General features: G+C 39.9%; 3 protein-coding genes and 2 long non-coding RNA genes across 18 annotated transcripts in view; 3 read left to right on the forward strand and 2 right to left on the reverse strand.

Annotated features, from left to right (window-relative positions):
- Nucleotides 1-352, forward strand: part of LOC131227611 (F-box/kelch-repeat protein At1g57790-like) — a 12,776-nt gene extending 12,424 nt beyond the window's left edge. For all 3 annotated transcript variants that reach the window (XM_058223416.1, XM_058223414.1, XM_058223415.1), the window contains exon 2: nt 1-352. This exon is cut by the window's left edge. In XM_058223416.1, coding sequence (XP_058079399.1) covers nt 1-241 — 241 coding nt within the window. In that variant the 3' untranslated portion in view covers nt 242-352.
- Nucleotides 353-8,863: 8,511 nt separating this feature from the next.
- LOC131226880 (uncharacterized) lies at nt 8,864-10,222 on the reverse strand. Its single transcript, XM_058222589.1, has 2 exons — nt 10,032-10,222; nt 8,864-9,416 (listed from the first exon to the last, which is right to left on the reverse strand). Exons 1-2 carry the CDS (start codon nt 10,220-10,222, stop codon nt 8,864-8,866), a joined length of 744 nt encoding a protein of 247 aa, XP_058078572.1.
- Nucleotides 10,223-27,010: 16,788 nt separating this feature from the next.
- On the forward strand, nt 27,011-103,210 carry LOC131228036 (F-box/kelch-repeat protein At1g57790-like). Of its 10 annotated transcripts, none has more exons than XM_058223875.1 (4): nt 27,011-27,264; nt 27,357-27,477; nt 101,618-101,757; nt 101,881-103,210. In XM_058223875.1, the coding sequence occupies exons 3-4, from the start codon at nt 101,628-101,630 to the stop codon at nt 102,951-102,953; spliced, it is 1,203 nt and encodes a 400-aa protein (XP_058079858.1). In that variant the 5' UTR covers nt 27,011-27,264; nt 27,357-27,477; nt 101,618-101,627; the 3' UTR covers nt 102,954-103,210. The 10 variants fall into 10 exon arrangements, 5 of the variants coding, with proteins under 5 accessions (XP_058079858.1, XP_058079855.1, XP_058079856.1 ...); XR_009162692.1 differs by lacking the exons at nt 101,618-101,757; nt 101,881-103,210 and adding exons at nt 52,334-52,550; nt 63,628-64,095 and having other exon boundaries at nt 27,117-27,264; XR_009162690.1 differs by lacking the exons at nt 101,618-101,757; nt 101,881-103,210 and adding exons at nt 52,266-52,550; nt 63,628-64,095 and having other exon boundaries at nt 27,118-27,264.
- On the reverse strand, nt 60,735-63,732 carry LOC131228038 (uncharacterized). The gene is made up of 3 exons (XR_009162698.1): nt 63,599-63,732; nt 61,236-61,313; nt 60,735-61,025 (listed from the first exon to the last, which is right to left on the reverse strand). It is a non-coding gene; the product is annotated as an uncharacterized LOC131228038 (long non-coding RNA).
- Nucleotides 103,211-131,265: 28,055 nt separating the features above from the next.
- Nucleotides 131,266-135,062, forward strand: LOC131228037 (uncharacterized). 3 transcript variants are annotated; one of them, XR_009162696.1, is made up of 4 exons: nt 131,266-131,413; nt 132,702-132,827; nt 133,064-133,159; nt 133,350-133,593. It is a non-coding gene; the product is annotated as an uncharacterized LOC131228037 (long non-coding RNA). The 3 variants fall into 3 exon arrangements; XR_009162697.1 differs by lacking the exons at nt 131,266-131,413; nt 133,350-133,593 and adding an exon at nt 133,600-135,062 and having other exon boundaries at nt 132,422-132,827; XR_009162695.1 differs by lacking the exon at nt 131,266-131,413 and having other exon boundaries at nt 132,431-132,827.
- The last annotated feature ends 9,117 nt before the right edge of the window (nt 135,063-144,179 follow it).

Below are 144,179 nucleotides of genomic sequence, written 5' to 3' on the forward strand. Positions count from 1 at the left end.
TTCTCTCTCCTCTACAGCATTAGTGAAAGGGATGGAAAATAAGATCCATTTTCCTATTGTCAGCGGTGAAGATTGTGTTTTCTACTCGCTTAAGGACAGTAGATGCTATCCTAGCAGAGATTTTTATGAGTGTGAAGAATATATTTATAGCACTTGGATTGAACCGAGGTGGTTTCAACCTTCAGCCGAAGAGCTCGATTGGAGTCGAACTTCAGTAGGACAAGGATCTCAACAGAGATAATTTTCTTCGAAAATCAGTATTAATTAATTTTTTTACTTATTTAAACTATATTTTCTTTGGAGGAAGATGGAAAAAATATTCTTTTGCTATTTGTATCTCCTTTAGCTACAATCTGGTGAATTCTACAATTTGATTTTTTGAACATAAATTCTGCAATTTGATAGATTGCATAAACCTGCAAAGCCTTGGTTGGTTCACTTTGGTGATCGATTCAAAGTAGATGCATTGCCAACGGTCAATTTTGAATCCACGGTCAATTAAGGCACATGGGGGCTATTTAATAATAAATAAATAAAAAGGACTCGCAGAACCCAACCCTATGGACTGTAGCCACGTGTGGGGCCCAGTGAATGGTTTCCATATTTAGGCCAAATGGTTATAATGGTAGGGCTCAAAAGGTGCCCAGAGCTGCTGATCAGGGAAGGCCACTGCGTACTGAGTAAACTCTGGGCCCCATCGTGATTTATGTCTTTTATCCACACGACTGTTCATTTTACCTGATACTTTTAGGGCGTAAGCCCAAAATCAAAGCATATCCAAAGCTCAAGTGGACCAACCCACAGGAAACAGTGTGAATTGAACAGCTACCGTTGAAAACTTCTTAGGGACCACAGAAGTTTTGGGTCAAGCTGATATTTGTGTTTTCCCTTTATCCATGTCTGTCTGATCTTATGAACAGGTTGGATGACAAATAAACATCACGGTAGGCCCAGGAAGTTTTCAATGGCAGACATCATTATTCCCTCTGTTTCCTGTTGTGTGGTCAGGTTGGAGGGACTGATTTTTAATTGTGTGTATAATGTTCAAGTCAGGCAGTACTCACATCTAATGGGTTGCGGTGCATGGATGGCTGTAACATGTTCTTGTAGAAGTCCATTTTTTGTATGACAAGGCCCAGGCATTGAGAGGACCAGCCTGATTTTTGGCAACAGGGTTCTACCTGGAATTCCAACCTAAATGGACAGCTTGGATTTCACATGAGGCCATATGGCCCAGACGTCGAGAGGACCAGCATGATTTTTGGCAACATAATGAAAACCATGTTCCACATTCAAATGGATAAAAAAAAAAAAACTCAATTGAACTAAAATCACTACAATTGTTTGACTATGGCCCTCTCATCTACATGTTGACCCATCAGATCAGTGGTCCTGATTACTTAACACCTTTGCACATTTATGTCCCATCTTGAAGGGTGCCATAACTTTTGGGTGGTCCATTTCTTGATTGGATTGTTGGAATATCTATTTATGTATGATGTATTCGGGCTATATTGGGATTAGTAACATGTTTTTAGGAAGTACCTTTTGCAATAGTATATGAAATTTTCAGCTTCAAATTTTCGTCTTCCTAAGAGATGAAAAAGAGATAACAAAGGATTTTTAGATGATATTCTCTCATTAATATATTATTTACATCCTTGTACTTATTTAAACTAACTTTTCATTTAGCCATGTCATTAGTAAGTTAAATGGATTTGCCCATTTGGATACCATCAAATAAGTTACTTTTTCTACTTACAACAATATATAAAAAACTTATTTGAGATCAGTTCGGTTTGTGATCAATTATAAGTAGCTTTTTTATTTAAAGTTAATTAATTCATTTAATAAGTAAAAAATCAAGATAAACTACTTAAGGCATTAATAGCTTATCGGAAGTAACTTACGATCCAAACACCCCCTAAATTGCCCACCAAAGTATTATTTAAATAGATACACTATAATGGATTGGTTCGCATGTTTCCAAATTCAATGCTGTTGCTGTTGATTCTGGATTTTCATTTTCCAATTATCCAAACGGTTCATTGGATGAGCCACACCATGGACGAGAATGCCCAAAAAGGAAACTATTAGATTGGAGTGTTTAAACCATTTGATCTTTTAACTCGCTTTCTCTGAACATGTGTCATCTCCTTAGCCATTGATTTTTGGAAATTTGCCGGGAGCAGGCCTTCCAATTTTGAAGATACCCCAAGGGACGCAAGTTTCTATTGACTCCCACCTACCAATATTTATGGGGGTCACCACCAATATTTGTGTCAAATCCATTCTGTTCATTAGTTTTACTAGTTCATGTTAGAACACATCTATAAAATGAAGTGGAGTTAGGGGGCATTTGGATCTTAAGGTTAAATAAGCTACTTATGCCACTAGCTTATCTTGGTTTCTACTTAAGTTACTTAAAATGAGTTATGCTACCAGCAGCTTATCTTGGTTTCTACCTATTTAGTAGGTTAATATATTTGATAAACAGCATACTTACTATAAAAATAAATAAATAAATAAAAATAGAAAAACATTTTTAGTTTCCAACATCATGAATATGTATCCCTCGTCTTTTTCATCTCCCTCACATACACTATCTATCATGTGGGCCAGCCTTTGATGTGGGCCGTCCATCACACGGGGCCCACCTTGGATACGGGACATTCATCATTAGGAGCTGACCTTTAATATGCACCGTCCATTATGTAGCGCTCACCTTTGATGTTGGTCATCCATCATGTGGGGCCCACCATCAAAGTTATTGTCCATCATGTAGGGCCCACCTTCAATATCCACCGTCTATCAATATCCACTGCCGATCATGCTTTCCAAATAGGCAGACATAGCACTACTGAAGTGAATTTGTGGTCCTCCAGCAGGGCCTTGTGAATTGGTGAAAGAACTACTGCATTAACGGTATGGCCTACCCTGAATAAGCCATGTAATGTCCATTTTTCATTGTAAAGATTATGTTATTAAGAAATAGAATTGAACATAAATTGTTGATTATTATTTAATTTTCAATGTTTATAGATTGAATAGTTATGATCATTTGTAGCATCTCATACTTAACCCATGGTCTGGCACTGTTAATTTGATCGAAAAAGAAGAATAAAACAAAGAGAAATATACACGATGAGATTCACGAGCACCCTATGCTCCATGTGCACTCGCACATTTCTGTATGATGAGATGTAAAAAATTGAATTTTTGTAGGTACATTCATTAGGTGGCTCCACTGATGACGTGGCTTGAGCATAAGCTGGTCCACTCATCAGGTAGGTACTTGTGCGAAAATAATGGACTAATAAAAGAGCTTACGAATGTTTCACATTCAAGATATACAAAAGGCCACCTAATAAGTGGATCGCCCATTATGTGAGCACATGTTAATATAGGTGGTCCATCATATGGGACCCACCTTATATGTGGACAGACCATCACGTGAGGCTTCCTTTGACATGGAAAGAGAGGGGGTAGAAAAGCAAAAAATTGAAAAGCTAAAATAAAAATATCTACGGAGAAAAATAGCATTCAACACATAAGTTACACAAATTCTCTCTCTCTCTCTCTCTCTCTCTCTCTCTCTCTCTCTCTCTCTCTCTTTCTGTGTGTGTGTGTGTAAGGGAGTCTTAGGCTCGGGCGGTGAGACCCATGGGTTCAGAGTGGACGTGAGTCCTATCTTGCTTAACCGAATGGATTTTGCCTGCCCGAGTCTAATGTATCCTACTCTCATGCTAGTTCTGGAAGAACTTAGTGGATACCTTTTTAGGTGGAGAGGGACTCCTCTCGCATACTCGCGTTTACCTTCCCCTTGAGAAAAGGGGGGTTAGATATCAGTTAGTGCTTTTCTATCCAGTGGGTAGTTATTATGTTTAAAAGAACATAGTTGAGAAGAAAGAGTTTGAGCAACTAAAAGGTCGCCCGCCCACTTTCACAAGAAGGTAGGAAATCAGCAAAAAGAGATGGGGCCGTCTAATCAAGACCATTGGTAGGAACTAAAGTTTAAAAAAAAAAAAAAAACCTTTGTGAGCCTTTAATGGTGAATAAACATTGTTTTTAATGTTATGGTCCACCAGAGAACTGGACATGATTCATTTACGAGTTTGTATCCTAAAATGATCTCGAAAAATTGATGGCTAGCAGTCTCTACTGTAAGAGCCGTACTGTCTTGGGTGAGGCCAATGTGGTGCCTGATCAACTCTAGGTGTGTGTTGAAGTTAGCTATGAGTCAGCTAAATTTCGTTGCACGCTTGTGTGATATTTCGAAATAAATTCAATACATATGGTTTGAAACTGCAAATCACTATATAAATTTATGTATAAGTCCTACCCTGATATTTGTTGATGCAGAAATCCGGTGGCCCCTTCTCTTGGCTCTTGAACCTACATGAAGAGCGGACAAAGAAGACCCTGACTCGTATGCCAAGGACTCTCCGACGGTGAAGTTAGGAAACTGGGTTTAGTTGGATATACAGGGGTTAGGGCTAGAGATTGTGCATACCTCTTCCTTTGAGGACCTTCCCTTATATAGGTAGGAAGAGGCGGTGGCGTAGAGGGGGTTCGTCCCTATTTTGGCGCGGATAGAATCCTAGTAGGATTCTGGAGTTGCGTACGCATATTCTTTTAGACTGTCGGTGGAGAGATCCGCGTTAGAGTTGGATCCTGTGATCATCGGCGAGAATCACGGGCAAGCGTGGTTTGTTCGAGCTCGATCCGACATTGGTCACAAGCTTTGGTCGATAACGCTAGTCAAGTCCTTGTTGTGCTGATGTGGGGTGTGGCCCACTTGCCGAGGTAGAACATAACCTCCCTCCCTAAGTCAGACACATCCTATTTGTTGAGTTCGAGTTCAGTTGAGGTTAGGCATAACCTCCCCGCTGAGGTCGGGCACGTCTTGTTTATTAAGGTCGAGCTCAGTCACTCAACCGAGGCCGAACTCGACCTTAGGTTGTCCGAGCTCGACCTCGGGTTAAGGTTGGTCTTCATCTAGCTGGTCTGTAGGCGGGGGATCGGCCATTAGGTCGTACTTGTAGTTTGTTAGGATTCCTGACCTGGCCCGTCCACAATAGGTCGGCACGTTTTCCCTACAATAGTAAGTCCCCCTACTTACCAGTATGCGTAGTGGGTTGGATAAGTAGTGAATGCTTTTGGCCAGGTCGGCCCGATATTAGGTTAAACCAAGACTTGTTGAAGTCTGTAAGTGGTAGGTCGGGAGGCCAGAGGAGATGAAGCAATGAAGCGGCTGCACGACATTATTGATGATGGGAGTGATGGGAGGTCGGTGATCACAAAGCTCGAGGCAAAGGCCTCATGATGGTGAATACTGATGGCGTCATTCGGCCTGCTAATACCTGGTGAGTGCCAGCTATCCTTGGAGCGGGGCTTGAGGTGGCCATATGCCATGCGTCTTGTTGTTAGGGTGTTGGTGTGCGACGTTACGCCTTCGCATGCTCGAGCATTAATGGCATGCCATCAATGTACCATGAGCAATGGGTATACGGGGGGGGGGGAGTGGGGGGGCATCCAGAGCTTCTTTACCTTTCTCATTTTTCTCTGCAATCTCCCGGAGTAAACGATTTCCGGTAAGTCAGAAATCCCTCCTTTTCTCTTCTTTCCGGCGATTTCTTCTTTTCCCGACCAAGTTTTCCTTTTCCAACTTGTATTTTCCCTTTTCGGCGATCTTTGCCCTCTTGTTTCTAGTTCGGTCGGGATTTCAATTGGTCTATGGTTAGGTCAATTTCGAGGGCTCTTCACAATTGTTCGTATTATTCCCTTTAGGACACTCGTGCGAACAGAGTCATTCCGTCCTCTTCAGATATGGGGGACGCGGAGGTCGGGTTCCAAGGGCTAAGTGATGAAGGAGCTCGACCGGGGACAGGTGGTCTAACGGCTGCGGCCGAGGAGATTCGCACCTTCAACTCTGTTATGTCGAAGGCCAATCTCCTCAGAATTAGGGTAGATTATTAAATTCTCGAGTCTACGAGTCTTCGGGCCCCAAAGTTGGGGGAAGTACCTTGTCAGCCTCGTGTGGGCGAACTCGCCGTCTATGTCGTGGCTCTCTAGTGCGGCCTCCGCCTGCCTATGTATCTAACAATACAGAGATTCTTGGTCAGCCTCTGACTTTTCTTATTTGTTCCAGGTGACTCTGCTCTCCTCTCATCTTGACTTATCTTCAAAGAGGTCGGCCTTGGCTTTGAGAAGCTTGAGGCTAATCTCACGAAGGCGACCTCCAAGCTTTAAGTCACAACCGATGCTCGAGATGCTATCGAGGATCAATCAACGGATCTTCAGGAGGCCCTACGTGTGGCTGAGACCCGTCTTGACGAAGCGGAAGCTCGGCGAGGCGAGGCCCTAGTGGCGGGTGCGTCAAAGGAAGCCGCCTTAGAGGCAGAGACGAGGAGGTTGGAGGTAGAGCTGGTAGAGTCCTTGTCCAAGGCGTCAGAGGTCTCAGCCTGATTGGCTGAGGTCGAGGCTTCAGTCTCCGAGCTGAAGTTGGTCGCACTGGAGGCTCTTAAGGCTTCCGAGGAGTACGCGGAGAAGCTCGAGGATTATTATAATATCGGTTTCTCTCGGTACAAGGAGATCATCAAGGAGAAATATCCAAACTTAGATTTGAATGGCTTGGGCGAGGGTGTCGCGGATGACCTCGCAGCCGATCTCCCAATGACTCATGCTCCTACCGAGGCTCCTGTAGATGCTCCTTAAGAGCTTTATTTATCTTTTTATAATCTCCTTGAGAGAAGGATTTAATGATTTTTTTTGTAATCTCTTTTTTGGTTTTGATGAAAAGATTACTTTATTCCATTGTGGTGTGTTGCTCATTTTGTGCCCAATCTCTATTTTAAGAGTCAGGCATTGTAGCTAAATTTTGTCCCAAAAATTTTTGGTTCCTTCGGCCAGAAGCCTTAGTCGTTTTAGAGCAACATTGGTGAGGTTCTTCCTCCCCCTATAGGGGGAACCGTTGGTAGATTCATAGATCAAGAGTTAGGATTCTAAGATGTAGGTGAGATTAACTCCCGGAGATTATTACTGTAATCCCTTAAAGGGTAAGTAGAATGTAAATAATGTATATGGAAAGGTAAGTGGATCGTAAACATAATAAATAAAAAGTGGGACTTGAGACTGCACTTGGCAGACTCAGGGGTGATAGACTTTCAAGTGTTCGGCATTCCATGGATGAGGTAGAGCTCGCCCATCCATGTCCACGAGACGATACGTTCTTAGTCAACTTGTGGGAGTCGCCGTGTAGGGTCCTTCACAGTTTAGGCCCAGAGTCCCAGAGCATGGCTGGAACGTCTTGCGTAGAAACAAGTCTTCGATTCAGAACCTTCTGGTTCTCACTTTGGAATTGTAAAAGCAATCTACTTTGTCGTTGTCGAGCTGCGGCTCTTAGTCGGGCTTGTTCTCTCTTTTCTTCGAGCAGATTCGTCGAGCATCATCAATTCCGCATTTTGGTCCTTATTGTAGGATTGGGTTCGTCCTGATGGGAGGCCGACCTCCACTGGGACAACTGCCTCGGTACCAAATGTGAGGGAAAAAGGGGTCTCCTATAGCTATTCGAGCTGTAGTTTTGTACGTCCAGAGGGCGAGGGGGAGTTCTTCCGCCCAGGCCCCCTTAGCTTTTTCGATCTTAGTTCGGAGGTGGCCTTTGATAATCTTGTTGATTGCCTCAACTTGTCCGTTTGCTTGGGGGTGCCGAGGTGATGAATAAACATTCCGTATTCCGAGATTATCACACATAAATCGGAATTGATTGTTGTCGAATCGTTTCCCATTATTAGAGATGACTGTGTGTGGGGCACCATACCGGATATTATGTTCTTCCACATGAAGTCCGTGATCTTTTGTTCGGTGATCGCGGCCAGGGGTTCGGCCTCTGCCCATTTGGTAAAGTAGTTAATGGCGACAATCTCAAACTTAGTTTGCCCTTTGCTAGTCGGCAAGTGGTCGATGATGTCGATCCACCATTAGGCGAACGACCATGGTCCGGTCATGGGGGTCAACAGCTTAGGCGGCTGGCAGAGGATTATCGTAAATTGTTGGCACTAGTCGTATTTCTGGGCGTACTGCCCTATGTCTGCTTAGATGGTTAGCCAGAAATAACCTTGTCGAAGGACTTTGTGGGCGAGGGCTCGGCCGCCTGAGTGGTTGCCACAAATTCCTTCATGAGTTTCTTTCAGGACGTACTTAGTTTCGTTAGGTCGTAGGCACTTGAGGTAAGGAAGGGAGAAACCCTTCTTGTATATGATGTCCTCGAGCATGGTGTAGTGGGCTACTCTGGAGCGGAGCCTACGTGCTTCCGTTCAATCTTCAGGTAGTTTACCTTTCTTGAGGTAATCGATTATCGAGTCCATCTAGGTAGGACCCGGGTCTACAGGAAGTACTATGACAGGGTCGACTTCGTTAATACTTGGTTCTGTTAGAAACTCGATTGGAATCGGCCTCGAGATGTCATCCTCAGCTGTTGTGGCTAGCTTGGCCAGCATATCCGCTTTGGAGTTTTCTGATCTGAGGATCAGGCTGATGTTGCATTTTAGGAATTTGCTGATAAGTTCTCGAGTTTTTTGTAGATAAGCTTTCATCCTCTCCCCTTTTGCTTGATATTCGTTGGTTATTTGGCAGACAACAAGTTGTGAATCGCTACGAATTTCTAAGTGTTAGGCTCTCATTGCCGATGCTAACCTTAACCCAGTCAGGAGGGCCTCGTATTCTGCCGCGTTGTTTGATGCTTGGAATTCGAATCTCAAGGCATATTGTGCACATCTTTAGTCTGGTGCTTCTAAGACTACGCCTGCCCCGCTGCCTTTAAAGTTGGATGAGTCGTTTATAGGCAATGTCCATGTTAGCTGCTCTAGCTGGTTATTTGCTTCCCAGGTCGATCGACTTGGTTCTTGGGTGGTGCCTCCAATGAGTTGTCTCTGGGTGTGAGCTCGACGAGGAAGTCTGCTACTGTCTGTCCCTTTATAATGATGCAGGGACAGTAGTTGATGTCAAACTCGCTGAGCTCGAATGCCGACTTTGTGAGCCTCCCTGATACCTCGGGCTTCTGGAGCACTTGCTGAAGTGGTAGGTCTGTCGGGACCACAATAGGGTAGGCCTGGAAGTAAGGTTGGAGGCGTCGTGCGAAAATTATTAGGGCCAAAGCGAGCTTCTCGATGTTCGGATATCTAGTCTCTACTGGGACCATGGCCTTTCTGACGTAGTATACAAATAGTTGCTTTCCACCTTGTTCTTTGATAAGGACTGAACTGACTGTAGCTAATGATACCGCAAGGTATAATAGGAGTGGTTCCCCTTGTTCGGGCTTCGAGAGTAATGGTGGGGGCCCCATGTACTGTTTGAGTTCCTGGAGAGCGAGTTCACATTCCTCTATCCACACCACTTTTTTAGTTTCCTTTAAATTGCTTCAAAAATGGCAAACATTTGTCCGTCACTAGGGAAAAAAATCGGCTGAGCACGGCCACTCTTCCTGTCAGGCACTGGATTTCCTTTGTCGTCTTTTGTGAGTTCATTTCGAGGAGAGCTCGGATCTTATCGGGGTTTGCTTTTATACCTCTATGGCTTACTAAGAATTCGAGGAACTTTCCTGAACCGACACCGAAGGCCCATTTGCTTGGGTTAAGTTTCATCTGGTATTTCCTTAAATTTGTAAACATTTCCCCTAAATCAAACAAGTGGTTTATGACTTTGATGCTTTTGACCAGCATATCATTGACATAGACTTACATGGAGTGCCCGATCTATTGGGCAAACATCTTGTTCATAAGCCTATGATATGTAGTGACAGCGTTTTTCAGCCCGAAGGGCATGACCTTGTAGCAGTAGAGTCCTTTGTCTGTGATGAAGCTCATCTTTTGTTTGTCATGAGGGTGCATCACGATCTGGTTATAACCAAAGTATGCATCTATGAAGCTTAGGAGTTCGTGCCTAGCTGTACTGTCGACGAGCTGGTCGATTCGAAGGAGGGAGAAGTTGTCTTTGGGGCAAGCTTTGTTCAAGTCAGTGTAATCAATGTAGACCTGCCACTTCCCATTGTATTTTTTGACAAAGACAATTTGGCTAGCCAATCCGAGAAGTATATCTCTTCCACGAAACCTGCTTCCAGGAACTTCCCAACCTCTTCTCCAATTACTGCGTATCGCTCCTCCTCGAATGCTCTCCTTTTTTGCCTAACTGGCTTATGGTCGGGATCGACGTTGAGTTTGTGCATTATTATTCTTGGGTCGATACCGGGCATATCTTGGTGCAACTAGGCGAATATATCAAAGTGTCATCGAAGGAGAGCCATGATCTCGTCTCGTAGCGCTGGGGCCAGGGAAGATCCGACCTGAACTGTTCGAGCGAGGTCAGATTTGTCGAGCGGGATGTACACAAGGTCTTCCATTGACCGACCTCTTTCGTCGGACTCTTCTCGGGGATCAAGGGCAGTGAGATTCATCGTCTTATGTTTCCTTAATGCTAAGGTATAACATTGTCGAGCTTCCTGCTGATCGCCTCTGACCAGCATAGTGTCATGCTCGTGGGGAACTTCATCGCCAAGTGATATGTGGATACGACCACTCTCAGAGTATTGAGTGAGGGTTATCCAAGGATTACATTGTAGACGAGGGGCAGTAGACTACCAGGAAATCTATCATTACCGTTGCTTGGTTCTGCCCCTCCCCAGCAGTGATTGGGAGTTGGATTGATCCTTCTGAGGTGACTTTATCTCCTGCGAACCCGACTAGAGGCGTCTTGACAGGTCAGAGTCGGTCTCTCCCGACCGACATCTTGTCGAACACTTCAGTGAAGAGAATGTCTGCCGAGCTGCCAGTATCTACCAGAATTCAAAATACTCTATGATTGGTTATGGTCATAGTCACCACTAGTGCGTCGTCATGGGGGTGATGGATAGATCTTGCGTCCTCCTCAGTGAAGGTCAGATCGCAGGGGGTGATCTTTTGTTCCTTTGGCGGCCTGTTGGCAATATGTACTTGGTGTTCTGGAGAATTCTAATTGATATTTTGAGCTCTGTTGGAATCGCCCCTGCCGGCCGGTCCGCCGAAGATAGGGCAGATTTCACTTTGGGCTCGTTGTTGATTTGTTGCTCATTCTCGAATTTCACTTGTTCTTCTCTCTTGGTGATGTCCCAAGTGCCCATTGTGGATGAGGGCCTTGATCTCATCCTTTAGGTCAAAGAAGTCGCTCGTTGAGTGACTATGGTCACGATGGAAAGCATAATACTTCCTTTTATCTCGCTGGTCGGCGTCGGCCCTCATCTTGTTCAGCCACCTCAAAATTCACTTGTCCCGAACTTCCATAAAGATCTGTTTAGGCGTTATGTTAAGAGTGGTATAAGAACTGAACCTGCTCTCGGGGTGTTTGCTCAGTCGTTGGCCCCTAGGAAGCTTGTCATTCCTTCTTCTCTTACTATCATTTGTTGTAGCCGACTCTTCCTTTAATCGTTTTTCCCTAGCCGAGCCTCCTTTATTCCGAATAGCTTTCTGAAGGTTTGCGTTTTTCTCGGCGTGAGAGTATTTCTGAGCCCTATTCAGCAGATCGACCATTTTGTTCGGGGGGTTCTTGTCGAGTGAGAAGAGGAACCTACCCTCTCTGTGACCTCCCATGAGCACGGCTAGGGCGATCTCCTCCGAGTGTCCCTGTACTTGTACGGTTTCTAAGTTGAAATGCTTGATGTAATTCGTTATCTCCTTGGACGATGTTTAGGAGATGGGAGGCCGGTTTAAGGCTCTCTTTACCCCCAACAAAGTTCGTGATGAATGCTTTCTTGAGTTCTGGGAAAGAACTAATCGACTGCGGATTTAACTGTCGGAACCACTTTAGGGCCGTTCCAGTCAGAGTTAGGGAGAACGCTCGACACATGACTGCGGTTGATGCTCCATGGACTTCCATCCATGCTTTAAAGGAATCCAGGTGCTTGGACGGGTTAGCGGTCCCTGAGTATAGGGTGATATGGGGCATGCGGAATCCGGGTGGTAACTGCGCATGCATGATGTCAGTTATGAATGGTGGCTTGGCTTCATCTGATATTGCTTCAATCGAGGACGGAGTCGCTGGTAGTTCGACGGATATCGTCGATCTGACCTCGCAAGTCTTTAAGCTCTGCTTCCCAAGAGACTTCACTTTTGGCCATTGCTTTGGCCGCTGTTTCCGGATGTCGCATCTCTTTTTCATCCAGTTCATGACGTAGATCAGTCGTTGCTAACACGACAATGCTTGAGATGTGAGAGTGCACTGGTTTTGAAGTCCCGATCTGTTTGCTTTTTTGGGAGGCAGCGGGTGCCTCTGGCAGGTCGGGCGTTGGGTTTGGAGCTTGTCCAGTGGTCTGGGCGGCGCGAGATAGTAATTCCTCCAGTATTTGTCTCATTGAATTCATGTTATTGTTCAACATCTCGACTTGCTGCTCAAGGGTCATTAGACGTCCCTTTCGATTCCGGGAGTGTTGCGTCGGTCCTGTGGGCACAGAGTTTGCCTAGAGTTTGGAAGACATGTCGTGGCGACTATCAGGCTACTCTAGCGGTATAAGATTGGGCGCGACGGAAGAAGTGGGGGCTTTCTTCTTCCCTTTCGTCATTGCTAAACTTGAATGTTTATATGAGAACGACTTCAGACGTCATTCCCATAGATGGTGCCAAACTATTGATGCAAAAATCCGGTCGCCCCTTCTCCTGGCTCCTAAACCTACACGAAGAGTGGATAAAGAAGACCTTAACTCATATGTCAGGGACTCTCCGATGGCGAAGTCAGGAAACTAGGTTTAGTTGGATACACAGGAGTTAGGTCTAGAGATTGTGTGTACCTCTTCCTTTGAGGACCTTCCCTTATATAGGTAGGAAGAGGCGATGGCATAGAGGGGGCTCGTCACTATATTTGGCGTGGATAGAATCCTAGTAGGATTCTGAGTTGCGTATGCGAATTCTTCTAGATTATCGGTGGAGAGATCCACGTTGGAGTTGGATCCCATGATCCTTGATGTGAAACATGGGCAGGCATTATTCGTTCAAGCTCAGCCTGATGTTGGTCACAGGCTTTGGTCGATTGTGCTAGTTGAGTCCTTGTCGTGCCGATGTGGGGTGTGGCCCACTTGCCGAGGTTGGACACAGCCTCCCTCCCTAGGTCGGACACGTCCTATTTGTTGAGGTCGAGTTCAGTCAAGGTCGGGCATAACCTCCCTGCTGAGGTCGGGCACGTCTTGTTTATTGAGGTCGAGCTCAGTCATTCAACCGAGGCCGAGCTCGACCTTGGGTTGTCCGAGCTCGACCTCGAGTTGAGGCTGGTCTTCCTCTAGTTGGTCTGTAGGTGGGGGCTCGGCCATTAGGTCATACTTGTAGTTTATTAGGATTCCTGACCTGGCCTGCGGACAGTAGATCGACATGTTTTCCCTACAACAATATTTACATTAAATCTACTGCCATGTTATTCACATAAAATCCAATTCTTTGATCATGTTTGCCACCTACTTATCTGCATTTCTTTCAAAACTAAATTTGATTCAAAATTGAGTGTTGTGCAAAATCTAGGTAAATGTTGGGTGTGATGTCCACCAACAAAAATCTTTGGATTGATTAAGGGGCCTGTCGTAGTTTTAAATGAAAATCAGAAGATGCATCCAACTATGAGAAATGGGCATATGAGTGGAAAAGACATTAAAAATGTCATGTGGCTCCCAAAACTTGATTTTTAGATGTTTAAAACATTAATTTATTTGGACACAAGGAAAATAATAGGGAATTCAGAATATAGAAAATAAGAGTATTAAAATATCCTATGGGTTCACACTTAGATTTATAAGTTAAGCCAAACTAACCTACGTGTTGGGATTGCATAAGCCAGCGTGTGACGTGAACTTCCTGTGTCGGGAAGCCAAGTGGGGCCACCATGATATTTATGAGAAATCCATTGTCCATCAGCTTTGCCACATAAATGAGATAGATGCAAAAACAAGGGGGCCACATTACAAGAAACATCCGTGGGCCCCATAGTAGTTATGGATAAGACTAGTATGCTCATCCCAATAGGACTGACCTTGTAAACGGTATGGATGGCATATAAACATCACCTGGACTTAGGGAGATTTCAACGGTAAACATTTCCTTCCCCAAATTTTGGTGTCGTACGACCCACTTGAGTTCCTAGATCGGCCTCATTTTCAAGACCTTGACTTAGCATGATTTGGAAAAACGGATGAACGAGGTGGATTTTTCACAAACATCACGGTGGGCCCCACCTAGCTTCCTGTTGCTGGAAGTCATGCGAAAGGCTCTGTAAGGCAATCCGCATTCACTTCGGAAGGGATTGGCTGGTGTACTAGACACCACCAACCTAGCCATGTGGATACGTGTCGTGCGAAGCGCTGACGCTTTTTGAGCTATGCGTTGTACGAACGGTTGAAAGGAGATTAAAGTTACACGGCTCCGCAATAATGTACTTATCATATCTACACCGGTCATTCATTCTAAGATTTCATTTTAGATATTTATATGAAAAATGAGTTATTTTCGAGGCTCAAGTGTACCACACCAAGGATAGCAATGGAGACAATGATTCTCACCGTTAAAACATTCGTAGGGTCCACCATAACGTTTACTTTCCATCCAATATCTTCACAAGGTTACTTAGACCTGGATGAAGAAAAAAAATTTCATATTGATCCAAAATTTCTGCGACCCCAAAAGTATTTCAATAGCAGACGTTCAATCCCCCACCGATTTTTACTGTGCAGTCCATTTGATTTTTAGATCTGTCTTATTTTTCAGTTTAAGCATTATTACCATCTCACCAAGTGAACGACCGATTTGGATATAACTCAGAACTCATGATGGGACCCATGTAACTGTGACATTAACACACCAACCACATCGGCGGTGTGTAGTACACCAGCCAATTCACTTTCGTTCACTTCGGACGAGGATTTCCTGCGAAAGCCTTCAGCGGTGAGTTCCAGCGCTGTGAACCTACGTGGGGCCCACCTTGATGTTTGTGAGAAATCTATTCCGTTCATCCATTTTATGAGATGGTTTTAGCATATTAGGCAAAAAAAGAAGCCAAATCCAACACTCAAGCGTGCCGAAAAAGTTAAGATTGAACCTTCACAATTGAAATATTCGGGGGCCAAATAAGTTTTGAATCATGATAATGTTTGTGTTTTAAGTTCATCCCAGTAGGAATGATGTTATGAACAGTATGGATGGAATGTAAACTTCAATATCGGCCCAAGGGAAGTTTCAACGGTGGGAACTTTCCTTGCAAACTTTTCCTTTATTGCAGCCCACTTGAATCTTGTATACTTCTCACTTCTCGTATTGTAAGATCCATATCCTAGCCCATACTGTTCCGTATGCTTCGCTGGTCATTCCGGTTGAATTCTGACGACCCGCGATCGGTTATCGGCGTTTGCACGCGACCCTGAGACGTGTCCCGTATTTCAGAGTCGGCTCAACCTGAGACTTGTACCCTAGCGACCGTGCCGTCACCTCGATTCCGATGCCGCGTATTACGCGTTGAGGCGATACCCAGGCCAAGAGATGTGGGCCTGCGTTCAGTTCGGGGAAAACACCGCGCGTCGCAATCCCGAAGAGATTCTCTACTCTAAACATCACATCAATCCATTAATGAAGTCAAGTACATAACCTTACCTATCCATCCCTTTTTCACCAACAAGGAATGACACCCATTCCTCTTTCCACCCAAAAGTCAACAAAAACCATCACCCATCACTCACCATCCCTCTCAACCCATCATTCCACCTCACCACTTCTTTCCCTCCCATTTTCTCTCTCATCATTTTAAGAAAATCTCATGGGAGCAACCCTCATCCAAGCAAGAACTCTAAGAGAGGCCTTGTGTGGCCCACTTCCTATCTCTCATCCCCACCCTCCAAAAGATAATCTCAACCGCGAAAGTTTGTCCTTTGGAGCTCTAGATCACGTTGGCGAAAGAAGTAATAGGAGATCAAAGGTGGGTGATTCTCCCTCTCTCTCTCTCTTCTTCCTTTATTTTGTGGCCCACTTAATAAGATGTGATGTCTATTTGTCCATTAAATGGACCCCATGGCCGTCCAAGCTATGTGGGCCCTATCTTGTGGGTGATGGGAAAGCACAAATATCAAGTTGATCCTATCAGGTGGGCCACGTCCACGTGGGACCCACCTTAAAGAATTTACATATTCACTTCGTCCGTCCAGCGTTATCCAAGAACGCTAGACGTGGTTCACCCAGCAGCAAATTTTTTTTTTTAAGGCTTTTCGAAAGGGCTGCCTATGCAGGCCCCACCTTGATGTATCGGTCTAATCCACACAGTCAACTCCACTCCCCAGCTCATTTTATGCGTTGAGCCAGAAAATGGAGTCAATCCGATAATCGAGCGGGCCATACCATAGGGAATAGTGGGGTTAACTGTTAAAACCCGCCTTGATGCTTTTATTTGCCACAATACGCTGCATATTGGACTCGATGAGTCTGTCTCGAGCTATGAAATTCAATGGCTGGATCGGATTTGTCTGAGGTGGGCCCCACCTACTAAAAACCCTAGAAAAATCTTTAAAAAAAAAAAAAAACACATTAGCAGCAGCAGCGCTGCTGCTGTTAGAGCGCAGCAGACGCGGTTGGCAGACGGCCAGCGGGCTGGGCCCACGGGTCCAGCTGTGGGCCCCACCGTGATGCTTTTCAAACATCTACTTCGTGCATTTGATGGGTCCCCTCGAACCAGGCGGCCACCCCAAAAATCATCTGTATACTGCACTCAGGTGGGCCACACCATTTAAAATCATGTGAAGGCATGCCAAAACATATAAAATCACTTGGTGGGGCCTACCTGAAATTTGGATGAGGTTGAAACTTGGTCTGGACCCTCAGCTAGGCGGGACACACATAATGGGTGGACTGGATTTGTAAACCACACCACAGTGGGCTCCCTGTCCATGTGACCCAATCATCAGGTTGGGTGGAAAATAAATATCACGGTGGGCCCAGGCCCACGTGACCTTATAAACAGGTTGTATGGCAAGTAAACATTGCAGTGGGCCCCTGGCCCATGTGACTTTATCAACAGATTGGATGCAAGTAAATATTGCAGTGGGTCCCATGATCGTGTGACCCTATCAACAGGTTGGGAGAAAAATAAATATTGTAGTGGGCCCCAGGCCTATATGACCTTATCAACAGGTTGGATGCAAATAAATAGTACAGTGGCCCAGGTTGGATGACAAATAAATATTATGGTGGGCTCAAGGTCCACGTGACCTTATGAATAGATTGGATTGCAAATAAATATTACAGTGGGCCTTAGGCCCATGTGACCCTATGACCAGTTTGGATGGAAAATAAACATCATGTTGGCCCCAATTTGGATGGATAGTATATTGGGCCCTAGGTTGGGTGGAAAATAAACATTTTGGTGGGTCTTACTTAAGATTCATTTATGTATGTGTTGTATCCACAATTGTGGACCTCCATCATGGAATATGTGACTTATCTATGCTTTCCATCCCTATGGGACCCACCATGATGCATGTGTTTCATCCAACGGTCCAACCATTCATGTTGGAAAATGATTTTAAGGTTTGGGACGAAAATAAGACAGATTTATTTATCAAGTGGACCATAGTATACAGTGAGGATTGAACGACTATCTTTGAAATCCTTGAGATCTTATGATTAGATTGGATGAGAAAATAAATGTTATGGCGGGCCTTGAAAATTTTAGTAGTGGAAATCATTATCATCACTTATATTTGAGTGTGGCTCATTTGATATACATGTGGCCATGTGGTGTGGCCCACTTACCATATTTATGGCCCATTGTTAAGGCCCACCTTGTTATATATGAAGTCCCTATGATGCGGCCCATTAGATGTATTTGGAGCCCATGGGTCGAGGCCCAATATGATGTATATAAGGCCCATTTCAATGCGTGATTCCACCATGATAAATGTATTGTATATCCGCACCATTTAGCCCGCTGGATGGTGGGACTCTCCCCCCCGATGTATGTATTTTATATCCGCACTGCCTACCCGTCTTAATGGCGCAGGGCCCGCTTGCTGCATGTGCTAGGCCCGTCTACATTGTACAGGCCCACCATGTTGTGTATACTTCACCCACACCGTCCATTTGTGCGGCCCGCCTAGACGTATGTATTTTGTATCCACACGGTCTATAATGTTGGGATAGTGTTGGACAATGTTTAGTTGGTGCCGATTTACATGGATATGTTTGTATAAGTGCTGATCATTGTACGTGGGCCAAGGGTGTAGTGATACACATGTTATACGTACAACTATTGAAATGATTTTTAGTGCGGCCCATGTAATGAGGCCCACCTTGATGTATTAGTGCGGCCCATTGTGACGTATGTGGCCCATTATGATGCGTTTGGCCCATGTGCGGGCCATCTGTTTGTCTTGTTAGGTCCAGAGACGTAGCCCACTGTGATATATCCGAGGCCAATGGGCGAGGCCCATTAGTGCAGCACATATGATACAACCCACTTGATGTGTATGAAGCCCATTGATGTGGCCCACTTATTGTATTTGAGGCCCATGGGTTGCGGCCCATTATGATGTAATGAGGCCCATGGGTCATAGATCATTGAGATGTATACTCGGCCCATACGTAGTGGTCCATTGAGATGTGTTACCGATCCATTTAGTGAGGCCATTGTGATATATTCCTGCTCATATAATGAGGACCATTGAGATGTATTTCCAGCCCATGTGAGGCGGCCCATAGCGATGTGCATTAGGCCCATGTGATGCGACCTGCATGATTTATGAGATCATTGTGTGAGGCCATGTGCCCACTATATGTTTGGCCTTATGTGGGTCACTCGTTGGGAGCAATGTTGGTTAGATGTACACATTATTGGGCAATGATGGTTAGATGTCCACATTGTGACCTTCCCTTAGGCCTTGTTAGGCCCATTCTTTTCGTGGGTTAACCCAAATAAGTGGGGCCCATTCGCGGTAGACGGATGGCTCCGTGCTTTCGGATTTGATATAACCACGGCTGAGTACCGAACTTTATACTATGGTTGATCGGCTGATCATTGATAGACCCTGCTTTGTTTATCTGTTGGTTATCGGTGCCATTGTTGTCACGCCCCGAACTCGGAAACCGGGCTCACAAAATTCCCGATCGCCGAATCCGGCGCCGACAGCCTCCGTAGAACCCCATTTTCAGATCCCGGCACCCATTCACCAGGTTCCGATCCTGGGATACTACAAGGAGGATTTCAAATCATCAGTCTGATTCATAATGAGCATAACACAAGCATAACCCACAACTAATAACCACAAGAACACCACCACAAAATCCACTATGATCAAAAACTTTTTAGTACAATGCGACAAAAGGGAAAAATACAATGTAACAAAAGAAGCAAACTCCAGAAGCTCAGCTGCACGCTCCAACTACAGCGAGACTATGGCTGCGGCTGCGTCCTGGCGTCACCTGCACGCATCAATCGTGCATAAGCTTATAGAAAGCTTAGAGGGTGGTGTGAGTGTGTGCGCAATATAAGCGTGCTCAAAATGCAAGGTCAGAGTGATGCGGAATCATGGTGATGAGTACATGAATGCAAATTGCCGTACCAAGGCTATGCGGTGCAAGATATGAATGCTATCGGCCATACACGCCATGCGATGCAAGATGCAACTCAAGCATACCAAACCTCAACATGTATCAATATAGTTCTCATTCTCGATAATCACCGGGTTCAATACACTCCAAATGGCACTGCCGCTCTCCTAGCCGCATACCCAAATGAGCGTAAGAAACCTCACTATCCGCCCGACCAATAGTCCGCCAATACCTATCCAAGACGTCGATAGCGGACCCATTCGCGAGCCGGTCAAACTCAGCTTAGTATTGCCCCCTACCCTCAAGCGAGTAAGGCCACACTCCTTCCCAACCGACCACGACACGGTGGGAGACGCGGCCTCCCGGTATTCGGCCCTCATGCGTTCGTATATCCACTCGGCCTCGACGTTGGAGTCATCCTCCGTACCATCGGGTTTAGGGATTTTCACCAGGACATCTATGGTGCCCGTATGCTAGAATCAAATATTTCCTGTCGTCCAATCCCGCCATCCACGATGTATCGTGGAGGCTATGGCCCCGATGTCGCTAGGGCATATAGTAACTATAATCACACAAATGCAAGTGCATGAGTCACATTATCAGTCATGCATCAACAGTATGTACCATGCACTTATATGGGGCAACTCCGCCTATCAGGGAGCCCATAAACAGTCTGCCCAAAGGCATATGCTATGATCGGTCACTCCTCACGTCAGGCATACATATGATGCGAATGATCATGAACCATGGATCTATACTAAACATGCATATAGGGATGGCTCTGCGTATCACATAAATGGGCCTAGACGGCCTGCAAAGTATAAATATGAACCTATCAGTGGCCTTAAGGAGTATGACAATGCGGACATTTAACCAACATTGTCCTTACAATGTGGACATCAAACCAACATTGTTCCCAAGGCTTAGCCCGCCATAAAGCACCATTACACAAACTATAGGAAATCACACATTGCAATGGACTAATATACATCTCATTGGGCCTCGACCCATAGTGCTCAGATACATCAAATGGGCCATCTCATATGGGCCTTATATAAGTCAAGTGGGCCGCGTTAGTGGGCCTTATGTACATTGCAATGGGCCATAACCCATGAGCCTTAGAATACGTCACAATGAGTCTCGTAACATGGCCCTTATAGATATCAGAGTGGGCCTCGACATCGGGCCACCAATACATCGAATGGGCCTAACCTCATGGGCCTTATATATATCAAGGTGGGCCTCCCCAACGGCTAGAAATACATTAATATGGCTCCACCACATGGGCCTAGGGCCCACCATAATATTTATTTGAAATCCAACCTATTCATAAGGTCACTTGGACCTTGGGTAAGGCCCACTGAAATGTCCATTTGAAATCCAACTTATTCATAAGGTCACACGGGCCAGGGAGGAGGGGAACAACAATTTTCAGCTTGATCTGAAAATTCTGTGGACCCAGAAAGGGTTTCAATGGTAGAGTTCAATTCACACTGTTTCTTGTGATGTGGGCCACCCGAGCGTTGGATAAGCCTGATTTTTAGAGGGGGTCCACATCAGATAGTGGCCCACCAAATGGGCGGTGTGGATACAAGATATACATCATGGTGGGGCCCACGGATGGAGCCGTGGGTCCCTGCCTTGTGGCCGCCCGTCAATGCAGCAGCAGCAGCGCTGCTGCTGCTGTTTTAAAATTATTATTATTATTATTTTTTTTTTTTGTTTTGGGGCCCACCGAGGTGTGATTCACAATCCAGCCCATCCATTGTGTGGGTCCCATCTAAATGACCGTATAGACCAAGTTTCAACGACATCCAAAACTCAGGTAGGCCCCACCAAGTACTTCTATATGTTTAGACATGTCTTCATATGATTTCAGATGGTGTGGCCCACCTGCGTTCCGCATAAGGCTGATTTTTGACGTGGACGCGTGGACTGAGGGTACTCATCAAACGCACGGTGTTGATTGTCGAGACACATCAAGATGGGGCCCACAGCTGGGCCGTGAACCCCCAGCCCGTCCGCCCGTGGGTGGCCAGCGCAGGCAGCGCCTGTACGTGCGCTGGCAGTAGCAGCAGCACTGCTGCTTGCTTCTTTCTTTTTTTTTAAAAAAAAAAACGGTTTTTCTGCAGTTCTTCCTAGGTGGGGCCCGCTTTAGTACGATCCACTCCGTCCATTGGTCTCTGTGGCTTGATACCAACCCATAGAGTCCAATATTGACCTTTTTCAGATGTACAGGAGCATTAGGGAGCAAATCAAAGGTAGGGATACTGTTTCCTATGGTACGGCCCGCCAGAAAATGGGATCAACTTCATTTTTCGGCTCAACGCCTAAAATGAGTTGAGGAACAACATGGACGGCTCGGATCTTACATATACATCAAGGTGGGGCCTGCATGAGTGGCCCACCACTCCTTTCTTCTCTTTCCCTTTTCTTTTAAAGCATTAGCACTTTATGTTGAAAACGTCCAGCGTCCCTGGACGCTGGATGACTTCACAATCACTTCATTGTGGTGGGCCCCACGTGGACGTGGCCCACCAATATAAATAAATAAATATATATATATATATATATATATATATATATATATGATATATACCTTATATTATATATGTATATAAATACATATTATATTATATATTATATACATGTATTATATAAAATATAACATATATGTGTGTATATATATATATATAAAGATGTATTGGGTCCATCCAAACAGTGGATGGTGCGGATCATCACCTATAATAGAGTGGGCCACACCGTCTGATATAGATGGACGGAGGAGATGTAACACCTATCGGTGGGATCCACACCATTACAAAGAAAGAATGAGAGAGATAAAGAGAGAGATACACGGTGAGATAGAGGAACCCCGCCACTATGGGCCCTCTTGATTAAATCACATACATCCAAATGGGTCCCACCAACAAGTGGGCCCTAAAATTTAAATTAATGGAAAAACACCCACCTTATCTTCCTTCTCCTTGCTCCTTTGGACTCCTTAGCTCCTTACCTTCACTTTTAATGGAGATTGATGAAAGATGAATGGTTGAGATTGGAGATGAGAGGGTGGGCCACACTTGAAGTTGAGAGGGAGTGTTGGATGAGTGAAATTTCTCATGGGATTTGGAAAATTTGCTAGAGAATGAGAGGGAGAGATAGAAATAATGGATGGAGGGATGGGTGGAGTGGTGGTTGTAAGAAAGGAGTGATGAGAGGTATGGTTTAGTTTGAAATTGGTGGAGAAGAGGGATGGTTGAGGTTGAAAATGAGAAAAGAGAAATGGTGAGGTGGAAAGATGGTGGACTTTTGGAAAAAGAGGGAATGGGTGAGGTACTTTGAGGTATGGTTGCATTTATGGTTAATTAGTGGGACTAATTGTGTAGAGATTCCCTCGAAATCCGCAACGCGCGGTGTTTCTTCGGAATAAACGCTGATCGGTATCTTCTTACCTGGGTATCGGTTCGGTGCGCAAGTCACGGCGTTGGAACCGCGGCGACGACGCGATCACCAAGACATAAGTTTCGGATCGAGCTGACGTCGGTGCGCGGGACCTGGCTTAGGATCGTGCGCAAATGCCGAATACGGTGCGAAGGATGCCGGAATTTGACCGAAAGGACCGCGGAAGCTAACGGAACAGTACGGATTAGGACACGGGTCTTACAATTGTCGTGACCGATTTGCCGATTCCGATTATTGACCAATCCCAATTGTCATGGTCGATTGCTGAATATCGATCGAGACTGATTATCGATCGAAGCCAATTATCGATTTTGATTTGTCTTGGCCAATTGTTGATTATCGATCAAGACCGATTATCAATCGAGGCCAAATACCGATTGTGATTTGTCTTAGCCGATTGCTAATTATCGATCGAGACTGATTATCAATCGAGGCCGATTACCGATTCCGATTGTTGAGGCCGATTTTGATTACCGAGGCCGATTGTCGAGACCTATATGATGTATATGCGATCCATAGTTAAGGCCCATTGTGATGCATTGGAGGGTCAGGCGATGGAGTCCATTGTGATGTATGTTAGGCCCATGTGAAAGGTCCATCGTGGTGTGTATTACGCTATTGAGAGGGACCCATGGTGTTGTATGTTTGGCCCTAGTGTGAGGCCATGGGTTCACCCTTCCTTAGGGGACAATGTTGGTTAAATATCCACTTGTTGTGATTAATGGTCGATGCCGGTTATTGATACCGATTATGAGTATGTGACAACATAACATCATGATACATGCCCATACGCATCATTTGCATGTTGGTTATGAGATGTGATTGATCATTGCATTGTCATTGAGCATGTTGTTATGAGCTCCCTGATAGGCAGATGTTATCTCACTTGAGCACGCGGTATGCGCAGGATTGATGCATGACTGGATTGTATGACTCATGCATCTCATATTATGATTACTATACGCCCTAGCGACATCAGGGCCGTAGTCTCCATAGGCATATCGTGGATGGCCAAATGGGACACCGAAAATGTTTGGTTCTAGCATACGGGCGCCATAAATGTCCCTGGGTGAAAATCTCTAAACCTTCGTGGTCAGGAGACGCCCCAACGTCGAGACCGAGTGGATTTATGAGCGCATAAGGGCCGTATACAAGTAGGCCGGGTCTCCACTGTGTCGTGGTCGGTTGGGAAGGGGTGTGACCTTACCCGCCTGAGTGAGGGGGCAATGTCTAGGTTGAGTTTGACCAGCTTGAGGAATGGGTCCGCTGTTGACGAGCCGGGCCCGATATTGGCAGGCGGATAGTGAGGTCTCTTCCACTTACCCAGTTGTGCGCTCGGATATGGGCGGTAAGCTGGCGTAGAGTGTAATAAACCCCGGTGATGATCCCAGAGAGGAACCGTACTGATATGTGGACTTATTGAGTAGGAGTTGCATACTTATACATTCATTTCATTCACTATCCACTCGGGCTGGTGGTGCACAACTAAGTGCTGTATACCTTCGCATGGCCAGGATTTCGGTTGGGCGCGCGACTAACCTGAGATCAGGAGTCCACGACATTGGGTCTGACTATCTAAATTTAGGTATGGGACTGGTTTGAATAGAAGTCATTTGTGATAGACCCCGTAGCCTGCGATACTACGTACTATCATCCTGACTTCACACTCCAGCATGGTCATTCCATTCGCACCGCATATTGCATTACATCCATGGCATATGGCATTTTGGATTACCGTGTTTCTGCATTTATGTGGTCTAGGTACGGCTGACGCTATTCTTGAACTCATCAAAAATTGTATATTGCATCGCATCCTCGACATCTGACATTTAGCTCTTATGACTCCTCATTTGCATAGCTGTCCTATATTGCATATTCTGATATTGATTGACTGATGAACTTATTCATATTTTCGCTTACTCTGCTATCATATGATTTATGATCTTGTCAGTATTTCTGTTTACTCTGATAATTCATGATCTTGTCAGTATTTTCTCTTACGCTGATACCATATGATTCATGACCTTACGCTTATTTCGATATTGTATGATTATGACATTGCATTAAATACTTAGCACTTACCTTGTGCACACACCTACACCACCCTCTAAGCTTTCAATAAGCTTATACACGATAGATGCGTGCAGGTAAGGTTAGATTGCAGCAGTGTTGAGCTTGGAGCGTGCCGCGGTCTTCTGGAGCTTGATTTTTGATTTATGTATTTCCCTTTCAGCATTGTACTCAAATGATTATATTTGTGAATATGTGATGTTGATGTTGCTTTTGTGAATTGGGTAATCTTGTGGTTGTGCTTATTACAAGTTAAATGTACAAAAAAAAATCCTCCTTCTAGGATCCCAGGATCGAAATCTGGCGTATGAACGCTAGGAGCCGAGAATGGGGTACTACGGAGGCTGTCGGCACTGGATTCGGCAATCGAGATTCCTATGAATCCGATTTTCGGGTTTGGGGCGTGACACGTATCAAGTCCTAAAATGATCTAAAAAAACAGATGAACGGAGTTGATTTCTCAAAAACATCACGATGGACCCCACGTAGGTAGGGGTGTACACAAACTGAGCTAGCTCGGTTAGCTCGCTCGACTCAACTCGAAAAAGCTTGATTCGACTCGGTTCGAAGCTGAGTTCAAGGGATCCTTACTGTTGCTTGGGTGGTAGACTCTCAGGAGTTTCAACACTCGGTTAAGGGTTCGAGTATCCATAGGTGGTGAAATTCCACCAGCGTGAGTGTGTGGGGTGTGTGTGTGTGTGTCAAAAAAAAAAAAAAAGCTGAGTTCGAGCCGAGTCGATCTGATTTTTTGAGCTTGAAAATTAGTTCGAGCAGGACCCACCTTGACTCAACTCGGATTGAATCCAGCTCGAATCGAACTCGAATCAAACCAGTTTGGTGGCTCAGTTACTTTGCCATTGATGTTACTCACTAAGTATTTGATAAAATGACTCAACGAAGTGTGGCTGGTGGCAAAGATAGTATGTACATGAAACAAATACCATTTTTTTTCTGAGTTTTTTTTAGTTTTTATTTTGCTTAGAAGGTGTTTGATAAAATACCTGTAAAACCATTGAAACAAATACCATTTTTTTTCTGAGTTTTTTTTAGTTTTTATTTTGCTTAGAAGGTGTTTGATAAAATACTTGTAAAACCATTGCTTTAATTTCCTATATAGATGGATTTTGAAGGTGCAGCCTAGGTGTTTGTGAAAATAGCTCAATGTTGAATTTGGCTCGATCTTGACTTGAACTCGGCCAAAGCTGCTAACCGAACCAAGTTGAGCCGAGCTGGCTAATCAAGCTTGAAGATCGAAGTAAGTCGAGCTGGAGACGAGGTCAGCCAGCGACCAAGCTGAGCTGAGTTTGAGCTGAAGTCAGCCAATGGCTGAGCCGAGTCAAAATGATGCCAGCTCGACTCGGTTGGACTCGATGCACTCCCCTATTCTCATTTAGGTGGTTTCCCATGCATTAGCTTCCTGCAAAAGGCTTGCACAGGAAATCCGCGTCCGTCCGCTGCGGCAGAGGACAGGATAAGGTGAGAACCCAGCCTCACCAAAGACCGTGCGGCCCTTACTGTCGGGCCCACTTTGATGCATATATTCTATATCCACACCGTCCATCCGTTTATCCAGTTCATTGTAGAACATTATCCAAAAAACCGAAGTAAATCCAACTATAACGTCGACCTACAATGGGAGACAGTGGTGATTAAAACTTCCTACCGTTAAAAACTTTTTATGGATCACTTTAATATTCCTATAGTGTTTTTTTTCCATCTAATCGGTTGATAAGGTAACATAGCGTGGATGAAGGGAAAGTACAAAATTCAGCTTGATATAAAACTTTTGTCGCCCATCAATGATCAGACAAAACTTTTTTCTATTGTATGATCTGTATGGTCCACTTGATAATTGGATCTCTTTAATTTTTGGGAAAATGAATCTGATGGACGGCGTGGATATGGAATAAATACATCACGGTGGGCCCCACTGCAAGGGACGCACCGTGTAGGATGAATCCGGGCATCACCTAATTCGCTCCCACTTCGAGGTCTCGAAATAAATCCCCACCCTTCGTCTCCCAACTTCAACTTTCATCCAAAGGTCAGGATCCTCCCCCGTGGTGAAAGCCTGAAGCCCTGGAATCCCCACCTAAGATCTGACGCGAGGTGGAGCAGTGTCTATCCTCGAGAGCCCCCAGTTCCCGAAGAGAGAGAGAGAAAGAAAGAGAGGAAGAGAGGGAGGCGTGCTTCCAAGCGGACGGCGGCGACGGCATCTACAAGAGCCCCCAGTTCCCAATGACAGATCTCAGAAGAGAGAGAGAGAGAGAGAGGCAGAGAGGGAGGCGTTCATCGAAGGCGACGGCGGCGACGGCATCTACAAGAGCCTCCGGTTCCAGATCTGATTTGAAAGGTGTGGTTGCTATTAATTTTTATGATGATTACTCTTGAAAATTACCCTCTTTTCTTGCAAAGATTGCATCTTTATATGAGATTTTCGTGTATTTGCTTGTAAAGATCTCGTCTTTACGAGAGAAAACTTGGATTATTACAGATTAATCATAAAGCTTATATCTTTATATGATAATCATGATCAAAATTGCATCTTTACCTTGAAAAAAGATGAATTCTTTCACATCAAGATTAAATCTAACACAGAAGACCGGATCCGGCAATCTTCTGACTGGATTTTGGGCGGCTGGTACTAGTTAGATTTTATCGAATACATGCCTTCGGATCCACCGAGGTGGGTGGATCTTTGACTGTTTGGGGCCACCATGATGTATGTACCTTACATCCATGCCGTCCATTCGTTTTAAAAGTTCAGGGACGATCCAGAGAACGTAGATCCAAAGATTGGTGGACCAAACCACAGGAAACTGTGGTGATTGAATACCCACCATTAAAAATTTCCTGGCGACCACTAGAATATTTCTTTGCCATCCAAGCTGTTGATAAATTCACAGGACGTGAATGAAGGGGACCACACAAATATCAGCTTGATTCAAAACTTGTGTGGCCCATTTAAGTTTTTAATGGTCAATCACCACTGTTTCCTGTGGTGTTGTCCACCTGAGATTAAGTATCTGTCCCATTTTGGAATCCTGCCCTAAAATAAGCCATCAAAAAGGGATTAACAGCATGGATGTAAGGCACATACATCACGGTGGGCCACACAGTCAAGGATACACCGAAGCTGCACGTGCAGAATTACTCAATATGCTTTAGCAAACTTGTTGAGCCCACTGTTATTGTACGTGGTTTATCCATGCCGTCCGTCCGTTTTTTCCATCTCATTTTAAGGGTTGAGATCAAAATTGAAGCGAATCCAAAGCTCTAGTGGATCACACCACAGGAAACAGTGTAGAATAATGATTTCTACTGTCAAAACCTTACTAGGGCTCACGGTAATTTTTATTTATCATCCAACCTCTTCGTAATATACACTGACATGGATAAAGGGAAAACACAAAGATCAGGTTGATCCAAAACTTGTGTTGCCCAGTGTATTTTCAATGGTAGACGTTTAATTTAGACTGTTTCCTGTTGTGTGGTCCACTTGGATAATTTTAGGGGTAAAATGGATGGATAAAGTGGATAAAATACACAAATCACAATGTTCACTCATTACACAATCTAATTTAGTGGGTCTCTGTTTATAATCTATCCAATGATTCATGTGACTTGTTGTACTGTAGTGTCACCAGAGATTGGGCCTAGTTTTAGATTCTATCCAGTGATTCATGGGACGTGCTACTTGTTAGTGTCCAAGTTTTGCTTGGCTTAAACATATGATTTAAGTTTTGATGTATGAAAATTAATTAATTAGCCAACAGCTTAAGAATCAATGGAATAGGTCAGCCTAGCCTTATTTCATTAGAAATTGTAACAAATCTCTCTTCATGCTTTGCTGGCATAGAAAAAAAGAAGAAGATTGTTTTGATCGCCCCAATATTATAAACTTTCCTCTTCATCATGTTTGGATGTGCAGATAGTAAAAATCGAATTTTATTGTTTGTTAGACCTTTTTATTTATTTGTAAAATTAGTGAGAATCATTCTTTCTTACTTTTCTCTTTTGTTGAAAAATGGATGAATTGATTTTTCTGCCAATCTAAGAAAAACATTTTCCTACTATAAAGGAAAATGAATTTCTCAAAAAATAAACACGTGCCACTGTCCCTCTCCAATAGCTTCACATGTGTCACATATGTGACACTGCCCCTCCAATCCCCTCACATGTGTTTCATATGTGAATGATCTACCACTCATCTTCTACTCTGCAGTACTCGTGCCACTGCTTCACATGCACAAAGTACCTCAAATGTACTTCATATGCCAACTTACAACTGTCAATTTTCTGTTGTGTAGCAGACGTGCCACTATCCATTTTCACTTGGGCCCCACATGTATAAAATGCCTCCAATTTTCCATCTCTTGTTGTGTCATACATGTGTCACTATGCCACATGTACCACTATCTATATCTCTTGCGCCAGCCATATGCTATTTTTGCACATGTGCCATTATCCATTTTCAATCACTATATGTACCACATGCGACAACATCAACTTATGCCAATGTGCATAGTTGCACATGTGCTACCATTTACCTTCAAGTGCCTGCATGCATCAAATGTGCTAATGCGTCGCTTGTGTCACATGTGCCACCATACAACCTCAAACACCCCACGTATCATATGTGACACCATTAGACTTTAGCTCCCACATATACCATTGTTCCTCTTCAAGTGTCACGTGTTAATTGGCACATGCTAATGACCATGAGGAAAATTCTCTAGTTTTTTTTTTTTAAAAATTATACCAAACGATAAATTGGAAAATCAATTCCAATTTTTAAAAAAGAATTCTTGGTTAAAAACAAATATGGAAAATAAACTTTTCTTTTTCATAATTTCTAAAAATAAGATTTTTTGAGACTGGAAGTCGGGCTGTACTTGTATTGGTACTGGTCAGTTTTTATGAAATAGTAGAATAAATTGTTATCTGCGCGGCTCCAGATCTACCAAGGTGGGTGGATGTAAGACTGTGGGGCCCACTGTGATGTATGTGCCTGACATTAATGCCGTCCATATGTTTTGACAATTCAGGGACAATCCATAAAATGAAGTATATCCTAAGATTGGTGGACCACACCACACGAAACAGTGGTTATTGAATACCCACCCACCAGTAAAAAATTCTTGGGGGCCACCGAAGTGTTTATTTGCCATCCAGCCTGTTGATAAATTTACAAAGACCTGGATGAATGGACCACACAAATATCAGCTTGATCCAAAACTTGTGTGGCCCACAAGAAGTTTTTCATGGTCAATCGCCGCTGTTTCCTGTGGCGTGGTCCACCAATCTTTGGATCTGCTTAATTTTTGGGATTTCCTCTAAACTTAAGTGTCGAAATGGATGGACGGCATGGATGTAAGGCACATACATCACGGTGGGCCACACTGTCGACAATCCACCCAAGTCGTGTCTATGGTTATCTATCCGTCATATAATGGGTCTATTAGGTGTGATGGGTCACTAGAGTTGGCCTCCGTTTAGAATCTATCCCATGATATAAGTTTTGACTATAATGCCAAATACTTTAAAACTAATTAATTGCAGCTACCTCATCTCTATGTTTGAAAGGCTTAATATAATATATTTTCCTTTTACAACCTGTTTTAATTTATAGGAAAGGAAAGAAAGCAAACACTATTTTTTATTGCTTGTGAAATTATTTATTTATTTATTTCAGGAATTAATGAGAAACACCCCTTCTCATTTTTCTTTTTTCTTTTTTAAATAAAGACTTCTTTTTTAATGAATTAATGGAAAACATGATTTTTTTTTTTTTTTTTTACTTTTATCTTTTTGTTGGAAAATTTGCTAATTTATAAGGAAAATGAATTTATCAAGAATTAAACATATATATTTAATTGCCTATTTCCAACCCCCTCATATATGTTACATGTTTGAAGGTTCCTGTTCTACTATACATCTTTTATTGTGCCACACATGTGCCACTATCCCACATACACTAATGTGCTAGATGGGTCAACATCCATGTTCACTTGGGCCTACCGTGTACAGAGCACCTCAAATGTGCTTAATGTGCAAACTTTCAATTGTCTATCGTGTATCGTCTGTGGTGGAGCACATGTGATGCCATGTGCCATCATCCATATTCACTTGGGCCCTCTACGTATAAAGTGCCTCACATGTGGTGCATGTGCCAACTTTCAATTTTTCATCTCTTGTTGTCTAATATATGTGTCCCTATGTTACATGTGCCACCATTTTTCTTTCACTTGCGCTTCCATGTGATACTCACATGTGCCAATGTGCCTAGATGCACCTGTGCCACCATCTAACTTCAAGTACATGCGTCAAATGTGCTAATGTGTTGCTTGTGTCGCATGTGTTACAATACAACCTCAAGCACCCCTCATGTGTCATATGACACCTTTAAGCTTTAGCACCCACAAGTGCCATCGTCCATCTTCAAGCATTCCATACATGTCATGTGTTAATCTGGCACATACCAATGACCATCAAGAAAAATTTCTATAGAATTTCTCTTTTTCATTTTACCAATAATAAATTTGGAAACCGATCCCAAATTTTCGAAGAAATCTTATTTAAAAACAAATATGGAAAAGAAAGTTTCCTTTTCTATAATCTCATCGAAATAAAGTTTTCCAATAAATAATGTTTCCTTTTCGGCGCTTTCCACGAATCCACCTAAATTTAAAAAAGACTATTCAAATGAAAATGGCATTTTGGTTGTTTTTTAATTTTTCTGAAAATGCTGGTTTAATTTTCCTCTCATTCATGAAAATTTTCTTTTTTTCATTTTCTTTCCCCTTATTAAAAACCCCATTTTCAAGAAATCAAGGAAAAAATTAGAAAAAATGAGCACACTTTTTACAAAGTGTCACAGTCACATATCCCACATCTCATTTTCTAAATGCCTCACACGTTCAACACTATGTGTTCAGCTGCCCCACATATAAAGCTGCATACATGTGCCAATGTGACACATTTGCCACTGCTCATCTTGCATGTACCATGTGTTAACTTGACATGCGCACCACGTGCTGCCTTCATTTTCAAATGGCCCAATGTTGTGTGCATTTGCCACAGCTGCCATATGACGATTGTCCATAATAAAGCGTTTCACATGCACCAATGTGCAACACATACAACATGTTCCGCCAACCACTTGTAAGTGTCCCACATGTGCAAAATTCCATTATCAGGCGGTCACATGCGTCATTGTGCCATCATACATCTTAAAATACTATACTCATCCACTGTGCCACATGTGCAACATGTGAAACGAACACCTTTCTTCAAATGTCCCACGAGTCAATGTACCACAGCTGCAACATGTGGTAACCTCATCATTTAAGCACCCCACGTGGCACCAAAATTTAAAATGCGGTGCTGGAGTCCATGGCTTGTATATGAGTAGAATTCCCTGTGTTTTGGCCGGTTATCGCGTTTTAATCAATTCCATGGCTTGTTTCAATAATACCATTAAAACTGAGACAATCTGGCGTAAACTAAGTTATAATGGGACAATATTTTGAGCCATTTAAATAGTTATATTGACCGTGAAACAAGTGGTCAAATTCTTAGAAAACATTGTAATTTATTACTTGTAAGGTTTGGAAGCCAAAATAACTTACGAATCTAGTATGGACAGCTTATGTTCCATTCGTTTGGATCACCACCCTATACATCTTTAATTGTCTTATTGAAGGTTGAGTACATTAAAAAAAAAAATAAAATTCGTACAATATTAGAAAAACTGTATTACACAATCGAGTCCAAGTGGGAATTAGGTGGTAGGAAGACTACTGATGGAAACTCCAACTTCAGAATTCATTCATAAGTGAAGAAGGCTCTCTGGGTGTTTTATTGGGAAGCTTCACATGGACCAAGTGTCTTAGACTAGTCGCTGGGGCACGCTAGGGGCCAGATCATATGGGTTATTTGATTGCATGCACTAAGTATATCTAACATGATAGCATCAGTGAATCCGTACACGTTTTTAGAATATTCATTTTTATTATTGTGTGGTTATAACAGCCACTGTTACTGTTATGGAATACCTTGTGGATGGTTTGTTTCATTTATGTATCGTATGGTGTCACGTCTTTCATGCTGAGAAATGGGCAAGGGTTGGCTAGCGTTTAGATATGTACGAAGGGTCCACTTATATGGTGTATCTAACCTATTTTAAACATCTGACACTTAAAGAATACCGTTTTTGTGAATCACTAAGATAACCATCCCTATACTAACAATTGTGTGGATGAATGCACAATCATTATGTGGTCACCTCCGATAATCTTATCATATAATGACCTAGTTATGGTACACCTTAGAGATTATCAAGATTAACTGTTAGGTAATAATAATTTCATAACAATTAGTCATATAACAATTTATTAATTGTGTTAATAACCACAAGGTTTATATATGATAAATAATTTATGAGATATATTAATTTATGATATATAGTTAATGACCACGAGACCATAAGATATTTATTAATTAATTTAATAGCAGTATACCAATAATTATATGATCATTACTGATATTAATGATAAAATATCTTATGGGTTTAATGATAATATATAAATTATAGGTATACTGTTATAAATTAATTAGTTATCAACACCTGTTAATTAATCATTAAACAGTTATTAATGATAACTAATAACTATTGTTAAGATGATACATCCATTATCTTATTATCACTATTAAATAATGATAACACAAGGCCATTGTTAAGATGATAACACTATTAATATGTATACTGCTGTTTATATTATTATGATCATAGTATTCATTAATATGTTTTGACTACTAAGGTATAGTAATCAACACACTATACTAATTAAATATGATCATAGTAAGTAATCTAATTATAGGTATAGCCTTGTGTTAATGACCTATAAATTATAGTTTGTGATAACCTCTATTAATGATCATTATATGATAACACGATAACAAAGTATTGATATGGACACTAATTTATATGATAATAATCACCATACCATATCATAACAATTTATTAGTGATTTTAACATGTTAATTATGTGACTAAGATAATTGGCAAATTATTATATGATCATGCACGATCATAATAACAAACCATCTAAAAGCAATTTCAACAGCCACTGTGATTAGATGGATCTCCAATGATATTTTAATTGTCCAAAAATAGATGCAATGTTTCTCAGGTTTTATTGTTTAACGTCCTGGAATCAGGAAGTGCTTGTAATTGGTTCAACATGCAAAATCAAAAGAAGCATGACCTCCCTCTGTTAGGACAGGGAAACAAAGCTACTCAGGAACCTTTTGAAATCTGTTCATCAAGAGACAAATCCTTTGGAGATCCTATTAGCCTATCCTGTGTGCCAAGAAGGGAGAGACTCCTTTGGTAGGATTGTAAAACTTAGTTTCATTCTTTCCAACCCCATCTCTAGATGTAAATGTGGAGATGGAAGAAACTTACCACAGGAAGTACATGAGCAAAACCAGAAATAAGTCCACCATAATCACCAGACAGAGAGAGCAACAAGCACAACAATGTTATATAATAAAAGGAAACGCAATGAACACACTGTCCCAATAAGCAAGAGGGAAGAAAGCTCCATGCAGGTGGAAGCTCTCAGAACAGTTCATAAAAATCCAAAAACCAGGCCAAAAGTCCAGCCCTAGTAGTATTTCATATGTTCCTAATTAAATAGGCAAAACCTAAAATACCCTTAGTTTCTTAAATCCTATGCTTGCAGCATATGGACTTGGGGAGCTGGGGGCATGCCCACATTTTCAGAAATCACGGCCACAATACCAAGGTAAAGTAATCAACACACTATACTAATAAACAATAGAAACAGGTGCTTTAACTAATTAAATATGATCATAGTAAGTAATCTAATTATAGGTATAGCCTTGTGTTAATGACCTATAAATTATAGTTTGTGATAACCTCTATTAATGATCATTATATGATAACATGATAACAAACTATTGATATGGACACTAATTTATATGATAATAATCACCATACCGTATCATAACAATTTATAGTGATTTTAACATGTTAATTATGTGACTAAGATAATTGGCAAATTATTATGTGATCATGCACGATCATAATAACAAACCATCTAAAAGCAATTTCAACAGCCACTGTGATTAGATGGATCTCCAATGATATTTTAGTTGTCCAAAAATAGATGCAATGTTTCTCAGGTTTTATTGTTTAACGTCCTGGAATTAGGAAGTGCTTCTTGTAATTGGTTCAACATGCAAAATCAAAAGAAGCATGACCTCCCTCTGTTAGGATAGGGAAACAAAGCTACTCTGGAACCTTTTGAAATCTGTTCATCAAGAGACAAATCCTTTGGAGATCCTATTAGCCTATCCTGTGTGCCAAGAAGGGAGAGACTCCTTTGGTAGGATTGTAAAACTTAGTTTCATTCTTTCCAACCCCATCTCTAGATGTAAATGTGGAGATGGAAGAAACTTACCACAGGAAGTACATGAGCAAAACCAGAAACAAGTCCACCATAATCACCAGACAGAGAGAGCAACAAGCACAACAATGTTATATAATAAAAGGAAACGCAATGAACACACTGTCCCAATAAGCAAGAGGGAAGAAAGCTCCATGCAGGTGGAAGCTCTCAGAACAGTTCATAAAAATCCAAAAACCAGGCCAACAGTCCAGCCCTGGTAGTATTTCATATGTTCCTAATTAAATAGGCAAAACCTAAAATACCCTTAGTTTCTTAAATCCTATGCTTGCAGCATATGGACTTGGGGAGCTGGGGGCATGCCCACATTTTCAGAAATCACGGCCATAATACCAAGGTATAGTAATCAACACACTATACTAATAAACAATAGAAACAGGTGCTTTAACTAATTAAATACGATCATAGTAAGTAATCTAATTATAGGTATAGCCTTGTGTTAATGACCTATAAATTATAGTTTGTGATAACCTTTATTAATGATCATTATATGATAACATGATAACAAACTATTGATATGGACACTAATTTATATGATAATAATCACCATACCGTATCATAACAATTTATTAGTGATTTTAACATGTTAATTATGTGACTAAGATAATTGGCAAATTATTATGTGATCATGCACGATCATAATAACAAATATTATTATGATCATTAATAATCATTACGTTCATTAATATTATCATTAATGATCAATGATCCTTAATGATATATATTTATAGGTATATATAGTTCATTATTAATGGATTTATTTGTTATTAATGATAATATCTAAATTATAGGTATACTGTTATAAATTAATTAGTTATCAACACCTGTTAATTAATCATTCCTAATTTATATTAATAATCATATCCCTTAGGTATCATTATATGACAATTAACATATGATCAATAATATATTATAATGATATATACCTAAACAGGGGCCACACGTATCTAGGTAAAGGAGAAGAAAGAGAATGAGAATTGAGTGGCGTTTTGATGGGTTTAGAGGTCATGATGGAAGGGGAAAGCGGAAGACAAGAGAAGAAGAAGAAGAATACCTTTTGAAGAAGAGAAAGATGAATGGTGTACTTTGAAGAATCCACCACCAAACAAGTTTCTACTATACCATTCCACAATTCAATTAGATGAGTGTTTCTCAGAAATCCTAAAACACAAGGAAAATTCCTTCACACGAGATCCTTTTTTTTTTTTTTTTTCTCCTTCTCAATAACACCATTAGGGTTGGAGCTCCACCTCTCTCCCTGTGCTTTTTATTATTAAAAATTTGGAAAAAATACAACTATGCCACTAACTCATGTGAAATGGTCAATCATCCAAAATAAGAAAACTAAAGTACTTATTATCAATCTCAACTATCAAATAAATTCTAAAAATAACAAAAAAAAAAAAAAAAAAAAAACAGAAAGAAAGCAAGATCAAAATCCGAGGGGCAATGATCCAGAAGATCTGATGGCCTGATGGTCTGATCGATAAGATCTAACGATCAGATCAACACGAAATAAAAATCCTATGACTAAAATGATCTCGTAAACAACCAACATGCATCATTCCAAAGTGGGATCTTCCTGATGCATGTCCGATGCCTATGGGGTCTTTAAAATGGCCTACTGGCCCCCATCTGGAACTCATCTTCCATCCACAAAGAAAGCTGCGCTAATGTGGGTGGTTGCCTTCGTCTCTGGTACACCTGAGTAGGTCCTCTGATGTCTCCATCAATTCTTCCCAGCTGAGAAGAATTTGCCATTGGCGAAATAAACTGTTATAACACTTGAGGAGGTTGGGATTAATGCGTTGAAACTCTGCCTCTGTAACCTAGGTGTTGCTTGACTCCGGCCTATTCTTCCACTTCATAAGGTATTTCTGATACCCTCCATGGTGGGTAGAGACCGCTTGGTGGTCCAAAACATCCTCGATCTCTTCTTTCAAATCAGGTAGTGATGGAAGAGAAGGCAATGAGTGGAAAGTAAAGTCTGGTAGAGGCCATGGGTTGGGGACAAGGTCATGAACACCATCATCTGAAATAGGAGAAATGTTTGCAGGACGGCTAGAAGATGAATGTGTGGGTCCGCCACAAGGCACAAGGTCTTCCACGTTGAATGTTGTGCTAATGCCCATATCAGATGGAACAACCACTACATATGCATTAGGGCTCATTCTTGTCAAAATTTTATATGGATCGGCACTGTGAGCATGCAATTTCCTCATAGTTTTAGCCCTAATGTGGAACATGATATAGTCACCAACCTAAAACTCATTAAACCTACGATGTGAATCTATAGAGATTTTATAATATTGATTGCTAGCATTAATGTGCTTATTGATCTCACTATGCAAGTCATGCATATGCCGTGCAAATTTTTCTGCGGACTCAGATGGCCTATGTGAAATGGACATGGATATGAAATCTATAGGTGTTCTAAGCTTGTACCCAAATACTATCTCAAATGGATTTATGCTATCCTAAATGAACTCTTTCCCAAGAAGCTAATCAACTTGCTTCTTGAGTTCCGCATGCTTTATGGGGTTCATTATATAATGAGCAATTTTTGGGAGAGTCGGCCCAGTGATTATATCAATGGCATGCTGGAATTCCCTCATATGTGGAAGTTCATCTGGGAGGTCGTCAGGAAAGACATCATTGAAATCATCCATCACCAAAATCACCTCACTAGGCAACTCTACACCAACCTAGGGAGTAGCCTTTCTAGTCACGAGGGCATACTCCTTCGAATCCTCCTTAGTCTCTCTTTCAAATTCTTTTGCATTGATGATATGGAGAGACTTAAGTTTGGACTTCCTCGTAGTTATAGGATCACCCTTCTTGGTAGTCTCATTCTTTCTCGGTATGCTCTTGGGTGGAAGATGACTCAATTTAATTTTCTTGCCCTCAAACATGAATGTACAAATATTCGAGGGACCGAATATTGTAACGGTTATGTCAAATAACGAGGGCCTACCAAAGATGATGTGGTTGACATCAATGGGAACCACATTACACCACAACGAATCCTTATACGACCCAAACTGGATGGGGATACAACATCGCTGTGAGACCGGAATGGAGGACTCATCAACCCACGATACTCTATAGGGCTGAGGGTGAGACTTGGCTTTCAAGCTCAATCGACTCACGGTGTTGGTTGAGACCACGTTGGCACAATTGCCACCATCCACGATCACTTTACAATTCTTTTCTTTACACTTAGTATAAGTGTAAAGGATTGTGTTCCTGCACCAATCATAAATTTTTTTTTAGCCTTGGAAAATGCGTATCTAATTACTGCGAGAGTGTGAGTCTCCTGATCATCAAACTCCTCATCATTAGCACCAATATAAGGCTTATGTTCTTCTACGTCGCAATTGTCCTCGTCATCCTCACCATATAGAAATTCTCTGTCGGTTGCTTCAAAATTGTGACCTTCGAAATGTTCGCTCCTACCTACTAATGCAGTGTGTTTCATATTTAACACTACCTAACTCTTGTTATCATCGCCATGACAAGAATCATAGGGTGTTAGTTCTGCCTGAAGCTCTTGGCCAAATAAAAGGGCCGTGGCTACAAAGGTGGCATGGGAAGTCTCTATCTTGACAAACTTGAGGTTCCCACTAATCTAAAGAGTGGTGAGGCTGTAAAAGACCTACTTTTGGTGGTGTTGAATGGAAATCGGTTCACAATAAGAAGAGCTTGACCTCCACATGCTTAGAAGAATCAAGAGGGGCCTGCCTCTGTCATTTCAAGTTCCAAGCAAACATCAATTGGTCAAACAAAGGAAGGGACAAACATGAAACATCAATTGGCAGACAAAGGAAGGGGCTTTAGACACTCCACGGCCTCTGTTAGTCAAAGATCTGTCCAGTGGGGAGATACGATGTCGTTCTTACTCCTCAACCTTCTCTTCAAAGTACTTCTATCCTCAGCACCAAGGAACGTTTTCTTAATAGTCACTTTGAAGATGATAACTTTCTCATGCTTGGGAGGAGGAGAATTACATTGACACTGCCCTTGACTGCCTTGATGTTTATTGCAAGGCCTCAGGCTCGACAATTAATTGGAGTTAGACTTCTGGAGCTCGTCTGTCTTATGAATCCAAAACCCCATTGGGCTTGCAAATCTCAGTGGAAGTGGTATGACCTTACTGACTTTTCACCCCTGTGGGTATCCCAACTTCATGCTTCCCCTCACCAGATTTGACAGGAATTCTTTTCAATGCAAGCCAAAGCTCTCGAGTGGGATAGTAGATCTCTTCCTTAGATGGAAAATTCGTGGTTGGTACACGATTTCTACACTCGGTTCATATTTCTCTATCTTCTTTCATGGCACCGTCTAAAGCAGAAGCTCAAAGATTAAACTAGACTTGATGAGCCGGGTCAATGATCTAAGGTAAGGGCTTGTTATTTCTCCAGTTGCTTCTGATGCTTGCCTTCATATTGAGGGAAATTGTGGAATTGAATTCCTGAATGCTTATGAATTTGCAATACCAATTCTTGGGGGGTAAATGTGTGCTTAGGAGAGCCGTGGAAACTTTGATTTAGACACATGCTCTCTAAAGGTTGTTTGAAGAAGTCTAAGGCATGCCCAAATACACACTGGTTTTTTGATAGTTTCAACCCATCTCTATAAGAGGCTCGCTTGATTGTCCTAAAGCTTAAAGCAAGGAAAGCTTGGAGACCTCAAGGACTACTTGAATTGGTCACCCAGTGTATGTTCAATCATCAATGGCAGTCACTACTCCCTCTGGTGGGCTCCAGTGTTGGTCTCTCAGTGTACTTTCAATCATCAATGGCAGTCACTACTCCCTCTGGTGGGCTCCAATGTTTTTCTTAATGTTAGTGGAAGTTAAGAATAACAATGCTCTAAGTAAGTATATATAACTTCAGATTTGCTATGAGGAATGATGTGGAAAGAGAAAATCCAAGGGGATGGTTTATCGAAGGGGAAGGGGAAACAAAGATTGCTGGAGATCCGCGAGGCAGATGAGGCAGGAATGGAAGAATGATAACAGGGAGAATGGGAGATAGCTGGAAAAGGGAACTCGCAACAGCAGAAAAATAGAAGGGGGGCTCCACAGAATTTGTTGGAATACCCGACACTCTTCGTTGATAATTTCCTGGCAGACTGGCAGCCAATAAATTTGGAGAGAGTGTTTGGTCATGCAGGAATGATTATGGAGGTTGTGATTCCAAGAGAGAGAAATTCAAACAAACTCTGAGGTTTTGCTTTCGTGCAAATGAGCTGGGGATATGAGATAGACAAGGCAGTTCAGGTGCTGAATGGAGAGAGCTTTGTCAAGCTCAGTGTTTAGAGAGCGCACTATGGACCTAAACGAAAAAAACAGGGAAGGTGAGGCCAGAAAGACTCACAGATATAGAGACTTTGGTTCAACAATGGTGGCGGATTCGAAGAAAGCCGTTCCATCAAAACAGTCCTACACCTCGTCGTCATCATCTACATTAGAAGCTGCAAAATCTTTTAAGCAGGCAATGATGAACAGTAAAACACGGTGTTGATAGTGCCAGAGAGAGGAAAGACAGGTGAAGTAGTGGGTGTGGAAGGAGCTTGTGGAAGGTTTGGAGGAAGGTGCGAATTCACAAGAAGGTTCTTGAGAACTCTTTGAAGACTTTTAATTTCTGCTTCATTTCTTCAGTGAAGCCTGGACTTCGGTAGGTGGAGCTATCAGAATGGATATAAAAAAATTGCAAGGGAATTGAAGAAGAAATTATCGTCAAACATATTCAGGAGAATGCAAAGAGAAGTGCAATCAATACCCTTGAATGCAAAGACAGAAACAACCTGCCAGAAAGAATAGTTTTTTTTTTTTTTTTTAATCATCAAGTACAACAAATTAGATTACATTTCAAATTAAAGATATTCAATCCCTTGTAAGAATGGAGAAGGAAATCCACCTAAACTTGAGAGATGGCATGGCCCGGAATATAGACAGAGAGAGAATAATAAAGATTAGCTCAGCGGTTAAACTCATTTGTAACTTCTTAAATCACACCTTTCCTCTGTTCCTTTCATTTTTTTGGCAACTTTTGCATTGGATGTTGTCCCTTGAGTGCTAAAATTCTTTTTAAAATAATCACATAACAATACATAATTCATGAGCCTGAACCATTGTACGAACAGAAATGGGTAAATCATGGAAAGTGTCCATCAGTAATATAGAGTTGAAGAAATCTATACAAGTTCCAACCAGAAACTATCTGATCTCCTTAACTCATGCTTCATAGAAATATCAGATCAGATAGAGTGGGCAAATGAAGCAGTTTCATTAACAATTCACAGAACAGATTAAAAGTGCCAAAAAAAAAATGTTGCATATTTCTATATCTCCTGAGAACCTCCTCTTTTTTTTTTTTTTTTTCCTTTTTACTACGAATACCTGTTGGATCAGGTTCTAACGAATCCTTAGGGAACTCATTGGGATTACGTCTCAGGAAATTGTTGAGTAGAACACTGAAACTCACAAATGAAATTAGAGAAGACCAGAATGATGCTCCATCAAGTATAGATAATGAAAGGCTAAAATACAAACTCCCAGAAATAGCTTTGTAGCAGGCCTCCCTTATAAAACTCAAGATTGGACGGACAGTAGTTGAAGAACAGTCACAGAGAACAATGAATAATGCTTGCTCCCTGATTTATATAAACGTTGAAAAAAATGATAGAGAATATATAAATTAGGCATGTGAATTGATACTGGGTTTGACGTGGAGGTTGTGTTTGGATGTCCAAAAGGAAATTATCACTTTTAGGGCATATTTGGATGCATGGATTCCGTAGATAATGTAATTATTACCAAATGAGAATTTCTATGGCCATTGTAGAAAATAGGATTCCAAAATTGGGGTGACAGTTTGGACAGCTAGTGGAATTAGACAACTATCACCTTATTCCTTGTGCCAGAGAAGTCTGACAACTGATAAGAGTAATGATTACTGTACACGTATCCAAATGCCCTACTGTCTTGTCTATGAAAAACAATTTTCATTTCTTCATGGATTCAGTGTATCCAACAACGCCTCAGTATTCCCTTTTTCACTATAAAAGCCTTTTGTAGACCTAGTTGCAAGTAGATCTAAAGATTTGGCATCTTTGCTATTTTAGACCTATGACACAACACAACAAACAAGAGATTGACACATGGACTTCAAAACCTGAGATGAAACCAAACACTTTTTTTTTTTTTTTGAACACTTAAACTAAAAAAAAATTAAAGACCCCAAATCTCTGAAGATGTTCTTTTACACAGTGTCTGCATGACCTAGACTAGACTGCTAGACATAGAAGCTTATGGATTTGTGGGCCACAGCCACAGCCTCCATTCACGGATGCACAAACAGTTACCAAGGTCATTTAAACCCATCTGATTGGTCTTGTGGACCTAAGAGTCGAATCAGAAAGTTGATTCAGGAACAGATATGCTGCATGCCCTTGTTCTGGTCCAGATCCTTGATCAACCAATCTGGACACTTGGTCTTGTGGACCTAGATCTATGATCTATATCAACAATCTAGATAGTTGAATTACCTAGATCTATGATTTGGACAGTTGGATCTGCCAGATCTTAGATAATGACTGAGGGACAGGCCCGATCTCTAATCAGCAAGCTTGTGCTGCATGGGTGCAACTTTTGATTGTTCATGTTTGTTCTTGGTGCGTCCATTCCCTTCGGCTTCATTAAGAACTCGTCCTTGAGATGATTACCAGAGAATACATTTCTAGGATTCACGTTATATCTTTCTCCTTCACAGGTTTTAGTAGGAGCTTGCAATGGACGCCTGACATGTCTGCTTAGAACTTCTTTCAACAGTTAGCAGAATAGTAGGGAATGTCACCTTTTTTTTTTTTTCACTTCTTTGTTGATGTCCACATCCTCGGTGTCAGCTTCAATTTGTCCTATGCATTAGAGTTGCTAGCTGTGGATGGCAGATAGTTGCTTGTGACTTAATCCTCACTCTTGATGGGCTTCTTAACTTTGTTGCAGAGCCTTTTTCATCACAACTTGTTGAACAGTGAGTTTTGATCGTTGTAGGATGGTACAGGTGTGTCCATCTCATCTTTAACAAAGCAGATGCTCATCTCCTTTGCCAATCTGACTGTCAAGTCATTCATCACTTCTCCATGCATTCAGACCGTTGTCCATCTACGGGTACGATGTATCAGTTGGCCCATCACTTCCTTCTGCTGGTTTATCTGTTACCTTTTCTTCTGATCTAGTTGGTCCTCTATTTAATCCAAACCATTGATCCATCAACAATTTTATCAATGGAACGCTCATGTTCATCATTTTGGATCCTTAGGAACCTTTTCCTTAGAATTTCTAGATATTACTTGCTCAGGTTCCACCATTTCCTTTGCCTCTTTTCTTGCTTCTTGACCTTCCTTGTCCTTCCTCTTCTGAAGATTTGAAGGACAATCAGATCTCCTCAGCCATCCGTTTCAATGTATATCAGCTTCCATCATTCATGATTTTATAGGTTATTTTTCTTCTCATCACGGATGGCTTTTTGATGTTGTATCAACAATCTTCCGAGTATCAGGTGCAATAACGCACGACAATGACTTTACACCATACACCTTCAGAGTAGTTTTCTACAAAAGATTAAGTTAAAAAATATCAAGTGGGTTATTCTTCACACTTGCAGTATCCCAACTCTGACAATTTCAAAATCCCCTCTTGTGGTTGGACAGGTTGTGGACTGATTTGAGGAACAATTGGGAAATAACAGATGACAGGTTAACTAGCATTAGCATGGGATGGTCTGGGGGGTTTGAGGGGTTAATTAAGTGAAGGTTTTGGGGAAAAGGGCTGGCTTAGGGGACATATTTAGGAGTGATCTGGAGCTAGAAATTGGGCAGTTATAATGTGTTAAGTGGTACGTCGATGGGCTGGCATTTGATACTGTCAAAGGCTGGAAATGTTTGAATCCCAACCTTCGACTTATGGCTAGATGTTGATCATTCCCAGAGGGATTCAAGCAATCAGCAAGAGCAGAAGATTCATTAGGGGAATGCGTTGACCATCCTCTGAAGGATATGAGCAGTCAATCGTGGCCATAGATACATGAAGGGGACACTAAGATTTGGACCCAGAAGCATTCCACAAATCCACATGCAGAAACAGAAATCTTCAATATATCATGATCTGTAACTTGATGCTGCAGAACAGAGAACAGTCACAAAAGCATCACAACCAACAAACGCATGAATAGATAGAACAAGGTTGATAACTTCTGTGTGGAGTCATGCCACAAGGGCAAGAGCATTGCACCCAGGAATTACAGTTACAGGAACCAAGAACACAAGAGGCACTTTATCTGGTAAAATTTCATCATAACATATGATACATATCTTTGTATGCTTTGGGTTAAAGACCTCTCGTAGATGGTAGACCTAGTTACAAAGTAATCTGAGACATTTGGTCTTCTGGCTATTTTTAGACCTATGAATATCACAATCAAATACGAGATTGACACGTGAATTTCAAAATCTAAAAGGAAACTAAACAGATACTAAGACTCCAAATCTCACAAACTTCTTTTATACACCTTACGCATGACCTGGACACAGAATAGTGATGTGTGCCCGACAGCCACAGTGCAAATGTGTGGATGCACACCGGCTGCCAAGACCATCTATCCCCATCTAGTTGGACTCGTAAACCCAATAGTCCATTTGGAGCATTGAATTGGAACCACATATTTTTCAGGCACTTGATCTGGTCTAGATAGCTGATCAAATCAATATGGTCCAAACCAGAAATCTGGATGATTGAATTCTCTTCTTTGATCTGGACGGTTGGTAATGCCATATCTTTGATTGAAACTGTGGGATGAGCTTAATCCACACCTAAACATCGATTGGCTAGGTCATGTAGCCTCAATGTATCCATGGAATGAACTAATACCATAAAATAAGACTTACACGGGCATGATATTTGGTGCAACCAAACGCACCCTAAGTCATTGGAATTTCCATTTCTAAGTAGATTTGAGGCTTGGTGGGCAGGGAATTTGGGGGCTTTGATTAACCACATAATTACTATAAACCCAAACTTGTTTTTATCTCAGTTTATAGACTTGATATATACACCCTCTGATTTTGAGAAACAAACCCATTTTTTCTACTTTGGATATCACAATAGCATATAGTAGTGATTCAATACCAAGTGGAAATGGTGTATGTATCAAAAGAATTGGGTGTATATATCATCAGTTCACCTAGCTTGTATTTTATCTATTTTGTGATTCGAATCTTCGTAGATTCAAGGCCATGATCTTTGATTAGATTTTCTCTATCTAGAAATGATATATACACATTATTCTTACTTATGGTGTTGGAATAACTCCAAAAGTGTGCTTCTCTATTACCAGAAGTAGGAAAATTTTTTATTGATAAAGAGGGAAGGGGATTGCCTGTGACCCTGGGCCGGGGCTATGTGGGGCCCACAAAGATTTATGTGATAAATCCACTCCGTCCTTCTGTTTTGAAAGACCACAATAGTACATGATTCTAAAAATCAGGCAGATTGAAAACTCAGGTTGGCCACACCAACAAAACAATGGAAGCAAAAAAGTCCACCATTGAAACCTTCCTGGAGCTGACCATGATGTTTATATACCATCCAAACCGTTGATAGGGATATTACTAGGGCTGTACACGAACCGGGCTAGCCCGGTTAACTCGCTCGACTCGGCCCGAAAAAGCTCGACTTGGCCCGACCCGGAACTGAGTATATATATATATATATATATATATAGAGGCATGCTCACCTACGCACGTGCGCACCTTTGCACATGTGTCATAGGTTTCGAATTCGAACGGTCCATAAGATGCGGAATCCCATGAAACCTCACGGGGTGAATTTTCACCCTGATCTAAGATTCTGCTCGGCCATAGCAAAGAGAAATTCAAATCAAGGGACGAAACTGTTTTCATTTTTCATGGCCCACCAAAGTTTTGGATCAAAGTAAAATTTCATACCAGGGGGTTTCATGAGGTTCTACTTCATGTGGACCGTTCAGATTTTTGAAACTCATCAGATATGATGAGTTCTCAAAAAAGTTCGTATGTAGTACGTACGAACTGGTTCGCAGGTGAGCGTTTTCCTATATATATATATTTTAAAACCCTACTCGTCCCTTTTCCCCTTTACCCTTTTGAGATAGTTCACCTGCCAAAGCCCTTCCCATGAACTTGTTGTAAAGTCCAAAACTGGCCCGAACTCGCCCGATTGTTGATCGGGCCGAGTTCGGGCTGGACACGTTGGCCCGGTGACCAGGCCGGGTTCAGGCTGAGTTTGGCTGGTAATCGGGCCGGGCCGGGTTGAGCCCAGTTCGACTCGGATCGACTCGTGTACACCCCTAGATATTACCACTCAGATAAATTGTAGGAACAGATATTATCCTGATATAAAACATTTGTCACCCAAGGCGGTCAATCCCAGCTATTTTGTGGTATGGCCCACATGAGCTTTGGGTCTGCTTGACTTTCAGAATCTTGTTCCATCGTGATCTTTCCCCTAAGGGCGTATTTATCAGTATGACTCGAATCCCATGTTATGGTTAGGGTAGATTAAAAAATAATGAGAAAATTATGCTTAGGGTGATTTCCGTATATTGGATGGTTAATCATTTATTACACGCCCCATAATTTGATAATCTACAAAATAACATGATTTTATGGATATGCCCATAATCTACAAAATAATGTTTTGGTCCATAAACGTGGTTATATTCTGATAATGTTTATGATTATGAAAATATTGATTATATATGTTTTGCTTTATCGGCCATATATTACGACTAATAATATATACGCCCATAATCTGATAAAGTTTATTACGACAATCCATAATCAAGTGTTTTGACATTTATTGTTATTTGGATTTGCTCAAAAAAAATAAAAAATAAAATCGTGAAAATAATCACTAGCCTATCTACAATCAGGTCACAGGATCATATGGTGACTGTTGTCTAATCAAACTAGGATTTTCAATCGTGTAACAAATAAGACTTCTAAAAATGGAATCCATTTTTCAATAATGGAGATCAAAATAATCATTGCCTTTTCCATATTCCCACCTTGGATTCCTTGCATCCAAACAATGGTCTCCAAAAAAAAAAAAAAAAAAAAATCCATAAAAATAATCACAAGCCTCATCCACAATCAAGATTACATGTTGACTGTTGTCTAATGAACCTGAGATTTTTAATTGTGTAACAAACAACTCTTCAAAATGGATTCCATTTTTAAGAGTTGTGAATCCATTTTTAAGAATTGTTTGTCCATTTTTCAACAAAGAGGGTTGAAATAACAATGGGATATATTTTATGGGCAAATCAGTATAAACATTTATGGTATGATTAAATCATTTTCTGTCAAATATATTTATGATTATCAGAATATATTGTTTTTTCCCTTTTTGGCGATGAATTTAATTTATTTATTTGTTTGTTTTAGAAATAGGTAGAAATTAATTGGGGTCGTTTGGATGCCTATAAATGGTTTAAGTGGTAAATGATTTACAGGTTTACAGGTAAAAAGGTGGGATTTCATTTACATGCTCTCCATTTACAGCCTACCATCTATATTTTCAAAGATTGGCTCTCCATTTACAGGACCTCGACAATTTACAGGCTATCCAAACATAGACAATCATTTACCTGTACATCATTTACAGCCTAACAGGACAGGCTGTAAATGGTTTACACCTATAAATCATTTGGGAGATTGTAAATGGAGGTAAACTAGAAATGGAATGGGAGGTAAATGAATTGAGAGTAAATGGCTTGCTCATTTGTGTTTGGATGGTAGTAAATGAAATGCATTTGAAATCTAAATATTCTCTTTGGATGGGAGCAAATGGGAGGAATTGGAATGCATTGGAAAATTTCAATATATTCACAGGAACATATGTGATATCCACAATCAGCTTTAATATCCCAAATTATTGTACATATGTGATATTTAAAAGAATGATTGTAATATGCTAATTGAAATATATGCTTTAGCCAAAAAATGAGGAAATTTTGAGTTCAGGTGGGCTACAAGCATAAGGATCACAAACAAGCAACTTGCCAACATTTTTTAATCGTCCATTTAGATGGCCAACCTTTGGACGGTTTGGGTTATTCTATTGGTGTGAATTTAGTAATGTGGCCGATAATTGGATTGTTTTGGAGTATCATCAGTGTGCCATGTGTATGGCGGACATGTGTGTAGCGGCACCTTTGTTTACTCGTGCACTCTCCAAGGGAGCTCAAAAAGGCATTTCACCCCATTTACTTCCAAATTCTCTCTCACAAAGAGGATTTCATTTACAAGCCCATTTACTCACATTTCATTTCATTTCCATGCATTACTCACATCCAAACACACTTCAAATTCCATTTTCCTTCATTTACTCCCAATTCTCCTATTTACTCCCATCCAAACAGCTCTTATAGGGCCGTTTGGATGGGAGTAAATGGAGGTAAATAGGTGTAATTGAGAGTAAATGAAGGTAAATGGCATTTGAGGTGTGTTTGGATGGGAGTAAATGTATGTAAATGGAATGAAATGTGAGTAAATGTGCATGTACATGAAATGCTCTCTATGAGAGAGGATTTGGAAGTAAATGGGGGTGAAATGCCTTTTTGAGCTCTCTTGGAGAGTCACACGTGTAAACAAAGGTGCCACTATGCACATGTCCCTCACACGTGTCATGCTAATGATACTTTGAAATAATCCAATGATTGACTACATCACTAAAATCACACCAAAGAATGATCATTATGAAATTTGTTTTTCCTCTTCATCCAGGTCTTTGTGACCTTATGAATAGATTGGATGGAAAATATATGTTATGGTGGGCCCTACAAAATTTTTAACGGTGAAATTGATGGCTCATTTTAAGGCATGCTTCAAAAAATGAAGTAGATCCAAACCTTAGGGCGAGAGTCGAACCGAGTCGTGCATCCTCCTAAGGCCTACCGTACTGTTTATTTGACATCCAATCTGTTGATTAGGTTATAAAGACTAAGATGAAGGGAAAAAATAAATATCAGCTTGATCGAAAACATTTAGGACCCCAAAAACGTTTTTAATGGTCAACTGAATAAATTCCATTGGAACCACCATGATTGTACGTGATTTATCCACGCCGTCCATCTTTTTTAACTATTTTTCCAGCTTATTTTAGGGTTGAAATCAAAATTGAAATATGTAATGTATTCTATCATTGAAACCTTCCAGGGCCTACACTGAGAATTTTTTTTATTCAAATTGTTCGTAGGACCACACAGACATGGATGAAATTAAAATGCAAATATCAGTTTGACCCATGCTTTTATAGCCCCGAGAATTTGTCAACGTTAAATTCACATTATTTTCTTCGGTGTGGTTTCCTTGAAGTTCAAATAAGCTTTATTTTTAAGCTAAAGCCTTAAAATTATCTAATAAAGTGAACGAAGGGTAGCGAAGTGCATACAATATATAAATTACAGTGGCTCCACATAATTTACTTCGTATGCAATCCGCTTCCTTATGAGTGGTTGCAACGCTTCTTCCACGAAAGAATAAGACATGAGTTTTTCTAGCATGTGTCCCTTCGAGAGATCCCCGCAACAAAAAGATCCGTGGCCCACCTTAGGTACGTGTGACGCCCATACGTCAATCATCTGGCCTGCTCATGTTCTGTTTTATCCAAAAATCAGGCTGATTAAAAACTCAGGCGGACCACATAATACAGAACGGTGAGAACACATCAGGTAACAACTTGCTAGACAGGCCAAATTGTACATGTGATATATGTTAATTGAGATTAAATTACTAAATTATAAAACCTTTAAATTTGAAATCATGTCCCAGAATGATTTTTAAAAATTGATAGATGGTGTAGATGGAGGATATCTTGGTGGGCCCATATTATCTTGTCCAATTACCAACTTGCTATGGGCAGTATCAATAATCTACCTGTCGGTCAAGGTGGCTATCGGACAATGCATCGTGGGCTCGTAATTACGAAATAAGTGATCTGTTCATGGTGTCTGTTAAGCATTTTTTTGGTTTGGATGATTTTGTCAGGTCTGGTGTGTCCAAGCAGGTTAGAATAGGTATCTATGATGACACCCTGGATTTGAAACCTTGTGAATTTGAAATCCTCTGTTGTGTTTGGCACTCTGGATTGTAAATCAACTTTAATCCAAAAGTTGTTATGCATGGTATATTCACAGGAGTAGGGGTGTGCATCGAGTCAAACCCAGTCGAGCTAGCTGACCTCAGCTCGAACTCAGCTCGGCTCGGTCCTCAAGCCTGATTGGCCAGCTCGGCTCGATTCGGTCAGCAGCTTGGGCCAATTCGAGCCGAGTTCGAGCCAAGATCGAGCTGAGTTCGCCATTGCAGCATTTTCACAAACTCCTGGACTGCACCTTCAAAATCTCACTGTATTTGAGATAGTAGCAATGGTTTTACAGGTATTTTATCAAACACCTTCTAAGCAATATAAAAATCAAGAAAAATAATGTGTTGGTTTCATATACATACCTTCCTTGCCACCGGTCACACTTCTTTGAGTCATTTCATTAAATACTTGGTGAGCAATATCAATATCAAAGTAATTGAGTCTCCGAACTGGTTCGATCTGAGTCAAGTCGAGCTGGGGCTAGCTCGAACTCATTTTTGAGCTAAAAAAATCAGCTTGACTCGGCTCGAACTCAGCTTCAAACCGAGTTGAATCAAGCTTTTTCGAGTCGAGTCGAGCGAGCTAGCTCGGTTTGCGTACACCTCTACATAGGAGTTTGAATTTAATTTTTAAATCAACTTTAATATCTCTAATCAGTGGCGTATGTAATGTTTGACACAATAGTTGTAATAAGCCCACTAAAATATATGCTTTACCAAAAAATGATGAACTTTCAAGTCTTGTACGGGCTACAAGCACAAGATCATGTTCGAGTGACTAACCAACGATTTTTAACCATTGATTTATATGGATGATGTTTGGATGGTGTTGATCATCATATTAAAGTAATTATAGTGATGCAATTGATAACCTAATTGTTTTGGGATATCATTAGTAGGCAATGTGTCCAATAGATGGTGACACATGTTACACGTACAACTATGGAAAGGATTTTAGATGTAATCCAAGCTCTTATTGCGATTTCAAACCTCTTATTTGAGGGGATTTGAAACCCCTAATTACTTTATGGTGTCAAACAAATCCCCTCAAATCCCCCCAAATCCATGGTGCTTGATAACCTCTTATAGTTAACTGAGGCGCAAGTGTAAGAAGCATTTTTGAATGAATAACTATTTGTATTAATATAAGTATAGATTAAGATTATAATTGCGATTACTCTTGAGAAAAAGCTAAGCAATAATAAATAAAGATAAATTGTAGGATAATTTAAGATAATTTGATTGATTTATTTAATCGATACGAGATAATTTACTATATTAATTTTTTCTTTAATTTGTTAACTTTTTGCCTACTCAGATTCTTTTTGTATGCGTTTTTTTCGTTGCCAGATCAGTTTTAATCTGTTTGTTTTATTCCTCTCGACCACCTTCTCGAAACCTTCATGGAAACTGCAAACGTTTCGGATCACCGTGATATTTATTTTTAAAGTTCATCCAGGTGGGAATAACCCTATGAACGGTTTGGATGGCTTATAAGCATCATGGGCTTTTTTATCGCCAGTGTAGGGTGGCCCACCTGAATTTTGGATCTGCATATTTTTGGACTTAAGTCCTGACATGAGCTTGCGACGCGGATGGGCGGAGTGGATTTCAGACAGACATCGTGGTGGGACCCACAGAGCATCTACCATAGAGACTCCGTATGAGCCATGGAAACCCTGCATATCGGCGATCTCCTCCTCAGTCTCCCTCTCCCATCCACCTTCCCTTCTCCTGCGGCAAGGTCAGCTCTCTCTCTCTGGTACACGAGTTTCCAGTTCGTGAATCTAGGGCTGGAAATTCTATCCATTGTTGGATTTTGTCAAGGTTGAAAATCACGGGAATCGATAGCCGTAATTCCATGTCCGTATCTCAGTATGAGAATTCATCGGAACAGAAGTATCGAATTGTTTGTGTCAGTTTGCATTGTAGATGTGTTTGTGTCAGTTTGCATTGTAGATGCATTCCTCTTCATAAATTTCCAAGAAATTCAATATCATGCCGATACCAATATCGTTGGAAGGTGCAGCATCATATTATCACAATAAACTCGATACTATGCATGCAACTGTCTCAGTTCTCCGCAAAGAAGTTTTCTTTTTCTTTTTTCATTTTTTGGAAAATTCTTTTTCTTTTTCTTTTCTTCTAGCTCAAGATGTGGATTTTTGTTTTCTTCTCTTGATTTGGGACATTGGCCCTTATTGTTTATTTGTATTCCTTTGGGGCTCTGCCCTTGGTTGGTAATAAGAGAGTTTTCTTTTTTACCTTCTAAACAAAAAGTCTCTTTTTAATCTATACATGCATGCTGGGTGTATCCTTTTATCACTAGTCTTTATTTAAATTATTCAAAATTGCCCTTGAAATCACATTTAACCTTATAAACTCATTTACAACCGACAACCTTCTGATCCTTGGGCAATTTTAGAAAACCCCAAACTCATCTTTCATGACATTAATCCACTTATAAGAATCTTAACAATTTATAGCTTGTGAAAACGTAACCAAATCATTATTATTATTACCAATATCATGTTCCTATATATACACCACATAATCATCCAAAATAGGGTTTCCTTACTTTATACAATATTCTAGGAATTTCTAATGGTTATGTCTCCTCATTTGGCACATCAATGTTACTAGGGCGTTTAAGGGTTGATTCTTAATGTTTTACTTGGTCATTGTAATTAATGGATTATGGAACACCCTAATTATCTAAATTTATAAGCAAGGGCACTGGGACTTGCTTAACTCAAACACCCTTTGCATGGTTTTACACTGACTGATTTGCCCATGCTTAAGAAGCCTAACATTGTTGGTCTTTACGACTCTCGTGCTATGGTTAAGACAATAAATATATTTTGTAGGGGGAAAGCAACCAAAACTATTCATGTGAATAAGGGATGTATAGACCAAAACATAACTTGGTCAATAAACATAAAGATTTTACCATGATTATATTTTGCCGTGAACAGCAAGGTCAGTCTTATTGATTATATTTGGTAAACCATATATGTTACATATATTAACCATATGTAACATATATTGCATAAACTCATTATCATGATAATCCTTGACATTTTCAATTATCAACTCTAGTATTTGGTGTGATTATTATTATGGATTGTCGTAATATATGGTCAGAAAAAGAGAAGAAGCAAAACATACATTCCAATATTTAACACATACCAAATATTGATTAATCATAATTATACAAACAGCCCATATAATCAATATATTTTTTGGTTAATAATGATCAAATATATGGAAATCATTTTTTAACCATAAATGATAGGCCATAACATGGTTCACTAACCATAAGATGGGATTCACCATAGCCTACTGAAATCTTGTTCCAGAGTGTAATTTATGAGACTCTGTAAGTGTTGAATCATATAAAAATCCAAGCAAATACGACAATCCAAGCAATCCTATAAAAATCCAAGCAAATACGACAATCCAAGCAATCCCATACAAATCCAAGCAAATACGACAATCCAAGCAATCCTATAGAAATCCAAGCTGGCCACCTATCGCTGTATGCTTCTCTTACTGACCAGCTTCATTTGACTGATGGCGGCGCCTATTCTCTTCCTTGATTTTCACCTTTTTCTTCTTACCGCACGCGTCTACATGATCGCTCCACTGCTGGAGACTTTCATACTTCTTACATTTGCAGACCGTGCATTCTTTGTACTGGATCTCTACGTTAGTTTTCTTCGGATCCGTAGGCTTTTTCGATTTGGTCATCTTCGCTAGGGCTGCGAGTGCCGGGAGACGATGAATGGGTTTTTTTGAGGGCTGCGGCAGCAGGGAGACGATGAATAGTGTTTTTTTGAGATGATGAATCGGGTCGGGTCGGGTTCTTCTATTGATCACCACTACTGAAATTGGATTGGGTACTGAGTTACTCAGTACGCCCTTATCGTACTGGGTAAATTACGTTGGACCCACCATGAATGTACGTGGTTTATCCACGCCGTCCAATCGTTTTTCCAGCTCATTTTAGGGGTTGGTCCTAAAATTTAAGTATATCCAAAGATCAAGTGGACCATGCTACAGGAAACAGTGGGAATAATGATTTCCACCGTTGAATCCTTTCTAGGGCCCACAGTGATGTTTATATATAATCCAACCCGTTCATACGATCACACAGATATGGATGAAGGGAAAAAAAAAATACAAGCTTGATCCAAAACTTCTGTAGCCCCTAAGAATTCTCAACGGTAGACGTTCAATTCACGCTGTTTCCTCTGGTGTCGTCCTCTTGAACTTTAGATATCTTCATTTTTGGGCTCAAGCTCTAAAATTATCTGGTAAAATGGATGGACGGTGTGGATAAAATGCACACACATCATGGTAGGGCCCACAGAGTTTACTCAGTACGCCTATGGTACTGAGTTACTCAATACGCAATCCACTTCCGCCACTACTAGCCACGGTGCTCTGTGGGCCCTACGATGATGTGCGTGCATTTTATCCACTGTCCATCTATTTTTTCAGATCGTTTTAGAGCTTGATCCCAAAATTGAAAGAGATCTAAATTTCAAGTGGACCACACCACAGGAAAATAATACTATTAAAAGTCCACCATTCAAAATATTCTACTAAAATGACATCCAAACTGTTTAGTAGGTCATACGGACCTGGATACGGACCTGGATGAAAGGAAAAAACAAATGTCATGATCCAAAACTTTTGTGGCCCCGTGAAGTTTTCAATGGTGGGCATTCAATTAAAACTATTTCCTGTAATGCGGTCCACTTGATAGTTGGATCTACCTCATTTTGAGGCTCATATTTTAAAATAATCTGAAAAACTGGTTGAACGGCATGGCGGGCCCAAAAAGTACAGGCCACTAGCCAATCCAAGTCCAGCGTCATAGATCTGTGGCCCCACCATGATATATTTGGTCACGTTTCAGCGATTTGTACAACTTAGGTCATTGGAAAATTTTCTATATATCGAGATCCTATATTATTGTGGTCCACATGATATATAGAAAATTTCTCAATGGCTTAAGTGGTACAAATTGCTGAAACGTGACCAAATATAGGTGGTAGGATATGAGCAAAACATTTAGGGCTGGTTTGGAACATGGGATTACTTGTGTTCAATTGCATTAGGTGGAATTAAAACCATTATTACACAATAATTATGTCTGGAAATAACATGGTATTTTCACAAACCAATTGCACATTTGGGATCGAATCTTGCTTTGGGAAAAGCACCCTATTAAGTGAAACGTGCATTTGGTGGACCACGGAATTATAATCAATCGACCGGATTTCACAACTAATGCCAGTCACTTGTATGCATATGCAATATGATTGTCATGTGTCAAGGGTGCATTTGGATGGATGGCATGGATAAAACACATGCATCAATGTCGGGCCCACAGATTCGAAATCAACCAAAAAGCCCACCTCCTACTGGGATTGGATGACATGATACCTGAATTAATGCAATCCTTCTCAACTTTTCCAAATGCTGGATGAAGTTTACAAAACATTCGATTACATGCAATAAACTGATCTAACCATTCAATCTATATAATTTTTTTTTGAATATTGATCTCAAACCATCCAAAGAGGTGTTGGATGGCTCAATTGTCAACTTCTACAATGTAGTCCGCTGATTGAATGGTCTACATCCTCACGAAAGTGTACCCCTAATTAGAGCACGAGTCCTTTTGGCCCTCTTCTCACAAGAAAATATCATTTCACTAAGAAAATTAACTAAACTGTTTTTCAAAGAAAATCATCTCAATTGAAACTGTCACTTGAAGGTCGACTCGAATTGAGCTGTTGAGCAGAAGGTCAAGACCACCTCGGTTTATTCCAGGCACTATTGATATATTCTTTAGAGTTGTAAAAAATCTCTGTTAGAATAGCATCTACAGTCCTTAAGTCACCAAAACATACAACTTTACCTCTGACTATAAGAAAATGGATGTTGTATTCCTTTCCTTTTACAATTATCATGGAGGAGAAAGTCCACCAACCCACAAATTGCTTTAAATCTTCCAAAGTTCTGTCTTCACCCATTCCATTCATGTGCAAATTGAAATTACCAAAATTTCAGCACCTTGGGCTTGGCAAGAATGGTCCAGTGATACACTTCAGATCAAAGATCACCATTCTTCCATTGTGTACCAAGATGTAGAAAATCTCATCATAGAAAATTGGATTTGAGTGAGATATCAAATATTGATGGAAACAAATTTATCATTAAGCAGTGTAAGGGATAAGGTAAGCAGTGTAAGGGATAAATTTGCAAAATCTAGTGTTTCAATTTTTCAAATCCAGGATTTTGATCTTCAAATCGATAAAGGGATTGAGAAGGAATAAAGATCGGTGGCCTCTAAACATGATCACCCAACTATCCTTGGAGAAAGTAGGTGTTGAAGAACTCTAGGATATTGGTGGAATAAGTCTCATCATATACAAAATCCAACGAGGAGTTGGTGATTCAGGACTAGACTTGCGAGCGATTGATTGCCGACTTCTACAAACGGAGGTCAGATGAACAAAATCCGCCTATGCAATATTATAAACTCTAGAAGACCTATTAGAAGGTCAGACAAAGGTCTATATTCAATGATGTCCATCCTTCAGCTCTAGTCATTTAAAGTATGCTGCCTTTTTCATCTTGGTTATGCTGCCTTTTTCGTCTTGGTTGGTTGTTTCTTGTTGCATCTCTTTGAAGTCCTGTTGTGTACTTTCTTGTTTAACTTGCTCCTTTTTTTAACATGATAGCTTGTATCAAATAACTCATGAAATTACACTTAAGGCTTGTTTGGATTGTTGATTACCATAGCAATGTAATAGAAAAGTACAATGATCATACATTCATTTCCCGTCTCCTGAAAGCATTTACATTCGAGGATTGTTGTGTTTGGTTTATCAGGGTAAAATTATAATTATGACACTTTTAAATTCATCAAATCCATAAACGAAATGCCTATTTGGATTCGAGATTTCCACGATAATGTAGTTAAAAAGTGCAATGATAACAAATTCTTTTACCCATCTCCAAAAAACATTTATATCTGATTGACGATAGCTGCATTTGGTATGGCGCTGGTAAAATCATAATGATGACACTTCTTTGTCACATTACTTAGTAATCCCCAATCCAAACAGGCCCTTGAGATAAATGAGAAAACTCCCCTCAACAACTTTGAGCATCGTCTATTTCAGTTGTTAAAAAAAAATAATTCCATTTGAGTTCATCAAGCCAGCAAAGGAATTGCATGTCACAAGATTGCACCAAATATGCAGTTTAAATTTCTAGCAAGTGGAGAACATGAATTGATAATACAGATCATTGGAATATTGCATTGCATGATGGATGGACCACACCTCAAAGATCTCCTACATTGAATGATGTAGGTAACTTTTGTTTTTTAAGTTGAATGTGAACCATTGCTGCATTTCTCCTAACCGTTCATTTGTAGACCGCAAATTGAAAGGATAAAGACCTCATCTTGAGGAAATTTTAGAAGTCCCATCTATGGTGTGACTGAACAATCCAGTGATTTGGATTAACAAACCACAGGCTCCTCTTGTCAGAATTGAGAACCGACACATGATATGCGAAGCAATGGGACGTGTATCATACGATTCCTTGGCCAAAGGTCAACATTAAAAACTATGCAACCTTTACTTAGTTGTACTTTGATTTAGTGGCCACCTGATGAGTTCATTGGCTTTGCGTGTAGGGGTGTGGGAAGAGCTTATTCCCCCACCAATCCATGTTTTCCCAAACAGTTAGGAGTGTCAATGGGCTGCATTAGGGCCAAGCCAAGCTTTATCAAAGCCTTCCCCTACATCTTTCAACCTCATCCCAAACCCGGCCCGTGCTGTGGAAAGAAAGACAATGGGAAGGAGTTTTTTTTTTTTTTTTTTACTGTAAGTTCTGCTCCTTTGATGTTATTAAGAGGTGAGTTTCTTCCTCAATAGCATATTCTTCCAGGAGGTTGAAATTTAAAGGGATCACGACTGCAAAGATTGTTCACCAGTCAAGGACACTACAAGAAAACAACCTTTAACTTCGATTCAAAACAATGGCTAAAAAGTTAAAAACCAAGGCTAAAGCCTTTAGCCTTGGTTATTCAAATTGGTACTGAGCTCGTGGTTAAAGACTTTATCATTGGTTTTGATAACCAAGGTTAAAAAGCCTTTCAGCCTTGGTTCTCCAACCGAGGCTAAAAGAACCTTTTAGCTTCTAGCTTTGATTCTTCAATCAGGTTTAAAAGAACCTTTTCAACTTTGGTTATTTGGAACCGAGGTTAAATCAAGTTTTTAGTAGGGCTATACATCGAGCTGAGCCGAGTCGAGGTGGGCCAAGCTCAGCTTGACTTGTCTGTGCTATGCTAGAGTTCGACCTCGAGCTCCAGGTCAAAATTGGAGCTTGGCTTGTTTGCCAAAGCTTTCGAGTTGAGCTAGTGGATCGAGTCGAGTCGAGTTGAGCCTATTTCCACGTCAATTTATTATATTTTTTGCTAAAAAAATACAAATTAAAAGGTGCCTAACCCACACCTGACCCAACCTAGTGCCCAACCCGCACCCGACTCAACCCAGCGCCCAGCCCGACCCAACCTAGCGCCCAACCCACACCCGACTCAACCCTGTGCCGAACCCGACCCAAACTCGTCCCTGAGTCAAGCCAACGCCCAACCTGACCTAACTCAAGCCAACACCCAACTTGACCCGACTCAAGCCAGCGCCCAACCCACACTCGACTCAAGCCTGCACTCTGATCATATGAGGTCTAATTTGGCCCAAGTAAAATATAATTTCTCTATTCATTGATATATATATATATATTATATAATATAATATATAATATATACAATATAACATATATAATATAATATATAGGGAAACGCTCACCTGCGAACCAGTTTGTACGTACTACGTACGAACTTTTTTGAGAACCCATCATACGTGCGGTGGATCCGAAATCTGAACCGTTCATGTGAAGCAGCACCTCCTGAAACCCCCAGAGCCCAAGTTTTACTTTGATCTAAAACTTTAATGGGCCATGAAAGATGAAAACAGTTTCCTCCCTTGATTTGCATTTCTCTTTGCTATGGCCCACCAGAATATTAAATCGGGGTGAAAATTTGTCCCATGAGGTTTTATGGGATTCCGCATCACATGGACCGTTCAGATTAGACACACGTGGCACGTGTGCAAAGGTGCGTACGTGCGTAGGTGCGCAGGGGAGCATGACTCTATATATATATATAAATAAATCATTCATGATAGAGGAAGGTAACCTACCTTTGTGGTGGGTGCTGATTGCTAAGAGAGGGTGACAAAGCTGGGTCGAGTGGCCAAGTGCTGAGACGAGTCGGCCAAATGCCGGACGAGTGGTCGAGAGAGAGAGAGAGAGAGAGAGAGAGAGAGAGAGAGAGAGAGAGAGAGAGAGAGAGAGATATTGCTTATATATATAACATTTGAGATGAGTCGAGCTGCACTATGCTTGAACTCGGCTTGTTTTCAAATCGAGTTGGGTTGTATGGAGCTTGACTCGCCCCGAGTCATCCTTCAAGTCAATCTGAGCTAACTTGATCCGAGCCGAGCGAGCTTTTCGAGCCAGCTCGACTCGTGTACAGCCCTAGTTTTTAGCCTTGGTCATTTCCAACCAAGAATAAAGCTAACTAAATTTTAGCCTCAATTGCCTACAACCAATGCTAAATGGAGTTTCTAACATTAATTGTTGACAACCGAGGCTAAAGCCTTGAACCACGGTGGTTGAAGCCCTGGTCTGGATAAGCGAGTCCAAATTAAGGCTAAATCTAACTTTTATTCTCGTTTCAACAATCGAGGTTAAATTCAGTTCTTACAAACCGCAGTCTAAATCCATCTTTATCCCGATTTCGGCCAACTGAGGCTAAAAATATATTTTATTTTCAATCACAAACCACAGTGAAAAGTATTTATTTATTTTAAATATTTGTTTGAATAAACTTGTGAATGTTTACCTGTTCAACCTGTATAATCATTCATTCAATCCAATCATTCATTTTAATTCATCAAAGATAAAACAATCACAAAAACACAATCATACAATCATTCATCCGCACCATCATCTGATCATCTAGCTGCTTCAAATGCTTAGCTATCCGCTTCATCATTCGCTCTTATAGCTGCTCCACCTGCTTGTTTACATGCCACAACTCTTCAGTTTCCCTTTAAAGTATCAGGGGCTTGACACCAACAAATGGAGTTTTCACAATAAAAACATACATTAAACTCATTATATGTGATCAACTAAAGCATAGAGACATTCAGCTCAAAAACATCCATCAAAGTATATGGATTACACAACAAAAAGGAATAAAAAAATTTTATGGGGAAAAAGCACTACAGAACTATTCCAATCACATATCATAAGCCTACTAGAATATGAACAATACCTTTCCATGGTTCTTTCTGAGATCTAGGAACTCGAAAGATATCAACATGCCATGGCTCCAAATACACAGCAAATGCACCTGCGAGGGGCATTAAACAACAGTTTTTCAACAGTAAATCACCTAAATAACTCCATCAAAAAAAACAAGAACTAACATAAACTAGATGCACAGGGAAAAAAAAGAAGATCAAACAATAATAATGGTATGGCCCCCTTAATGGTAGCTGGTTAGATCTCTTTTGGGGAAGTCCCAATGCCTTTTGGACTAATAGAAATAGCATGTTCATGGGTAATGGGCTCTTAATAGTAGCCGGTTAGATCTCTATAAAATAGGAATAATCCAAAATGGTCTCAAAATAGTGTACACTGTTGGGGCCGTGCATGGATACAGCTGCAGACACTCTTGTGGAGCATGTGCATGGGCACACAAGCTCCATCCATGGTGGCTATTCGAGATTGTCTAGTAGAATATGCATAAAGCACTAAAAAATTGGAAATAAACCAAAATATTCTCAAAATATGCTGTGTATACACACTTAAGGTTGTATGCACAAGTCTACTTTATGGGTATGAATACAGTTGTACACACCTGCCACATGTGTGCTGCCTTTGATGTTCACTTTATTTCTTTAATAGTTACAAAAATTGTGTTTACCTTTTGGTTTCACGATTCTTTAGGGAGGGCAAGATCTGTTTTTATCTCAAAGCTGTTGGATTTCAGGTCTGCAAAATTGCTCCAACTCATCAATGAGTGCAAGATCTTGGCAAGTTTATATTGCTTTTGCTAAAAGGGGGTTCTTGAAACCTAATGCATGTCTGGCGTTTTAAGTTGGTGATGCATCATTACAAGTTGTAAAGCTGTAGTATCCCAAAACAGAGAAGATGCAAACTCCCAAACAATGTTAAGCTGTACTTAGGCTAAACTGTATGGAAGAACATGGAATGGTTGACAATCTGGCATGTGAGACATGATTAGGGTTGTTAATTGGTTGGGTCTTAGTAACCGTATGCAGTGTTTTAAATATCGACAATATCAGCCGATATATCAAGTAGTGCGATATATCCCATATTTGGTGAGCATTTTTTATTTTCGACTCTTTTTTCTTCTTCTCTAAATCATGTTAAATTAGTGTCAAATTGTTACAAATCCATGATTTTTCATGTTTTGCATGAATAATCATGGATTGGGAGCTTCAATTTCAAGATTTGGAGGAGATAGTCTGGGTTGCGAAAATTGAAAAAATAAAAATAAAAATCAATTTCTCACAAATCAGTTGTAATCCGTGTCCAAATATAAAATCAAACGTGTACGCAACCTGATTCAGTGATTCTTCTTTTGCTTTTGAATGTATTTGTATTCCACACTTTTTCTTACATTTATAAAATATATGAATAGACCTTGAATATGCTTGCATCAATTGAGCTAGACAACACAGATTAGTACCCCATACAAAGAAAACCTATTATATGCACTTGTTTTTTGTAATGTTTTGATTTATAAGTGTGTATTGATGTCTTTTTTAATAATCACTGAAGTTTCATTGAAAAATTCGACCAATGTCCCAATGTTTCCCCATGTTTCCAACAACAAAGATAAATTACACAGTACAACTGATATATCCCATGTGATAACCGATACATATCCATTTCCCAATGGTGTGATACGTAACACAATACTGATATTTTGAACATTGTCCGTATTTGGGCTAAATGGAAGAACAATCAAAGTTACCATTCGTTGTTGATCATCCAATCAATAGCATAAGTTACCCAGGTCCCAACCGCACCACTGCTAGGTCCTGGGGGAAAAAAAATTTCTTTCCATGGTTCATGGTAAAATAAATGGGCTTTCCTTCCTATGAGAAAACCATCTTGTTATCTCAGAATTCCATTAGAACACTGGGTCCCAGTTCAAAAACTAAAAGCACCATTCTCTCATGAAGCATGTAGAGAGAGCAGTTACAACACGGTGATACAAAGGCTTTCCCCAGATCTATTTGAATAGTATCGACCCATAGCCAACAATAATAGCAATTATACATAATCTCATAAATAATCTAGGCCGTCTGTGTATATCAATACATCATGTTGCTACTAGAGCTAGATTGTTAGTAGTTGAATGGGCGGTTAATGTTGATAAGTTAAAGGGTTGTAATTTTCTTTTCTTAGGTGCTTAGTTGGCTGAGCTGCTCCCTCGGCAGTGCAGCCCCATACCTTTTGTTTTCTATGTTTTGTCTATTTCTATTAATATAATCCGTGACTTTTCAAAAAAAAATACATCAAGTCATATAGTGGTAAGAAAAAGCAACACGGTACATGTAAGTTCACTTGTACTAAAGACGACAAGATTTGCACTAAGAATACCTCTCAAAATGATATTTGTTGCAATGCAGATTGAGCCAATCACGAGGAGCCTTCGGCATCATGGTGATGCTCACCTTACCACTGCCCACAAGCTCCCGCAGATTTTCAACCTTGTTCTCCCACCTAGTGCCTGTAAACTTCCTATCTGCTTCCTGTACTTTGTACTTGAACATCTGTTTATGGCCTGCAGAGTTCACTTCTTGCTGCTGCTTGGCTTGAGAAGGCAGTGCACCATGTGGTCCCAAGTAGATCTTTTCCTCTTCCTTAAATGACTTGTAGTAGAGGAATATAGAAGGGATCGTCTGGCACCATGGATTTAGGGGGATTTCAAATCCCGTGTGTTTGGCACCATGAGGGTCTGTTTGGATTCATGAAAAACATGAGAAAGGAAAGTGTTTCTTCAGAAAGGATTTCCAAGAAACTATGTGAGAGGAAATATTATTTTTCTTGTTTGTTTTTTAACAAGATTTTCATAGAAAATTAAATTCTATTTTCAAGTTTGTTGTTTGCAAAGCCAAAAAAATTCCTTGAAAAGATTTTACATAGTTACTAGCATGTGCTAATCTAGTAAGTGCTAGATTAGCATGTGGTGCATGTGAGATGCTTAGAGATGGATAGTGGCATGTGGTACAGGTGAGGTATTTAAAGTTGCACAATGGCACGTGGCACAAGATATGCATTGGCACATTTGACATGTGGGCACTATAGATGATGACACTTGTGCACATTAGCATGATTGGCACATGACATATTTGGAGCATTGAAGATGGACAATGGCACGTTTGGCACATTGGTGTATGTGGGATGCTTTGCAGATGTGGGGTATAAGTAAAATAAATGGTGGTACATGTGGCCCAATAGCATGTGGGCCCCAAGAAAAGATGGGGGATGGCATATGTGGTACATTAGCACATTAGGGGCTCTTTCTGTGTATGGCATAAGAAAATATGCATGGTGGCACATCTAGCATAGTGGCATGTGTGGAGCATGACTAAGATGGACAATGCCTCATTTGGTACATGTGGCACATGTGAGGTGATTGAACATGGATAGTACATCCTGCCAGCCTGACATGGACTGACAATAGCCTCAAAAGTTGGAATAGCCAAAATCCAATCTGCTGGAGGACTCGTCCATTGAACGTGAATCATTGGTAGTGTTCGTTGTGACCTTCCTTTCCAAGCTCCACAGATTGAATGGTTACAATCATTCCACTAGTGTGACCTTTGGGCTATAGCCAACCCATGATGGACCCCACAGGATGAGCCGACACATACCCTAGACTTCATGGGACATGAGCATTCCTCTGAAATCCCATCCAAGCTTTAGATGGTAAAAATGGTACTCCATTCATCTTAATTTAAAGCTTTCCAAGAGGATTCAAAGTTGACCTTGGTAGAAATAGGCTTCAAGCCTGATTCGTCAGGCACATCCGCCTCACTCAGACCAGATTCTCCTACTGTCAAGCTTGGGATCACGATTGTATCTGAAACATAAGACCAACTTCAAGGTCCAAAATCTCTAAACAAACAGTTGATTTGTTTAAAAGCCATCACAGGCGCACTGTGCTTTCCCGTGCCCAAATGTTCGCCTTTCTAAGTCAAGTAATGGTGACCGCCTTTCTAAGTCAAGTAATGGTGACCCACCGAAGACTGGAGCCTCGTAAAGTCGTCTAAGCCTTACCCCAACAAACAGTATCAGTACATGTGTCACTTTGACATATGCGTAGTGTGTCAGCATGCTATCAATTTTAACTGGTTGAGCAAGGTTAGACCCTCACAAAGTTGTGTCTGATGGATGCCAAATAATCTCCATTTGTGTCCCAACAAAAAGAGTGCACCTCTTTAGCATGCCCCTCCAAAAAGTGTTGTGATAAAAATAATAAACATAGAGATTCCATAAAACTGGCATAAAACACAACATGAAAGGATTACATGCAGGCAGCATCTATGTTTATTATATTTTATCACAACACTTTTTGGAATCACTGATCAATTCACTGTAAATTACAAATATTCCAATCCTAAGCAACATCAAAACCAACTTATTAGTAGAAATACAAATGTTTAGCTGTAAAAAGTTATAATGTGTTATTGTATATGACAATGGGTTGGCTGCTGCAAACTAGTAAAGGTTGCTTCCGTGACTAGTACATTCAAGAGTATAAGGAAGAGCTATCAACATTGGAAAATTTGGGTTTTTCGACAGGACTTCCAATGCCCAAGGCCTCTCCAATGTTCTTATCTTCTTCTTCTTCTTTTTTCCTTTTTTTTTTTTTATTAATATAACAACACCATGTTTGTAGGAGCACTTAGCAGGAAAAGGAAAAAAAGAAAAAAAAAAAAGGATTGGGGGAACCTACAATAGTTCACCATTTTAGAAATGGTGGCGAGTCATCATTTTCACATGTTGCACCCAATGTTTGAAATATTGCTACCGTGCAATGTATCGCACCATTGGGATAGAGATACCTATCGGTTATCATGGGGGATATATCATTGGTATCACATAATTTATTGCACTTTTTGAGAAACATGGGAAAACATTGGGAAAATGGTTGAAATTTTCAATGAAACTTCAGGGATTGTTAAAAAACACCTTAATACACACTTTTAAATCATAACATCTCAAAAGAAAAAAGTGCACACAATAGGTTTTCTTTGTATGACATCCTAAGCCATCCTCTGTCTGATTGAACTAAGGCAACTATATTAAAATATAAAACATAACATTTATAAATGTATCAAAACATGTATGGAAACACAACCAATACATTCAAAAGCAAAGATATAGTAGAAATTGAAAAACATTCCTATAAACAATGTAACTGGCTATGGCCTAGACTCACATAAAGTTACGCAGTGGCTCGTAATCACCGTCTCCATCTCGATGGGTAGGGAAGAATATTGATCCTTCACAAATCGACAATATTGTGCCCAAGTTGTAGTAGAATAATACCGATTAAGATACTCCCTGACATAACATTAGTACTCATCCTCTCCAAACTGAACTAATACACCCATCCCTAGGTACTGTGTAATAGTTACAATTTGCGGTTGACATGGATTTGGGATGGGTATAGATGGAGCTACTGGGTATCTATACTACTACCCATATGTGAAAGTGAAGTCTTGACCGTAGTTGGAAAATGATGATCCGTAATTGCTGGAGTCACTTCCATACCCACTAGCTCCATATCCACACCCATACTTTGGCATAGAACTCGAGCTACTCTTCTATGCTTGCGATCCATATCTATGTTGTGGATTTAGAAAATATGCTGAAAACTAACATAATTCAAATATTTGGACATTAAAAGGAAAGTACTAAAGCATATAAGTACTTACTAGCTTCATGTAGTGGGTGGGAAAGTGTCCTCTCCTCTCCCAACGGTCGCATATTATTGTATGCACGTTGGGGTTTTTTTCCTGGATAGCATCTTTCATCAATTGTATGGAGGGATACAACAACTCCATCGATGGATTCATTTCATTATCCACCATCCTCAACACTGCATAAATGGGCTCTAGAAGACTGACTATACCGCGTATGCAATCCTAGAACAAGTGGCTAAATAAGAGCTCTTTGATTCTCCAGGTTACTCTATTCCCCTTCTTAGCCCAACCTGTGTAGTCATGAGAGGTGAAAAGCTCTTGTAGCCCCTGCTTATGTTTGAGGAGACTATTTAGAGTGATATAATTTGTGGCAAACCTCGTCACCCTAGGGCGCACTACATCCCCACCGCACTTCTCGCGCATTGCAGCTAATAACCATATGTGGTTGTATATAAAGGTCATGGTGAGTTGTGCATTAGTAATAGTGGTCTTCATTGATGGCTTATCCCCGATCGCCTCTAGCATGAGATCGATACAATGCGCTGTGCAGGGGGTCTAATACATATTATACTTATTCTATATATCCTTCCCCGCATTAACAAATGCACTCCCATTGTCTATAACAAATAGAACAATATTCTTCCTCGCAACATCATTAATGACATGGTCATTAATTTGTAAATGTAGTTCACATCTTTAATCTTATCGCTCGCATGTACAAACTTTAGGAATACTGCACGTCCTCTACAATAGACCATAAAAATTTTTATCAGCATCCTGGTCAGTCCGATCCAACCGTCACACATGATGGTGCAGCCGTATGTCTCCTATCATTGTGTATTTGAATTCGCATATTTCTTCATCTCCTTATGTTCTTCATCTAAATACTTGCCCATTATCTCAAAGGGTGTGGGCGGCTGCACACCCCTACCCCCCACACTGTACCTCACTTATCATATTCTTGAAGTGCGGGCTCGTTGCTGGACTCGCAAGGATTTGATCGTATATATAAAAAAAAAACTTCGAAATAAGCTTCCCAACCATTTTCCTTATATCCCCTCTACTAAACATGGCCTTCAAATTTTTGTGTCATTCCTGCTTCCTTATACATCCTCGGATCTGACAGTAGATTCGACATCCCCATGCTACTGCTCCTCCCCATACCCCATATATCTCCTCCTGCCCCACTCCCCCTACCACGCTCATGAATAGACCCTTCAAATATAGGCATAGTCTCCTACCACCTCCTCTCACCCCACTCATCCCATAGGAATTCATGAACTGCGCGTCTAAAATCAGAATCATCATCTTTATCGATATCCACTATATCTTCGTCCCCTATATATGAAGGCCACCCCAACTACTTCTTAATCTCCCTCTCTCGTCTACGCCCTTCATCTTTTATCTTCACACTTTTTTTTTTCAATATATCTCTCATCTCTTCTCGCACATCATGCGGGCTCTTAGGACAGTCTACAACATTGCGATACCATCCTGTTAAATGTTCCTTTAAGCAAGTTACCCCCCACTCCTCGACACATGACCACATAAATTACATATACTCCTGAATCAATTATTGGGAGTGGGTCGTCTATATCACCATCCCATCATAGGTTGTCTCCCTCCTCTTTCTCCTGACATATTTTATCTGCAAAAGAACATTATGTTAAAACTTCGCAAGGCCCACCTCAATGCAGGTGATGTATATCTATGCCGCCCATCCATTTTGCTAGATCATTTTACAGTATGGTCCTAAAAATGAGGCTGATCAAAATCTCAGGACTACACAGTAGGGATTCCCATCATTAGAAACTTCCTAGGGCCCACAAAAGTTTTTGTAACGTCTCGGAAAAATCCGTATAAAGACCCGAGTATCACCTCAGGTAGAAATCACTAAGGATCGAATTCTGTAGAAATTAGGCAAAAATTAATTAAGTATTAAACTAAATAAATCGGAGAATTAGCTCAAACCACTTTCTATACGAACTGCAAGACCTAAAACCATTAGAATTACTAACCCAACATTACCTAGAAACCTAGGATCAATCTCAAAATCCAGTTGCTCTCGGGAGCATATTGAAACTCCGTATCGGGCCTGGAAAGCGCATCGAAGGTCCGATGACTGCGAAACTATAAGGTTTTGACCATCTTACTGGGCTTGACAACCATTGCGGGAATCGAGTCTAAATAGTATCCAGAAACGCATAATTGAGCTTAGAGCGAAGTGTATGAAAAATGTGAATATCTTTAGAAAATGAACCCAAACTTAAGTGAATTGGGTCGTTCGCTTGCGGGCGAAATTTAAGGTTTCAGACCGTCAGATTCTGACCTAACTACATCCTAAGATCAGAAAATTTTTTCTGCACCTATTGGTATACTTGTGGCCCTGATCGAGTGATGATGACCGTTGAACTGAAACGGGTCCTCCACGATCGATCCACAAATCCGATCGAACCGAAACCTTAACCTAACATAGATCTATTATCAGGTAACTTTCTCCAGACTGTATGCGAGCAATGGACCTCCAGATGAGCTCCGTTGGCCCGAAACAGCCGCCTTTTGGCTATAACCTAAGTATATCATGGCCCTGGGGCCATTGACATCACTTTTGGGCCTATATAATGCCCTAAACTCACCCCTCTCTCATTCGATACGAATTTTCTCTAACCCTAGGAGAGAGAAGAGAGAAAAGAGGAGAAAAGAGTGGAGATTGAAGGGAAACCTTTGGGGTTTGCTACAGTACTCCTGTTTTGCTACTCCACTTATCGAATCGCCTTTACGTCTAGCTACTCAATTCGTTTCAACTCCATTTTTAGGTAAGAAATTCTAACCCTAATCTGTTTTAGGAATCCAAACAGAGAAACCGGTGAAATAGCTAACCTATTTCAATGTTTAGGTAGCCGTTGTGTCATAGACAAAGATGTGGTGTACGAACCAAGTTCGTAACGAGCGTACTGACAAAAGGTGCGTACTATAAACATTTAGATTATACTTTTCAAGGCTTTCAATGTCAACAATGATTTATGTCTGACTTGATTATTGCCATATGATCTTAGTTATGATGTTTTCGATATATCATGTTTGTGTAAACTAGGTTGTATACTAAATGCATTCCATATGTTTGTTGAAATGTTTAAATGAATAGGAAATTATGATTTATGCTTGCCATGACTATAAATCTAGAATTCATGTTTGTTGTATGTATGACATCTCTTTTGTGAAAGGATTTGCCATAATATATGTTATAACTAATTTATTACATGTATGTTGAAATGTGTAGTCTAAGTATTTGATAGAATGTCTGAATGAGAAATTGCTTGTTGAAATGTATTTAATGAAGGTTTTGATATAGGATTCTTAATTACCTTATCTATAGTTACAGTTTCCTTCATGTAACCTATCTTGCTACTAGTGATTTATGGATGAAATGCCTATGTCTGATAACATGTGCAATATGGTTGTTAAAATGCCCGAATGAGAATTGTATTTGAATTGGTTGTTAAATGTTATTTGACTATCATATATGAATGCCTATTATATTTGAGTATAATTGGGACTAATACGTAGTCCAGGCAATCGGTAACGGTTTCTGATCAAGTGGTCGAACTAGTCTAGCCACAATAGATACGTTCGATGAATCCGAGTCGTATGGTGATTAGCGGCAATGGTTAGGCCACGAGGAGTGTGTATGTGCTCCATGTCGATTAAATTAGCATGCACTCGTACTAATTGAACTTGTCAAGTAACCCGATTGGCCTAATGTGTGTTTACCATGTATGAACGCTACTGCTTGAATCTAAGGTACCACTTACCAATGTAAAGCCTGTTTAACCTTGGTACCACGATCCACTAAGACTCATGAGTCGGGCATGGTGGTATGGGACACCGTGGTCGAGCTGTCGGCCTATGCTGGGGTGACGAGCCTCCCGTAGTGACCAGTGAGTAACCCAAAATTCGTGAGCCGAATACGGTGGTATGAGATACTGTATTCGAGCTGTCGGCCTATGATTAGGTGAAGAGCCTCTCGTAGTGACCTTGAGTATAAAATAGGCCTACGCGGATGGTGACGAGCCTCTCGTAGTGACCTCGAGTGTAAACTCGTGAACTTGCCTATCCACTGCTTTCAAATTGGGGTTGATGTTGCCCTATAACTTGCCTATCGTATGTGATTAACTAGGATTGATGACCCTAGATGGATCATTGTTTGGGTAAATGATATAAAGGGAGGTACCTTAGCTTCCCGAATCTGCTGTATGAATAAGCCTAATTAAGTACTTGGTTAACATGACCATGCACTGCACTGCATGTGCTCTGGCGAGGAAGTGCACAGTGGGAGTTGCATGCGCGACCATGAGATGATGTCACTGAGGGAGTGCAGGCGAGGGCATGCATCATTATAGCATATTATTCCTGCATTAACAAGAGTACTTAGGACATGATTGTTGTACTGCTTTATCATTACTGCTTGACTGAATTGATAACATGTTAACCTTTGCCTTATAACTCCACTGAGTTGATCACTCACTCCCACTCTGGGACGGTGTTTTAAAACACTAACCAGACTCTGTTTTAGCTGCAAATGATGGCGAGGCTTGCGAGGCGGAGCCAGACTTTTATGACGATGAGGAGGAGTTCTCCTATGTACAGCTATCAAGCGAGTCTATGTAGACCATGTACTGATCGACGGGATTACAGGGATTATATGATTTAATCGGACTTTTACATTTTGTCATTTTGTATATTTTGAAACAAAACATGTATATATTCAGCTAGTAACATACTCATACTCTGGAGGTTGTGAAACACGCATATACTTTACATATCTATCATAGTCTTCCACTTGCTTAATATTCTCTCTTTAGAGTATGATAGGCTGATTTAGTGTAATCTCATTCATGTTTAATGCACTAATACAGACAACATTTAATCATTATTATATATGTTGCATAAGTGATGCGACGAATCTCGAGAGTTGAGCCTTTGCTCGACCCTCGAAATTCGGGGCGTTACAGTTTTGGATGGCATAGAAAATAGATAGATGGCATAAAATTACCTGGAAAAGTAGATGGTGGTATGGATAAAACACATACATCATAGTGGGGCCATAGAGCATCATCTAGTAGACCATAAACAATTGAAGACAAAAACACATGGCAAGTTAAGGAGCCATTTTCTTAAGAGTTATTTTACTCTGTATTATGTATGACCCTTGGTACGTTCATACTTCGAATGGTACACGTGGCATATATGAACTCAAATTAAATATTGAAAAAAATTGTGTCAACCACAACAATTAATTACAATAAAAAAATTAGATTGGTTGAAAAAAATCTAACCACTGATTAGTGAACATTTAATTGTTAAAATAAGACCATTGGACCCAATTACTATTATGTGGGCCCGACCTCAATGTATGTGTTGTATATCTACGTCGTGCATCCTTCTTGCCAACTCATTTTATGGCATGGGCCAAAAAATGAAGCAGATCCAATTCTCATGTGGACCACACCACAAGATGGTGCTTTGTGAGCCCCACTATAATGACAATGGTCCAAAGCTCAAGTGGACCCCACCACAGAAAACAATGGAGATGGTGATGCTCACAGTTGAAACCTTCCTAGGGCCCACTATGATGTTTATTTGAGATCCAACTTGTTCATAAGGTCACACAGACTTGGATGAGCTTTCAAAATGGATGGACAATGTGGATGTAAGCCACATACCCCACAATGGCCCCCATAGTTAGGGATCTAACGAGTGGGACACGGGTTGCATACTGACACTACTAGTGGCGAGGTGGCTATTGGATAGTGCTCTGTGAGCCCCACCATGATATATTTGTTTTATCCACGTGGTCCATCTATCTTTTTAGGTCATTTTGGTGCATGTGGCAAAAAATGAAACATATCTAAATCTCAAGTGGACCACACCACAAGAAAACATTGGTGATTAAACGTTCACCATTAAAAACTTTATAGGGCCCATTATAATGTTTATTTGACATCAAACTTGTTGATTAGGTCAGACAGGCATGGATGAAGGGAAAACACAAATACCAGCTTCATTTAAAACTTTTGTGGCCCTCATGAAGTTTTTAATGGTGGGTGTTCAATCACCACTGTTTCCTTTAGCGTGGTCCACATGAGATTTTGATTTGCCTGATCATTTTTGGGCTAATGGCCTAAAATGATCTGGAAAAATGGATGGATGGCGCAAATAAAACACATACATCATGGTGGCGCCCACAAGGCACTGTCCAATAGCTACTGGGTACAGACAACGTTAGTAGGCAATCTGCGTTCCACCGAGTGGATCCGAGGATCCACCAAAACAAATGCAGATTTCCTGCGAATGCCTTTCACAGGAGGTTCCTGCGTTGGGAAGCTAGGTGGGGCCCACCATTATGGTTATAAAAAATCCACACCGTCCATCCGTTTGTCCAAATCATTTTAGGACAAGAGACCAAAAATCATGTGGATACAAAACTCAAGTGGGCCGCATGAGAGGAAATCATGGAGATTCAATGACCACCGTTTAAACATTCGTATGGCCACAAAGTTTCATATCATGCTAAGTTTTTTGTGTTTTCACTTCATCCCAGTGGAAATGACCTTATAAATGGTTTGGCTGGCATATAAACATCAAGGTGGAGCCATGAAGGTTTCAACAATATGAAACTCTGCCCAGTTTATCTTCTCCTATGGCCGTCTTGAGTTTTGGTCCACTTGATTTTTGGTCTCATGTCCTAAAATGATATGGACAAACATATGGAAGGTGTGGATTTTTCAAAAACATCATGGTGGGCCCCACCGAGCATCCCAATGCAGGAACGTCCTGCAAAAGGCATTCAAAGGAAATCTGCATCTCACCATTTTTGCACCCGACGCGATGTTGCTATGAAACCAACAACGTGCTTAGGACCTTGATTGCCATTATCTATGTGTTGTATCCACACCATCCATTCATTTGGAGAGAGAATTTTAGGGCCCAAGCCAAAGAATGAGTTCCATCCAAAGCTCAAGTGGACCTTACCACAGAAAATAGTGGGGGCAATGACACCCACCATTGAAACTTGAAACCACTTTTATGGGGCCCACCATAATGTTTATTTGAGATCCAACTTGTTCATAAGTTCATACATATATGAGCAAGGTAAAACACAAATATCAACTTGATCGAAAACTTCTGTAGCCCTCACTAAGTTTTTAATGGTAGGAGTTTAATCCCCATTGTTTTGTGTTGTGGGATCCCCTTGACCTTTGGATTTGACCAATTCGTTGTCTCATGACCAAAAATAATCTTTCCAAATGGATGGATAGAGTGGATATGCAATACATACAGTAATGTGGGCCCCACCGTAAAGGCTGCATCGTATTCAGTGCAGCCAAGTCACACCGAATCCACTCTCTTAACTTAAGGGTGGTGGACGAGGTGTTATGCGGGTAACTGCTTAGTGGGTGTTACCAATGTTGTCGAATCGCATGTGCGATCCTGTGCAACCGCATATGCCTATGCGTATATGTGATCGCACAATCGCATATACGACTGCATATTTTTTTTTCAAAAAGTTTTATATATATATATATATATATATATATATATATATATATATATAGAGAGAGAGAGAGAGAGAGAGAGAGAGAGAGAGAGAGAGAGAGAGAGAGAGAATTTCAAAAAACATGTAAAAAAATAAGAAACTAAGGGGTACTTTTCTAAGTTAATTAACTAATTTTGCATATTTAAAATACATTTGAGAGAGAAAAAATCAATTAAACATCAAATCATCGACATTGAATAATATAGTTAACAAGAAATAACAACAAAATCAACAAGCTATTTATTTATTATTGTAGAAAATCAACAAGCTATCTTCCTTGAAACTTAAAAGTACTTGAATCTTGATATTCCAACTTCCAAGAAAGAGACAATGTAGGGGAGAGAGAGAGAGAGAGAGAGAGAGAGAGAGAGAGAGAGAGAGAGAGAGAGAGAGAGAGAGACCACTTATAATTAAGAAATGTAAGCGAAGAAGAGAGTAGGAGAGTTTTGGAGTGAAAATATTGCAAATGGAGGAGATTTGGAAGCCTTTTTATCGGCAAAATGTAGTTTTACTTTTTTACAAAAAATAAAATAAAATAAAATTAATGTGTCATGGCCAATATGCGATTGCATACTATGAACGCCTCCCCCCACACGGGCGCACGAGCATGGCGGTGCCCTCGCTTTGTTGGCTTTCGTATTGATTTTTGTTACTGTAGGCAATGTGTGCTATTGACTTAGGTGTAAGAGTGCATTTAATTTGGAGTCGCTACTAGCCAAATAAAGCATAAAATCTACGGCCAGCTAGGAACCGTAGAATCGCTTAAGAGTTGAGGAATCTCATGATTTCCCAACTCAAGTGACTCCCACGGTTGGTTTGCGGCCTTAGATTCTGAGTAAGGGCCTCGGTGACAAAAAAGGAAGGGTTTAAGCACCCTTTTTCGCTCACACAATGTGCGGTCTCTACTTCACAAGATTTACAATTTTTGAAAATTTAATGGAATTTCAACATTTTATACTTAGTTGTACTTCGCATGACCCAAGTGAGCCGAGTAGGCAAAGATAAGAAAAAAGTTATATAGCCTTACATCATAGAGCCGAATGGCCCTAGTTAGGCAAATAAAGTAAAAATAGTGAATACGATAAAATGCTAACTAGCCTTACTTCATAGAATTTAAGATCCTGGGTAGGCAAATAAAGTGAAAAATGGAAGATGGAGAATAATGCAGAACAAAATGAGAAAGTAATTAATGCAATTGAAATATGTAGAGTGGAATGCAAATTAAATAAAAATTGACAAATTCTTAACTCTTTTAACTCCTTTAATGACCCTTTTTATCTCCTGTATTGAGCAGCATGTCGGCACGTTGGAAATCTTTACGGTACTTTGAGTAACACCTCTAGGCAAACTCCAACCCTCAGATCCTCTCTATATTTTTTTATCTCTCTTTCTACTCTCTATTTTTCTCTCTCCCCTCTATTTCTCTCTGTCTGCTTAAGTTTTCTGTCTTAGCTTCTTCTCTCTCTTTTTTAATTTTGCCTCTATCTCTCCTGTGTGGCCCGGGTGCTTTATATAGGCATTGACCCCTGTTGCAGACGACCATTGTATAGGGTCATGTTGTGGGCGCCCGCACTGACTAGTGGGCCATGTTAGGGACGTTTGTGTGTGTGTGTGTATATATATATATATATATATATATATATATATATATATATATATATATATATATATATATAGAAAAGTAATTATTACTTTTTGACTTTTTCTTTCAAATATTCAAATGCTCATATCTTCTTCGTTACTTGTCCGTTTTTAGTAATTTTTATCTTGTTGGAAAGGTAATCAGGTAAGCTTTCTTACAAGATTAGAATCACTTTAATCGGACCTCGTTTGACGTGCCAAAAATACATCCGTCCAATATGCAAAATTGGTTGTTTGCAATTTGACCAATGGTTTGCCTTTGATGATATTATGGTCATTGGAAACGTCGTCTAATAAGCTTTTCATCGTAACTGAAATCATCTCAATTAGATCCCATTTGACTAGTTTAAAGCGCAGCCAAAGTTTTTCCAATTTTGGTCAATTGGCAATGCATGGTTTTGATATACGGGCTGGATCTTCCTCATTATGACTCAGATTGGAGGAAACTTAAGTTTGTTAGGAAGGTCATTTGACCACCTTTCTAATGAATCATAAATCACCCTAAGCGGTCAGGATTTGCCTCCAATAATTCCATGGTCATTTTATACATCAGGATAATCGTACTTTTCCCTGATTTTGAAGATACAACCTCTCACACCTCAACACAATGCTATTTGGAAGGATTGAATGATACAGAGAGTGATCCATGGGTAGAGAGTATTTTTTTTTATCCATTTTCACCTATCAGTTGCGTCATACAGAGAGTTTCAGGGGTTTGGAGTTTAGACGCTCGGCTGTGACCGAATCGCTACTGGATTTAGTGTCAGCCAATCTGGTCCGTTGGTTATTTCTGGTGCATGCCGAGTATGCTTCTAGCATGATCTATTTGACTTTTCGATGATTTCTAAGTCCGTAGGAGACAATTGATTAAAGTCAAGTTGAAGCTCAAAGAATGCCATATCCTTATTTTAGGTGGGGTGTCTACAGATGCCCCTCTTTGGCGGAGGTTGTGGGCAACTGAATGCCAAAGCAAGTGGACACCCCGCCTTCTGCATTAGACGTAAACGTGGTATAGTCTATTTCCACCGAAGTGTCATTATCGAAAGACTTGTCTGGTTAAAGAGTAATTCAGGTGTCTCACAAGGGTTGAGGAAAACGTTGTGATTTATCCCTTCACATTTTGTGGCTTTACGGGACATCAAATCACAACCTTTTCACAATGTGATTGACAGTTTGCATCGATAGTTATAAGTATGAATTTTTGAGTGGTTAGTGCCCCTGTGCTTTTCGCGGCCTTACGAGGATTCACCTAACATGTTTGATTTTGAGGAGTAATTCTCGATGTCGTGTAATCCCCTCGGACCACCTATAAGATTAGTTATTGTAATGGGCAGTTGCTTGTGCTTTTTGCGGCTTTACGGATCTCTCGCATTACAATATACTAGGCTGATAAGTGTCCTCGACTAGAGTCACCTTGAGTTATTTCTTCGCCCTTCAAATTTTCGAGTCTGACACTATGGTTGTGATAGTTTTTCCCATGACTTGAAGTATGGTTACATTAACTTGGATATATTCAATTCGTATTCCGAGACGATCGGAGTGACATCGAAAGTTCAGTTCGGTCACCTCATATTCCACTTTGATTTTAGAGAAAACTGAAGATTCAGATAAAACTAAAATCAATTATTGCTGTTGCGTTGGTACCCCACCAGAAAGTATGGAGGACTTCCAGTACCTCGGATACCATGAGCGTTTTTTTCCAGGCCATTTATTTTGAAAAGATCCGCTTGATCTCGCGGGGAGGCGTCGTCATGTCGGCCTCTCCTTTTTTTTTAAAAATAGCTCTGATCGGTCATTTCCACTGGGGATTTCAACGGTCCTACGAAATTGGCTCTTATTGAAGCATGTTCTTTGCTCAGTATCCAACTCCGAGTGTGTTGCATTTAACTCCATAACCCTACAACTCAGGGTGGAGTAATGTTGAGGATGCTTCGATTCCTATAAAGAAAAATAGAGAGCTTAATAGAACGATTGAAGAGTTTGGTTCTAAAGGAGTGAAACTAACCTGAGTAGCAAGCAGATGTTATTGTTGGACCCGGTGTTTTGAAGAAGCGACCATAACTTGATGATACAACCTACAAGAGTTTTTTTAATTTTTAAATGCATGTAAATAAAGAAAATGAATAAAATAGAAATTCTCTCTTTCTTTTTGTGGCCAGACTTGTCTTATGAGCATTGTTTATGTTTTGGTTGACAGGGATCAGACACATGACTTACCATTGTTCATTCTGTACGACTTCTGAATTGATTTTTGAAGATTTTTGAAATTATCCTCAAGAGTACGCAGTGGGAATCAATGTCTCTTGGCTTGGGCTACGCTTGATAATTCTTGAAACATCACGGTCTTCTCGTCTTTGACTTCGGATATGAATTTGTTGCCGTGACTGAAGTGCCTTGTTGTTGTTTTTTTATTTCTTGTCGTTCTTACCCGCAATGCTCTTACGAGTTTTCGTTACGTCTGGTTTAACCCATCATTTTTGCCCGTGGTGCCCTTTCAGGTTTTCACCACGTCCTGGGTATTTGCTCTTGGCTGCCCCTTGGCAGCTGTGCCTTTTTGCCCCTGGCGCCCTTATAGGTTTTCACCAGGTCCATTGTGTATCTGCTTTTTACTCGAGGTGCCCTTATAGATTTTCACCTCGTCCATTTTGCTTAGACATACTTTTTTTTAAAAAACTTTCTCGATGTTGGCCGATGATGATTTCTAAGGCAACTAGAGGCTTCAGAATGCTTTTAAAGATCGAAATTTTTCTTGTAAACAGGGAGTAAGGCTGATGGGTGCGTACCTTAGATTTTCTATTTGGTTCTTCATTCTTCTCTTTTTTTTTGTGTTTTCTTCTCTCTCTTTTTTTTCTCTTTTTTTTTTTTCTTTTTTTTTGGATTTTGAAAATTTTGAATCGTCATATGTACATACGTCTTTTTTGGTGTCCTACTTTGTTGCTATGGGTAATCGGGTAGGGAATTATAAGATTCGATCTCAGGAAACATTTCCTTAGCTTACTCATTATCTGTAGTGTATGTTGACGTGATCGGCGTTGATGGGCTCGGCTATATCCTCTCTCCCCATGTTGGTGAAGCGGAGTGCACCTCTAGGGAGCACTTCACATACAACAAACGGGCCTTCCCAGGGGGTTTGAATTTTCCACTTGGGTCAGGTAGATGAGGAGGTAGGATCTTCTTCATTATTACGTCTCCTATTCTGAAGGTTCTTGTATGGACCCGCTTGTTGTAATCTCGTGCAATCCTTCTTTGATAGGCTTGGGAATGACATAAAGCTTGCATGTGTTTTTCGTCTATCAGTTGCAGTTGATCGTAGCGATCTTGTAACCAATCGATCGTGCGTATGCGCTCCATGTCGATTTATTTAGCGTGCTCGTACCAATCGAACTTGTCAAATAACCCGATTGGCCTATTGTGTGTTTACCATGTTGGACGCTATTGTTTAAATCTAAGGTACCGCTTACCAATGTAAAGCCCGTTTTAACCATGGTACCAAGATCCACTAAGACTCATGAGCCGGGCATGGTGGTGTATGGGACACCGTGGTCGAGCTGTCGGCCTATATTAGGGTGACGAGCCTCCCCGTAGTGACTAGTGAGTAACCAAAACTCGTAAACCGAATATGGTGGTGTATGGGACACCGTATTCGAGTTGTCGCCTACGTTCAGGTGACGAGCCTCCGGTAGTGACCTCGAGTATAAACTAAGCCTACGCTAAAGTGACGAGCCTCCCTGTAGCGACCTCGAGTGTAAACTCTTGAACTTGCCTATCCACTGCTTTCATCAGGGGTGATGCCCTACAACTTCCCTATCGTATGTGATTAACTAGGATTGACGACCCTAGATGGATCCTTGTTCGGGTAAATGATAAAAAGGGAGGTACCTTAGCTTCCTGAATCTGCTGTATGAATAAGTCTAATCAATTACTTAGCTAACACGATTATGCACCGTATTGCATGTACTTTGGCGAGGAAGCGCACATTTAGGGAGTTTGCCATGCGCAATCATTAGATGAAGTCGCTGAGGGAGTGTAGGCGAGGGCATGCATCATTACTGCATATCATTCCTACATTAATAAGAGTAATTAGGGAGTGATTGCTATATTACTTTATCATTACTGCTTGATTGAATTGATAACATCTTAACCTTTGACTTATAGTACTACTGAGTTGATCACTCACTCCCACTTTGGGATGGTGGTTTAAAACACCAACCAGACTCTGATTTAGTTGCAGATGACGATGCAGCTTACGCAACAGAGCCGGATTTCTTAGACACAACTCTCGTGCGGGTCAGTGTAGACCTAAAGCTTCATTGCCAGGATTACATGGATTAGTCGTACATTTACATTTTCTCATTTTTGTATATTTTAAAACAAATTATGTATATATTTAGCTCGGTAGCCGTTCATACTCTAGAGGTTATAAAACACGTATATATTTTATATATTTAGTTTAGTCTTCCGCTTGGTTATTTACATTAACTCTGGAGTATGATATATTGATTTAGTGTAATCCCACTCATGTTTAATGTACTAACATGGACAATATTTAAACATCATTATCTATGTTGCATAAGTGATTCGTTAGAACTCAGAAGTTAAGCTTTGCTCGACCCTCGATTTTCGGAGCGTTACAGGGGGTGAATAGGATTATGCCAAATTAAAATTTAAATGTAGAATAAGAAAAAAATAAATAAAGATAGCACTTATCAATCGCAAATAGTAGAAATAAATAGCAACCTCAAATGCACAAGTATTGAGAGGTTGATACAAATATTATTCTAAGGACAACCTTACACCAAAAACCAATGGCTTATGGTATGACAACCTGATTTCTAGAACGGTCTATATATCAAAGTCTCAAACCAATATAGAGGAATAAAGAATAAAAGAGAAATAAATATCTACTATTATTACAACATTCACCACATGTGCAGAAAATACATTACAATCATTCACCACAAATGCTGAAAATAAATTACAACATTCAGAGACTTAAGCACATTCAACCATCCACCACAAATGCTGAAAATAAATTACAACATTCAGAGACTTAAGCACATTCAACCATCCACCATAACTCCAGCAATTATAGTGGTTCGCTTGTGTGTACACCAACTGTTAGAAAACAGCCACACAACTGCTCCACTCCCAATATCCTCACTCATTGGATATTGGCTTTCTCTATGAAATAAGTTTTCCAAGGTTCACCCAAAACCTTTATAATTGTGTTTTCTAAGGGCTACCACAATTAAAAACCCCACTCACTGAGATTTTCTGGCTATCTCAGTCAAAATCAAAAATGAAAGATTTTCTAGCAATCTTACAAACCAAATACAGAAAATTGAAATGTACTTATCTAAGGATTCTTCTTTTGATGAAGCCCAATAGAACCAATTCGATGTAGATGTTCAATGCCCAAACTCACATATGAAAGGGTTCTTAGATCTAAATGATTTTTTTTATTAAATTAACCTAGGCTAGCTTGATTTGATTTTGATCTCAAAAATGGTAAAATCAATATTCCCTTTTCAAAAGAAATAGAATTGAATAGAGATCACAAAATTAAATTCAAAAGAGCTATTAAAATAATCTTAAATACTAACTAATTAGCTTCTCAAATGTGGAGACAAGTTTTGTCAGAGTTGTGACTTGAATATCTTGGAATGAATTGAAAAACTCTAAAAATCGCCATCAATTTATAGGCAAAAATAATGTTCACTCGACTAGCCTAGTGGTCAATTCGACTGGTCGAAGGACCAACAACATTTTAAAAATTCTAGCGCAATAAAATAAGATCACTACTCGACTAGTCGAGCCCTGCACTAAAATGGTCGATTGGGACCCAAAAATGTTGCTGGACTTTGAGTCAAGTCTGCACGACCGGTTGAGCACTATTCACTCGACTAGTCGAGCAGTTTCCATGACTGGTCGAGGGTCCAATAGAAAATTTTAAAATTTCACAACAAACCTTGGACTGGTCGAGAAAATTCTTATACTGGTTGAGCCAGTATTTGGACTAGTCGAAAATTGACCTATAAAATTATCAAATGACTTATAATATAAATGTAAATTGTACGACCTATCCTAAGGTCAATCTAGGGTCAAACAAACCTTATTTGTGATATGGAATCATCACGTATCATTTTCTTGATGTAGTTGAAGCTTGAAGACTTGATCTAGTACTTGAACTTCTTGATGTTGTTCTTGAGTCTCTTGATCTTGTACTTGAACTTCTTGAACTTGAATTTGAACTTCTTGCAGTTGTATTTGAAATTCTTGTAATTGTATTTGAACTTCTTGAACTTGTATTTGAATGTAGTTAAGGATGACATAAAATTGATCTTACAGTAATAGCTACACAAGATACAGATTCTAAGAGGTTTTGGCACTACAAAATTTGACAAACATAGGAGCTACATAAGATAGTATTTACAATCTCTCCCTTTGTCAAATTCGTGACAAAACCAAATAAATAAAAATATGCATAATATGCACAGTAAAGAATCATGCATCATACATGCACAAAGAATCATGCACTAGTTAAAAACTGGTCAGCAAAAATCAGCAAACCAATACTCCCCCTTAATACATTACTCCATAGAATCTAAGAATCCAAGAGAAGAGAAGAAAATAAGAAATTTGCTACCTAACCACTTCTCCACATCCACATCTTAACATTCACTCCAATATCATTATTAAAAAGGCATACCAATACAAATTCTCCTCCTTTTTGTCACAATATGACAAAGGAAGGAACTTATAAATGATAATGGAAGTAATAAGAGTAATGACTAATGAGAGTAAGAAGTAAGTTCAAGATAACATAAATATTGTGAAGATAACCATTCTAACAAGTCCATAATAACAAGAAAACATGTCCAAGCATATAGAGTTAAGAGAAATCCAATTATAAAAGTTATTACAAATCAAAGATTCAACACTAATCTGAACTAAAGGAAGGAGCAGGTATGGAAGGATCTATTTGATGTCGTCCCTTGTTAATGCGCCTAAGATATTTGCGCATGTATTTTAAATTGAGTTTCTTGGGACACATGCATACCCTCTACCTTTTCCTCAAGGGATCGTAAACGTTCATCAAAATCAGACGGCTGAAAATCAGGATCAGCTGCAGAGTCTGATTCAATCTCATCAAATATGTCATCCATATTGACATCATCTGGAGGCAAAGCATCCTCCTCTTCATTTACTTCAGCTACTCCTCCAGCACCTGCATCAACTTGGCCTGGAGCCAACCTCCAATTCATCTTATTTATGTTTGCGTTGTTGAATGAAAGATGGTGAATGAGAGCTTCTCCAACAGGCATAGCCACTAAACTATGGGTGGCTAATACAGTCATAAGATAGGTAAATGGTATATCACTATGACCTGAATGGAGACGGAACTGAATCATGATGTAAGAGATAAGTGATGGAAGACACACAGAGACACCGGTGACAATAGAGTAAAGAATGCGGACCATGAAAGTAGTGAGCTCAGTTTTGTTACCAGATCTAGGATAGACATTAGATATGAAAATTCGATGAAGAACCATGTATCTGGGTAACATAAACTTGGAAGTGAGCACATTACCATAACTTCATTCCGCATTCATGTTGAATAGAACTCTAGTGAGCAATCTTTTCTCATATTCAGATGGTTTTAATACAAGAGTAATAATGGGAATGCCGTCATCATTGACTGGAAGATCCATTAATCCAGAAATTAGGTGACGGTCCACATTAATTGGACCTTCTCTAGTAATAATTGCAAACGTTAGATTCTTAGAGGAGAAGTCAGTTATGCAAGCATATATGGCCTGCACAATGGAACGGTATGCCGGACCGCCCCAATGTAAAATGTTATCCCATCCTACATATTGAAGGAGAGGAACAATCCCAAAAGGTGCTAAATGATCAGTATTAACTATCTGTTCAACTATCACGTTGCGTAAGCGAATATCCCGCACATACTTGGGATCTTCTTCGAGTGACCGAAGATGGTGCACCGTGATAGGAGAGGAACGAGAAGAAGAGGGACCACGAGATCCTTTCTTCTTATTTCTACTCTCCATTGCAACAAGAAAAACAAGGAATACGAAGATTGTAAAAGAGGAAAGAAGGATTTCAAAGAAATCATATTTTTAACTAGAAAACCTAACAAACCACCATAAATCTTGAAATAAACAACACAACCAAGGAAATGAAAATGCAAAGAACTCAAATCTATAAGGAAATTGAAAATGATGCACTAACCATAGAGGAATCGAAGATAAGTTCGATCGGTTGTGGTGGGGATTGGTGAAGAAGAAGAACCAATTGAAGAAAAATGTGTTTTTCCCAAATAAAAGGTAAAACTCGAGTTTCATGATTGGTCATGTATATACTCGACCGGTCGAGCCACGACTGGTCGAGTGTGTACTCGACTGGTCGTGCACCATTGAAAATATGCAATTTTGCATCTATTTGAATTTTTAAAATTTTAAAATAATAAATATATATATTATGATATAAATAGGCACAAATCATCAGTTCATATTGCACATACTAAGATCAAATTTCAATTTTACAAACCTGTTTTTGTTGAGCGGTTTTGTGAATATGTTTGCAAGTTGATTCTCAGTCGGAATATATTCCAATGAAATTAGCTTGTCTTCCACCAATTCATAAATATAATGATATCTAATGTCAATATGCTTGGTTTGTGAACGCTGAATTGGATTTTTAAAAATATTAATTGCGCTTGAATTGTCACAATATAAAACCATAGATTGTTGCGTAATTCCATAATCGTTAGCATTCTCTTCATCCACACAAGCTGAGTGCATGCATTACCAGTAACAATATATTCAGCCTCAGCTGTGGAGAGCGATATGAAACTTTGTTTCTTACTTAGCCAAGAAACCAAATAGTTCCCGACATAGAAACAACCACCGCTAGTCGATTTACGATCATCAATGTTACCAGCCCAATCTGCATCTATCTAACCAACTAATTGCAACTAGTATCATGTGGATACCAGAGACCAAGATTAGCTGAACTAGTGACATATTGCAAAATGCGCTTAACAGCAATCAGGTATAACTCTTTAGGGTCCGATTGATATCTGGCATAAATTCCTACACTAAAATCAATATCAGGTTGACTCGTAGTTAAATAAAGTAAACTACCTATCATACTGCGATACAACTTAGGATCCACACTCTTACCTGTTGAATCCTTAGAGAGTTTTAGAGTAGTACTTATTGGAGTATCAAAATTTTTCCCACTTTCAAATCCGAACTTTTTAACTAAGTTCAGAGAATATTTGGTTTGAGAGATAAAGAAACCATTATGGAGTTGTTTGACTTGCAACCCTAGGAATAGTTTAGTTCTCCAACCATGCTCATTTCAAATTTAAATTTCATAAGATCTGCAAATTTAACAATCATGTTAGTACAAGTAGATCCATGGATAATGTCATCAACATAGATTTGTACTATTAGTATATGATCATTATGTTTCTTTACAAAGTGTCTTATCAACACTCCCCATTACAAAGTTATGACTTAGTAGAAACTTAGTCAACTTTTCGTACCATGCTCTGGGAGTTTGTTTCAAACCATAGAGTACCTTTTTTAGGCGATTGACACGATTAGCATGCTTAAGGTCTTCAAAACCCTTTAGTTGTTCAACATACACTTTTTCATGCAAATCGCCGTTTAAGAACATACTCTTTACATCCATTTGATATATTTTAAATTTTTTAAAGCACACAATGGATATAAATAGTCTAATTAATTCAAGATGAGGTACTGGGCAAAGGTTTCATCATAATTAATGCCTTCAATTTGAGTGTACCCTTGTACAACCATCCTATCCTTATTTCTAATAATATTACCAAGTTCATCAGACTTATTTTTGAAAATCCATTTTATTCTGATAGTGTGTTTATCTTTTGGTCTTGGAACTGAGTACCAAACATCATTTCCAACAAACTGATTGAGCTCTTCTTGCATTGCTACAATCCAGTTTTCATCAGTAAGGACTTCTTTTATGTTAGCTGGTTCTATTTGAGATGTAAAGCACATGTAGTTGCACATATCTTATAGTTGTTTACGAGTGCGCATACCAGTGAGAAGGTTTTTAAGGATTTGATCAGATGGATGGTCTTTAACTATCCACAGTTCAGTGTTATTTTAACTAGATGAAGAGTCCGGTTTATTAAATAAAAGGACTTCATCAGTTTCTGAACTTGAGACAGGTGTATTCAAGTGATCATCTATAACCACATTAATAGACTCTTGAATTATACCAGTCCTCTTGTTAAGAACTCGATACGCTCGATTACTCAGAACATATCCTAAAAATATCCCTTCATCACTTTTGGTGTCAAATTTACCCAAATTTTCTCGGTTACGTAAGATGTAGCACTTGCTACCGAAAACTCGAAAGTACTTGACAGTAAGCTTCTTATCAAACCACATTTTATAAGCCGTTTCATTATTTGATTTTCTAGTATAAACACGGTTAATTATATAACAAGCAGTATTTACGGCTTCAGCCCAAATATTTTTAGGAAGCTTCATACTATTTAGCATTACACTTGTCATTTCTTGAAGCACTCTATTTTTTCTTTCCACTACACTATTTCGTTATGGTGTTTTGGGCGCAGAAGATTCATGTGATATTCCTTGATCACTACAAAATTTCTCAAAATTGCTATTTTCAAACTCAGAACCATGATCACTACGGATCTTAGTGACTTGTGATTCTTTTTCAGTTTAAATAGGTTTAAATACCCTTTTTACTTCATCAAGAGTTTCTGATTTCTCTCTTAAGAAGACTACCCAAGTATACTTGATAAAGTCATCTACAAGCACCAGAATATACTTCTTGCCACCTCGACTCTCTATTCTAGTTGGTCCAATGAAATCCATGTAGAGAAGTTCGAGTGGTTTAGATGTGGCATTAGAGTTCACCTTTTTGTGAGCATTCCTGGTTTGTTTACCAATCTGGCACTTACCACATATTTTATCCACTTTCTTTACTTTGGGTAGACCTCTTACCAATTCTCTTTTACTCAATCTATACAAGTTGCGGTAGTATACATGTCTTAGGTGCTTATGCCACAAGTCGGTCTCATCGGTTTGGACCATGTAACACGATAGCTTAGGTGAGCTTGAATTACAAACTATGTAGCAGTTCTCAGAAGTTCTGCGACCAGTTAATATTACAAAACCATTATTATTTAAAATTTCACACCCTTGGTTGGTAAATTTTATAGTATGATTATTATCGCATATTTAAGAGATACTTAAAAGATTATATTTTAAACCTTCTACATATAAAACATTCTTAAATAGAGGGAGGTTAAAGAGTTGAACCATACCTTGGTCAACAATTTTGTAGTTACTACCATCACCGAATGTGACTGAACCATTAGTCATGTCTTTAAGATTGTTGAAAAGACCTTTGTCACCTATCATATATCTGGAGCAACAACTATCTAGGTATCACTTTGAATGGCTTGAAGCTTTGAAAGCGGTGTGGGCAACCAAACAAGCATCCTTAGGGACCTATTTCATTACAGTTTGGGTTTAGAAGCGTAATTGGTCTTCTTATGTTTATAGTTGTTATAAGTCCTACCCACTGAGTTAGATTTTAAGAGCTCCTTAAGCAAGTCAACAATTTTCTCAGCTAAAGGATAATGATTCTGATTTTTATAGTTGATATGGTTGCTTTTAGGTTTTAAAGTCTGAAAAGTTTTAGTATTTTTAGAATTATTTTGATTCAGACTTTTCCCTTTTGAGTTAGAAAACTCCCCTTTAACAAATTTAGGTGGAGTATTCTTATATTTAGGAGAAATACTTTTATCATAGCCCAATCTATATTGATCGCCACATTTTCTGGATCCAAATAAAAGTTTTTATAATTTAGGATCACCTTGGGCATACCTCCATGTGTCCTTCAAACTTAAAAATGAAGAGACTTCTAGTTTTAGCTTTTTATTTTCAGATTTTAAGTTTTCAACTTGGGACGTTTTGAAATCTAAGTCGCACTTAGTTTTTTTCAAAGCAATCTGAAAAGTGTGATTTTTCTAATACTAGATTATCAAAATTCTCTTTTAGTTTTGAAAACTTTTCTTTTTGAAGTTTTAACTTTACAGCTATTTTGCAACTTTCCCTATATAGAGCATCATAAGCATCTTGAAGATCTTCTTCATTTTCATGGTCACTACCCAGATTTTCTTCACTGGTTGAATCATTATTATCTGAGAAAGTGAACTTGGCTAGAGTCATTAGGGCTTTAACATCATTAGCCGACTCGGTTTCAGAATCTTCTGACTTAGAAGAGACTTCAGAGCAGGAAGATTCAACCCATGTAGCCAACATACCTTTTTAGACTTGTCCTTCTTAGGACATTTGTTTGCTAGATGCCCATATTCATGGCAGTTGTAGCATTGGCTGTCTTTTAAAGATTTTCAATTTTTAGATCTAGGTCTTTTCTTTTTAATAGGTTTTTGTAAATCAATCCTTTTTTTACTTTTGAAAATCTTATAAATTTTTTTGGCTAAAAGAGTCATATCATCTTCAGAAGTTTCTAAATCAGAATTATTACTATTTTCATGAGAAATAATTTTAGAAGACTTGAGGGCAATTGACTTACCTTTAGGGGTCTTAAAATTTAACTCATAGGTTTGAAGAGACCCAACTAACTATTTTACCCTTATATTATCTGTATCACGAAGTTCTTGTATCGCGGTCACTTTTGAATTGAACTGTTCAGGCAATGAGCGCAGTATCTTTGCACAGACTTTACTTTCTGGGATCCTATCACCAAGACCCCACATAGAGTTGACAATGTCATTCAATCTTGTATAGAAATCCATGAAAGTTTCACTTTCTTCCATATGTATTTTCTCAAATTTCGTTGTGAGGATTTGAACTTTAGATTTCTTAACAATTGTTGTACCCTCGTGTATCATTTCCAAAATATCTCAGGCTTGCTTTACAGTATCACGGGATATAATTCTCTTAAATTCATCGTGTGATAGTGCACAAGTAATAGCATTTAAAGCCTTTGCATTGGCACTACTCTCACTTTTCTGAAGAGCGGTCTAAGAAAAGTAAGGTCAAACTTTTACAGTTTTAGATCCATCAGTACCAGTCACTTCAGTGGTTGGAGGGGTCCAATTGGTCACTGTGGCTTACCACACGCTCTCATCCATAGACTTTAAAAAAAAATCCTCATTTTGGCTTTCCAATAGGCATAATTAGAGTTATCAAATGATGGAGGCCTAGTGATTAAAAGGCTATCAAAATTTGACATCTTAAAAAGCTCAGATCAATTAGCTCAGGAATTTAAGTAAAATAATAAAAATAAAACAAGCTATTAGGCTTTGATACCACTTGAAAAGGCTGAGCTAAAAGTCCTAGAGGGGGGGGGGGGGGGGGGTGAATAAGACTATGCCAAATTAAAATTTAAATGCGAAATAAGAAATAAATAAATAAAGATAGCACTTATCAATTGCAAATAACAGAAATAAATAGCAACCTTAAATGCACAAGTATTAAGAGGTTGATACAGATGTTGTTCTAAGGACAACCTTACACCAAAAAGCAATGGCTTATGGTAGGACAACCTGATTTATAAATAGTCTGTATATTAAAGTCCCAAACCAATATAGAGGAATAAAGAATAAAAGAGAAATAAATATCTACTGCTATTACAACATTCACCACATGTGCAGAAAATAGATTACAATCATTCACCACAAATGCTGAAAATAAATTACAATATTCACACACTTAAGCACATTCAACCATCCACCACAACTCCAGTAATTATAGTGGTTTGTTTGTGTGTACACCAACTGTTAGAAAACAGCTACCCAACTACTCCACTCCCAATATCCTCACTTGTTGGATATTGGCTTTTACTATGAAATGGGTTTTCCAAGGTTCACCCAAAACCTTCACAATTGTGTTTTCAAAGGGCTACCACAATTAAAAACCCCACTCACTGAGATTTTCTGGCTATCTCAGTCAAAATCAAAAATGAAAGATTTTCTAGCAATCTTACAAACCAAATACAGAAAATTGAAATGTACTTATCTGAGGATTCTTCTTTTGATGAAACCCAGTAGAACCAATTCGATGTAGATGTTCAATGTCCAAACTCACATATGAAAGGGTTCTTAGATCTAAATAATTTTTTTTATTAAATTAACCTGGGCTAGCTTGATTTGATTTTGATCTCAAAAAGGGTAAAATCAATATTCTCTTTTCAAAAGAAATAGAATTGAATAGAGATCACTAAATCAAATGCAAAAAAGCTATTAAAATAATCTTAAATATTAACCAATTAGCTTCTCGAATGTGAGGATAAGTTTTATCAGAGTTATGACTTAAATATCTTGGAATGAATTGAAAAACTTTAAAAATCGTCCTCAATTTATAAGCAAAAATAATGTTCACTCGACTGGCCTAGTGGTCAGTTCGACTGGTCGAAGGACCAACAACATTTTAAAAATTCTGGCGCGATAAGATAAGATCGTTACTCGACTGGTCAAGTGGCTTGCTTGACTGGTTGAGTCCTATACTCCACTAGTCAAGTGGGACCCAGAAATGTAGCTGGACTTTAAGTCAAGCCTACACGACCGGTCGAGCACTGTTCACTCAACTGGTCGAGCTATCTCCAGGACTGGTCGAGGGTCCAACAAAAAATTCTGAAAATTCACAACAAACGTTGACTGGTCGAGCCAGTACTTGGACTAGTCGAACCATGATTAGGACTAGTCGAAAATTGACCAATAAAATTATCAAATGACCTATGATATAATTGTAAATTGCATGACCTATCCTAATGTCAATCTAGGGTCAAATAAACCTTATTTGTGAGATAGAATCATCATATATCATTCTCTTAATGTAGTTGAAGCTTGAAGACTTGAACTAATAATTGAACTTCTTGATGTTGTTCTTGAGTCTCTTGATCTTGTACATGAACTTCTTGATGTTGTTTTTGAGTCTCTTGATCTTGTACTTGAACTTCTTGAACTTTAATTTGAACTTCTTGCACTTGTATTTGAACTTCTTGAACTTGTACTTGAATGTAGGAAAGGATGACATGAAGTTGATCTTATAGTAATAGCTACACAAGATACAGATTCCAAGAGGTTTTGTCACTACAAAATTTAACAAACCTAGGAGCTAGATAAGATAGCATTTATACAAACTAGATATTGAGCGGGGCAAACTAGAATTTGAACAGGGCAAATTTCTATTTTACCTCGCTCAATTTTCAGCTTGCCCTGCTCAATTTCCAGTTTGCTCTGCTCAATTTCTAGTTTGCCCGGCTCAACTTATATATGTGTACAAGTGAACGATATTCGTTGTGAATTTGGTCTGTTGATTACAATTTTATGGTCCACCAAACATGATTTTACAATTTCTAGTTTTCCCCGCTCAATTTCTAGTTTGCCTCACTCAAGTTTGAGTTTTCCCTGCTCAAATTCCAGTTTCGCTCAATTTTCAGTTTGCCTTGCTCAATTTTCAGTTTACCGTGCTCAATTTCTAGTTTTCGTCGCTCAATTTTTAGTTTGCGCCGCTCGATTTCTAGTTTGACCCGCTGGATTGGCTAGTGCAAGTTCTGTGAGTCTTATCATGAGGTATGTGTTATATCTAAACCGTCCATCCATTTGGTGAGCTCGTATTAAGGATTGAGACGAAAAATAAGACAGATCTAAATATCAAGTGAACCACACTGTAAAAAGCAGTGGGGTAGTGAACGTCAGCCATTGAAACCCTTTTAGGGGTTAGAGAAGTTTTGGATCAATAAGAAATTTGTTTTTCCTCTTCATCCAGGTCTTTGTGACCTTATGAATAGATTGGATGGAAAATAAACGTTACGTGGGCCCTACAAAATTTTTAATGGTGAAAATTAATTTCTTTGCTGCTCTTTGTGGTGTGGTCTAGTTGATTTTTGGATATGATTTTTTTTTTTAATGCTCTGAAATGATCTTGAAATATGGATGAACGTTGTGGATATAATCAATACATAACTGTGGGGCCATGTAACTTTGATCTCTTTTGAACCGTTCGTGCAACTTGGAGTTCAAGGAGCTTCTGGGCTCATCTTCGCTCGCCATCCAATCCACTTCCGAAAGGAAGGGACGATGATTTCCTGCGAAAGCCTTTCCTAGAAGTTCCTGCGCTGGGAACGCAGGTGGGGCCCACTAGGACGTTTGTGAGAAATCTTCACCGTCCATCCAATTTTTGAGTTCATTTTAGGACATGAGGCCAAAAATGAACCGTATCCATTGCTCAAGTGAGCCTAAAACGTGATAATTAAACTTCCACGGTTAAAATATTCATGGAGCCACAGAAGTTTCGAATCATGATAATATTTGTGTTTTCGGTTCATCCCATTAGGAATGACGTTATTAACGGTATGGATGGCATGTGAACATCACTGTCAAACTCAGGGAGATTTCAACGGTAGAAATTTCCCTAACTACATTTTCCTTTGGTAAGGCCCACTTGAGTCTTGGATCCTGTCAATTTTAGTCTAATCTCCAAAAATTAGCTCACACAACGGATGAGTGGAGTGGATTCCTGAAAAACATTACGGTTGGCCACACCTACGTTCCCAGCGCAGGAAGCATTTTGCAGGAAATCCGCGTCTGAGACGAAGGGAAGGGTATTTTGGTCCTCAAATGCTCGTCCGTACGTCCAACGTTTAAGTTGGTAAGGTAAGGTTTGTATCGTTCATAAAAGCCGCTGGATAAAAGGTAGTGTCTACTTCGATATGATCAAAAAAGGTCCAGAACTCTCCAGCGAGTTTGTCTCAAAAATCCTGCAATTTTCAATACATATCGAAGCGCATTCGATATGTATCGAAGGTGATTTTCGCTATGGTAGTCCATTGCAGTCTGTGCAATTTTTTATTTTTATATATATATTTTTTACTTGGAGAACTTTATTCTACTTACAATTTTCTCTAATGCACATTTATATAAATATGTATATATAAACATATAAAATAAAAATATTCTCTCTTTTTTTCATTTCTTTCTTTATTCATTTAACAAGAATATCTTTTAAACCAAATTAGTTACTTGACGTACCCTATATGATTTTGGGGTAGAAAAAGCTACTTTAGCCAACCAACCTGATTATTTTCCAAGATTCCATCAGGTCGATGGTCGAAAATCCATTTCATTCACTTCATAGTCAATTTCAATCAGTTCGCGGTCAATTTCATACATTTCATTTACTTCGCGATCAATTCCATGCATTTCACGGTCAATCTCGATGATTACCCTTCACTTCACAGTCAATTCCATGCATTTCATAGTCAATTTCCTTCACTTCACCGTCAATTCCGTGCATTTCACGGTCAATTCCCTTCATTTCACGTTCAATTCCATTCATTTCACGGTCAATTCTCTTTACTTCACGGTCAATTCAATGCATTTCACGGTTAATTCCCTTCATCTCATGGTCAATTCTATGCATTTCATGGTCAATTCTGACGATTCTCCTTCACTTCATGGTCAATTCCATGCATTTCACGGTCAATTCCCTTTACTTCACAGTCAATTCAACGCATTTCACAGTCAATTCCCTTTACTTCACGGTCATTTCCATGCATTTCACAGTCAATTCCAACGATTCTCCTTCACTTCACGGTCAATTCCATGCATTTCACGGTCAATTCCCTTTACTTCACGGTCAATTTAATGCATTTCATGATCAATTCCCTTCCCTTTACTTCACGGTCATTTCAATGCATTTCACGGTCAATTCGCTTCACTTCACGCTCATTTCCATGCATTTCATGGTCAATTCGCTTCACTTCACAGTCATTCCATGCATTTCACGGTCAATTCCCTTCACTTCACAGTCAATTCCATGCATTTCACAGTCAATTCCCTTCATTTCACGGTCAATTCCTTTCACTTTACGGTCAATTCCATACATTTCATAGTCAATTCCCTTCATTTCATGGTCAATTCCATGCATTTCACGGTGAATTCCGGCAATTCCCCTTCACTTCACGGTCAATTCCATGCATTTCACGGTCAATTCCTTTTACTTCACGGTCAATTCAATGCATTTCACGGTCAATTCCCTTTACTTCACGGTCATTTCAATGCATTTCACGGTCATTTTAATGCATTTCACGGTCAATTCGCTTCACTTCACGGTCATTTCCATGCATTTCATGGTTAATTCGCTTCACTTCACGGTCATTCCATACATTTCATGGTCAATTCCCTTTACTTCACGGTCAATTCAATGCATTTCACGGTCAATTCCGGTGATTCCCCTTCACTTCACGGTCAATTCCATGCATTTCACAGTCAATTCTCTTTACTTCACGGTCAATTCAATGCATTTGATGGTCAATTCCCTTCATTTCATGGTCAATTCCATACATTTCACGGTCAATTTCGGTGATTCCCCTTCACTTCATGGTCAATTCCATGCATTTCATGGTCAATTCCCTTTACTTCATGGTCAATTCAATGCATTTTACGATCAATTCCCTTCACTGCACAGTCATTTGCATGCATTTCACGGTCAATTCCATGCATTTCACGGCATGGCCCAAAGAGCTTTGAGGGGGAACAGGGTCGACCCCATCTGGAATGCATTGAATTGACTGTGAAGGAAAGGGAATTGACCGTGAAATGCATGGAATTGATCGTTAAGGGAAGAAAATTGATCATGAAATGCATTGAAATGACCATGAAGTAAAGGAAATTGACTGTGAAATGCATTGAATTGACCGTGAAGGGAATTGATCATGAAATGCATGGAATTGACCGTGAAGTGAAGGGAAATCGCAGGAATTGACCGTGAAATGCATGGAAATGACCGTGAAGTGAAGGGAATTGACTGTGAAATGCATTGACTTGACCGTGAAATGCATGGAATTGACCGTGAAGTGAAGGGGAATCGCCGGAATTGACTATGAAATGCATGGAATTGACCGTATAATGAAGGGAATTGATCCTGAAATGCATTGAATTAACCGTGAAGTAAAGGGAATTGACTGTGAAGTGAAGGGGAATCGCCGGAATTGACCGTGAAATGCATGGAATTGATCTTGAAATGAAGAGAATTGATCGTGAAATGCACGGAATTGACCATGAAGTGAAGGGAATTAACCGTGAAATGCATAGAATTGACCGTGAAGTGAAGGGGAATCACTGGGATTGACCGTGAAATGCATGGAATTGATTGTGAAGTAAATGAAATTGACCGTGAACTGATTGAAATTGACCGCGAAGTGAATGAAATGGATTTTCGACCATCGACCTGATGGAATCTTGGAAAATAACTAGGTTGGTTGGCTAAAGTAGCTTCTCCTACTCCAAAATCCTATAGGGTATGTCAAGTAACTAATTTTGGTTTAGAAGATATTCTTGTTAAATGAATAAAGAAAGAAATTAAAAAAGAGAGAAATATTTTTTTATATGCTTATATATATAAATATGTATTAGAGAAAATTGTAGGTAGAATAAAACTCTCCATGTAAAAATAAAAATAAAAATAAAAAATTTGCATAGACTACCACATACTACAGTTATGGCTACGGTTATAATGCAGAGCCAAAGGAAATACCTTCAATGCCTATCGAATACGCTTCGATATGTATTGAAAATTGTAGTATTTTTGAGACAAACTCACTGGACAGTTTTAGACCTTTTTTGATCATATCGAAAGACCTTCGATACATATCGAAATACATTTAGAAAGAACTTGGATGTATATTGAAAAAGCAGGGGCTATGCCATAGGAAACCCCGGCTTTCAAGAATCACATTTCGGAAAAAGCAGGGGCATTTTCAACCTTTGGTAAGTCATCCGTACGTATGGAGAATATTCTCGCGAGGTAAAAAGAAGTGGGCTTTAATATGTAAATGGGTCCTACAGTTGTAAATTTCTCGCGAGGGAGGCTCCGAACGCGGATATCCTGCTAGAGCCTTTAGTAGGAAGTTCCTGCGCTGAAAAGTAGGCTGTGCCCATTGTGATGATGGTGAGAAATCCACCCCGCCCATCCGTTTTGTAAGCTCATTTTAGAACATGAAACTAAAAACAAGCCGGATCCAATGCTTATTGTGGGCCGAAAAGGTTAGGATTGAGCGTCCACAGTTGAAATATTCGTTCGGCCATGAAAGTTTTGAATCAGGTGATAATTGTTTTCTCAGTTATCTCAGTAGGAATGACATTATGAACGGTATGGATGACATTCAAACATCACTGGGGAACTCAGAGAGGTTTCAACGGTAGGAATTTCCCTGACCACCTTTTCCTTTAGTGAGGCCCACTTGAGTCGTTGATCACGCTCACTTTTAATATCGAGTCTTAAACAGAGCTTAAAAAACGGATGGACGGGTAGATTTCTCACAAACATCACGGTGGGTCCCACCTAGATTTCCAGCGCAGGAACTTCCTGCAAAGCTTTCGCAGGAAATCCGCGTCCGAGACTCCCGGAGGGACAGTAGGAGAATAAAAAGAGCGAGAGAGAGATATACTTGCAGCGGGACCGAAGGAGAATAAGAAAGAGCGAGAGAGAGAGACCCACTTGCAGCGGGACCGAAGGAGAATAAGAAAGAGCGAGAGAGAGAGACCCACTTGCAGCGGGACCGAAGGAGAGAGATACTGGCATAGAGAAAGACAAGAAGAAGAAAAAAGTACGTCTTCTTTAATCGATTTTTATTTATTTATTTATTTATTTATTTTTGCTTTTTTCTAGAAATCGGTTGTGAGCCGCCATCATGCTGTTTCGCTGCATCGTAACGGACGGTTACGATGCGTTTTTTCAGGGTGGCCCGTTACAACCGTTTTGGAAAACCTTGCACATTGATTATCTGCTACAAATCACGAAAATTATATTATCGGTGAAGAGCAGAAAACCCTAACTTCATCAACTGACCACGTATTAGCATCACAATGCGGATTCTACCTGTTAGAGTTTAGTTTTGAAGTATGATGTAGGCTAGGCTCAATTTTATTTAGTGTTTACTAATACATGCTTGCTTTCATCTGTTATACTTGTGTCTTCTATCAAGTCTCACTTGGTAATGTAATGCAACTAGATTAAGGAAGAAACTAATTGCAATAAGATTTACAAAAGAGAAAAGACTGAGCATGCTCAACAGTCCTTTAGTCTTAAACTAAAGATCACTTTCCCCCTTCAACGACTATGAGAGACAAGATAATTTGCTCGAAGAGAATATCATTCAATTGTATCTTATTCCATAGGTCTAAGCCCTATTCGTAAAGAGTACTTACAATCTTCAACATAGTCTATGGGATCTAAAAATACGATTCCTAGCTAGCCAAGATTTTCAAAATAGAAAAAATATATTTAAACAAGAAACTTTTAAATAAGCTTATTTCGGAACATAGAATCTCTAAAATAAGAAAACACTTAAGAAAAATTTAAAATAACTTATTTCTTAACATAGAGATATGAAAGAAAAGAAGATTCCTAATACAAAGATATGCTAGAAAAGGAAACTCGAGATAGGCTAGAAAAGGAAAGTGGGTCTTTCTTCCCACATGTGGGAAGAGGGGGGGTTGCATCGATTCTCCCCGGCTTGAAAAAACTCTACTCCCTTGATTAACAACAATATACTCCTCAAAGAGCTCCAGGTTGATGCGCTTGAAATCATTTATTGAGATCCACATGCTATTGGATTTCGGTCCGCCCTTCCACTTGATAAGAAACTTCTAATAACCTCCTTGGTATGTGGGAACTATTTAATCATCCAACACATCTTCAATGATTTTTTTCGAGCTGGTGCGACACCTCAGGTATTTGGATTGCTTGTTCTCCCGTGTTTTGGTCTTCATGATGTCCAAGGTAAACTGGAAGGTCTTCCACATTAAAAATGGGACTGGTTTTCACTTCAGGTGGAAGTTCAATTAGATATGCATTATCACCTAGCTTCTTTAATATATGATAAGGACCTGCCTATTTGGAGTGGAGCTTCATATAAGAGCCTACTGGAAACCTCTAAGGTTTGAGCCATACGAATGACTATCTCCTTCTTGTATAACAAGCTCTAATAAGGAATTTTAGGAAGACACAACCTCACATTATAGAATAAGTACCCATTGTACAGGCTAAATTGTGGGTACTCAGTACTTGACTCAACAATGTGTTGAAAATATCTTCCCAAAATCATCATCTGCTGCATACTCTCTTTTAAGTTCCTCAAACCCAACAATGGAAACTTATAAGGTAGATAATAAATGTAATTTTCAACTAAGGGTGTCTACTACCTAATTTTCGATGTTGGCCCCATGTTTTAGGTTGAATGTGAACTCCTACATATAAGCACTACACTTAGCGTGTCATGTGCTCAACTTCTTCTGAGAATTCAAATAATGTAATGCCTTTTGATCAAAATAGAGCACAAACTCTTGATTAATGAGGTGATGATGCCAATGTTTCAAGGCTTGAAAGTAGCATAAAACTCCACGTCGAATGTAGAATACTTCTTTTGTGCCTTATTGAGTTTTTCGTTGAAAAAGGCCACTAGATGTCCTCCCTGGTTTAGGACACTGTGAGATGGATCATAGGAAACTTCGAACACATTTTCAAAATCAGGAAGTCTAAAAATTGGAGCTTTTGTCATTTTTCGCTTGATTTCTTGAAATGCCTTTGTTGCTGCTTTGGTCCACTCAAATGGATTGGTCTTCATACATTTAGTCATGGACGCCATAATGGAACTAAAGTTCTGATTTAACTTTCGCTAAAACGTCGCTAGCCTGTGAAAATGTAAACCTCATGAATGTTTGTGGGAGTAGGACAATAGCCTTCACACCTTCGGCCGAAACAATGAACCCCAAAAAGACTACACCAAAACTCATGAAGGTACACTTCTTCAAATTGGTGTAGAGTTTCTCGAGGCATAATAATCTCAGCACTTGGCAAAGATGGTTCGACTGATTTTCTCGTGAACGGCTATAGATGGCGATATCGTCAAAGTATACAACGACAAACTTGCCCATGAATGGCCGTGGAATTCGCATCATCACTCGCGTGAATGTATTAGGTGACTTTTTCAAGCTGTAAGACATGACTAGCCATTCATACAATCTATCATTTGTTTAGAAAGCGGTTTTCCATTTTTCTTCAGGATGAATTCTTATTTGTTGGTATTAGCTTCATAAATCAATCTTTGAAAAGATTGTATCTTTTGTCATCGTGTCTAACATGCCATCTAGTTGTGGAATGGGAAAACAATACTTTGCCGTTATCTTGTTGATGGCACGGTTGTCAAGACACATCTGCCAGCTGTCATCCTTCGTTGGTGTCAACAATGCTGGCATGACACGTGGGCTGAAGCTATCACGAATGAAACCTTTGGTTAGTAATTCCTCCATGAAGCTTTGCATTCTTTGTTGGGTTCATTCGGTTTGCAGGAAGATTTGGTAATGGTGCTCTAGGTACCAAATCAATCGTATGTTGGGTATGTGCGGAAGCTCACTTTGTAGTTCATTAGGGACTAAATCCTAAAATTGGGATAAAGCATACATATTCCTTGTTCTCGACTTTTCTCCATAAATCGAGCCATTCTCAACATTGTGGAAGCCAACTTGGCCTCTCTGGGCCCGTCATCCTTCACAGGGTTGAAAGTAATGGGCTTTCCTTTGTACATAAAGTTGTATGTGTTCTTGCGAGCTTTGTAAGTTACACCCCTCTCGTATATCATCGATGCTTGAGTAATATATGTGTGACCTTTATTGGAATAATGTCACATTAAAGCGATTCTTCATAACGACCCAGGAAGAATTTCACTAAGCACATCCTGGTCACGGGGATGAATGTGTCATTCATCCACGCAATCTTATACGGCTTGGGATGCTTGTGAGGTTGTAGCTTCAATTTGTCCACCATGCTTTGTGAGGCCATATTCATACTACTGCCTCCATCAACCTTTCCACTACATGATTCTCGTGTATGGAAGGTATTGGTTCTCAACCAGTCTTATTGGGCTTCCTCTTTTGGTGCTATCAGAATCCTCCTCTATTTCCTAACATAGAATCTCTAAAATAAGAAAGCACTTGAGCGAGAAATATCTAAGTAATAACACAGAGATATGAAAGAAAAACAAATTTCTAGTACAGAGATATGAAAGAAAAGGAAACTAGATATAGGCTAGAAAAGGAAAGTGGGCCTTTTCTTGTGCACATGTGTGGAGCATGTACAGGTGGGATGTGAGGTGATTGGATCAAAATGAGAGGAGTACGTACTCTTGGCTAGTTATGTACATTGATACCATAATCCCATTGCATGTTAAATAGATCTCCAATAACTTTGTGAGAAGATTGGCTAACATTTCTCTCTTTCTATGGTAGCTGCCAGCTAGTCTCTTCATGCCTGGTGGCATCTTTCATATGGTGATACTTACCTCAATATGCTTTCATCCATCATATTATACGTGGTCTTTCACAGCCTTCCAAAGCGCATAAACTTCTATCCTAGTGAGCATCCTATTAAAACCCTTCTCATATTGGTGAATAAAACAGAATACAAATGCTTACCTAGCTGAAGACCCATGGATTTTTGGATGGATGTTACTGCAATTACAATGGCTAAATTTGAGACAGAAGCAGTGGAAATGCATTCTTTCATCCATCCTCTCCATCCTTGAAAGAGGAAAGCTGTGCTCGAGATAAAGAATGAACTCCCACTCTATGTCACAAGCCTTTTTTTGTCAATCTTGCAAAGGATGCTTCACTCAATACTTGACTACACGGAATGTATGCATTTGCTGACATGCCCTTAAGCAGCATTCTAACGCCTTTGCTACAATCAGGGGAAGAGTTCCAGCAAGATTAATAGTAAAAGCTGAAAGAAAAAAACTTCCATAATCTGAATTTTAACCCTTTCGCAGAAAGTTCCAGCTTTGTACTTGATGATCGGTGTTCAATTCTGACCAGATGAGCATGTGGTTTGGTACTCTAGACCTCTGGGCTGTTGTGTTGCACCATAGATGGACTTTCCTAAAATTTCCTCCACATGATGATCTTATCCTTTTAATTTGTGGCCCTTAAATTGACAGTTAAGGAGAAATGCAACAATTTGTCCACATCCAACTTTAAAAAATCAAGACAAGCTGCTTGATCATCCTATATGAGAGGTTTTTGGGGCATGATGTATCCATAGTGGAATGCAACATCCCAATGGCCTGTCCTATCAGATCATGTGCTTTACTTGTTAGAAGTTAAAAGCTGCATATACTGTGCTGCGATTTTGGTCACATGTCATATAATTCCTCCCTTTGTTGACTTGATTAACTCCATGGAACTATTTTTTTCTGAAGCTGAAACGGTCAGTGCTCAGATTTGTTGAGAGGTGGGGTTTTTCTCTTTTCCCTAAGTTGTAATTTCATAATTTATTTGATAATAATTTTCATGTTATCCTGTCCCTCGTACAGTTTAAGCCATATGAAGAGATCCAGCAAGACTGAACACAGAAAGACGAGAAGAAAGGATGAGAAGAAAGGAGCTGAACAAGTTCAAAAAGAAAGGATGCCAAAGGACTTGGAAGAGATCCAACAAGAAAATACCAACCTAGGTGATATGGAGGACATCTTTGAAATAACTCCATCTAAAAAGACAGAAATTGTTGAATATAGACCTTGGTCTGACCTTCCAATAGATATTGTAGAGTTGATCGCATCGCATCTCTTTCGAGCAGATTTTATTCATCTGACCTCCTCCTGTAGAAGTTGGCGATCAATTGCTCCACCGAGACTGATCACAAAGCGACATCCCTCATTGCTCACTAGCCATAGCTTGCCATTTCTCAGAAATCAATCGCCATGGCTCATGTATTTTGGGAAAGACAATGGCATGTGTAACTTCTTGGATCCTTTGTACAATGAGAGATATTTCATCAATATCCCAGAGCTCTCCGGTTCAACAATTTGTTCCTGCAAGGATGGTTGGGTATTCATGTATAGAGGCAACCGCTCTGTGTTCCTTTTCAATCCCTTTATCAAAACAAGGATTGAACTCCCGGATTTGGAATATATACAGTTCGATTGCATCACCTTCTCTTCCACACCGACTTCTTCAGATTCCACAATTTTTGCTATTCAACATCTTACTACTTCTGCTTCCATATGGATTTGTCGTCGTGGGGACAGACATTGGACTGAGTACTTTTTTGATAGTAATTTGCCATTCTCGATATCCTACTCAAATCCAGTTTTCAAGGATGAGGTTTTCTATGTCTTGGGACATAATGGGGTACTGGGGGTCTTTGATCCAAAGCTAATCACTTGGACTATTCTTGCAAAGCCCAAGCCACTGAAATTCTGCAACTGTCAATCAATTCCCAGATGTAAGTGGGAATATTATTTGGTAGAATCGAGAGGGGAGCTATTAATGGCAGTCATTGGTTTTTTTGGGACTCCAATTCATGTTTTCAGACTGGAACCTTCAGAGATGGAATGGGTGAAGATTGAAACCTTGGAAGATGGAATGCTATTTGTAAGTCGCTGGACTTCTCTCTCCTCGACGGCGTTGGCAAAAGGGATGGAAAATAGGATCCATTTTCCTTTAGTCAGCGGTGAAGATTGTGTTTTCTACTCACTCAAAGAATGCAGATGCTATCCTAATAGAGATTTTTATGAGTGTGACGATTGTATCCATAGCACCTGGATTGAACCAAGGTGGTTTCAACCTTCAGCTGAAGAGCTTGATTGGAGTCAAACCTTAGTAGGACAAGGGTCTAAACAGATAATTTTCTATGAAAATCAGTATTAATTATTTATCTTATTTAAACTATAATTTCTTGGGAGGAAGATGGAAAGAAAAAATCTTTTGCTATTATATAGGCTGTAACAGTCCAGGGTTCAAATTACCACTAGTGTGTGGGGCCCAGTGAATGGTTTGCATATTATATAGGCCAATGTTTGTAATGGTAGGGTCAAAAAGGTGCCTAGAGCTGCTGTTCAGGCCCTTGGTCAGCTTGGAAGGACTGATCTTTAATTGCGTCGAGTCAGGCAGTCTGCACATCAAGTGGGTCGTGGTGCATGGATGGCTCTAACATGTTCTTATAGAAGTCCATTTTTTATTTGTATGACATGGCCCAAATTTTGAGAGGACTTGCGTGATTTTTGGCAACAGGATTCTACCTGGAATTCCAATCTAAATGTACAGCTTGGATCTCACGTGAGGCCATGTGGCCCAGACATTGAGAGGACTAGACTGATTTTTGGCAACAGAAGTATGAAAACCATGCTCCACATTCAAATGAAAAAAAAAAAAAACAAAAAAACTCAAATTGAACTAAAATCACTACAATTGTTTGACTATGGTCCTCTCATCTACATGTTGACCCATCAGATTAGTGATCCTAATTACATAACAACTTTGCACATTTATTTCCCATCTTGAAGGGTGCCATAACTTTTGGCTGGCCCACTTCTTAATTGGATTGTCAGAATATCTATTTATGTATATGATGTGTTCAGTCTATGGGATTACTAACATGGTTTTAGGAGCTAGCTTTTGCAATAGTAGCTGAAATTTTCAGCTTCAAATTTCCATCTTCCTAAAAAGATAAAAAGGAATTTTACATGATACTCCCTCATTAATATGGTATTTACACCCTGGTACCTATTTAAACTGACTTTTCATTAAGCCACGTCATTAATAAGTTAATGGATTCGCCTGTTTGGATACCACCAAATAGGTTACTTTTTCTGCTTACAACAGTAGATAAGTAACTTAATTGAGATAAATAAGTTTGGTTTATGATTAATCACAAGTAGCTTTTATATATATATATATATATATATATATATATATATATATAAAGTTACTTAATCACTTCAATTTAATAAGCAGAAATCAAGATAAACTACCTAAGGCATAACAAGCTTATCTTAAGTAACTTACTAACCAAACACACCAAAGTATTATTTAAATAAATACACGGTAATGGATTCGTTTGCATGTTTCCAAATTCAATGCAATTGTTGCTGTTGATTCTAAATTTTGCTAATGTAGTTTGCCATTATGATCCAATCCATTGGATCTGGGGTTCATTTTCCAATGATTCAAACCGTTCATTGATGAGCCACACCATGGACAGGAATGCCCAAAATGGAAAGTTTTAGATTGGAGTGTTTGGACCATTTTATCTTTTGACTCGTTTTGTTTGAACACGTGTCGTCTCCTTAACAGTTGATTTTTGGACATTTGTCGGGAGTGGGCCTTCCGATTTTGAAGATACCCCGGGGACGGGAGTTTTTAGTGTCTCCCACGTACCCAATGTCCTTGTATGCAGAATCTGTGGGGTCATGTAACGACCTTGGAAATTTTTGTGCTAATCTTTCCTTAAGTAGTTGTTTTTGGGGTAATTAGCGCTATACTCGATTGCTTGTGAAATTCGCATTAATCACTTTAAATTGTATCTGCATGGCTCAAAACTTGTAGATTAGTTAGCGCTACGTTACTCTGAAATCTGAGATCCATCGCTAAATCCAGTTGTTCTGGGGAAATTTTGGAAGATCTGGATCGGACCTGGACCGCGCGTCGAAAGTCCGATAGCGATGATCTTAGGCTATTGCGGTCACTGAGTTGCGCTTAATCATCACCTCGAAAATCAAGTCCATGTGATGTTCTGGGTCGATTTGTTTGAGCTTGGAGTGAAGAGTGTGAGAACGGTTGGATATTTAATAAGTTTTTATGAAATCTGAGTCATGTCGCTTGCGCGACGATTTTAAGCTATCTGACCGTTGGATTCTGACCCAATTTCACCCTCTAATCAGGGAAGGTGGCCCAGGCATATCTTAGTGCTTGTGGACCTGATCGAGATTTCGTGACCGTTGAATTGAGTGTGGTCCACCACGGCTGATCTGAAGAGCCTGTCGGTACGAAAACTCAGCCTGACCTAGATCCATGGTCAATGAGCTTAAGTCCGACCTTTCGTGGTTATAGGCCCACCAGAAGTGCTTCGTTAGATCGCGAGAGTCGGGTTTTGGTTATACCCTAAGTATACCTTGACCCTGAGGTTATTTTCATCAATAATAGGCCTATTTATAGTCCTTAAACCCTAGCTCTCTTTTCCATACGAATTTTCTCTAACCCTAGCTTGGAAAGAGAGTGGAAAAGAGAGAGAAAGTGAGAGAGATAAGTTGGTGAATCATCTTGGATTCTTCCTTGTTCTTCTTCATCTTTGAACCTTCATTTTGAATCGTTATTCTGACGGTTCTGAGTTTATCTTGGGGTAAGTTAACCTAACCCTAACCTGTGTTAGAGCTTAGATTAGTCTTGGTGTTGTTGTATCTCATTTCTATCCTTGTTTTAGGGTATTCTATCGCCGTTGACGAAGACAACTTGTCTAAATCAGTTCGGTGTTTCTTTCCTTGCTTAAGGTGCGGACTTTAAGTGTATAGGTTATGGTTTTCAAGGCTTTCAATGCCAGTTAGTGATTTATCCTTGTTATGGATGAGATTTCACATGCCAAATGTTGTGTTTATGTTGCTTTCCTGATATGCATGCGTTATATTGAGATTTGTATATTCTATGCGTATTTATAAAGTACCGTATACATATAAAATATGCACTTGTGTTTGCCATGATTATTTGTCATGTATGTATGCTAGATGTATGTATGACAACTCCTTGATAAAAGGAATTGTCTAAATGCATGTATTTCAATATACGTCATGTATGTTGTTCCATGTATGCTAAGTGTTTGTAGAAATGCATGAATGATCTAAAGTGTAATTTATTACACTAATTGCAGGCGTTGAGAAGTAATTCTCAACACTCCTATTGATGTGCATAATTTCCTTTATGCAAGTTACATTCTATGTTATTTAAATTCAAGCATTGCTTATGCTTACATTTATGTTAAGTTGATATTCTTCAAATGTCTATGTACCATGATTTAAGTTGTTGTTCCATTACTGTTTTACATTCGATATGAACATCTGTAGTAGTGTAAGGTGTGTGGGACTATGCATTAGTCCAGGAAATCGGTAATCGACCCTATGTTCGTGGTTGAGATTGCTTTCGCCACGTAGGACGTATTAGACGAACCTGAGCCGTACTAGAGTTGTCGGCAGTGGTTTGGCCACGCGGAGTGTTTGCGCACTCTATGTCGCTCAATTCAACGTGCGCTCGTACTAGTCGAGTTCGTCAAGTAACCCGATTGTCCGATGTATGTTCACCATGTATGGACGATACTGCTTGAATCTAGGGTACCAAACTTACCAGTGAAATCCTAATAACCATGGTACCTTGATCCGCTAAGACTCATGAGCCGGACATGGTGGTATGGGACACCGTGGTCGAGATGTCGGCCTACGCTGGGGTGACGAGCCTCCTCGTAGTGACTAGTGAGCAATTAAACTCGTGAGCCGATTATGGTGGTATGGGACACTATATTCGTGCTGTCGGCCTACATTGATTGGTGACGAGCCCTTTGTAGTGACCTTGAGCATACTTGGATACCGCGATGAGGTGACGAGCCAAACTGTGGTAGTAAAGGTATGAAAGGCGTGCATTGATTGGTGATGAGCCCTTTGCTACGACCTCAAATATATGATCGTATGAGATGTCTAGGATTGACGACCCTAGAATGGATCACTGTTTGGATGGTGATATGAGGAAGGTATCTTAGCTTCCCAATCCTGCTGTGTGAAATGGACTAATAACAACTTGGTAATCATATCCATGCACCGCATTTGCATGTGCTTTGTAGATGTGGCGCACTTTGAGGCGATGTCATGCGTAACGTAAGATGAAGACACTGAGGGTGTACGCGTGAGGGCACGCATCATTTCGCATACATCCTTGCATTAACAAGAGTACTTAGGATTTATTTAATTGTTCTGCTTTATCATTACTGTTTGATTGAACTGATAACATGTTAACCAGTGCCTTATTGTTCCACTGAGTTGATCACTCACTCCCACATTTCTGGGGCGGTGTTAAACACCCACCAGACTCTGTCTTAGGTTCTGATGTTGCAGATGTTGATGCGACTTCTGAGGCAGAGCGAGAGATGGATGATGATGAGGCTGCCTTCTCTTATATGCAGTTTTCAGATGGGTTCTAGCGAGCCTTGGTCTGATGCGCGGGATGCGGGGATTATTTTTGGAAATTTAAATGATGTAACTTGATACTTATAATTTTGTTAAATAACACTTTCATATGACCTGGCTTGTATATGTACTTCAGGGATTTACACTTGTACACATATTTTTCTATAAGTCTTCCGCTTGCTTTATTCACTTATCCCTGAATCATATTTGTGTTTTGGCTTAATCTATTCCATGTTTTATGCACTAATACAGTCAACATACATCCATCATTAAATCTGTTGCATAAGTGATGTTTTGGAACTCGGGAGCTGAGTTATGCTCGACCCCCGAATTTCAAGGCGTTACAGGTCACCACCAATATTGGTGTCACATCCCTGTCTATTAGTTTTACTAGTCCATGTTAAACACAGCCCAAAAAATGAGGTGGACCAGTTAAGGGGGCATTTGGATATTAAGTTACTTAAAATAAGCTACTAATGCCACAAGTAGCTTATTTTGGTTTTTACTTATTTAAGTTACTTAAAATAAGCTAATTGAGCCACGAGTAACTATCTTAGTTTCTAGTTATTTAAGTTATTTAAAATAAGTTACTTAGGCCACAAGTAGCTTATCCTAGTTTCTACTTATTCAGTAGGTAAGTATGTTTAGTAAACAACATACTCATGGGCCGAAAAGTAGAAAAGTATGTTTGGTTTCCAACATCATTAGTATTTATCCCTCATATCCTTCTGGTCTCCCTCACTTTCACCGTCCATCATGTGGGGCCAACCTTTGATGTGGACTGTTCATTTTGTGGACCCCACCTTTGATGTGGGCCGTCCATCACGCGGGGCCCAACTTGGATGTGGGTCATTCGTCATTAGGAGATGACCTTTAATTGCACCGTCCATTATTTAGCGCTCACCTTTGATGTCGGTCATCCATCATGTGGGGCCCACCATCAATGCTATTGTCCATCATGGGAGGCCCACCTTCAATATCCATAATCCATCAATATCAATATCCACCATCCATAAATATCCACTACTAGAGCTGGTCATGAGCCGAGTAAGCTTGAGAAACTTGCTTGACTCGAATAGAAAAAAACTCGATTGGACTCACCTCGACTCACTGGGACGAGTCAAGGCGAGTCGTATTTAGGAGCTTGAGTCGAAAAATGAGTCAGGTCACTTGACTCGACTCGCCTCGTTCCTCATCCTGTCCCTTCCCCTTTCTTCCCAAAGCAAAACTCCTAACCCATCTCTCTCTCTCTCTCTCTCTCTCTCTCTCTCTCACCATCTCGACCAGTGACCAGCGGCTGCGAGCGATAGAGAAGTCAAGAACTCCAGTGAGCATGGGTCTCCTCTCCCAATTCCTCTTATTCTTTTTCTTCTTCCTCTTCTTCTTCATTTTTTCCTTTTTCCTTCATATTTGTAGTCAATGAGTGATGGAGCAAGATCGCAAGACTGCTGAGAATAGCTATGCCAAAAAGGCAAAAACCCTCCCGACGCTAATGTACTCTCTCTCTCTCTCTCTCTCTCTCTCTATGCATGCGTGTATGTATGCATTCGTCTTGAAAACTATCTATCGTCTGGTATTTTGTTTTTCTATTCAGTCTAATTATTCACAGCTTCAAACACCGACTCATGCTTTCTACAATGTTGAGGGGGAAGTTTGTATGGTAGAAGTGGGGCCCATGGGTGATGAGGTAGAAATTTGAACCATCAATTTTATGGCCTAGAAGTAGATGGCCAAATGCCAATGCAAAACCCTATGGTGAATGTGAGTTGTTGGTTTATTTTCATTCTTTAACGTTCTATTCATTCACCACCATTCAACAGTTATGATTCTTCCAATCTGGTGGATACTTGGGGCGAGGGCTCTCAATGGTGTTGTCCATAATAACTCTAAAATTAATATGGTGTTGTCCATAATATCAACGGTTTGAAACACTGAACTGTGGGCCCCGCTCCTGCAAACTTATAATGAAAATGGTATCATGTGAACTCCGTGCTTAGGCATTGTAAGGTATTTCATGATGATAATGAAAATGGTACCTTTTAAGTTGTGAGATTCCTATTTTTCTCCATGATGGGTTATGTTGTCCTACAAATGCCTTTTCGTTATTAATTCGAGTCGATTGCTGGATAGGCCAGGTCCACCTCTTAGGAACCTGGACCATTCATTTCATTGGCCCGCCTTCAGTTGGTGTTGCCATGAAAATCTCTTTCAATGAATAACTTACTGTGATGGGTTTTAGCCTGTGAGTGGATGGATGAGCCATCTGATCCACATTTGCAGGTAAAAATCCAATGGATGCATTGGTAAGGTTTCAGTTGAGTGACACTTTTTTAGGAACCATGGCCTGCAAAAGCCCTGATCTTACTTTACCATTATTATCTTTTGATTTATAAATGATTAGTGAGAAAATCCTAGGTACCTCTGGTGTCGGTGCGTCAGTCGTATCTCATCTTATTGTGGAGGAGAAGTGACCATGAAAAGAGCAAGCGATGTGTGGGAATGGGGATGATATGAAAGAGAAATACCCTCGGCTTCTTGACATCGCACCTTAAGTAGACTTTGGAGACGAAGTTTATTTTTAAGTGGGGTGGATTGTAATATGCCGGATGTTATCGTTTTAGGTTAAGTTCAGCATGTTGTTATATGTATTTCCCCTGGTTAATGATAATTTTAACTTGTTTCATGAATAGCTCTATATCTGTAATGATTTAGATGGGGTTCTTTTTGTAAGATTTTCTTAGAAACATGCCTAGAATTATGTAGAACTATTAAAATTTTCAAAAATCTCAATTCATAAATAATTATGAAAATGCAATTAACTTAGACCCTTGATTTCTAGATTACATGGTTTCCATGATCCGCTCGACCTGATATTTTATCTCATGGTTTTCTATCATAAATGAACCATACTTATCAATTTTCAGCCCTTGGATCATGGTATTAAGTTACCAAATTTCCTAATCAGCCCTGATTTTAGTGTTCATCGAGTGAGGAAAGTAAATGGCTAGTCATAGTTAAACATTTTCCTTTATATGAGTGAATTGGATCACCCATCACATGGACTGAATGTGTGATATGAGTGTCTCACATTAATAAACATTTTTCTTAAGCTCAAAGTTACCATGAAATAACCAAGTTTTCCAAAATTCCCAAATTACATGAGATAAGCCTTTCAATTGACTCACTTTTCACTATGAATCACAATCCAAATTTCGGCCACGCTTTGGCCTCATATGATTAATAGAATATACAAAATTTGGATCCCCATTTATAATCCCACACCATCGAATGATGATCACCTTAAAGCCTGGTGGAATATTAGATTTAGGCCTTTCCCACCATTGATCTACCACCAAAAATTTTCAATTGTTTGCCTATCATGACAATGCATTTTCTTCAATTTTGGACCTTGATCATCATGCACGGACCCTTAATCAAGATCAGGTCCTTTTTGGCCCACCTGAGTGTCCTATGATCAAATCAAGACATATATCTTAAAGATTTGTTAAATCTCATTGTTTCTATGGTTTTATATCCCTCATATAAAAATAAATAAATAAATAAATAAATCCTAGAAGGCCCAAAAGTGGGAATACATATATAATTTCGATCAACCATTAATCAAGAATTTAACCCATAGGCCAATGGGGGTGTCCAATTGAGAAACTAATCTATACACTCATGAGGAAAAACTCAACCATTATTTATAGTCAATCATTCCCTATCTAATGAGCATCTTAGATCTCAAAGATCATGAACCAAGTGAGAAATCTAATCATCCAAGTTATAACATGTGAAAAAGTAGCAACTAGTTTTCTAATCCAAGCTAAAGAGAAATAAACCTAATTCTAATGGAGTGGGCCCTAAGTTAACTATGTTCCCACCATTCATCATGGATGTAATCTTGAGTGATGACTTTTCTAGCTAGACTACTAATTTCGGTAGAAAGAGTGGACCCAATCAATGGACCATGACCTTCCATTGAGCCCCTTTCAAGATCATCCATTGTGAGTAGTGGACCACCTAGTAAATTACATATCCTGACTCTGTTTTTCATACTAAATCAAACGACCCGAGTGGATTTCTAAACATATCAGCACCTACACCAAAGTGTGGCCCGTTCTTGCATTCTTACAAGTGCGGATGCCCAACTCCTTATACAAACTTGCGTACGCCCCCTCTTTTCCTATAATTTTCTTTCACTGCATGTCCTAGCCCATTCTAACCCTAGCCTTCCATGCCTACCATAGAGAGAGAGAGAGAGAGAGAGAGAGAGAGAGAGAGAGAAGAAGAAGAAGAAGAAGAAGAAGAAGAGAGTGAGAGAGAGTGAGTGACGCCCACCTTGGCCGTCCATCCACCTTCTCCACCTTGCACGTGCGTTCTCCACCAACACTTGGACATGTGCATGCATCCTCCCTCCCTCTAATCCAACCTAGGGTTTCTAATAGGCAAAGGTGATGAATCCCTTAATGCTTTTCTTCGATAATATCATGTTTCTCTTCTTAATTATGCATTGTTTTCTATGATTGTTGTAATGTTTGTTTTGATCTATAAAAATCATGTTTAATTTTTTATTTGTGATGATTATTCACTATAAATTACATGATAGATGATTTATTACATGAGTATTATTGTTTGAGATGGAGTTTGAACGAGGTTGGATCTAAAACTAAACTACACCTAGAAGGGTTCATGATTTATGAGTGTGGGACATTGAGAACCACCTAGGATGTGCACGTGTAGTGTTATCATATTCTTAATGATGTGAAATGGTGGTGAATTACTGTCGAGTCTACTAGGTGCACCCACTAGACCAGTACGTATGAACCCTATGTGTTGTAGTTTGTGTTAGCCTACTTTATGGGTTTTTTTGTAGATTGTTTGATGGTAATTATCATGATGTTTATGAAATGGTATATTGCTGGACTTTTTGGATCTTATGAGAATTATATGTGTACGAATGTATGAACATGGATTTGAGAATAGTTCTATGTTGAAGATGGACTTATGTTGAAATTATGAATGTTTGATGATGGGAAATATGTGATGGTGGACATGATGTACATCTATGAAGGTGTAATGAAGGAATGCATGTACCTAGGAACACCACATCTCAAGGAAACCACCCATTCCATGGTTTATGGAAACCATGTGGTTGGATTGTTGATTGGTTATGGAAAATCCATGTGTATTGGATTGATGTGAATTATAGAGGATCCATGTGCTTAGATTGTCATTGGTTATGAATCCATGGGTAGATAATGAATAGTTAGATTCTGTAATGTCCTGGATTTTCGCTATTTAGATTTCTAAAAATCCTTAAAAATTTTCACTATAATTAGCTTACATTATCACTTACTAACCATTAATGCTCGAGGTGAGCTTATACGCTGGTGGTACCAGCAAAAAACCGCACTAATCCGATTAATCAACCGTAGGAAATCAACAAATCCGCTCAATCACTTAAACCTCGAGTCTATCCTCGTAATTTCTTCATCCAGGGCCCAAACCTAGTCGAACTATTGTTGACTAATCAAGAAGACTGCAACTAAATACAGACCTACCTAAAGTCGAGATAACTAGAGGTCAGATCGTAATTAACAAATCAAACTGACCCAATTACTCTTTTAGCCTAAGAACCAACGGTTTAAGGTGATTAGAATCGAATCACCATCTATGTTAGTTACGAATATGTCACACTATGAACTTAGTTAATCCAAATCTTAATCATTGCGCATAAGAAATCTCGCTATCCAATTCATTCAAAAAATGCCCTGATTATCCAAACAAGCTCTAGACCGCTCATTATTGGGTCACTAAACCCAATACTATAGAAAACGTTAATCTTAACGAGCTTGACGTCTATCGTGGGATATCGAGCTAAGATCGTGCCTCGAATCCCTCAAATTGAACTTACAAGGTCAGTGCATAAGATGTGCGAAGAACTCAAGTTAATTGTCTGCATCAGTCTTTGCCTAAGTTGTGGCTTTCGGGCCATTCGATCGCTACCAAATTTAGGGATATAACCAAGAGTAATGTCTTACACAAATCCTTACAGTCGTGGGCCCAATCGATGGTCAGTGACCGTCGAACTGATGTTTGATCATATCTGTTGGTTGACGCATCCAAATGGCGGGCCGATTGTGTCTATGTATAAATCATCACTAGGTCCAACTATCCTACGGCTGGTGTCAACCCCTACGCCCCGTACTGGCCCCCAAAGGTTAAAAACACCCTTCCCTAAGGCTAATATAGTAAAAACCCAGCCCTTAAGGCCATTTACACTAACTCTGGTGTTATAAATAAGGATTTTGAGGGCATTCCTAGACCCATCCAATTTTTCCCGAGAAGAAGAGAGAGAGAGAGAGAGAGAGAGAGAGAGAGAGAGAGAGAGCTTGGGGTGTGAGGATTGGTGCACCTCCACCCTCTCATCCTCTCTATAGCTGCCTCACCGTAATCGGAGTTGTCGTCGGAGCTTTCCTGGCAATGATTAGATGTATGTGTTGAATGCCACTTGTAATCTAAGTTTTCAATAATTATTTGTCCCTAATCTCGCAAGCTTGTATGTTTGTTTAGGTCTTTCAACGATTTTCTCTAAAACCCTAACCCTAGGAGCACCGTAAATTGGGCGAATCACTATAAGGTGTGGACCATTATTCTTAAGTTGGCATTTATCGACCCTTGATGGTATCATTGAATGATTTATTCTTTGTAGATAACTTAGTGTGTGCTAAAATATTCATATTTTGATTTGATCGCAACATGTGTTATTGCTTGATTATGGATGCTTACATGTTTGATAAAATGCCAAACTATTTGAATGTGTTATTTTATTGATAGGGGTATACACAAACCGAGCTAGCTCGGTCGGCTCGCTCGACTTGACTTGACTCGGATCGAAGCTGAGTTTGAATTGAGTCGAGCTGATTTTTAGAGCTCAAAAACGAGTTCAAGCTTGCCCCAGCTCGACTCAACTCGGATCGAATCCAGCTCGACTCGGTGCAGCGTATATATACCCTTCAAAAAAATAACCCCTACTTAAAAAAAAAAAAAAAAAACCCCTCCCTCCCTTACCTGCATGGCCGCCCGCACGAACCCTAACCAGCTAACCCATTTAGCCATTTCCCTAAACCCTAACCCATCTTCCTCCCTCTCTTTCTCTATACTCTCTTCCTCCCCTCTCAGGCGCTCATCTTGTCGTCTAGCCATTTCTCTAAATCCTAACTCCCCTGTTTGGTCACCACATCGACTGTCCGGCGGCAACTCCCCTGCCCGGTCGCCCTTGCCCCTGTCGCAACTCGCCAGTTCGAGTCCGACCGCTAGTAAACCGCAAGCCTGGTCGCCCCTGCTCGAATAAAACTTACATCTCGAGTTTAATGTTAAAGTTTTTATTTATTTTAATCTTTTGTCAAACTTACAGCTTGAGTTTCCTCTCTAAGCATAATTCTTTAAACGCTTCATCAATTGCAGATTTGCAATTTGCTCAGGTGCTAACTCTTTCCTTTTGAACAAGTTATAAGAAATGCGTTCCATTTTTTGTTATTCTTTCTGCATTTGTGTTGATTCAACATGGTATGAACTAAAATCTACAAGAAATGCATTCCTCTGCATTGTTGTTATTCTGTAGCTCTTGGTGCCAATATAGGAAACCAGCTCCTTTCATCGAACTCAGCTCGAAAGCTCGAAACTGGCTCAAACTCAGCTCGAACTGGTCTGATTGTTGACCGAGCCGAGCCGAACTGGAGATGCTAGCTTGGTCACCGAGCCGAGTCGAGTTCGAGCTGGGTGTGCCTGGTGACCAAGCCGAGCCGAGCTAAGGCTAGCTCGACTTAGTTCGGCTCAATGTACACTCCTATATATTGATGCTCACACGTTTGATAGAATGCCTAGGTGAATATGTAGTTTTATTGATGCTCACATGTTTAATGAAATGCTCAAGTGAGTTTGTTATTTCTATTGATGCTCGCATGTTTAATGAAATGCCTAAGTAGTAGTGTCATTGAATTTATGCTTTATATAAAATCTTGTTATGATTGTTTGATGAATTGTTTGTCCTTAGTGATGTTTAGGATTACTTATGATGTTAGGTCAGTCAGTAAACTACCCAAACCAAGGGGTGGCTCGAGTTAGGCTGGCCACCCTAGGCTTGTTCGATCGACTTGGGTTAAACACAGACGACCGATAGTAGTTAGACTACACGAGATATTTGCACCTAATGCCGGTTGCACCGAAGTTCTCCCAGGTCAATTAAATAAGTCTAACAGTTGATTGATCATGTAAGTTTATAATGTATGACATAACCAAATAGAATCTAGGATACCCCGTTCCCAATAGATGAGTTCATTTATAACCATTAGTACGGTAGCATCCCACAACGACTCATGAGCCGGACATGGTGATATGGGACACCTGTTTGAGTTGTAGGCCTATGATGGGGTGACGTGCTTGCCACATAGGCAAAACCTTAGGTGACGAGGCCTGGTAAAACATTGGGTGACAAGCCTCTTCGTAGTGACCAGTGAGCATTGATGGAGGTGATAGATTATTATTAGAACGGCTCCTATCAAATACCTGGCCGATGGTTCCGTGCCAGAGTATGGTTCGAACGACCCGGGCACGAATGGAATTGGGTGATGAGTCATTTCCTTTGTGGTGATTTGGTTTTATATGGCAAGCCCACATTTATGAACTGATTAATTATACTTGGGTTTGGGTGACGACCCTCCCAGGTTGATCCTCATACCTTTGAGTATCATGTAGTACCTTTGGAATAGTTAATTTGTGTGATATAACGAGCGATACCTAAATTTGGATCAATGGACAGTGGTGAGAAGCCTCTACGTGCTGTAACAAGCCACGTGATCCGGATAAGGACTTGTGATATAACATCGGCATCCTAACTTATCCAACCTGCTGTTTGAGCCAGGAATAATATCAGTTTGGTTAATCATACATAGCATCATGACAATACTAGTGGGTTGTGCTTCGGGCCAACCATTGTGCATATCATCATGAAAATTATTGGTGGGTTATGCTGCCGGCCAACTATTACGTATAACATCGCATCATGCATTAAATAACTAACTAAAGAATTGTTTAGTTTGTGTTGTTTATCATTACCTGCCTTGATTAAGTCGATAACATATGTAACTTAGGACTAATGGAACCATTGAATTCGCTACTCACTCCCAACTGAGACGATATTTTAAAACACCAACCAGGTAATATTATCGATGCAAGTATTATTGAGATTTCAGATGGGTAGGTTTAGATCGACTTGCACCACTAACATTATATTTTGGAGGATTAGGGCAAAACTGAAAACTTTACACTTTAATAATTTTGGATATGTATATTGTGGCTTGTATAATCCTCATTTAGGCAGACACCACTCTTGGAATTGTTCATTTTGTTCATTTTAAATATTAGTAATCTATTTCTATGTTTAGTTATCTCTACTTAACGTTTGATACCACTGATTTAAAGCTACTCTGATTGGTGAACGTTAACTAGACTGCACAGGCACGTGGGAACTTGCCCACGTGCATTTTTGCTAGGTTCACACTCGGGAACTTAGGATCAGAGTCTCTGTACTCGGTTGCCTACTTTTAAGACGTGACAGATTCATGTGTAACATCATGGCTAAGGTATGATTGTTCTTCTATGAATGGTATCATGTGAAGGGTAATGGCTATCTTTGGCTATGGTGGACCATGATAATGTAATTTAGTTGTAAGTTGGAGAGTGTGTGCATTACTAAACTAGTTGGATGTTAAATCATATTTATTAAAGAATTAAATTAATCTCATGCATTTACTGGGATGCAAGAGTTGGATCATCTCCTCTAAGTGTTACAATAGAGAAAGTAACAGGCTACTCCCATTTCTCTTATTGTACACTATCTAATGAAAGTGACAAGCTACTCATGTTTCATTAGTTAGGTTTCTTTTAGAGCATGTGAGAGTGGTGGGCTCACCGTCTCACAGGTGGCTCGTTAAACTGTACTGACTAGTGGTTAATAAGAGTGGTAGGATCACCATTTCATTTAGTCAAGGTGCATTCATCAAAGCATGAATATTATGCATCTTATTAATAAAGATTTCTTATGGGAATTTTTAAAATTTTTTTTTATATGGACATGAATTAATTATGTTATTATTGAGATAATTTTGGAGCATTCCCTCATTGAGTTAAACTTAGGTAACTCATTTTTCGTGTGAAAAAATAATTGTAAATTGTGCAAGTAACGATCCAATGAATGAGCCAGAGCTTCAAGGCGAGAAATAAGATGGTTCATAGCGACAGATAGTGGATGATGAAGCCAAGACAACACGGCCAACATTTTTCTTCTTTTATTTATTTTGCTTTCTTAGTAGTAGTTACTTGAATTTTGAATTTGCAATAAGTCCCATGAAAGGACCAAGCATGTACTATATTTTTATGGTTGATATGATGTTGGTGAATTGAACTTGAGTAGTTATTTCCATGAAATGAGATTTAATTGTTTTTCATCATTTATGGCGCAATTGCCATGAAAATGTGAATTTATATGATTGTAAGGAATATGTGGAGTATTTATGCTTTGACATACTCAAATTAATATCCTAAAATTTCTCATGTTGTCCACAAAAGTCGAAATCTTAAGGCATTACATATAATACCCTACGTCTTTTCCAGTGCCTTTGCTTGTCTCAGCTTCCATGCATATGTGACTGCACCTCATTTGAATACCTTGGCTTCCTGCGTGAGTGCGCACGACCCTTATTTTGACATGTTCATACCCTCAATACCTCTCGTACCCCATCCGAGCATAAATGTACGTAAACTATTGATTCTGGAACCCCATATGTATGTGTATGTGTGTGTATGTACCCTTGCATATGTATATATCCGACCCCTCTTGTATGTGTGCACCCTCGAGAGCAAGAGCACGACCCCCAATTCCTTTGGTCTGAACCCCACCCCCTTGCACACTCGAACGTGCGTGGTATCATGCATGCGAAGAACCCGAACCTCCTATATATGAGAAGAACATAGATTTGGAGAGGAGGTGGGCCTCTACACACCCTACCCTTGGTTGGCTTGGAGCCAACCCAATCTCAAAACCCAAACCCATGCCCATTCCATCCCCCTCCAATCATTCTCTCTTGCCACACTATTACATCACTCTCCACTAACATATCCACTCATTCTCTCTCATAGGCATCAAACCCTCATGCATACTATCTCTCTCATCATACATGGCACCTCACCCACTCATGCATGGCATGCACGCTCTCCTTGTGGCACCTCACTCCTACTCCCTTTCTATCTAATGCATGTGTTACAACACATCCCACTCAACCCTCTGTAGACACCCCATCACAGGTCGATAAGTTGATTGAGTTTGAACCAATTAATGGTAAACCAAACCCCAATCCTAAACCCTAACCTTAGGAGCCCCAATCCGAAACCTTGAAGTCAACCCAGTCAACCTAACCCTAAAACCCTAGAGCCTTGAGTCAACTCGACGAGTCGGCTCACCTCGTCAATTCACTGAGTCAACTCATCCAGTCAACCTACCTAGTTTCACCAACCCATTTAATTCACCTAGTTAAGCTTAAAACCAAGCCTGAATCAAGAGCCAAAAATCAAGCCCAATTGGAGTACAATACGAAACATTAGTGTAACGTCCTTCACAGTAGAGCCTCCACATGAGCAAGGGAGACTGCCTGCCAAAGCAAAGAATCCAAGAGGGGACACGTGGTATTCCACCTCTTTGGGGTGGCGTCCCTCAAGCATGTGGAGACTCTTTTTTTTCAAAACCTAAGTGTGCAACTGATGTGCATTTACTCCGATGCCCATCTCCTTACCCAAAATTACCCCTTTACCAACTCGTCCAACCCATGAGATGATGGCATGTGGCAGTCTCCAATCCTAACCCTTCAACCACCTTTTGCTCCTAGACTTGACAAAATTACAAGAAAATCGAGTTTGGAGGCTATAAATAGCCCCCTCCCCTTCCTATTTCAAGCATCCAGTAGATTTAGAAAAATCCACTCTCATCCAGAAGTCTAAAGAAGCGGTAGCTATCTAGCCATCCCTCCACCAAGGAGAGTGAGAGTGAGAAAGAGAACCAACCCTAGTCTAGCCTCACATAGCCTAACTAGAACCTGAGTCTCTTGAGACACCCAAGTCCTATTCCGAGTCATTCAATCTAGGATAGTGAGAGTGAGAGAGAGAACCACCCAAATCATAAGCCTAAGTTTTATCATAAGCATCGAGCATCCCATACATCGCACTTCTATATACTTTTCACCTTGCACTCGGTCATTCCAAATGTATGCTCTGTGGCTTATCGACGTAATCAGATCCTGCCCATCGAAAATTCAGATCGATTGGCTGTCATCATCATTGCATTACATTACATCTTTGGTACACGAGAACTAATCATATTCCTATAAATGTAGTCATATCTTGTGAAGTAAAGACCGTAGATCTGTACGGGCAAAGTAGATGCCTAACACCTTTCCTCTCTGTAATCGTGGACCCTTACTCAAAATCTCTAGAACACAAACTCAAGAGTCATCTTAAGGCTAAGGATCTTCCGATTCTCAATTATAAGCATTTCTACTATGTTTAACTGAATGTAAGATCAAAGTAATTGGTTTGTGGAGAATCTAGTCAAATATAACACCCTCTAATGCCCTATACGAAAGCCCTCAAGGGAGGTAGCCCATTGAAAAGCGAGTCGATCCCCCACAGCCGAGATCTCCAGCGTCCACATAATGGTTACTCTAGTGGGGATGAACTAGTCACACTAATCGTGAGCTCACTTGAAAAATAAGATCTTACAAATACCTAAGGAATATCAACTCTCACACATTTGTAATTGGATCCGCATTAACATTTATTCCAAAGGAAAAAAGAGAGAGAGTAAAAAATTACACCTCTACGAGTTAGGCATCCTCGAAAACCCCCTCCTTATAGCAACAAAATCCGCACCAGATTACAAATAGCTATGGCCAACCACGAGGAAGATGTTCAAGCCTTCCACACTCTCGATCTCACAGAAGCTCAACCTACCTAGCTACAACAGGCAGAAGCTGTGTCAATGGCTTGCATCTGGGAATTAGCACAAGTTGTAAAAGCAATGCAGGAAATGTTCCTGCAATTCATGCAAGCACAAGTCATCGTAACCAACAACCAAGCTGGCCCAATTCAGTAGAAACAACAATAAACTCACAGACTCTGAACAACTTCCAGTTCGAATCAAGCACAACCATTGGAGTCCACATAGGACCACTAACACAAATAAGCGTAACCCTTGACCATGGGGCACTTTTTTCAGTACTCTCCTGCAATCGGGAGTCAATCTCAAAACATTCCCACAACCTTTTCAGTTTCGGAATAGCCTCGTAGCCAAGGCTCCCAGTCAATTTTCACCTAACCTAGCAACTGCGGTTTTAAATCAATTTCAAACCGATCCTGCGAACTATCCAGTCAATTTTCAGCCAACCTCGCAACCGAGGTTTCAAATCAATTTCAAACTAATCTTGTAAACAGGGTTTACAATCAATTTCAGCCAACCTTGCAAACAGGGTTTCAAATTAATTTCAAACTGACCTTACAAACATTGTCTCTAGTCAATTTCCAGCCAACCTCACAATCGAGCATTCAAATCAATTTTAAAACGATCCTGCAAGCAGGATCTCCATTCAATTTCCAACACATCCCATAACCGGGATTTTAAATTAATTTCATGTAACAGCTTCCCTGACCGAAAGCCCAGGGACAACACTAGTTAATGCCTACAATGGGGGTCAATGTCAAGCCGAGTTCAACCAATGGAACATGGCGAATACCCAACAAGGGGGTCACTTCCCATCATCTCAACCTCCCTCGATCGGGAGTGCTTTTCAATATAAATTTCCTACAACCGGGAACACAGTTACATTTCAACAAACTTCCCCTCACGGGAGTTATAGGATCGAAGAAATCGATCACTATGTCAAAGAAGGGGAATAGGCCTTGCCACGTGGGACATCGATTCCCCAAACAAGCCACTCAGAAATAGAAGAGTTACGGGAGCTACTCCAAACTATACAAAATTAGCTAAAAGACAACAAGGGGTTAATCTCCCCTCAACAAAGTTTATAGATTTGTGTTCCTTCTCAGAAACAAAGGTGCCTTGGTACTTTGAGGTACCCAAATTCAAGAGATACAATGATAGTGGATGTCTTATGGTATATCTCAAGGTATTTTGTGGAAAATTTAATGTAGTAGATGGAAAAGGAGCTCTCATCTACTTATTCCGAAAGTCTCTAAAGGGCGATGCCTTGGACTAGTACACTTCCATGGATTGTCATCGAATTAAGATCTGGGAACAACTCTCACAAGAATTCGTCGACAGATTTGCCTACAACCTCAACATGGCTCCCAGGCAAGCAAACTTGGCAACCTTAAGACAGATAGGTGACGAAACGTTATCTACATATGTGGGACGATCGTGAGTAAGGCTGCCAAAATATGCTCTCGAATCAATGACGAGGAGTAAATCTGCATGATCATCCATTCAACAAATATAGACATCTTTGGATATCTGATCTCGCATCCCTATGCAAATTTCACTCAACTTATTCGCGAAGGAGAGCAAGTAGAAGCAAGAATGCTCACGGAAATAATCTCCACGTGGCGTAGGAGAGCAAGTAAAAGCAGGAATACACATGGAAACAATTTCCTTGTGGCCTCATTAAAGCACTTTAGTCAAAGGAAACAAAGTTGAAGAAAGACCCATGGGATATGGGAATAGAAATGGCAATGGTTCTGCCCATCGCACAACAGAAGCAAATAACATCATTACCACAGCTTAAGGCACCTAGCATGCGCTTCAATAAGGGTGCCAGCAATACCAGCAGTATCGTCCTTAACATCAACAACCAAGATATCAACCACCACCTCTGCCACAACAAAATCCGTAGTTACAATCTTTGTAACCACAATAGAAGCAACAACAACAACAACCTAGAGGGAATACCCATTACCCCCATTAGAACCGACAAATGACTAAGGAATTCGGGAGGTTCACCCACTCACACAAAAGCACAACCAAATCATGGTAACATTAGTGCGAAAATAACTCCTCACTCATCTACAACCCAAGACACCTCTAAACCCTTTGCCAATAAACTATAATGAAGATGAGTACTACGCATACCACCACTACACCAAAAATCCTAATTAGGAGTGGCTACACATTTGGTTTAGGAACGGCTTAAATCCATTCCTAAACATGAAGGAGTAAACGGGGTACGAATGGAAGTAGATCATGTCTTAACCCTATCCTCTATGGGGCCATCATGGTGTAAGAGTTTTATCCACACTGTTCATCCATTTTCCCACATCATTTTATGGTATGATCCCGAAAATGAGGTATAACCGATGCTGAAGTGGACCACAAGTGTGCATTGAACGTCTACAGTTAAAAATTCTTAGTAGCTACAGAAGTTTAAGATCTAGCTCATATTTATGTTTTCGCTTCATCGAGGTCTACGTGACCTTATGAATAGGCTGGATGGAAAATAAATATCACGTTGGCCACTAGAAAGGTTTCAACGGTGGCGTTGGCCACTAGAAAGGTTTCAATAGTGGCTGTGATTATCACCGTTGATTACTTTTGTGCGGTAGATGAAAGCGGATTGACCGGTGTACCGTACCGTGTGTTGACATCAGTACCCCATGAGATCGTTTGTGACAGCCCGCTTGACCCTAAGGGCATGTTCGGGCGGTGGGATTAGAAGGGATTAGGTGGGATGGGATTCAAAAAATATAATTATTATCTATGGCAGGGATTGTCCCCTGTTGCCACGTGATAAGATTAATGCCATGCTTTGTTGGTAATATGGTGGTATATCGAATGGATATACCCACTACCATATGAAATTACTGAGAATAACACACATATGATATATCTAAATCGTTCATCTGTTTTATAACCTCATTTTATAGCATGGGCCTAAAAGTGAGGTAGATCCAAAACTTCTGTAGCCCCAAAGAAGTTTTCAACGGTAAGTATTCAATCCCCGTTGCTTTCTATGGTGAGGTCCACTTGAGCTTTAGATTTACCTGATTTTTTGGCCCATGTTCTAAAATAATCTGGAAAAATGGGTGGATGGTGTGGATATAACCCACACATCATGGTGGGACCTACATAACTTACTAACATTAAGTGAAATTGGCACGGGAAAATGCAATTCCATATAATGTAGAGAAATTTAGGACAGTGGACCCCACCTTTTATCCAGCTGTGTTGTTTTATGAAAGAAGACAAACTTTGTTTTGCAACTTAGACCTGCTCGTACGGATTACGAATTTCAGGACGAAAATACCCCTCTCACGGAAACGGATTGGGTACTCCCCTTGCCACCAGCCAATGGCGGATGGCCGGGGGTTTGTGGGCTCCACCATAATGTATGCTTTTCATCCATGCCGTCCATATATTTTTCCACATCATTTTATGATATGAGACCAAAAATGAGGTATATCCAAATCTCAAATGTACCACATTACAGGAAAAAGTGTTGAATGAGCGTTGACCATTAAAAACTTTTTGGGGGCCCACTCTGATGTCTGTGAGAAATCCTCCCCGTCTAAGATCATTCATAGGGTCACAAAGACCTGGGTGAAGAAGAAAAACAAATTTCACAATGATCCAAAACTTCTATAACCCCTAAAAGGGTTTCAATGGTAGACGTTCAATTCCCCAATGCCTTTACAGTGTGGTCTACTTGATGGTTACATCTATCTTATTTTTTGTCTCAAGCATTAATATGGGGTTGCAAAATAGATGGACGGTTTGGATATAACATAGACCTCATGAAGGGACCCACAAAAGGCGGTGGGACTACAACAACAAAAAAAAAAAAAAAAAAAGGAACCTACAGCTACGGTTTTATATGACTACGGATTATAACCGTAGCTATAGACCTAGGTCCGCGATCAATCGCAGCTCCCGCAATGCCACCGCAAGTAGCTGTCCCAATCGGCGATCAATCGCAGATTTCGTGATTCCACCCCCCCGATGTATGGCTACGGATTATAACCGTAGCTATAGCCGTATCCGTATACTTCCTTTCTTTTTCTCTTTTTTTTTTCTTTTTTTTTTATTTTTTACATGGAGAATTTTATTCTACCTACATTTTTCTCTAACACATATTTATATAAACATGTATGTATGAGCATATAAATTTTTTTTTATCTCTTTTTTTCATTTCTTTCTTTATTCATATAACAAGAATATCTTCTAAACCAAAATTAGTTACTTGACGTACCATATATGATTTTAGGGCTAAAAGTTGGGCGGGCTCAACCCGACTAACCTTTGGCCGACCCGACATTGGGTTGGGCTTGGGCAGGATGTATCAAGTTTGGTCTTAAGGTTGGGCCATACAAATACCAACCCGATAAAACTTGGGTTGAGCTCGGATTGAGGTCTTGGGTTGCCTGACCCAACACGAACCCGATTAATATATAAGTTCCTTATAAATTAATTATAATTGAGTGCAGATCATTTGTGTTGAAGGCAAAGGAAATTCCAATGCCTCCCCTTAAGCTAACAAGATATGCTAGATTTCCCTCTCCCAAATAAATTGCTTGATACAAAATATGACTTGTAATGGAGTAGTTGTCCTATATTTTAGCTTGTTTGTTTAGAAAAAAAAAATGCATGGAAGTGAAGGGAATTAACCGTGAAATGAAACGGAATCACCGGAATGGACCGTGAAATGCATGGAAATGACTGTGAAGTGAAGGGAAATGACTGTGAAGTGCATGGAAATGACCGTGAATCAACACTGAATCGTCGGGATTGACCGTGAAATGCATCGAAATGATCGTGAATCAACACGGAATCGCCGGGACTGACCATGAAATACATGGAAATGACCGTGAAGTGGAGCGAATTGACCGTGAATCAACACGGAATCGCCGGGACTGACCATGAAATACATGAAAATGACCGTGAAGTGGAGCGAATTGACCGTGAAATGTGTAGAAATGACCATGGAGTGAAGCGAAATGACCATGAAATGCATGAAAATGACCGTGAATCAACATGGAATCACCGGGAATGACCGTGAAATGCATGGAAATGACCGTGAAGTGAAGCGAATTGACCAAAAATTGAGCGGGACAAACTGGAAATTGAGCGGGACAAACTGAAAATTAAGCGGGACAAATTGGAAATTGAGCGGGCCAAACTGGAAATTGAGCAGGACAAACTGAAAATTGAGCGGGCCAAACTAGAAATTGAGCAGGACAAACTGAAAATTGAGTGGGCCAAATTGGAAATTAAGCGGGCCAAACTGGAAAATGAGCGAGACAAACTGGAAAATGAGTGGGCCAAACTGGAAAATGAGCGGGCCAAACTGAAAATTGAGTGGGACAAATTGGAAAATGAGCGGGCCAAACTGAAAATTGAGCGGGACAAACTGAAAAGGAGGGGTATTTTCGTCTTAAAATTTAGTCTCCGCACGTGCAGGTCTAAGTTGCAAAACAAAGTTTGTATTGTTTCATAAAAACAGCTGGATAAAGGGTGGGGTCCACAGTCCTAAATTTCTCACGAAAATACCCCTCCTTTTCACATACTCTTTTCACTACATTGCTTTCAGCGTTGCTTTCACTCCCCTTAATGAAAAAACAGGTGCTTCCAGCCCTATACTCTCTTGGAACGAAGAACTGAAGTACGAAGGGTTTTCTTCTCATTTTCCTGACCGAAATCTCTGTGAAGCATCTAGATATCCATCTAGATATCATTAATCTACATTTGCCATTTTTCATCTTGGCTACGATTACGTGAAATCCCACGAACTGGTATGTTAAGGAATGGTATGTTGTACAAGCTTTAAAACCCGAATGGTATTCTATACAAATATTAAGGAATGATATGTAGTACAAACTTGAATGGTATGTTGTACAAGCTTTACAACCCGAAATGTATGTTGTACAAGCTTTAAATTCCAAACATTTATATGGGTGGTCAACAAAAAGAAGGGCGGCAATTAAGGAATCTTAAGCTCTTTCATGGGTCCTAAAGGCAACCATCAGCAGTTTGGATAACTGAACAATGGCCCCCACATGTAGAACTCCTTAAAACCTGAATGGTATGTTGTATAAGCTTTAACAAACACTTCAAAAACCAGAACATGGCGTAACAGAACATGCCAAACAGCCAAATATACCCAACACCATGCATTCTTCAAAAATCAAAATATGGACATGAACACAAACAAGCCAAATATGTAAACACATGCACACACACATTCTTCAAAAATCAAAACATGAGAATCAACACGAACAAGCTAAATATTATGAGAACATATACATTTTTCAAAAGAAAAAAAAATGGGTATCAACACAAACAAGCCAAAGATACAAAAATAAAATAAAAATGACATTCTTCAAACATCAAAACATGGGAATCAACCCAAATAAGCCAAAGATCACATTAGCAACGTTTCCACAAATCAAAATTGAGAAAGAAAAAAAAAATCATACTATTCACAACTCAATTATAATCTATAAAAACCAAACAAAGCCCACAACACTTATAGTAATGCAAGACATTAAGAACACGATATTCAAACTCCAAAAAATGTTATGCATTTCAAGATAACCAAAAAAAATAAAAAATTCCAATCCTTTACAAGGAAAAAAAGAAAAAAAAAACCCAAAAATAGAATTCAATCCCATATAGCTAAATCACTATATCATATTAATATTTGTCATATTATCTCATATTAAGTCAGCCCCATGTTCGGCTAAAGATCCACAAGAGAGAGAAGCATACCAGATTAGCTCAACCAATAGTTATTAAAAACACAATTGAATCTCTAAAAATATAAAAATAAGAAAAGATCCAAAAAAGGCCACAATCAACTAAAACCAAAACTTTTGTAGAAAACATAATCTTAGAAGAATCATAAACAACAAAGAAGAAGATTGATTGGATAACAAAGATTGATTAATCAGTATGATTTTATATTTATGCTCCATCGACAATAGGGCCCACAATAAATCAGCATTTCTGTATGATATAATCAACTGCATCTCTCCAAAAGTACCAGCTATCAGGGAATTTTGAAAGGTGAAATCCTTCCAACTATGGTTTCAATGGTGGTAATCATTATGGCCACTGTTTCCCATGGTATGATCCACTTGATCTTTTGATTTACTTCAATTTGGGGCTAAACCGCTTAAATTAGATGGAAAAACGGATGGACAGCGTATATATACTACGGGCCAAATTGGAAATTGAGCGGGACAAGCTGGAAATTGAGTGGGCCAAACTGGAAATTGAGCGGGCCAAACTGGAATTGAGCGGGCCAAATTGGAAATTGAGCGGGACAAACTGGAAATTGAGCAGGCCAAACTGGAAAATGAGTAGGTGAAACTGGAAATTGAGCAGGCCAAACTGGAAATTGAGCGGGCCAAACTGTCCTAACTGGAAATTGAGCAGAACAAACTGAAAATTGAGCGGGCCAAACTGGAATTTGAGCGGGGTTGGATGTTCATTAAAAGCTCCTGTTTTCTGTGTAAGTAGAAAAGCTTTGAAAGAAAGGAAAGACTAGTGACTGTATTTATCAAACAAAATATGCAATTTACATAAAACACACCTAAGTAAAGTTGGTTTTATTTCCTCATGATATCTAAAAAGTGCGGTCCTCAAGCTCTTCATCATGGATTCCTATGAAAAGTTGGTTTTATTTCCTCATGATATTTGAAAATTGCAAAAAGCACTAATCAAAAGAGCCTAGAGCTGAATATCTTCTAGCAATTGCCATGAAACTTGATTGACTTTCTGGAAACCTTTATATATTTCTGGTAAGCTTATCTTATGTTTTTATTGCTGGAAAATCATGAAAGTATATAATTCCCAGAATTCCTCAATCGTCACTACTGGTCCACATCACTATCAGATGCGCATTTCAAGCATGTAAACGCGGCGCCTATTCATTATTGCAGATAGTGGTTGAGACAGGTCTTATTGGAAGACAAGCCAGTGGGTCTGTTACCATAACTGATGGGGAAACTGTAAGTTGTTATGTTTTCTTTATGTAGGCATGGTTTATTTTCCCTTGTAAGAAATAGATTCTTTCACATGCATATTACTCATTTTAGTTGGGGATTTATTTTAGTGCTCAACTAGTAGTCCTTGGAATATTCATTTGAGCGGGACAAACTGGAAATTGAGCGGGACAAACTGGAAAATGAGCAGGGGAAACATGAAATCAGCAGGGCAAACTAGAAAATCATTATGCCCACTGTTTCCCTGGAAATTGAGCCGGCCAAACTGGAAATTGAGCGAGACAAACTGGAAATTGCGTGGGGGAAACATGAAATCAGTGGGGCAAACTAGAAAATCATTATATCCACTGTTTCCTATGGTATGATCCACTTGATATTTTGATACACTTCAATTTGGGGCTCAACCCCTTAAATTAGATAGAAAAACAGATCGACGACGTGGATATACTACATGAAACGGATTGACTACTCCCCCTGCCACCAGCCAATGGCTAGTGTTCGGTGCTCTGTGGGCCCCATCATGATGTATGTGTTTCAACCATGCCGTCCATCTTTTTTTATATGTCATTTTATGATATTATACAAAAAATGAGGTATATCCTGATCTCAATTGGACCACATTACATGAAACAATGTTTAATGAACATCGACCATTAAAAACTTTTTGGTAGCCATAAACATATTGGATCAAGCTGATCTTTGTTTTTAGCCTTCATCTGGGTCTTTATGACCTAATAAACAGATTGGATTTCAGATAAACAGTACAGTCGGCCTCAGGAGGATTTAAATGATGGATATCCAATCACTATTGTTTTCCTGTATTGTGGTACATCTAAGATTTATATCCCTCTTATTTTTAGGATAAAGCCCTGAAATGAACTTTAAAAATGGATGAACGGAATGGATGAAACACATACATCATGGTGGGGCCCACAGAGCACCGACCACCAGCCATGGGGCTAGTGTTAGGGGGAGGAGTAGCCAATCCATTTCCTATACTTATACATTCAATGTGGGCCCAACTAAGTTTAAAATATACCTCTGGTGCGTGCTTTCTTCGCCAGACCGACCATTTTCAGAAGAAGGGCCCATAAAAAGGGTTTTTTTTTTTCTTTCTAACAGGGTGAGGAAAGGAGGTGAAAGCAACTGTAGTGAAGCAGCATTGGAAAGGGAGAGGAAAAGGAAACAGTTGAAAAGGAGAGGAAAAGCAGCAGCAGTGAAAAGGAAGGGTATTTTCGTCCTTAAATTCATAATCCACAAGTGTAGGTCTAGGTTGCAAAACAAAGTTTGTCTTCTTTCATGAAACACAGCTGGATAAAAGGTGGGGCCTACGGTCCTAAATTTCTCTGCAATGTAATTCCAAGCTTTTCCATTCTTCCCAAACACAGAGTGGAATTGGCACTGGACCAGATGAATCCCATCCCATCTAATCCCTTCTAATCCCACTGCCCAAACATGCCCTAAACCCTCCCTCTCCCTGGACACGGATTCCCTGCTAAAGCCTTCCGCAGAAAGTTCTTGCACTGGAACCCAGGTGGGGCCCACTGTCATGATTTTGAGAAATCTTCTCTGTCCATACGTTTTGTGAGTTCATTTTAAGACATGTGGCCAAAAATGAAATGTACCTAATTCTCAAGTGGGCCAAAAATGTGAGAATTGAATGTCGAAAGTTGAATTATTCATGGGTCATAGAAGTTTTGAATCATTCTAATAATATATATATATATATATATATATATTTTTTTTTCAGTTCATTCCCATAGGAAAAACGTTATTAATGGTATGGGTGACATTTAAACATCACGGTAAAACCTAAGGAGGTTTCAACAGTAGGAATTTCTCTGACCACTTTTTCCTTTAGTACGGCCCACTTGAGTCGTGGATCCTGTTCATTTTTGGTCTCATAGCCTAAAACGAGCTCACAAAACGGATGGACAGGGTGGATGCCATATAAACATCACGGTGCGCCTTACCTGGGTTCCCTGGGCAGGAACTTCCTGCGAAAGGTTTCGCAGGAAATCCGCGTCCCCTCTACCTCCCTCGCTCGACCCTATCCCTTGATCCTTGACCCTTGACCCTTGACCGACGCACCGCCGTCGCTGGAGATGACGATGGCATTGTCAAACCTCACAACAGCCTAAATCGGCTGCCGCAGGATAGCCACTAATCAGATGATGTGGAAAGAGGAGAGGCAGAGGTGGGTTGCTGTCTCCACCATCTATCACCCTAGGGGCAGTTAGATTTCATGGATGTGACGACCCCAACGAAACGCGACCAAAAAATGGAAAAATCGCTGCCGGAGATGCATTCCGCCATTGCTGCTACCGCTATCGCTGGATGGGAGATGGGTTCGGGACTGACAGCCATGGATATGGAAGGACCATCATCGATGGTTGTCGATCGGTTTTCCCTTATCAATCCCACAGCAGCAGCACCGGTAACGAGTTTTTTTTTTTTTTTTATTATATATAAACTGTAGATGCGGGTCTGCCATTCAGGGATGGTTCCGATCAATCCTCCAGGGCGAGGAAAGATCCTCTGGCTGCCATTGCTGCCAGATTGCGTAAACAGTGAAGCAATGTTGCTGCTGGCGACAAATTCGAGATTCTGGTGACAGATCTGGGATTCTTGCAATCAGGTTGCCGGATTTGGCAATGCCCTGATCTGTTGTGGTTAGGGTTTCGTCCGCTCGTCAGGTCAGAGGTGCTGGGTTCTGATCACGGCCTGAGCAACCCTGATTTCCAAGGTCCAAACACGATTTCCAGATTCATCAATGCTGGTAAAAAATGGGTTCCGATCATGGCCAGAGCATTCATCCATGCTGGGAAACAATGCATTGGAAAGGAACTATTGGTCTTTTATCCCTCCATCATGAGTATATTTAAGAACCATTATTCTCTGTTCTTTGGGGAGAGAGAGAGAGAGAGAGAGAGAGAGAGAGAGAGAGAGAGAGAGAGCAGGAAGTGTTATTGCTTTAGTTTAGGGAAGGGCGGAACAAAGATCCTGAGCTGCAACTAATCAGTTTTACAAGTGTTTCTGTTGCTACAGAATTTTTGGGATGCAAATAAGCTCGGACAGGGTGGATTTGGGCCTGTTTATAAGGTAACTTCCACAAAAACATAATTTTGTGGCCTGCTACATATCGTTGTTGTTCTGATCTATCACACTCAATGTAATCACATGTACATATAGGATAAGCAGAATCTAGTGTAGATGGTCATTAAAGATCTGTTTAGGTTCAAGAATGCCTATCAGAACCACTGATATTTAACCACATATCAATCCATTTTACTAACCTCAGACGCATTAGGTTCCCCTCAATCTTCTATTGGTTCGTCTATCTAAAGAGCCATTGATCATGCGGTACGCAACCGATTTCCTCACCTAAAACTGTGTTATCTGGATGATGCTCTTTGCTATTGGAACAAACGTTTACTGTAACCTAATGAACACTTGTAAGCTACAACATATGTATTGTTTGCAGTGCTGTTGCAGGTCATGTAACCTGGTGAAGACTTGAGAAAAACTGATGGTGTTCTTGTCACCGTTGGTGCTGCTTCATCCTGTGGCCATGGTCCTATGAATGCAGAAGGCCATGTGATATCGGCCATTGATTGGGAAACTAAAGCATTGGTATTTCATAGGAGAAATTAATAATAGACTTGTACAATTATATCACCTTTTTGTAATGGAAAAACACCGCACACAATCGATGTAAGCAATGGAAAACCACAAAGGAAAAGAGTGAAAATAATACTCAAACTGTTTCTCTTGTTTTAGGCTTATTCCGTGCATGGTATTAGGTGGGATTAGGTGGTATGGAATTGCATTTGATCCCATGCAAATTCATATGGTGTTTGGAAATGATTGGAAGAATTGCATTAATCCTAGTATCATATCATCTAGTGCCAATAGTAGATACTAGCGGATTTTGAAATTTACTACATTTTTGGGTCCTATGTTAATGCATGTGTTTTATCCAGCTGTTCATCCATACGTGCCCTTTACACGTGACATTCGAGTTACACATGCATATAGGTGACTAGCATCAGTTGTGAAATCTGGTATGTTATTACAATTTCATGGTCCGCCAAATGAACGGCAATGTATACTTAATACAATGTATTTCTCACAAAGGAAGAATTTGATCCCACATGTGGGATTAAACGGTCAAAATACTTGGTATTTCTAGACACGTGTTAATTTCATATAATGCAATTCCATACCATTTAATCCTGTGTTCTAAATAGGCCTTTCGTGAAGAAGAAAAATCTGTGGTACTGCCTTGCGGAATATGTATTGATTAGAAGAATTGCATTAATCCTCTTTGTTTTTTGTTGTTTTTAAGTGTTTTTGGAAGATTCTAATATCCTAAAATTGCTTTTGGTAGAGTTGAATGTGTTTGACTAGGGTGATTTTGGATTAGAAAGGTTCCTTACTAATTCTGCCAGCAATACCTCTCAAGATCCAACCAGCTCAACTGGTATCAAGGGAAAAATTGGCTATGCTCCTCCAGGTAAGAATTTCATGCCTTTTCTTTGTACTTTTATCTCTTCTAGATGTTTTGCGAAAGTTTTAAGATAGTAGTCATGACTTGTCACTTCTTTTTATTGCTAGTGTTTCTGCTCCTATTGTTATAGTTGCTATCATAAGAATACACAATAAGAAGAAGTGATCTGAAAAAAAAAATAGTTATGACACTCAAGATTAACTTTATTCATTCATGAGCACTTTTCTCACATCTTGTCATAGGTGTGAAGGAGCTTGAGGCTAAATGGATTGGACGGGTTGGTTTTTATGTACCATATGAAATGGCAGCAATCACTTACCAAAGCACTAGCAGAAAAGGTTTGTAAGATGCAATTTTCATTCTTAACTTGTCTTTGGCCTTGAATTTATAAAGTTAGTTTTACATACCTCATATCCTTTTAAAAAAAATTGCATTAAATACCACAAATCCTGAAAAAAAAAAGCTGCTTTATTAGTTACTTCTTTTTTCTTTTACCTTCAAGTTTCTTATGATAGGTATACTTTGTAGGTGGACTGATGATAGGGAATCAAACCAAATTTTGGACTACAGCTACTCCATGACATAGGGCCCACAGGATGAGTAGTCAAGATTAGGATCCCTGTCTTTGAAAGTTCCCAATTACAGGCACTTTCATCTCTCTTCATATTTTTAGTTTTACCACCCTTGATTCCCTTTCCATTTCCAATTTTTCATCACTTGACTAATACTATGGTATTTGATTCTTATAATAAATAAGGCATGTATGAATCATCTGCAGGTGTTTTTGAACTTGTTGTACTCGCTATGGAATGTGTGGTGTAGTGAATGATTGCTTGCTTCAATGGTACTTCAGCAATGAACACTTCTTGCACTAAGGTTCTTCATCTTCATATTATCACTCCATTGTTAATTTCTGGTGCAAAGTCCACTTTCAGATCAGCAAATGGTCCCGTTATTTTCATCAATAGATTTCTGATTTATTTGTGAAAAATTCCATTGACAGAATCACATTACAGATCATGTTTGTATAGATTCTCATTTACTGCAATTATAGTGATTAGCTGGATATTTATTTGGGTTTCTTTGCTGATATGGACTTGCTGAATTTTTATGAGTCCCAGATTGAGAAATCTGGGGTTGGATTTTGAAGTATCATTTTCCTCGTGTTGAACTTCTCAAGGGTGGGATGATTCTGTTCTTAAATCATGATGCTTTGGTACATAGATGCGAGATGCAAGCTCTGTCCATAAGATGGGTCGAACTGTGAAGATTGCCTTGGCTAAATTTGTTGGCAAGGTTTCATGATAGAAATGGCAAACTTATGTAGGTGGCTATTCTGTTTTGTTACTATATTATGTTTAGTGGATCTATTTTTATCTCAGGGCTGCAAAATTGTTCCAACTCATCTATACAGACCATGGGGACCAATTGATGCACAGGGAGCAGGGACGAGTATTAGTTGATTCAGATAGGTGAGGGTAAACGGGCAAATGCTCTGTTATGGCTAACCAGATCAGAAATCTCCATTTTGCACATTACAAATGCAAACAGAATGTAAACAAATTCCTTTCAAGTGGGACATCCATTGCTTGACAAATTAGCTGGACTGACAGCTATCTCTGTTGGTGCAAATTAGCCGGACTGTCCAAATCATCTGACCATGAAGCCAAATATCCATGGTGGGGCAAATCAGATGGATTATTGCATCATCTTACCATAAAGCCATGTTCCTAACAGTCAAGACCTTCTACATAATTAATTCAGAAGAATTTTAATATTTTATTGCTAGGCAATGCGCTAGAATTATCATTCTATCAAAGTCTACAAATCATTCCAATCTTGGCACTCTAAACATTTTCGTTAGTGGACCATCATCATAAGTTAAAACAAGGGGATACATGATCCCACTTTTTTTTTTTCTTTTCCTTCTGTATTTGCAGATTCTCACATAAGAAAACTATGTTTGCAAGAATGACATTCTTGATGTGCAGCTATTGCAAGTGACATGGCAAGGCTCGGACGTATTACTGTGGCATGGGGATTATAGGACCTGATCTGTTGACATCCTTGTATGCCTCATGTATAGGCCTTAAATTGCTTAACTTCTAACTGTATTTGGCTGTGCCTAGAGGACTTGGTCTATTTTGTGTTTGGATTATGCTTGCACTCGTGCTGATTCTAACCCCACTTTCCTCATTTATGGCCTTCAAAGAAAGGTCAATGGTCCAATATTGCCTTTTATATCTGCTCTCTACACTGAATTCATGTTCACTAGATTTTGTTAGAAGTTACATTTGAATTTGGAAGTTCATACATGCACCTGAATCCACTTCCTTTTTTTTTTTTTTTTTTACACGCACACACACGCCATAGTAGGCTTTCACCACCTATGGATGCTCGATCCCTTGACCGTGTGTTGAAACTCCCGAGAGTCTACCACCCGAGCACCTGAACCCACTTGAGTACACATATATTGGGATCTCTTCCCTTAGAAAAGGCACATTGTTCCATTGTCATTGAATGCAAGTCCCCATTGTGTATAAATATTCTCCTGAATATATGGATCTTCATGTGCTTCTACATGATCAACATATTCATGTAGTTTTTCTTTTTCTCCATGAAATGCTATGGTACTCAAGGGCATCATGTAAGAATAAACATATTGGGAGCATTGCCCAATGGTGCCATGTAGATTCCCAAATGGCATGAGAAATGAACCGTCATTGTCACTGGACCCACTTTAGATTTAGATAGGTCAACATTCAAAATTCAGATTGATTTAACAATCTTTACCTATGATTAATGAGCATTTGTTTGGTGGATTCGGACCATTGACTGTTCTCGTTCAATGGAACAACCCCATTTTACATGAGGCTTGTACATATGGGGCTATGGTTAGGTAGACATGGATGGATGATGCAAGACATGAAATTTAGATATAATGTGCAAGATTTCAGATTTAAGATCACATAGTTCATAAACAATTACACAAATTCCACATCCCACACAAAAGTCCAAATATTCAATTAAGGGGAATCTATGTGGGTCCAGGCCTACACATGTTAGGGCTGGATCAATAAAAATTATGAACCAAACAATACTCAAAGGTAAATAGAAATCATCCACACATGCATGACAATCAATTCCTAATCCAAGGAATTCACCAATTTCAAATCAAGGAACCCTAGGGTGAGAAAAGAGATAGAAATTGGGGATTTAGGTCAATCTAGGGTTAGGGTTTATAAAATTAGGGATGAAAAGTGGAAAACAAGAGAAAAACCTGACCCAAAATAGCTCCCGTGTGCAGACGGTGCCCCAGGGCTGATGCTCGCGTGTAGATGGGCTGGCCGCACGTCCGATGAAGGCTCGCCTTCCCAAATCAGCTTCTTGGCCCTGTCGGCCAGGCTGGGGCTGCGAATCCTCCAAATTTCACGATGATCTGGGCTGTGGTCTGGGCGTGGTGTTCCGTCTAAGTTTCGGCCCTTTTGCAGGGCCAGATTCTGAAAACTGACTGTGGAGGGATGAATAGCTGCAAGACAAACGGATTGGGCACGAAGATGGTTGTGGGAAGGATGAAATAAGATGGAGGGGCAGATGAGGATAAACGTGGCTTCGCACCACAGTAGTTAACCCTTAGAAAAGGGAGGGCTTCGCACCCACTTTAATCTCAGCCGCACCCACTTTAATTTTTCCACAACTCAAAAACTTAGAGAGCAGAAAAATCACGTAGGAATTTTTATTCAACTTCAATGAATCAAAAGAACTACAAGGGGTGTCTATTTATAGGGAAAATCTTATACCCGTAAATTCACACCATGTGAGTAACCTCGTACTTGGCAATGAAGTAAACTAAAATAAAAACCAAACAAAGAAATCTAAAGCATTCATGATATTTTAAATAATAACAATAAGCAAAACCTAAGATATGAAATCAATCCGACTAGTGAGCCACGATCATGAGATCCCATGATGGACTTTTTTTGACTATCGGGCCCACTCTTTGAATCAAAACTATCTTCTAAGTAGGAGGCCCTCCTTGGATGTTGTCATCGAGCCAAATCGACGGTGGAGCCCTCCTTCCTACATACGTGCGTAGGGGGCGGCGTGTGTGCGCATGTGCGCGTGATGTCCCCATCAATGGACCATTGTTTTATTGGCCCCAAACGTTGGTGGACCATAATGTAACAAATCCTCCCAAAATGGAAAGATGATACCATCAAGACAGTTGTCCTGCAAAGAGAAAGATAAGAGAAGTGAACCAGCAATCACGTTCAATGGGGAGAGAAGCCAAAGATTTGATGGCTAGAATCTCCAATTATGGAGCCTTTTGGGGAATGGTCCATCCAAGCAGCAGCAGAGACAGACTCTTGCTGTTCTTGAGCACCAACTTACTTTTATTTATCTTTCTGCCCTCAACCACAAGCTATGTGACATATGAACTTAAGGCTATAATCATAAATGGGCAGAGGAGGATTTTCATTTCCAGTTCCAAAGTGTGCTTGGTGGGTGTCCCTAGATTCTTCGCTTCTTTGCATTTCCATAATTTCTCTATCTGATTTTTGTGGGTTTTATATATATATATATTTTTATTTTTATTTATTTATTTATTTATTTTTATAAGATGTGGCATGGCCTTATTCAAAAGGCCAAAGATGGAGGCTTGGATGTTATCTAGACATATTTTTTGGAATGGCCATGAACCTTCTCTTATGGAGGTATGAAATTTGTTTTTCTTCTTCTTCTTCTTGGCCACAAAGTACAAGATAAACCAATGCTTGAAAGAAATTTTTTTTTTTTTCTAGAATTCTTTTATATGATCTCTGACTTCAAAGGAGTGGAGTTGATTTCAGTACGTGGATTTGGGATGTGTGGCAAAGCCCTCAAATGGCGTCCTTTAAAATCCAAGAGAAAAAGTGGGTGCAAAATTATGGATTTTCAATCCTCTACCATTGTCATAATGCTCCCTCCTATTTTTTAAGGTCCCCTTGAGTCAAAGGACTTCCAAAGCATTAGATCCCATCAATCAGATCTTTTTAGATTTTTTTTTTTTCTGCATAAGTTGTTTATTTTTTAAACCACTTTGAAGTTTGGATCTCCCAACTTGAGAGGTTTTTTGCTATCTTAAGTCCACAGTAAGACTGCTACCATCAAATGAGACACAAATGAGACGTTAGAGATGATTTTACCAACTTTTAAAATGCAAACTTCAACAAATCTTGAACACAGTGGCCACTGTAATGTCTTTATGGAATCCAATCCGTCCAAATAGCACATCCCACCATAAAAATGGACCTCACAATCAAAAGACCAATACAATCATCAGGTGGGCCAATCATCATATGGATGGCAAGAACATCTTTCGTTGCCAGGTACTTGTTCAGAAAAACAGAACTTGAATCCAAAACTCACCTGGCATGTTTTATTCCGTAATACTATTTACTGGGGCCCACTATTCAGCAATCATACTAGTGGGGGCAATGAGCAAATTAGGTGAGACCCGAATCCACCAAGGGGGGTGGGACCCCTGACTGTGAGGCCCACTGATGTATGTGACTTTCACACCATCCATCAATATTGTAAGCTCATTTTAGGGCATGATCCAAAAAATTAAGTAGATCCAAATGTAAGGTAGACAATAATACAAGAAAACAGTGGTAATCAACCATTAAAAACTTATCATGGGCCACAAGTTTTGGATCAAGCTGATATGTGTATACTCTTCATTCAGATCTTCGTATGGTTTTTTTTTTTTCGGTCTATCTACAATGTGGTCACCACAGGAGTGGATTAGGTAGACCATACCACAAGCAACGGTGTTGATCAAACACCCACTACTATAAACTTCCTAGGGTCCACTTTTTTTAAAACATCCAACCTATCAACCAAGTTCACAAAGGCCTAAGTAAAGGGAATACACAACTATCATCTTGATCCAAAACTAATACCCCAGTAAGTTTTTAATTATGGGTCCAGTACAGAGGGTGTGACCCTTACCATGGGGCCCACATTGATGTATTTATTCTATATATTACCATGGGCCTCACGTTGATGTATTTATCATGGCAGGAGCAGAGCTTTTTTTTTTTTTTTTTTGTTGTTTCTCTCCAGCACAGATCCATACAGACATCAGTGATGGAGGAGTCACTACCAAATATGGGTTTTTGAAATATAACTGTTTGGGAGTGATCTTATTTGTATTATTTCATATGGGTTTTTGAAATGAAATGAAAATAGAACTGTTTTTTTTTTTTTTTTTTTGTTGAATTCTATTTCCCACAAAATCAATTGCCAAAAAACAGTTTTGTTTTTTCTTTCTTTTCTTGTTTTCTCCTCTTCTTTGGGTCATCTGATTTGGATTTTATTGAAATGCATTTGGAAATAGAACTATTTCTTGGTTATCTTAATTGGGTTTCTTTTTCTTTCTTACAGGGAATCAGTTATGCAAAGCTAGCAAATCTGCCTCTTATAGGACTTGAGTCATGGACTCTTAACTCTCATCTGTTTCTTTCAAACTCAAATTCTATCAATGATCAAAAGTCAATTTTTATTTTTATTTTTTTTGTTCAAATTTTTTCTGAATTGGGTTTGTGTAGATTCAAGTTTTGTCCCACCATATGAGCCAGGCTTGTTTATGGTCTGTATAATGAGTTGGGACTCCTCTTTTTTTTCCTTTGTTTTTTTTTTTTTGGTTTGGGAGCCTTTGAAGCTTAAGATATTTTAGCTAGACTTCTCGGTGGGTCAATCCATTGATGATTCTTATATTATTCAATTTTCTCATGATGATTGTTTTGTACAAGATTAATGTACTAGGATAGTACAAGGGATGAAACTACCATTTGATGCATGTTTGCCTTGTGAGTTCACCCTGTTTTATTTTTTATTTTCCCTAAGATTGATTGGCTTAATAAAGGTTGATTTTGCCTTTTGTCTTCTAGATAGTCTTGCAAATCCAGGACTTTTCAATGGAAATGAGGTACATGTTAGAGGCCTTTATGACATTCGTATAATCAAAATGGATTTTATACATGGCCTATTTATTTATAGCATTTCAATGATTGCTTTTTACTGCTCACTTTAATTGATAAGCAATGCAATTCTAGAGCAAGCACTTCTGTCTTGGAAATATTATCAATTTTTTAAGCTCGGCTTTGTTGTTGGTTAAATATTCTTTGTATGCTTTGAGCAGAAAAATTCTAAATTTCAATCGAAGTATCAAGAAAAGATTATTCATTCTACAACATGTTTGTTGTATGGAAATTGTGTTTGATACAAGCAAATCATGAAAGTTCTGCTTAGTTCCAGTATCAATGTGATTGTAATTCCTCTCTTAGATGGCTCTTCAAGTGACCTGTTTTCTAATCTAATAGTGGCATGTTTTTTGCAGGTGCATATATTGTCACTATGGGATCATTGCAGATGATTTAGAAGATTGATGTATCACTGGTTGGAAGCTTCCACCCACCTTTTGCATGGTGTGGTCCACACGGATAGCTATGGCTACCTCATTCGAATTGCACATCTTTTAATTGTAAAGTTGTACAATATTTGTTTAATATTTAGTTTTAATTGTATTGCAACATTTTTTTGGGTTTCAAATATTTAAAAAAAATAAAATTATAGGTTCCAGTTGTGAGAGTTTCTGTTCTTCCTAGGCAAGGTTATGAAACCGTTCTGAAATTTGTGACGGTTTTCAACCGTGACTAATTTTCTGATTTATTAAATTTGCGACGGTTTTAAACCGTTCCTAATTTTTAAATTTGCAATGGTTCACAACCGTTCTTATTTTTTTTTTTTTGCGACGCCCTACTTAGAAACGGTTGAAAACTGTTCGTTAACCATTCAAAAACGGTTTTCAACCATTTTTAAATAAGGATTTTTGTGTAGTGTACTAGGACCTTGGGACTAATCCGAGATCTCATCGACAGTCAAAAGATTTCCATCTCGACTCTTAAGACTAATCTAATGGCTGCCATAAACATTTTCCAGAATCCTCTTATGTGACATTTTTCGGACCCCAGCTCTTTAAATGGCCCAGATGTAAGACTGGTATCCTAGACCATATCGTTCCATAGGCTCCCGCGGTCTTCCCGGTCAAATTTCGGTAACCCTTGACTTGTATCTAACGTTTGCGCGCGATCCTAAGCCGAGTCCTGCATACCGAGTCGGCTTGACCCGAAGCTTATATCTTAGTGACCGCGCTATCGCCGTAGTTCCAACGCCTCGACTCGCACATCGATCCGATACCCAAGTCTCGCGTTCATTCCAAATAAACACTGCACGTTGCGAATTCCGAGAGAATCTCTATAACCTATTCCATCAATCAATCAATCAATCAATCAATGTCAAGTATATATCCTATCACAAGTACAAGTCAAGTACAAGCAACCCATCTCTCCCATCCCCAAAGTCAACTCTCTCTCTCTCTCTCTCTCTCTCTCTCTCTCTCTCCACCCATCCATTTCTTACAACTCCATCACTCCACCCATCATCCCATCCCTTTTCACCCATCACTTCTCTCTCCCTCTCATTTCTCTCTTCACTCCCAAACAAAAAAAATAAAATCCAACGACCACCTCCCTAAGCTCTCTTCCAAAGCCAAGTGTGGCCCACCCTCTCATTTCCCATCTCAACCATTCATTCTTCATCAACCTCTATTAAAATTGAAGCACGGAGCATACGAGTCCAAGGAGCTAAAGAAGAAGGCCGATAGGTGGGTGATCCACCGTTGATTTTCTATTAGAAGGCCCACTTGTGATGTGACCCATTTTTTATGTATGTATTGTGACCATGGAGGGCCCATAGTGGCGAGGTCCCTCCATCACCATCCGATCTCTCTTTCTCTCTCTCTCTTTTTTTCCTTCCTTGTATGGTAATGATGATGATGAGGTGTGTGGGCCACCATGATGTTTACATCCATGCCATCTACTGGTGGACCCCATCCATGTGGGACGCACTATGATGTTTATATGTCATACCAACCATCCATCTAGGACGTGGCCCACCCCACACATGTGGGTGGGGCCCTCCTTAATGTATTTATTCTGATCCACCCGGATCCATAGCTCAGGTGGTAGACTGAGTGAAAGATACCTCATTTCAACATTGATGGTGGGGGTGGCTAATAGTGAGGTGTGACTGACGGTGGAGTGTGTGGTTGACAGTGAGGTGTGACTGACGGTGGGGTGTGGCTAACAGTGAAGTGTGAACTGACTGAGGGGTCTGTGGGACCCATCCACGTCATCCATCCATTTAGATGGGCCACACCATCGTGCATGTGGTGTATCCACCGTCCTTGGATGGTGGGACCCACCCCCACGTGTGGGGCTACACCTGATGTATGCGTCTGTCCAGGCCGTCTAGGGCCTGGACATTGTCAATATATTAAATATAATATTAATATATTATATTATATTACTATAATATATAATATGATATATTATATATTATATTATAATATATTATAATATTATATATTTAATGTTGTGGTGGGCCCTACGTGGGACCCACCTCTGCCTTTTAAAGCAGCAAGCTGCATGTACAGCAGTTATACAGTTGCCCCATTGACGTCAGCATGGTCTACAGGGCCTGCTGCACGTGTGGGTGTAATCCACACTGTCCAGCTATGTGGACCCCACCGCTAGCTGTTGTACAGACGGCAGTGAGTTCCCTGGGTCCCACCTGTTCCATCCACGCCATCTATCTATGGGACCCACCATGATGCATGTGTTGTATCCAAACCGTCCATACATTTGGTGAGCTCGGCCTTGGGCTTGAGAAGAAAAATATGACAGATCTAGTATCAAGTGGACCACATTACAGAAGACAGTGGAGTTGAACGTCTACCATTGAAACCCCTTTGGGTTACAATAACCTTGAATAAATATGATATTTGTTTTTCCTCCTTGTTTAGGTCTTTGTGACCTTACGAATAGTATGGATGGGAAATAAATACTATGGTGGGCCCTTTGGAATTTAATAGTGGAAATCATCATCATCACGGTTATGTGTGGTATGGTCCAGATGATCCTTTGGATATGATTCATTTTTTTGTAACAATGCTCTAAATGATCTCTAGCAATAGATGAATGGTGTGGCTGGTTTGGGCCCATTTGAATCAGCCCTTTTGATTCAGCCCATTTGTATTGGCCCATTTGATCGGCCCAATTGACTTGGCTCATTTGATTCGGCCCCTTTGACTTGGCTCATTTGACTCGGCCCATTTGATTCGGCCCATTTGATGCAATTGAGGCCCATGATGATGTATATTAGGCCTTCGTGAGAGGCCGTGGGCCCACTGTATGTTTGGCTCTATGTGGGCCACTCTTTGGGAGCAATGTTGGTTAAAGGTCCACATTGATGGGCAATAATGGTTGGACATCTACATTGTAACCTTCCCTTAGGCCTTGTTAGGCCCATCCTCATTATTCTCTAGTGGGTTAACCCAAACGCTTGGGCCCCATTGATTTTAATTGATCCATTATCAGCCGTCCATCTATAGACCCCGCCTTGCATCGAGGTCGATTGTCGATACCGATTGCCAATACCGGCTATCGTTGCCGATTATGAGTTTCCGACAACATAACATCATGATACATGCACATACGCATCATCTGTATGTTTGTTATGAGATGTGATTAGCCATTTCATATGCCACAGTGCAGGTGGTTTATGGGACTCCCTAATAGGCGGAGTTATCCCACATGAGGGCACGGTATGCGTAGGATTGATGCATGATTGGGCTGTGTGATACATGCACTTTGCATTTGTGTAATTGTGATTATTGTATGCCTTAGCAACATCAGGGCCGTAGCCTCCACAGGCACATCGTGAATGACCGGATTGGATACTAGAAATACTGTTTCTAACATCGGGGCGCCATAAATGTCCCTGGGTGAAAATCCCTAAATCCGATAGTACCAGAGGATGACTCCAATGTCAAGACCGAGTTGATACATGAGCGCACGAGGGCCGTATACTAGTAGGCCTCGTCTCCCACTGTGTCGTGGTCAGTTGAAAAGGGGTGTGACCTTACCCGCCTGAGTGAGGGGGCAATTTCTAGGTTGAGTTTGACTAGCTTGAGGAATAGGTCTGCTATTGACGAGTCAGGCCTGATATTGGCAGGCAGATAGTGAAGTCTCTTCTACTCACCCAGTTGTGCGCTCGGATAGGGGCGGCAAGCTGCCGTAGAGTGTACTAGACCCCGGTGATTATCCAGAGTGAGAACTATACTGCTATTTGATGTTCTGGCGATGAGCTGCATTGACATATGGATTCGGATGAGGACTGGTGTGCTTGAATTATATCTTGCATCGCATGGCCTTGGTATGACCGACATCATTCACTCCTTGCATCGTATGG

This window comes from Magnolia sinica, chromosome 15, assembly GCF_029962835.1.
Source record: "Magnolia sinica isolate HGM2019 chromosome 15, MsV1, whole genome shotgun sequence".
NCBI classification, from domain to species: Eukaryota; Viridiplantae; Streptophyta; class Magnoliopsida; order Magnoliales; family Magnoliaceae; genus Magnolia; species Magnolia sinica.

Excerpts from the sequence above, each read along its gene's own strand:
- LOC131226880 (XM_058222589.1), bottom strand. The coding sequence starts at position 10,222 with ATGCACAAACTCAACGTCGATCCCGACCATAAGCCAGTTAGGCAAAAA. Across the intron at positions 9,417-10,031 it reads AATACAATGGGAAGTGGCAG|CAATTTAAAGGAAACTAAAA; the intron begins GTCTACATTGAT and ends CCATTTTTGAAG.
- LOC131228036 (XM_058223872.1), top strand. The coding sequence starts at position 101,628 with ATGAAGAGATCCAGCAAGACTGAACACAGAAAGACGAGAAGAAAGGAT.